This window comes from Megascapheus bottae, chromosome 18, assembly GCF_031878675.1.
Source record: "Megascapheus bottae isolate mThoBot1 chromosome 18, mThoBot2.hap1, whole genome shotgun sequence".
In the NCBI taxonomy this organism is placed as follows: Eukaryota; Metazoa; Chordata; class Mammalia; order Rodentia; family Geomyidae; genus Megascapheus; species Megascapheus bottae.
Window position 1 is genome coordinate 26,615,928 of NC_143526.1, and position 112,330 is coordinate 26,728,257.

General features: G+C 42.3%; 1 protein-coding gene and 1 pseudogene across 2 annotated transcripts; one reads left to right on the plus strand and one right to left on the minus strand.

Annotated features, from left to right (window-relative positions):
* The first annotated feature begins 8,049 nt into the window (after positions 1-8,049).
* Positions 8,050-110,286, plus strand: Dnaaf9 (dynein axonemal assembly factor 9). 2 transcript variants are annotated; one of them, XM_090352060.1, is made up of 37 exons: positions 8,050-8,507; positions 21,648-21,727; positions 24,084-24,203; positions 30,140-30,264; positions 31,113-31,209; positions 32,543-32,649; positions 36,495-36,572; positions 40,784-40,882; positions 43,822-43,877; positions 46,602-46,737; positions 49,019-49,100; positions 49,958-50,009; positions 53,623-53,710; positions 54,947-55,023; positions 55,953-55,997; positions 56,667-56,712; positions 61,862-61,973; positions 63,197-63,267; positions 64,732-64,782; positions 65,332-65,419; positions 70,194-70,297; positions 72,911-73,057; positions 75,152-75,240; positions 75,625-75,726; positions 75,975-76,092; positions 77,911-77,999; positions 80,579-80,737; positions 85,398-85,523; positions 88,066-88,103; positions 93,070-93,205; positions 97,297-97,383; positions 101,088-101,194; positions 101,738-101,812; positions 103,914-104,119; positions 104,836-104,901; positions 106,001-106,094; positions 107,067-110,286. In XM_090352060.1, the coding sequence occupies exons 1-37, from the start codon at positions 8,425-8,427 to the stop codon at positions 107,177-107,179; spliced, it is 3,549 nt and encodes a 1,182-aa protein (XP_090208186.1). In that variant the 5' UTR covers positions 8,050-8,424; the 3' UTR covers positions 107,180-110,286. The 2 variants fall into 2 exon arrangements, with proteins under 2 accessions (XP_090208186.1, XP_090208185.1); XM_090352059.1 differs by having other exon boundaries at positions 8,402-8,507; positions 53,626-53,710.
* LOC150050261 (U6atac minor spliceosomal RNA) lies at positions 19,777-19,889 on the minus strand (annotated as a pseudogene).
* Positions 110,287-112,330: the final 2,044 nt, after the last annotated feature.

Below are 112,330 nucleotides of genomic sequence, written 5' to 3' on the forward strand. Positions count from 1 at the left end.
TTGCCAATGCTAGAGCTTGAACTCAGAGTCTAGGCACGGTCCCTGAGCTTTTTTCGCTCAAGGCTACTGCTCTACCACTTGAGCCACAGCTCTATTTGCAGCTTTTTGGTGGTTACTTGGTGATAGAATGTCTCATGGACTTTTCAGCTCAGACTGGCTTGGAATTGCAATCCCCAGATTTCAGCCTCCTGATTAGGATTACAGGCCTGAGCCACCCATTCCTAGTGGAGTTGTACTATGTTATCTTGTTTTGTTTTCCAGCTTTGGACATTGGAAATTGAATTTTGAGTTTTTTCTGCAAATTAAAAAGGCTCCAAAACAAGGAGTGAGCAAATCAGAAACATTTTACTATTTTTTTTTTGGGGGGGGGGAGTCTATTCAAAGGTGAAGAGCTATCAGATTTGGAGCATTTTTTCTAGAGTGCCTTTAAAATCTAGGCCTGGATCTGAAGGTATTGTGGAAAGGAAAAGTGGGGAAGAAGGAGCAGAGAAAGGACATGAAACACTTTGCATCCAAGTTTCTCTGTTCTAGCCTGAATCCTGAAGGAGAGGGCAGTTTGAGAACTTGGTTGGCTTCAAGGTGGGGAAGTTTTTGTTCCACTCCATATTTGAGATTCTGGAAGGAAGCCACCATGTAGAATGGCCTCAACTGAACCCAGAAAAAACAATGTGCAGAGAGGCCCAAGCAAGGATTCAGCTGGATTCCTGCCATGACTCAAGATTCTTCTTAGTGCAAGTGCTGGCTGAGAGCCAGTAAGTCTGCATAGGCACCACAGGACTGCTATGTGGACTGAGCAGACAGGACAAGGATAGAGGTGTGTACCAGAAAAAAAAAAAGCTAATGAGAAGTGACTGATCAGACACAGCTTAAACCAAGGCAGACAGGAACACATCAGCTACAGATGTCAGCAGATAGGTGTCAGACCATAAGTCTAACCTGCCTCGTCATCCAGATGCTATGAGACTGGAACAGAAATCTAGAGATCTCACTGTTCCTAAAAGATCCTGTTAGTCATGCTTCTCCTGCAAAATAAATAACCCCCAAACCATGACATAACAAGTGTTAAATCAAACTTCTTTTTCAGTGCTTGGGAATCCAACCCAGGGCTTCACAGAGGCTAGACAATCAAGGTACCTCCCCTGCCCAAATCAAATTTTGGAGACTTAAGAGATCTCTAAAAAGAAAAAGGATTTTTGAGCTGTACAGATGTCAATCAATAAATGAAATGACTGGTCCTGGAACAAATCCCCAAGCCACAAAAGCAGCATAGCACATGACAAAAGGCAAATGTATTTTAAAATAAAAACTACATTTTAACATAGAAATCTATTTTAGAACAAAATTTAGGAAAGAAGAAACATAATTTACCCTGAACCTATATTGGCTATAAATAAAAAGACCTTTTCTTACAACTCATCTGTTAACATTCTCTTGGCTAAGCTAAGTCTCATAGTCAAGTTCAAAGTCAATGGAGTAGGAATAAATAACGTATACCTGGAGAAAATAATGAGTTGAGAATAGTAATTCAACCTACTTCAGAGATTAGGTATTACCTAATTACCAAATTGATGTATTAGATTAAAATTGGTATTACCTGTCAATTTATTATATTCAAGTAAGGTTGCTGAACAGAAAAAAGTTGTAGATAAGGATTGATTTTGGATCAAGTTCTCCAGGAGCAGGGCTCAGGATTCTTATATATGTAATCTCCTGAGTATGTGATCTCAGGAAGAGCATGTCAGGATGAGAGCCAAGGATGGAAAAGGAGAGCAATGAATAATGTATATCAGGGAACAAGGGAAGAATGTGATCTTAGCTGGAATCTATTCTATAGCCACAAGAAATGGGAGTAAGAATTATACAAGAGTCCACTTTCAAGAGAGGGTAATAATCAAACATTAAATACATATTTGAAAATGTCATCGTGAAACACATCAAAATTAAAACATACAAAGAAAAAGAATAATCCCATGGATTCTATGTTGCCATCAGAAAGAATGGAATTGCCTTTTTGTATGGAAATTAAAAGACTTGGAAAAAATCATATATTTTTTTAAGTTTGTACCCATTTTTTTTCTTTTTTTTCATATATTTTTATTGTAGCAAAAAATCGTATTAAGTGAAGTAAGCCAGACCCAAAGGAACTTAGGCTCCCATGGTTTCCCTTTTTGTAATAAATTATTAGCACAGGGGCCGGGAGTTTGGCCTAGTGGTAGAGTACTTGCCTAGCATTCACGAAGACCCGGGTTCAATTCCTCAGTACCCCACATACATAGCAAAAAGCCGGAAGTGGTGCTGAGGCTCAAGTGGTAGAGCTCTAGCCTTGAGAAAGCCCAAGGACAGTGCTCAAGCCCTGAGCCCAAGCCCAGGACTGGCAAAATAAATAAATAAATAAATAAATAAATAAATAAATAAATAAATTATTAGTACATATCTAGGATTCTCCTAGCAGAGGATCACAATAACTAAAAAGCTATGAACATATGGCCATATAGGATGAAACTAAATGAAATGAACCCTTGGATATGGAAACAATCTTTATGATTGTTGTTCTTAATGTACTATTTGAAGTTATTTTTTCGCCATATGGTTAATCTCATCTTGTTACTGTATCTGACTTTGTTACCTGGTATATCGTATATACTTTGTGTGTGTGTGTGTGTGTGTGTGTGTGTGTGTGTGTGTGTGTGTGTGTGTGAGATCAGGGTTGAACGTGGGCCTGGGCACTGTCCCTGAGCTCTTCAGCTCAGGGCCACTGCCCTCCCTATCCCTGGAGCTTCAGCTGTACTTCCCGTTTTCTAGTGGTTGAATGGAGATGAGACTCTCTCAGTCTTTAGTGCCTGGTCTGGCTTTGAACCTCAGTCCTCAGATCTCAGCCTCCTGAGTAGCTAGGATTACAGGTGTGAATCACCTCGACCGGCTCCTATATACATTTATTTATATGAAATGGGGAAGGGAAGGGGAAAAACAAGATGACTGGAAGAGGAAAGGGGGAAGGAAAGTAAAAGAAAAACATGAGAAGGGGTATCAATGTTCAAGAAGTAATGTACCCACTACCTGACGAATGTAACTGTAACCCCTCTATATGTTACCCTGACAATAAGATACAATTAAAAAAAAAGAAGAAGAATTCTACCAGGAGCCAGCAGCTCATAAGTGTAATCCAAGCTATTTAGGAGGCTGAGATCTGAGGATTGTGGTTCAAAGCTGGCCTAGCAGAGAAAAGTTCATGAGACTCTTATCTCTAATTAACCACCAGAAAATAGGAAGTGGTGTTGTAGTTCAAAGTGACAGAGCACTAGCCTTGAGTGTAAGAGCTCAGGAACAGTGCTTAGGCCCTGAGTTCAGTCATATAACTGACAGAAAAAGAATTGTCCCTCCTGAGGGAAAAGCAAGGCTTTTTACCCTTATCAGTGGATTTTGGACTATTTCCCTGTCTCTCAGAGCATTTATAGCCTCCCAGGCATTCTTCCTGCGGTGGTGTGAATTTGTGAAGGGCAATTGTCCGAAGAGAAAGTATCAGACCCAAATTCACAACAATTGGTGTATTGGTTGATCAAAGGAATATGAATGGCTTTCCAACAGTAGCTACTACATGACTCATAAAAGACAATAATTGAAATTCAGAACTCTAGTAGAGTTATTTTTATGTTTTTTTTTCACAAGCTGCTATGAGTTCCTATGGGTGCTATTATGATATTGGTATTTTCCTCCTCCTCCTCCTCCTCCTCCTCCTCCTCCTCCTCCTCCTCCTCCTCCTCCTCCTCCTCCTCCTCTTCCTTTTCCTTCTTCTTCTTCTTTTGTCATGGAACTTGAATTTGGGGCCTGAATGCTGTCCTTAAGCTCTTCAGCTTAAGGCTAGTAACCCACCACTTTGAGCCACAGCACCACTTCTGTTTTTCTGGTGGTTAATTGGAGATCAGAGTCTCCTGGACTTTGCTGCCCAGGCTAGTTTGGAGCCACAATCCTCAGATCTCAGCCTCCTGAGTAGCTAGGATTACAGGCATGAGCCACTGGAACCTGGCTTGAGTTTAATTTCTAATATAAAACATACAAATTCAAACATTTTTAAAAATTGATAGGAAAGGATGCTGTGGCTCAAGGTGTAGGGCAGTAACCTTGAGCTGAAGAGCTCAGAGACAATGCCAAGGCCCAGAGTTCAAACCGCATGACTGACCAAAAAAAAAAAAAAAAAAAAAAAGATAGGGGCTGGGAGTTTGGCCTAGTGGTTAAAGTGCTTGCCTAGCATGCATGAAGACCCGGGTTTGATTTCTTGGTACCACATACATAGAAAAAAGCCGGAAGTGGTGCTGAGGCTCAAGTGGTAGAGCTCTAGCCTTGAGAAAGTCCAAGGACAGTGCTCAGGCCCTGAGCTCAAGCCCAGGACTGGCAAAAAAAAAAAAAAAAAAAAAAAAAAAAAGATAGAGCCAGACGCTAGTGGTTTATGTCTGTAATGCCAGCTACTTCAAAGGCTGACATTGGATCTCAGGTTGAAGTCAGTTCCACATATATGCAAGACCACTTTTCAGCTGATAACTGGAGACAGTGGCCCAAACTTATCTTTATGAGAGATTGTGATTGTGTTGATTATGGTTCCAGCCTGGGTAGAAAAGATGCAAAGTATACCTCAATGGAAAGAAACTAGATATTAGTAGTATACATTTGTCATTCCAGAAGGGGCAGAAAGCCTAAATGACGGATTGTAGTCCAAACACACATCTAGACAAGAAGAAAGACCCTATCTCAAAACTAAGCAGTACAAAGAGAAGGAAGGGATGATATTGCCCCAAAAGAAATATGTACTCATTATTTATGCAATGGCAACTCCTCTGTAGAACACCTTAAATACGATTAAAGAAGATGTCTAGAGGAAAAAAAATCATATCAAGGTCTAAGTGAAATATAATGCTGGCAGTCTTTATAGTCTTCAAAATGAACATGATGTGGATGACACTAAATTCTCTTATGGACTCTACAAACTTCACAAGAAAATTAGAAAGGAATTCACACTTTCCTAAAAATAAACAAAATGAAAACAAAAGCAGTGCAGAAAAGGTCAAAAGGAGTAGTATTAGCAGCAGTGTTCCAGCCTAATAAGTGTGAGGCCTTGAGTTTAAACCCTAGTACCATAAAAAATAATAACTAAAAAAAAATAATAACTAATCAGTAATGCTGTCTAGCTATCCCAGGATATCCTGATTTCCACCTTTTTTTGTTTGGAGGTACTGGGGAGCACAGGCCCTTGCACATACACTATGTAGGCACTCTACCATTGAGCTATGTCACCATTATCACCATATATATTTCCCTTCTGCAAACATGGCTGAATGTGGAGGACAAAGCCTTGGGTTCTCCCCAGGGTCTAATGGTTAAAGGGATCCACATACCAGTTCCGAGGGGAATGGGTTACATGCAGAGGTCATTTTCCTTCCCCTCCAGAGCTGGCGGCAAGGAAGATATGGCTTGAATCTGGTCCTTCTCCTTGAGGTGCTTCCTCTGTGACTGAGATTCCCACTCTGTGATAAGAAGTCTACCCCCACTGACAAAAAGGAACATTAGCATGTTTTTATTATTTTCATGATTTTATTTCCGCCCATACTAGAAGAGCATTTCGTAAGATCCATGAAAAAGATAATTGTCCATGGGATAAAATTCAGTTTTAAAATTAATCATGACTACTCTTAGGAGAGGAACCTCAAAGGTGAAATGCCTCTGTGCCTCTGATCATATAAAATAGTTTTTATTGAAATGAGCTCCGGGAAATGAAATGCGGTTTTTTTTCTTTTCTTTTTTGTCTTATCTGTTTTTGGGGAGAGGAAAGGGAGGAACCCAGAAATGCAAGGATAAGGGGTAAACAAGTGCAGCAGTAGTATGCAGTAGAAATTATGCTGAAACGGAACTATATAACCTGTGGGTGGGGAGAGGAGGGCAAAAGTGGGGGAGAGGGAAGGAAAGGGTGACATTGTCCAAAAAGAAATGTACTCATTACCTGATTTATGAAACGGTAAGCCCTCTGTACATCACCTTTATAACAATAAAAAATAAAATAAAAGCTGGGCATGGTGGCTCACGCCTGTAATCCTAGCTACTCAGGAGGCTGAGCTCTGAGGATCATGGTTCAAAGCCAGCCAGGACACTAAGGACCATGAGACTCTTGTCTCCATTTAACCACTATAATACAGGAAGTGGTGCTGTGGCTCAAGGGATAGGGCAGTAGCCTTGAGCTGAAGAGCTCAGGGACAGCGCCCAGGCCCAGAGTCCAAGCCCCACGACCGATAAAATAAATAAATAAACAAATAAATAATAAAGTAAATCATGACAAATATAATTACTTCAAGACAACCTATATACCTAGCTACTTCTCCTCAGCTCTCAAGCCCTAGCTCAGGAGGCTGAGATCTGAGGATCACAGGTAGGAAACTGAATTTCTCATTTGTTTACAAGGGAAAGCTGTACTAGCAAGATATAGTATCTGACCAAAGTCAGAAGCTATACATAAGATTCTGGCTCTGGAGAACTTTTAAAAGAAGTTGGAGTGTACAACCATTGATAGATTTTGCTATGTGTGTGGTCACTAGAGCGATGTAGCTGAAGCCCCAGCTTTGGTATAAGGCAGTGCTGATTGGCCAATGGTTAGAAACCTAGAGCTGTTGATTGGTTGGCTTTCAGAAGCTATTGATGACTAGTTTTCAGAAGCAATAATTCCCTGAAATGAGATTATAGGTGACTGGCATGTGTTATGATATGAAAATCGTGTCTAAACGGTAACTACTTACTTGTTCATGACTTGGGACTCGAATAACAACATCTCCTGTCTTGAATATGAAAAACAATTGCTTTTATTTCCTACTTTTTTCCCTGTCATCCTCCACTCAAACTTGCAGGAAGATTGTCAAGATTGGAAAGTGTCAAGATTTTTTTTTTTTTTTGATGGGTCATGGCAGGTTTGGACTCTGGACCTGGACGCTGTCCCTGAGCTCATCAGCTCCAGGTTACTGCCCTACCCTTGGGTCGGGGGTTGTCCCTGAGATCAGGGCTACCACTCTACCCTTGAGCCACAGCGCCACTTCCCGTTTTCCAGAGGTTAATTGGAGATAGAGTCTCATGGTCTTTAGTGTTCGAGCTGGCTTTGAACCTTATCCTCAGATCTCAGTCTCCTGAGTAGCTAGAATTACAGGCATGAGCCACAGTGCTTGTCAAAATAGTCTTTTTTTTTTTTTTTTTGCTCAGTCCTTTGCTTGGATTCAGGGCCTAAGCACCATTCTTGGGCTCTCTCAAGGTTAGAGCTCTACCGCTCAAGCCATAGCACCACTTTTGGCGCTGTTGTTTTATGTATGTGGTACTGAGGAATTGAACCCAGGTCTTCATACATGCTAAGGCAAAGCACTCTACCACTGGGCCAAATTCAAAGCTGTCAAGATCTTTATTTAGATTTTCAGCTAGTATTTCCATTTAAGTGATTCAAGCACCAATTACTGTGTCAAAAAAACAGCTTTAGTTAATTGTAATTCATTGTGGAAAGATGAATACAAGGCATTGGAAACATCTGGACAGGATCAATCACTACACGATGCAAGACAAAAATCATTAAGTAGATCCAGGATGCCCGCGAACCCACTCAGTGAATTTTCCGTATTTTATACAGCTAATCACTGAAATGTTTTGTTTGTTTTTACTTTTTTTTTGTTTTTGTTCCATGTAACCACGGAAACGGGTCAGGGTCTGAGAAGCAAGAGAAAGGGGGAAAACCTCTGGGACCACATGAGTCTCTTAAGGCCTAAGTCCCGCGCATGGCTGGCCTGCGCATCGGTAAGCAGAGGTCCGCTGGGAAGAGAACGGGAAGGGAAGATGAACTGCGGATGAGGAGCAAGGGGAGAGACCCTGGGATGAAAGTCGGGCGACCGAGGATGTGCCCAGGGAAGGAAAGCTTCCACCGGAGCCCTGAGCGGGACGTGCAGAGGGGCGGGGTCGAGTGGGCGGGGCTTGATTGGAGCAAGCCCCGCCCCCAGGGCGCGTCCGTGTGCGTGGCTGGGGGACGCTGCTCCTAGTCTCACTCGACGATGCCGAGCCGGAGAATCGGGTCGAGCTGCTCTCTGGTATCCATCTTTCTGGGAACCCGTCCCCCCAACATCCGGCCCGACCGTCTCGCTACTTAACGAGGACGCGGCCCTGAGACCGCTCGCTGACATTCCCCTCCGTGTCCGTGGCGACGCCCCCGTCCACGCTCCTCGCGGCCCCTCCCCCCGCCCCGCCCTGCCTGACGTGCTCCCGCACGCTGCGCCCCCTCCTACCCGGCACGCCCCTCCGCCGCGCTTGGCCGTCGCTGGCCTGGAGCGCCCCGCCGGCTTGAGCGACCCTTGCTGCCGAGCCGTCCTCCTCCTCCGCCGCCCGCCGCCCGCCGCCCGCCGCCCGCCGCCCGCCGCCATGGACGTGTACACCTCGCACCGGCTGGGGCCGCCCCGCGCGCGGTTCCCCGGCAGCCCCGGTCGTGGGTCGCCTTCTGTCAGGTACGCGGGGTCGAGGCCTCCGAGGAACGGGCTGACCGGGGATGCGAGCCATCGGGGTCCCGGGGACACCGCAGGGCGTGGCCCGACATGGCTTCCTGGCGGACGATTCTCTGAACGGCTCCTGGAGGAACGGTTTCCCGGGAACGGCGCCCTCTGTGGAGGCCCCTTCCACCGCTCGGGTGTAGACAACCCCACCACGGTTCCTTGTGAGGACACCCCCTCCCCCATTGTGACAGCCAGCCCTCCCTCCGTGGGACCCCCCACCCCCACCCCGCCAGGGACCCACAGTGGCTGCCAGCTCATTTGCCTTCGCCTGCCGCCGTTATTCCCTCTAAAACAGACTGTCCCTCCCCTCACACAATGGGCTCCCCTGTGTAGGACCCCCAAAGGGGTCTCCCCCAGAAACGACTCACCTATGAAATCCCTTTATTGTGGTTGTCTGGAGCCTTTGCCCTTGATAGCGGCTCCCCTAAAATCCCTCCCGCTCAGGTTGGGGGAGGTGAAGGTCATTAGGGTCTCAAGAAGGAAAAACTAACTGGGGGGAAAAAGAAGAGAGGTCTAGAAGCTGTGAAAGACGTGGATGCAGACTAAGCTCCCCCCCCCACACCAGGTGCCTTGCCATGGGAAAAGATGTCTGGTATTGGTTTGGAGGAGGGGGTCCTCCTCGTCCCTTGTCAAGATGGAAAATCTGTTTCTAATTTCTGCTCTCTGTCTTTGGAATTGACCTTGGTAGTCTGGGCATTGTTTGTGACCGAGTTGGCATGGGGCATCTAGGGAAGTGTGGAGGCTGGAATGATGGAGGGGTTGCAGCAGAGACCTTTTAGAGAGAGGGAGAGTGGGCATTGAGCTTTGGTACTGCTAAACTGCTATTAAACCAGAAGAGCACTTTTTTTGCTGGTTGCTTTTTCTTTATTTTAGCCACTCAACAAAGGAAGGGGTGGTATTGCATTGTTCCCTTGAAAGGAGGCTGTCAATTTATATGTTAGAATGGCTTTCCCATATTCTTATGGTACTTAAGGCTTTTTGCCCTGCTGGGAATGGACCCCCAGGACCTTGTGCATGCTAGGCAAGCACTCCACCATTTGGCTATCTCTGCAGCCAAGTGTTTGTGTGTTATTTGTTTTTGTTTTTACTAGATGGAATTTATAGAGAACAAGAACTCATTCTTAGAATTCTGACCCTCTTTTTCTTCCATTCCTTTTCACACCCTGAAAACAAATACATGTTTGTAGAATAAATAATGAAAGAGATGAAGAGAATGGTATCATGACACACACCTGTAATTCCAACACTCGGGAGGGAGGCTAAGGCAGAAGAGGATTGAGCCAGTCTAGGCCACATTTCAAGACCCTCTGTCTCAAAGAGGGGACTAAAACAAAAACCAACTACACAAAATCAAGGTGGGAGAAAAAGGGATAGGCTCTAATAAAACAATGTATTTTCTGCTCCTAATTTTCTACTAATTTGACATTGTGTGAATTCCTGTACTTTGTAACATTCCTTCTGGGCTTTACAGTTTGTTATTGCTTTGGTAGCCTCCAATCATCCAGTGCTTCTGCCATATAGCTTCACTGTTTGAAAGTGTTTGAATGTTTTATAGAAATTGTCCAGGGGACTGGATATTTCTGTGTCTCAAGTGGTATAGCACAAGCAGTGATCAAGTAAGAGCTTGAAGCCTTGAGCACTGTCCTTGGGCTTTCTCAAGGCTAGAGCTCCTACCACTTGAGCCACAGCACCACTTCTGGCTTTTTTCTATGTATATGGTACTGAGGAATCAAACCCGGGTCTTTGTGCATGCTAGGCAAGCACTCAACCACTAGGCCAACCTCCCAGCCTCAAAAAAAATTTTTTTGGTCAGTTGTGGGACTTGAACTCTAGGCTTGGGCTTTGTCCCTGAGCTCTTCAGCTCAAGGCTACCACCCTACCCCTTGAGCCACAGCGCCACTTTTGATTTTCTGGTGGTTAACTGGAGGTAAGAGCCTCATAGACTTTTTAATTCTCAACTTTGAACCGTGATCCTCAGATGTCAGCCTCCTGAGTAGCTAGGATTACAGGTATGGGCCACTGAGCCTGGCCTTTTTTTCTATATATATATATATATATATATATATATGTATGTATTTTTTCCCTCTGTCTCTGTGCCTGCCCCCCCCCCCCAGATATATAAAAAAAATTTTTTTTTGCCAGTCCTGGGGTTTGAACTCGGCCTGAACACTATCCTTGGGCTTTCTCAAGGTTAGAGCCTTATCACTTGAGCCATAGTACCACTTCCAGCTTTTTCTATGTATGTGGTGCTGAGGAATTGAACCATGGTCTTTGTGCATATTAGGCAAGCACTCTATCAGTAGGCCAAACTCCCGACCCCTCAAATATATATATATATATATATATATATATATATATATATATATATACTTATATATTTTTTGTGGGTCATGGGGTTTGATATGTATATATATATATTTTGTGGGTCATGGGGTTTGAACTCTGGGCCTGGTTTCTGTCCCTGAGCTCTTCAGCTCAAGGCTACTGCCCTATCCCTAAGCCACAGCCCCATGTTCCATTTCCTTTTTTCTAGTGGTTAACTGGATATAAGTCTCTTATTCTTTAATGTCCAGACTGGCTTTGAACTGTCATCCTCACATCTCAGCCTCCTGAGTAGCTAGGATTACAGGTGTGAGCCAAGGCACCCGGCAGATATTTTGTTCTGGTTTTTGTTGTTGGATATGGGCCTTGAACTCAGCCTGGGCACTGTCCCTGAGGTTTTTTTTTGCTCAAGGCTATAGCTATATCACTTTGAGCCACAGCTCCATTTCTGGTTTTTAGGTAATTAATTGGTGATAAGAGTCTCACATCACAGCTTTCCTTCTTCAGGCTGGCTTCAAACCTCTATCCTCAGATCTCAGCCTCCTGTATAGCTACGATTATGGGTGTGAGCTACCAGAGCGTGGCAGGATAAATTTTAATTGCCAATTCCCACATAGCTTCACCTGGTACATAGATCAGTGTCTAGCACATGATCAGTATTCACTAAATATTAACTGATAGTGATAGTGGTTATGAAACAGTCCTTATACGAATTGTTTATTGAATGAATAAAGAAAAATTGCTAGATGAAGCTGTGGGATATGTTAAATTTCATGGGTGTTTATAGAGTGAAGCATCACAGCTGTGAAATGGGTGGTGAGAAAGTGGCTAATGATAATGATGCTGAACTGAAGGCACTTAAATTTATCTCTGAGTGTTGCTTACTGACCACTCACCAGAATAATCATGGCTCTCTTTGTGGTTTATACATCTACAGAAAAAAAATAGTTGTAGTGTCGATAATCCTTGCCTCAAGAAAACCCCAACATGCAAAGTACGATCGTGCCCTTGAATGCCTGAAAATTTCAGCCTTTTATATACTTGCTTGGATATTGGCCAGGGAGGTTTAGTGTGGTTCTCTCCAAACAGAAGCAAAAAGGCTATTTACAGTTGTGTTTTGTGTTTTTATTTCTAGGTATAGGTCTGGCTACTTATGTCTCTCCCCCCACATCTTGGTCAGTTGTGGTACTTGAACTCTGGGCCTGGGTATTGTCCTTGAGCTTTTCAGCTCAAGGCTGGCACTCTACCACTTGATTCGCAGCGCCACTTTCTACTTGTCTCTTTACTTGGATCTGGGATGAAAGTGTACTGTGGACTCACTCTTCAGTGACTCTTACTACACCATACATAATACCTTGACAATGTGTCCTAACTCTAGGGCTCTTCTCTAGTGTTCTAGTAGAACATTAATAAAAAGGAGGAGTGAATGTTGAGAAATGGCTTGCCTCGTATGTTACACAGCTTAAACTTGTTTTTATACGGACATAAAAAAAGAAAAAAACCAGGAGCATGGCCTGGTGGTAGAGTGCTTGCCTAGGATGCATGAAGCCAAGTGGTAGAGCACTATCCTTGAGAAAGTCCAATGAGAAAGCCCAAGAACAGTGCCCAGGCCCTGAGTTGCAAGCCCAGGACTGGCAAAACAACTTGGGTGCTTAAAACTGGTATTTGTGATTTTGAACCCTAGTTTGAAGAAAAGTCAACTTATAATGATTTTTATTTTGAAATAATCTAGATTGGTAAATGAGTTACAAATATGGTACCAGGTATTTCTATGTAACCCTTTATGTAGCTTTCTTTATGGTTAACATCTTATATACAAGCATAGTTTATCAAAACTAGTTAATATTGGTATAATGCTTTAGTTTACTTAGTCAACTTTTGGTTGCTTGGAGTTTAGCATTCCAGACTTTATTCGAATTGCTTAGTTTTTCCATATGTCCTTTATCTATTTTAGGATCCACCCCAAAATTCTGCACTGTGTTTAGATCAAGCATGCTTGCAATAGCCAAAGAAGTGAGGGAAAGTTAACTGTGGATGCTTTCTGAATGAAGACTTGAAAAACTGATTTTACAAAGAGCTGATTGTATGAGAGAAGAATCATAAGAAGTGGATAGAAGAAAATGGAAACTAAGTTATTATATTGGAATATAGTGGGCAGATTTCTAGGTATCATTTTCCATTTATGGTGATTAACATTTATGTTCTTGGATTTAGTTTGCAGTGTACCATATATGTACTGCAATTAATGAAATATGTATGTATAGATAAGAAAATCAATTGCAAATGGACATGAGTTTAAATCATTTTATTTATTTATTTATTTATTTATTTATGTTTTGTGGGTCATGGGGCTTGAACTTGGCCTGAGCACTGTCCTTGAGCTCTTCAGATCAAGGCTACTGCCCTATCCTTGAGCCAAGCCCAACTTCCCATTTTTTTTTTGCCAGCTCTGGCTTTTGAACTTGGGACTTCAACACTGTCCTTGGGCTTTGGGCTTTGTCAAGGCTAGTGCTCTACCACTTGAGCCACAGCACCACTTCTGGCTTTTTCTGTGAATGTGTACTGAGGAATTGAACCCAGGGCTTTATGCATGGTAGGCAAGCACTCTATCCCTAGGCCACACTCCCAGCCTTGTCCTTTCTCAAGATTAACACTCTACCACTTGAACCACAGCACAACTTCCAGCTTTTTCTGTGTATGTAGTACCAAGGGATCAAACCCAGAACTTTGTGTATGCTAGGCAAGCACTCTACCAGCAGGCTACACTCCTGGCTCCTAGAATTTATTCTCTCTTGCAAAAAGTATCTCCCTAGAGAAGGGCAGGCCAATGGATTTAAAATTATGAAAGAAGGAGGCCTCTTCTCTTCTTATAGTTTGCTATCTTTAGCAGGTGTTTTCTGTCTTTACCAAAGCTCCATGTGCACAAAATGGCTAAACATCTATCCAGTAAGGAGGGGAAAGGAAGCAGTCAGGGGCTGGTGGCTTATACCTGTAATTCTAGCTATTGAGACAGAGATGTAAGGATTGTAGTTTGAAGCCATCCCAGGCAGAAAGTACATGAGACACTCCAGTTAACCAGCAAAAATCCATAATGGAGGTGTGGTACAAGTGGTTAAGCACCGATCTTGAGAAAAATAGCCAACTGAAAGTGAGGCCCTAAGTTCAAACTCCAGCACCAACCCAAAATATGGGGAGGAAGAGAGGCAAGTGAGAGAAAGGTATATTCCTCTTAGTTCCTTTTAAAGAGCTTACCTGGCAGTCCTGGGGCTTGAACTCAGGACCTGGGCACTGTCCTTGGGCTTTCTCAAGGCTAGTGCCCCACCACTTGAGCCACAGCACTGTATCACTAGGCCATGCTCCCCTTGTCCTCCAAATGACTTTAAAAAAAATTTTTTTTTTGCCAGTCCTGGGCTTGAGCACTGTCCTTGGACTTTCTCAAGGCTAGTGCTCTACCACTTGAGCCTCAGTACTACTTCCAGCTTTTTTCTATGCATGTGGTACCAAGGAATTGAACCCAGGTCTTTGTGCATGCTGGGCAAGCACTCTACCACTAGGCCAAACTCCCAGCCCCCAAATGACTGTTTTTTAATATGATGAAATATATGAATACCAAGACACCCTCCCACCAAATAACTGAGAAGAAAATGGACAAACAACATGAATATGATAAGCAAACATTTGACAGCCTCCCCATATTTTATTACTGAATATCAAAGTGTTCACATTAGTCTTCTGTGATGTGGATCACAATAGCGTGAGGACTTAACCTTATAAAGCATTCAGAATAGGAGGCATACATTATATAAGGAGAATATATATGAATATTTGAATGGTTTAATTTTTGAATTGGAAAAAGTCATATAAATTATGGAAGGTTAGGTACTTTTTTCCTAAATTTTTTCTTGTATGTCCAGGGAACCAGAATGAATTATAAACAAGTAAGAAAATGTATCTGGCTGGTTAAGTAGCACTTGCTATAAAAGCATTCAGCAGTGAGTTTATCATTACATGTATTAATAAAGATAAAAATAATTATGGCTTAGATTGCAGTAGACTTTATTGCTGGAAGCCAGTGAGATACAGCAGAAAGGAAGCTCAGAGCCCACAAATGTGGGTCATTTGAGTTCTGATCCTATTAATGTTTACTCTGAATTGTGACCCTCAGCACATTGCTTCTGTTTAGATAGGTTTTGCCTTCTTGTTATATATCACATCTACATTTAGTCTAAACTCAAAGAAAATTAGAAATAAATTATAATATGAAAGCAGCGTGTTTGATATAAGCTATATTACTGGGACAGCTGAATATACTTGACTTCTAAAGGTGGAATTTTGTAGTCTTGGACAACCATACTGCTACCCAGGATGTACTAGCCTTGCTCAAGTAGACCTGTGAACTCCAGGGCAATGTTACTGCTGAAGTTAGGTGTCTGTTTGTTGGTTGGTTTCTATTAAAAAAAAAAAAAAAAAAAAAAGCAGCTGGCTGAACAAAACATACTCTTAGTGGTGACCTCTGGGGATAAAGTTTGATTAAAATCTGTATTCAGTTTTTTCTCCCATGAAAACTGACAATAAGTTAATACTTTATATATGTAATTCCAAAAAGTACAAATGCTCCAAAATAGCAGATATGTCAAAGATGTTAACAGTGAGTAATTCCCATTGGATACTAGGAATATGTGCAATTATGTTTTCTTTATACGTTCAAGATTTTTTTTTTTTGTTTTTTAGTTTAAAGGGAAATAATTGGGGCTGGGAGTATAGCTTAGTGGTAGAGTACTTGGCTAACATGAATCCCTGGGCTCGATTCCTTGGTACCACATACACAGAAAAAGCCAGAAGTAGTGCTGTAGCTTAAGTGGTAGAGTACTAGCCTTGAGGAAAAGCCCAAAGACAATGCCCAGGCCCTAGTCGAAAACTCAGGACTGGCAAAACAAACAAAAAAGAGTAAATAGTTAAGTAACCTGTTTCATGGTTCATTGACAAATATTGGCCCCTAGTCTGGTTAAAAATTAAATTTGGGCAATAGCTAAAGTATGAAGAACTGTGGGTAGGGTTTAAGTAGTAAACTGCCTGCCTACCAGTGTGTTATATGTTTAAACCTCCAATATTAGGGAGGAAAACACATAAATTTGGGAAACAAGCAAGTGTACAGGAAATATTAGAACTGAATTTTGAACAGAACTGAATCTTTGTGACAAGAAAATAAACACTAAGAAAATGCTTTATTGTGGAAAGGGGAAAGTTTTTTGTATTTTGTGTTCTACTTTATTTGCCAAGATATCAGTAGAAACTACTGTTTTCAGCAGTGTCTGGGACTTTCTACAGCATTACTGGCGAAGCTGTTTGTTTCTTGGTCACCTGACCTATTCCTGCTGTGTCACTGGTTAGTTTTAAGTTTGAAAAGCCCAGAGCTCTTGGTAACCCTGGCAGTCAGTCAGCATACAGTCTAGATGGATTAGGGAGCAGGCCAAGGACCAACTCGCTGAAATCTTTCTAGTGCTGTGAATGATTGTAAGATTATAAGATGAAAAAGTGGCATTACTTTCCAGGGGAAGTTTTCCTACTTTTATTTCCTTAATTGTCTTACTGTTTCTGTCACATGCTTTTAGTATCTTAATGATCATTTCCTTCCTCCTATTTATAAGTTTTTATGATGAGAACATTCAGATCAAGCAGGAAAGGTAAAATACTAGCCAATAAAGATCCATTAAGACCACTACATGGATTCTGTCTTTTTGGGGGTGGCGGTTTGTGGGCTTGAACTCAGGGCTTGGGCATTGTCTCTGAGCCTCTTTGTGTTCAAGGCTAGAGCTCTACCACTTGAGCCACAGCACCACTTCCCAGTTTTTAGTGCTTAATTGAAGATAAGTCTCATGGGGACTTTTCTGCCACAGCTGGCTTTGAATCATGATCCTCAGATCATGAGTAGCTAGGTTTATAGATGTAAACCACCAGCTCCTGGCTATCTTCAGTCTTTTGTTTTGTTTTGTTTTGCCAGTCCTGGGGCTTGAGCTCAGGACTTGAGCACTGTCCTTGGACACTTTTTGCTCAAAGCTACCACTCTGCCACTGGAGCCACAGCACAACTTCTGGCTTTTTCTGTGTATGTGGTACCAGGAATCGAACCCAGGGCTTTGTGCATGCTAGGCAAGCAGTCTACCATTAGGCCAAGCTCCTGGCCTGCTTCATCTTTTTTTTTTTTTTAACTGTCCCTTTCTTCTTTTCCTCCCTCCGTTTTTCTCTTCTTCCTTTCTTCTTTTCGTGCGTGCGTGCGTGCGTGCGTGCGTGTGTGTGTGTGTGTGTGTGTGTGTGTGGTGTGTTGGTCCTAGGGCTTAAACTTAAGGCCTGAATGCTGTCAACTTCCAGTTGGCCTGGACTGACTTGGAACCATTACCCTCAGAGCCTCCTTAGTAGATAGGTTTATAGAGATGAACTACCAATGCCTAGACTTTCTCTTTTATATGTCTTTCTGTAAAGCATGATTATGTAATTACTAAGAAAAAAGTCATTCTACTTCTATGAGCAAGATAACATTAAAAGACTAAGAAAATTAGCAGCAGATCCCTATCTATATTTAGATTTGCCCCATATGTCTCACAGATGTTTTCCTGTTTACATTTTTTTTTTTTTGGTCCATTGTGGGGCTTGAACTCTGGACCTGGGTGTTGTCCCTGAGCTCTTCAGCCCAAGGCTACTAACCCTACCCCATGAACCACAGCATCACTTCCTGTTTCCTAATCGTTAATTGAAGAGTCTGTGAGCAGACTTTAGTGCCTGGGCTGGCTTTGAACCATGATCCTCAGATGTCAGCTTCCTGAGTAGCTAAGATTACAGGCATGAGCCACCACGTGGGGGCTCTGTTTCCATTCTTTGAGTCAAATGAAGTTCCTTTTTTTTTTTTTTCCCCCTAGTCCTGGGCCTTGAACTCAGGGCTTGAGCACTGCCCTTGGGCTTTCTACCACTTGAGCCACAGTACCACTTTTGGTTTTTTTCTATGTATGTGGTATGGAGGAATGGAACCCGGGTCTTCATGCATGCTAGGCAACAACTCTGCCACTAGGCCAAACTCCCAGCCCTTTTAAATCTTTTTTTTTTGCCAGTACCAGGACTTGAACTCATGGCCTGAGCACTGTCCTTGGGCTTTCTCAAGGCTAGAGCTCCACCTTTTGAACCACAGCATCACTTCCGGCTTTTTCTATGTACGTGGTACCAAGGAATCAACCCGAGTCTTCATGTATGCTAGGCAAGCACTCTTATGACTAGGCCAAACTCCCAGCTAAATCAAATGAAGTTTCTCGTGGTGGTGGTAGTGATGGTGGTTTATTTTTTCCTGCTAGTCCAGAGGTTCCAACTTGGCCTCACATTTCCTGGACTTTATTGTTTTTTTTCATTACCATTTGAGCCATCCCTCTAGTCTGGCATTTTACTGAAAAAATTCTTTTCTGTCCCAGCTGGCTTTGAATCCACCTTCGAAGCAGTTAAGACTATGGGTGTGTGTATCTGCATCTGGGTTTCTGTTGTTTTTGTGTCACATAACATGGACTTTTTCAAATTCTAAAAAAAGGAAAAGATGTATTAATGTTCACATAGCATAAAATGTACCATTTCTTAGTCATTTAAACTGTAGACACTAACTCCCCACTCTCCCTGGCCCCTGTTAACTACTATTCTATTCCCTATCTTTGTGAAATGACTATTATAGGTTCCTTACACAATATTAGTATAGTCATACTGTAGTGGAGCTACAGTTCCATTTCCAGCTTTTTGCTAGTTACTTGGAGATAAGAATCTCCTGGACTTTCTTGCTCAGTTTGGCTTTGAACCACAATGCTGAGCTCTCAGACTATTGGGTAGCTAGGATTACAGGTGTGAACCACCACCAGTACTTTGGTCCATTTTGGATTGCCTTTTTTTTTTTGTCAGTCTTGATCCTTGAACTTAGGGCCTGAGCACTGTCCTTGGGCTTTCTGGAGGCTAGACCTCTATCACTTGAGCCATAGCACCATTTCTAACTTTTTTCTATGCAGGTGGTACGTACCAAGGAATCAAACCCGGATTTTCATGCATGCTAGGCGAGCACTCTACCACTAGGCCAAACTCCTGGCCCTGTATTGACTTTTATATGTACTATAAAATGAGTAACTTTTTTGCCAGTCCTGGGGCTTGAACTCCGAGCCTGGGCACTGTCCTTGGACTTTCTCAAGGCTAGAACTCTACTCTTTGAGCCACAGCACCACTTCTGGCTTTTTTCTATGTATGTGGTACCAAGGAATTGAACTGGGGTTACCTAGGCAAGCACTTTACCACTAGACCAAACTCCTGGCCCAAGTAACTTTTTTTTTTAAATGTGGATATGTATAGTTTTCCAGCCCTTTCCTCAGTGATCTTGGTGTCATTGTAAAAAATTGTTTCATCATGTAAGCATTTTATTTCACAAATCTATATTACATTTCACTGGTTTTACATGTGTCTTTTATATTTTTTTTAAATTTTATTTTGTCAGGGTGATGTATAGGTAGTACTTTTTTTTTAATATTGTCAGGATAATGTATACAGTTACATTCATCAGGTAGTAGGTGCATTACTTCTCACACATTGATACCCCTTCTCATGTTTTTGTCCCTATTTCCCTCCCCCCACCCTCTGTTACCCCTTCCTTTGTTTTTTTTCTACTTCCTTCCTCCTACTCTCTCCCAAGTTGTGTAGTTCATTTCCAACATATTGTCTTGTGACTATCACTGTTACATTGGCTCATCTTTTTTCTCATCATCTGTTTTCCCCTTCCCTTCCCTAATTCAAATATATGGGCACATACATACATATATATATATATATATGTATATATACACACACACACATACATACACACACACACATATTACACAAGGTACCAAAGTCAGAAGAAATGATGGTTGGAAGTAGGTGGCAGTGCCTTAACTGTATTCATGTTAGGCCCAAAGGCCTCTTCCATTCTTGTCAAGGAGAATGCTAACCTTCCCTCTTTATACAACACTATTCTGTTGATTATTGAAGCCACATAGAGTTTTAAAAGCAGTAAGTGTGAAATCTACAACCTCATTCTACTTTTTAAGATTGTGTTGGCTACTTGGAGATACCTTGAGATTCTGTGAAGGTTTGGATTGTTTTTTGTGTCTTCCCATTTTTTGGAAGGGGGGTGCCAGTTTTGGAGCTTGAATTCAGTACCTAGATGGTATACTTAGATAGGTAAGAGTCTCACAGATTTTCCTGCCCAGGTTGGCTTCAGACTGTGATTCTTAGATCTTAGACTCTTGACAACCACCCCATCATTAGGATTTTTTGAATATATTTTTATTGTAATTAATAGAAGGGTTACATGATATTTGCCAGATAAATGGTGCCTTAATTCCCGCACATTGATACCCTCTCACATGTCATGGTCCCCATTTCCACATCATTAGGATTTTTAAAAACCCTATTTTATTGAAAAGGTGTTGTACAGAGGGGTTACAGTTACAAAAATAAGATAACGAGTACATTTCATACCCCATATTGTTATCCCCTTTCTCATTTTTCTTCCACTTCCCTCTCTCTTGCCCCCATATCATTGGGATTTTCGTAAATACTTTACTGAATCTATAGATTGCTTTTGGTACTATCAAGTCTTACAATCCACAACCACAGGATGTTTTTCCATTTATTGGTTTTCTCTTAATTTCTTTAAAAAATTGGAGTGATCTAGTTTCCCTGAAATATAATAAATCATTTGATAATAACCCTAAGTCATAGAGTGAATTAAGTAGGGTATAGGAACATAAGAATCCAGCGGAAAAAAGGAATCCAGGGAATTGGGAAAAGAAAACTACTGCCTGAGTGTAAATATTGTTGTTTGAATATAGAGTGGTGTAAATAGGTTAGCAAAAGGTTGAGACAAAATCTGATAGTAGGGTAGGAAGTTAGTGTAGCTGGTTTGTAGTTAGGTCTAGGACTATATTGATTGTTGTAAAATGAGTCACTGTAAGGAATCCTGGGAAATGAATAGTGGTAGAGATGAATCTTGGCTGAACCTGAATATGGGGAGAAGGATCAATCTTAAACAGAGAATTGGGCATCCATTTTTAAAGCATCTGGGAAGGAGAGAGGGTATGAATATGAAGAGAATTAGGGTCCTTAGAAAATGATACTAAAGTCTGGGAGTATTGTACCTCACACTTAACTTGGTGTGAGTGTGGGGATATCCTTGAAGCTAGTAGAATCAGAAATAATAGAATTACACAGAAAATGGAAACAAATATTCTCTATCAAAATTGATGGTAGGGGTAGGCACATGGATAAATTTAGTTTTGTTTAAGCCCTTAGACCAACATTTGGGTTTTGTTTGTCTTTGATTTTGAGACAGACTGATGAGAACTTGTTTGGGCAAATCAGTGTGGAAAGTTGCTTTTTAAAATCATCAAAAGAAAAGTCTTTGGAAGTTCTTGAGAGTCATCTGCCAAGTCTCAGTACTGTCTGAGACTGAATGTGGAAGGGCCTTGGGCTTCCTCTCTTTTGAGTCAGAATCACAGGCTATCAAGTGCATAAGTAGTCGCTCAGACCTAGTCCTAAGACCACTTGTATATAATCTCGTATATAATCTCTTCCAAAAATTGAAGGAAAGGAATCTCTTCCTACCTTTCAAGTATGTATTTTTATCTCTAGCAAAGTTTTCCCTCTTTTCATACCTTTAAGGACTTGCTGCTCTTCTCACAGACTGTGCTGGCCCTCAAGGAACTGTTTTCTGTTCTTGTTGCAGTGGTAGTCGGCTCCGCCAGGTTCAAAACATCCTGACCCAGAGCAGCAAGTCTCGGCCTGATGGAATCCTCTGCATCCTAGGTCAGTACTTTAGTACATCTGACAAGGTGGTACTCATGGGTGTGGTAGCCTGGATTCTTATTTATAGGAATAACAGTTTCATTTGAAAGCAGGTATGTTTATCCACCAGGTACAAATATGCAATCGATGAGGAATGAGTATGGTACTCTATCATGACCAGGGTCCCAGTCGGAGGCTACCAAATCTCTGTAAGGAGTATGGGCACATTTCATCCTGATGAGTCTTTGACAAATCTAGGCATAAGAGAATGCCCATTTGCTATATGAGCTCCACCTGTTATTTACCAGACTTCTGCCAACAAATTATCACCCTGCTTTTTTTTATTTGTGCATGTGCCAGTCCTTGGGCTTGAACTTAGGGCCTGGACACTGTCCTTGAGATTTTTTTTTTTGTCAGTCATGGGGCTTGAACTCTGGACCTGGGTACTGTTCCTGAGCTCTTCAGCTCAAGGCAACCACCCTACCCCTTGAGCCACAGCCCCACTTCCTGTTTTCTAATGGTTAATTGGAGATAAGAGTCTCAACGTTCTTTACTGCCCAGGCTGGCTTTGAACCATGATCCTCAGATCTCAGCCTCCTGAGTAGCTAGGATTATAGGCGTGAGCCACCACCACCCAGCTTCACCTTCCTTTTTTTTTTTTTATTGTCTTGTCTTATTTTGAGTTGTAGAGGTTTTTTTCTTTAATTTTATTAACATAAAGGTAATGTACAGAGAGTTACAGTTGCATCAACCCCCCCCCTTTTTTCTTTCTTTTTTTTTTGGTTAGTCCTGAGGATTGACCTCTGGGCCTGCATATTGTCCTTGAGCTCCTTTTTCTCAAGCATAGAACTTTATATGTGAGCCACCCTCACCACTTATAGTTTTTTCTGTGATTGAGATAAGAGTCTCAGGGACTTTTCTGCCGGGGCTGGCTTCAAAACTGGATCCTCAGATCTCAGCTTCCTAAGTGTCTAGAATTACAGACATACAGGAACCACCTGTGCTTGACTCACCAACTTTCTTGATCTCCCTAATAAAGGTAGGAGAGAATGCTAACCCCCCTACTGTAACACTTAAACAAAGCTTGCCTGTATATTCTCTCACAGAACATACTTTTGCTTTCAAAATTATTTTTCTATCACTTTCATGAAAAAAATAATACTGTCATTGCAAGATAAACAGTGTCTTTGTCCTCATTCCCCTGAAATTGGTTGTTTTAATAAATATGGGTGAGAGAGAGATTAGTGGAATATGGAACTCTTACTATTCTTGAAGCTCCTTTTGCCCAACTTTTTCCTCTTAGCCTCACATATACAGCTTTCTCTTACCCTTGAAACTTCTCTCTTGCCCAGAGCTCTACTATTAGAACTCCACAGAAACCTAGAAACAGGTAGTATGTATTCGTTATGCATTAAAAGGCAGTTAATGAAGCGAGTATAATTTAATTTTCTCTTTGTCTCTGACCTAGACTTACTAAAGAAAAGGCTTTTAAAAGACCATTTATAGGGCCGGGAGTTTGGCCTAGTGGTAGAGTGCTTGCCTAGCATGCACGAAGACCCAGGTTCGATTCCTCGGTACCCCACATACATAGCAAAAAGCCAAAAGTGGTGCTGAGGCTCAAGTGATAGAGTGCTAGTCTTGAGAAAGTCCAAGGACAGTGCTCAAGCCCTTGAGCTCAAGCCCAGGACTGGCAAAAAAAAAAAAAAAAAAAAAAAAAAAAAGACCATTTATAGGCACATATGTCACTATACTCTTGTATCTAGTTCAGTGGTAGGCTTTGTTCCTGATATGTGTAGAGTTATGATTGTTTCTAGTTCCACTCAGTTATTCTCTTCTTCATATCTTTTTATTGCTGTTTTTGCTTTTTTGAGGCAGGGTCTTGATATATAGCCCAAATTTACCTCAAACTAGTGACTCTGTTTACCTCTCAAGTTCTATGATTATATGTGCATATTACCACTCTAAGCTGTGACTGTTTTGTATTGCCACTGTAGCAATGATCAAAATTTAGTAACTATTTAGTCTGATTAACTGAAAATATTGTAAGATCTTTACCAAACCATGGAAGACCATATTTTTGTTCCTTTTGCTCTCAAGAATTATAGAAATTAGTAACTATTTGATTGTCCCACCCAAATAGATCTTGAGGTCAAAGTAAAGGTATTAATATTGAGAGACCTGCTCCTTTCAAAGAGAGTTGCTCAGTCTAGTTTCTAGCATAAAACGAGACCGAGCCACTGATAAATAATAATAAATTATTTATCATAATAATTATGATAAATTATTATCATAATTTTACTGACCTAGGGCAAATTATTGGGACTCATTTTACCCCTTAGTATAGGACAGCTGATCAGAGTGTTTTTTTGCTTTGCAGGAATTGATAGCAGGTACAATGAAGGCTGCAGAGAACTGGCAAATTATCTTCTGTTTGGTTTATATAATCAGAATACCAGTGACTTTGAGAAAACAGGATTTTCTGAAGAAGTCCTAGATGGTAAGTCTAGTAAACTGAAAAAAGAGTGTGTAATTTCTTTCTTTCTTTCTTTCTTTCTTTCTTTCTTTCTTTCTTTCTTTCTTTCTTTCTTCTTCTCTCTCTCTCCCTCTCTCTCTCTCTCTTTCTCCCTCTCTCTCTCTCTCTCTCTCTTTCTTTCTCCCTTTCTCTCTCTCTCTCTCTCTCTCTCTCTCTCTCTCTCTCTCTCTCTCTCTCTCTCTCTTTTTTGGGGGGGGAATGTGTCCGTGTGCGTGCGTGCCTGTATGTGTGTGTGTGTGTATGCATGCATGTATGCATGTGTTCGCATATATGTGTATGTGTTTGTTCTCATGTGCTGATATTGGTCTTTGAACTCAGGGCCTGAGTACTGTTCCTAAGCTTTTGTGCTCAAGGTTAGTGCTCTACCAGTAAGCCATAGCTCTACTTCTGAATCTTTTGGGTGTTTAATTGGAGTTAAGAGTCCCACAGACTTTCCTGCCAAGGCTAGCTTGGAATCTCAATCCTCAGATCTCAGCCTCCTGAGTCACAAAGATTATAGGTTGTGAGCCATTACTGCTTGACATGGTTTATTTCTTTAGATACTATTTCATGTGTTTCTCTAGTTCCTGGTGTTGCAATTTGAACTCAAAGAGTTATACTTACTAGGTAGGTACCCTGCCACTTGGCACACATTTCATGATCTACTAGCCCTATTTCATGGTCTTTTAATTGAAAAATATGTTCAGATTTAAAGTAGTCCAAAGGCACAATAAACTTGCTTATTTTTTTAAAAATAAGGATAAAGAGTTCTCACTATTATGTTGAAAGTTGACCCTTCAACTGGTAGTAGAGCTAGAGCTCTATCACTTGAGCCACAGTACCACTTCAGGCTTTTTCTGTATATATGGTACTAAGGAATTGAACCCAGGTCTTTGTGCACACTAGGCAAGCACTCTACCACTAGGCCAAACTCCTGTCCAGAACTCTTATTTTTTAACTATTAAAAAGAAATAATTAAGGCCTTCTTTTCTGTTGATCCATATGCTGGATAAGAAGCTACTAAGAAGTAAGTTTCAAAATATATTTCCTGGAGCCAGGTGCTTCTGGCTCACATCTGTAATCTTATGAAGCTCAGATCTGAGAATTGGGGGAAAGAAGTAAACACACACACACACACACACACACACACACACACACACACACTTTTTAAACTAGGTAAATTGGCTTTGGGAAAGAAAGCCTTGGCAAGGGGCTAGTTTTTATGCAGGTTCATGTTATATACTGGTGTCCAGTGAAAGCACTGACGATTGTGAGGCAAGGATGAGATTGCTTGCTGTCTTGCAAGGAAGACTTCACGGGGATCTTCAGTTCAGGAACAAAGACTCTTTGTCTTGCTGACTTTAGGAATTGTTTTTTGTGTGACTTTAATTCATGACAACATCTGTGACAACAATGCAGCCTTTCTGTTCCATTCTTCTTTGCTTGGCTGTGAGACACTGCCTGCTGCTGTGGGCTGTTACCCAGGAGCTATCTCTGATATCACATACTTAGCATCATGAGTTATCTACCAGATGGGTCAGAAGACACAATAAAACGGGACAAGACACAGTCAGCTCTTGTGAGGGCAGCTGGGGGAGGTAAAAGCAAATATTTAATGTGAAATGAGCTTGCTAGAGTCTAATGATTTTCAGCTGAGGATAGATTTGTTCCCCAGGAGACACTTGGCAATGTCTAAAGACATTTTTTTTATGTCCACAGCTGGACACAGGTGCTATTGGTATCTAATGGGTAGCAGCTAGGGGTATAACTATACATCCCACAATTCACACCCCCAAAATGTCTGTGTGTGTGTGTGTGTGTGTGTGTGTGTCTGTCTGTGTCTGTGTGTATGTATGTGTTTTGTTGATTGTGGGGCTTGAACTCTGGGCCTGGGCACTGTCCCTGAGCTCTTCAGCTCAAGGCTAGCACTCTACTACCACTTTGAGCCATAGCACCACTTCCAGTTTTCTGTTAATTGGAGATGAGTTTCTTGGACTTCTGTACTCATCTGGCTTTGAACCATGATCCTGAGATCTCAGCTTCCTGAGTAGGATTACAGATGTGAGCCACCAGTGCCCAGCTGTTTTTTGTTTTTAGTTTGTTTGTTGTTGTTGTTTTGCAAGTTCTTACTACATATCCCAGTCTGGTTTTGAACTCTCAGTCTTCCTGCCTCAGTATCTCTAGTGCTGGGATTCCAAAGGGCACCACCATACCCAGTGGCAAAGAATCTGACCTAAACTGTCAATGGTAACTAGGTTTACAAACCCTGTTCTAATGTACATGAACATAGTGTTTATACTTATTGCCGGAGCCAGCGGGCAGCGAACTGAGGTTCCTGACTTAGGGGATAGGGACTTGGAAAAGAAGAAAACAAGAAAAAGATGGGGTCGGGAGGACTACAGCTCAGGTCAGCAGCCCAAGACTGCAGCCTAAGACTACAGCCTAGGGCTGTAAGCTTAAAACTGTAGCCTCCTTTATTTCAAGTTCCAACATTAAATACTTTTCTTAAAACCAGGAAACTGCCAGGGGTTACATTCGTATAAAACAGCAATCAAGTCTCAAATAGAAGCGATTGACATAGCCCAAAGTCATCATGATAACAGCTTACTTCCTTGGGTACTCAATTGTGCAGGTCCAAGGTCACTGACCCTACACTCGGCCTCCAACACCTTATAAAACTAATTGAATGGCCAGGAATCTGATCTAGTGGTAGAGTGCTTTCCTAGCATGTACAAAGATCCAGGTTCAATTCCTCAGTACCACATACATAGAAAAAGTCAGAAATGGTGTTCTGGCTCAAGTGGTAGAGCTCAAGCCTTGAGAAAGTCCAAGTACAAGACAGTGCTCAGACCCTGAGTTCAAGCCCCCAGGACTGACAAAAAAAATTAATTAATTGAAACTTTCTATTTTACCAGGAAGTTTAGAAAAAGTTGAGTGAAATTATTCCCATTAATTAAAAAAAATTCAAATTTGGTTTTAGATTTTGATTTAAAATTTTCTCCCTTTATATAGCATCTGCTGATTTAGAATCTTGTAATTTGTTCCAGCCACACATTTCCCTGAAACCAAGGTGACTAAGGGAATTAGTGCACTGCTATTAAGGAAACAGTTTAAATTTCCAAAGGTGCTTTTTTACTTATATTTATATTGTCACCTGGCTCAAAGGGTGCATTTTACTCCAAATTATAAACTTACTTTAAAATCCAAAAGTTAAAAACTTAAAATCACCAGATAAATGCTTCTACATTTCAATTCTAAAAGACAAAAAGTATTTTACATTTTCACTTCATTCTCATGTACTTCTTTCTTTTATCTGACTCTGTACTCTTAAACTTGTATTCATCATAGTGACATCAGTCTTTTGAGAATTTGAGAATACTTAGGTTTAGCCTAAGCTATTGTGTTCTACCTGCTTCTGGCTTCTAATTATTTTAGATTACACTTTAGAGTTTAGTTCTTAAAACCTAAGTCTTGGGGCCAGGAGTTTGGCCTAGTGGTAGAGTGCTTGCCTAGCATGTATGAAGACCCAAGTTCGATTCCTCAGTAGCACATACATAGAAAAATGCTGGAAGTGGTGCTATGGCTCAAAAAGTAGAGCTCTAGCCTTGAGAAAGCTCAAGGACAGTGCTCAGGCCCTGAGTTCAAGCCAGGTCTGACGAAAAAGAAAAGTAAAAAAAAAAAACAAACCCTAAGTCTTTCTCCGTGACACATACTCTTACTCTTCAGGAGTTAAGTCTACAGGTGATTTAGGACTGGATTATTGGAGGAAGGGAAGAGGAGGAAGCATAGTCCTGTGAGATTGGGGTGGAGGATGACCTTTTCTTCCCTTTGCTGCCATTTGACTCTAACACTTCCCCCAGAGTCCACAGTGAAAAGCTGTGTTTCTGAATACTCTGGACAAGCCAGGTATGGAGCAGAGTAGCTTAAAAGACCATCATCATGGAGCTTTGTTTTAGGCCACCCAGTCTTGTGGTTAGCTGGGGTTAATGTTTACTGAGATTTAGTGTGTTTTCATATAGTGTGGTCTGTCACACTGCACTGCTGTGTTGGCATTGATAGACCTGCAGTATTAGACACTATCTTCCTCACCCATGTACTTTGGCATCTCTAGCACCTAGCAACTTCTTGCTTCATCTTTTTTTTTTTTTTTTTTTGGTGGGTCTTGGGGCTTGAACTCGGCCTGGGCACTGTCCCTGAGCTCTTCAGCTCAAGGCTACCACCCTACCCTTGAGCCAAGCCCCACTTCCCGTTTTCTAGAGGTTAATTGGAGATAAGAGTCTCAGGTCCTTGGGGCCAGGAGTTTGGCTTAGTGGTAGAGTGCTTGCCTAGCATGCACAAAGACCCAAGTTCAATTCCTCAATACCACATACATAGAAAAAAGCCAGAAGTGAGGCTGAGGTTCAAGTGGTAGAGCTCTATCCTTGAGAAAGTCCAGGGACAGTGCTCAGGCCCTGAACTTAAGCTCAGGTCCTTTTGTGTCCAGGCTGGCTTTGAACCTTGATCCTCAGATCTTAGCCTCCTGAATAGCTAGGATTACAGGCATGGGCCACCATGCCTGGCTTCATCTTCTTAAAGGCAGGCCTGGGGGCTATGTTCTTAGGAGCTATGAAATGAATTCTTGATGTTTCTTCTGGAAGTCTGAATGCTTGCATTTTCAAATTCAGGATACTTTATTATTCCTGCCACATTCAAGGCTCCTTTTGTTTACCTGGGTTTATTTGTACCCTTGGGATTTATGTTATTTACATGACCAACCAAAATCAATAGTTGTTCCTTAAGTTTGTGAGGTCCTGATATATTTATAGATGCTCCTTTCACTTCTGCTTCCTTCCCCCCAGCCTTTCCTGTGAACAGAGTTCATTGCCATGTATAGGAATCCTTCCAAAAAGCTGACAGGCAATGTCCAGGCCCACAATTATCTGGAGCCAGATGAGCCATGGCCAAGAGTTTTCAACACTGATGTCTGTGGAGGAAAAGTCACTACCCTGCTTGGTGCTGTTTCCTGCTCTTATAGCCATGGATTCTTTTTTTTTTTTTTTTTTTTGGTCAGTCCTGGGCTTGAGCTCAGGGCCTGAGCACTGTCCTTGGGCTTTCTCAAGGCTAGAGCTTTACCACTTGAGCCATAGCACCACTTCGAGCTTTTTCTGTGTATGTGGTACCAAGGAATCGAACCTGGGTCTGCATGCATGCTAGGCAAACACTCTACCATGAGGCATACTATTGGCCCTGTAGCCATGGATCCTATATAATATTTGTTTCTGCACTGAAGTACACAACTGAGTTTAGTACTACAACTTGAACTATATTGGGCTTTGCAAGACACAAATATTTCAGGAAATGAAGCCTATTTGATGAAGCCTAATTGTGTACCTATCTCATCTAAAAGACCACAGTGGTGGGAGCATTGTACAGGGTATAATATTAAACCCATGCTGTCACTATCTGACTTTTGAATCCCATTAGCTGATTAAATAATTTTCAGGGCCGGGAGTTTGGTCTAGTGGTAAGAGAGCTTGCTTAGCATGCACGAAGACCTGAGTTTGATTCTCAATACCACATATACATAGAAAAAGCCAGAAATGGTTCTGTGGCTCAAGTGGTAGAGCTCTAGCCTTGAGAAAGCCCAAGTACAACGCTCAGGCCCTGAGTTCAAGCCCCAAGACTGATAAAAATAATAATTTTCAGTTTAAGGTTTTGTTACATTGTTTCTAAAGTAGTTTTAGTGTTTTGTTTTGTTTTCTGTTTTGCTTTTTGTGGTGGTGGAGATGGACCCAGGGTCTTACACATGCTAGACAAGTACTTTATCACTGAGTTGACACATACTCATCCTTTAATGGTTTTAGTAATTTGGGGGAAGGAAACATTTCAAGGAAAAAGACTTTGTATAATACTCTTGTATTTTGATTGTTTTTATCTTACAGATGTGATTATATTGATTAAATCAGATAGTGTCCATCTGTACTGTAACCCTGTCAACTATCGCTATCTGTTACCCTATGTGGCACATTGGAGAAATCTGCATTTCCACTGTATGACTGAAAATGAGGTGAGGTGAAAAAGAGAATTGACACATACTTAAGAAAAGTGTTTGGAATTGGAGGTACTCTTCTCTGTTCTCCTAAAAATCAAGTTGTAGAATATGGTTACACTAGCTCCTTGTTTAAAGTGGAAAGTTTTGAATTTCATATGGAACTTTTTTTTTTTTTTTGCCAGTCCTGGGCTTGAGCTCAAGGCCTGAGCACTGTCCTTGGATTTTTCTCAAGGCTAGTACTCTACCACTTGAGCCTCAGCACCACAAGTATGTGGTACTAAGGAATCGAACCTGGGTCTTCCTGCATGCTAGGCAAGCACTCTACCACTAAGCAAACTCCCAGCCGATTTTCTAGTTGTTAATTGGAGATAAGAAGAGTCTTTAGTGCCTGGGCTGACTTTGAACTGCGATCCTCAAATCTCAGCCTCCTGAGTAGATAGAATTACGGGCATGAGCCATCACACCAGGCTAATATTCTTTTTTTTTTTTTAACCAGGCTAATATTCTTATTTTGTATTCCTTGGTATTCTGTTTCTCTTTGCGTCCCTTTCAAGAGTGAATTAGAATTAGAGATTTGGAATTTTATAGAAATTGTTCACCACTATTGGTTAAGAACTCTTCTTTGCATGTGAATGAGGAATTTAGGGGTGTTGGCCAAGTTTTATTTCCTTCATTTAGGTATTTTGATCCATTTTGAATTTTTTATATGTGCATGATATGAATATGACAAGTATTTCTGACTACTAAATGTCTGCTTCTTGTATCCCTTCATAAAGGCTACTTAGGTCAACCCTGATAAGATATAGGGACAATAAGGAACATTGTATGACAATTCATTACTGTCTGTTTTAATTTGTCTGTAGTATGAAGATGAGGAAGCTGCAGAGGAATTTAAAATTTCCAGTTTTGTGGACATGGTTCGAGACTGTAGTAAAATTGGTATTCCTTATAGCTCCCAAGGTGAGTCTCTGACAGTGGGTTTTTATTAGATGGTATGTAAATTGAATGCCACTATTTCTTTGGAAGCATCCAGATGGAAAACCCCTTGATTCATTTTTACTAAGGTAAAGGATGAAGCAGAATGAAGTTTGGGGAATTTCCAATATAAGCTTGTATTCATACATGCAATTTCCACATCAACACAGCAAACTACTTGTGGCCAAGAAGATCTAATAAAGGATTTAGTGCAATTGACATTTAGTCTGTGTCACTTTTTCCCCCGAAACATAGTCCAGGTTGTCCAGGATGGGCTCAAAGTTGGGTTTTTATTTCTCTGCCTTCAGAGTGCTGGATTTGTGTCTGTCTGTCTCTCTCTCTCTCTCTCTCTCACCCCCCCCCCCGTCTCTCCCTCCCTCCCTCCCACCCCCTCACGCTCCTCTCACTCTCTCTCACCAGTCCTGTGGCTTGAGCTCAGAGCCTGAGCACTGTTCTTGAGCTTTCTTAAGGCTAGTGCTGTACCACTTGAGCCTCTGAACCATTTCTGGCCTTTTCTGAGTATGCGGTACAGTGGAATCAAACCCAGGGCTTCATGCATGCTAGGCGAGCACTCTACCACTAGGCCTTGCTCCTAGTCCCTATATCTTTTTATGTAGGACCTCTTGGTTTGAAAAAAAAAAAAAAAGCAGTAATTTGGATAGATATGTTAAAAAATATGCAGACAGGTTAAAAAATGATGTGTGGAATATAAGAAAAAATTTCAGAGCCAATCCCAGTACTTCTCTTTAGCTTTTTTGGCTCAAGGCTAGTGCTCTACCACTGAGCCTCATCTCTTGCAGCTTTTTGGTACCTTATTGGAGATAAAAGTCTCATGAACTTCACTGCATGGGGCTGGCTTTATACTGTGCAGTGCCTGGATTAGTATAATGGGGAAAAAACTGTATTTGATATTGCTACAAGAAAGAAAACTTTTTCATTTGGTAATTTTCCCTTGAGGAAGTTGGCTCTATTTCCTAAGGGAAAGGAGCTAACTTCAGATCTGTTAATAATTACACCCACTAAATGATGCAAGTCACTTGTAACAGCACAATTTACTTATTTTTTACTTAATTAGGAAATCAAAATGAAAATATAGAACTATCTGAATTTGTCACTTGCTTAGGTTAGAATTTTCCTTGGATTTTATTTAGTATTTCTAGTTTGAATGTATAACTTCTTTTTCTTTGAATGTATTTTGCCAGATGAGGCCTTAGCGAACTTGTGAGAAATGATGTTATCTGACCACATTAGATTGGGTCTAAAGACTGCTGGGTCCAGAGCAGCATTTGATATGTGTTGTTGTATTTGATTCCTCTAGGTCACTTACAGATATTTGATATGTTTGTGGTGGAGAAATGGCCAATTGTACAGGCCTTTGCACTTGAAGGCATTGGAGGGGATGGATTTTTTACCATGAAATATGAGGTGTGTATGAAAAGTAGTGTATATGTTTTGTTTTGTTTTGTTGGTGGGTCAGTCATGGGGCTTGAACTCTGAGCCTGAGCATTGTCTGTGAGTACTTCAGCTCAAGGCTAGTAGTGTTCTACCACTTGAGCCACAGTATCACCTCAGGCTTTCTGGCTAAGTGGAGGTAGGAGTCTCACAGACTTTCGTGTCCAGGCTGGCTTTGAATGGCAATTCTCAAATCTCGTCCTCCTGAGTACCTGCTTGTATGTGGTTTTGTCTGCCACCACTGTTAATTATGAAGTGATCATGCATTATATAGCTCTCTGAAAACCTGACTATTATTTCTCAAGGATGTGGAGTACAATAGAATATTTGAAATGCAAAACAGTTGTTTTTGTGCTGGTCCTGGAGCTTGAACTCAGGGCCCAAACACTGTCCATGAGCTTTCGTGCTCAAAGCTTGCTCTCTACTGCTTGAGCCACAACTCCCCTCCTGGCTTTTTGGTGATTATTTGGAGATAAGAGACTCATGGGATTTCCTACCTAAGCTGGCTTTGAATCCAGTTCAATCTTTTTTTGTTGTTGTGTGTGGGGGGGTGGGTCATAGGGCTTGAACTCAGCCTGGACTCTGTCCCTGAACTCTTCAGAAGGCTACTGCCCTACCCTTGAGCCAAGCCCCACTTCTCGTTTTCTACAGGTTAATTGGAGATAAGAGTCTCAGGTTCTTTAGTTCCCTGGCTGGTTTTGAACCTTGATCCTCAGATCTCAGCCTCCTGAGTAGTTATGATTACAGGCATGAGCCACCACGCCCGGTTCCCCAATTCAGTATTTTTTTTTGCCAGTCCTGGGCATGGACTTAGGGCCTGAGCACTGTCCTTGGGGTTTTTTTCTCACTCTACCACTTGAGCCTCAGTACCATTTCTGGCTTTTTTCTATGTATGTGGCACGGAGGAATTGAACCCATGTCTTCGTGCATGCTCAGCAAGCACTCTACCACTAGGCCAAACTCCTAGCCCCCTAATTCAGTATTTTCAAATTTAGCAGATGAACAGTGACTTAATGAATCTGAGGAAAATGACTCTCTGGAGTACAGATTAGAAAGAATGGCCTGGTAGGTTAGCAGCAGGACCACAGACTCCATGTGCCTCCATAGGATACATACTGACATGACCTGCCTTACCCAGCACAAGAAACCAAGGAAGCAAAGAATTATGTTAGAAATGGGCACATCCTGTTATACCTTAGAAACAAGCCTGAGTAGTATTAGAATCCCTAGGAAATGTGCTTGGCAGGATCATGCCATACTCTAAAGCAGAGCAACATGGGAAGATTGAAAGGGAAGCTACCACTTAGATATGACTTCTTCTGCTCTAAAACAACATAATTTCCCACTGATAACAAGTAGAAGAAGCTCAACAAGGCTTTGGGAAGTAGTTCTAATTCAGAAGTTTAAAAATTTTTTTAATTTTTTTTCTGAAAATGAAGTATGGATACTCTACTTTTTCCTTTTCTTTTTCCATTTGCTTTTTGTTTTTTGTTGTTTTTTTCTTTTTCTCTGGTTCCTGGGGCTTGGACTCAGCTTGGGCGCTGTCCCTGAGTTCTTCAGTTCAAGGCTACAGCCCTACCGCTGGGACTGGGCATTATCCCTAAGCTCTTCAGCTCAAGGCTACTAAGGACAGTGCTCAGGCGCTGAGCTCAAGCCCCAGGATTGGAAAAAAAAATCATGCTTGTAAAATTTTTTTTATTGTACTATTGAAATTTGAACTCCAGTCTCTTATTTGTTAAGCTAGTCCTACCACTTGAGCCCTGCCTCTAGTCCTGGTTTTTATTGGTTATTTTGGACTTTTTTGACCAGATTGGTTTTGAACTATAATCCTGATATCTCAGCCTCATGAATAGCTAGGAATATAGGCATTGAACCACTATCACTCTTCTTTTTCTGCTTTTTCTTTTTTCTTTTTATTGATTGATTGGTTGATTTTTTGTTGTTGTTGTTTTGTTTTGTTTTAGTCATGGGGCTTAAACTCTGGGCCTGGGTGCTGTCCCTGAGCTCTTCAGCTCAAGGCTACCACCCTACCCCTTGGTCCACAGAGTCATTTCCTCTTTTTTTTCATGTTTTTTATTGTAATTAATAGAAGGGTTACATTATATTCACCACACAGAAGGTGCATTACTTCACAAACATTGATACCCTTTCTCATGTCTTGGTCCCCATTTCCCTCCTCCCCACCCCCGCCTCTCATCTTGTTTTTCTCCCTTCCCTATCCCTATTTCAAGTAACCAAATAAGCATATATACAATATATCAGATAACAAGGTGAAATACTGTAACAATATGAGATAACCAAGGGACAGCAAAAGAGGTGAGAGATAACATAGTACATTAAGGACAACAATCACTCATTATATGGCTTTTGTTTCTATATCCTGCCACTTCCTCATTTCTAGTGTTAATTGGAGATCCAAGTCTTACAGTCTTTAGTGCCTGGGCTGGCTTTGAACTATGATCCTCAGAACTCAGCCTTCTGAGTAGCTAGGATTACAAGTGTGAGCCATTGCACCTGCCTTTCTATTTGATTTTTAATTTTTTTTTTTTGGACATGGATCTTGAACTCGGCTTGGGCACTGTCCCTGAGTTCTTCAGCTCAAGGCTACCATCCTACCCCTTGAGCCACAGGTACCACTTCTCGTTTTCTGGTGATTAATTAGAGATAAGAGTCTCATGAACTTTTGTGCAGGACCGGCTTTGAACTGTGATCATCAGATCTCAGCCTCCTGAGTAGCTAGGATTACAGATGTGAGCCACTGTGCCCAGCATGCTGATTTTTAAATTTATTTTTTCTTACTATAAAGGTGATATACAAAGGGATTATAGGTACATAAGTCAGGTAATGAATGACTACAATTCATTTTTGATGATGTCATCCCTTTCTTTCCCAGGTTTTCACTCCTTTCCCTACCCTGCCTCCCAGTCGTGGGGATTGAACTCAGGGCCTGGGTGCTGTCCCTGAGCTCTTCAGCTCAAGGCTAATGCTCTACTATATGGAGCCACAGTGCCACTTCCAGTTTTCTTGTGGTTAGTTGGAGATAAGAGTCTCATGGACTTTTGTGCGTGGGCTGGCTTTGAACTTTGATCCTCAGATCTCAGCCTCTCCTGAGTTGCTAGGATTACATGCATGAGCCTCAGCGCCTGACTTTTCACTACTGTCCTCACCCACAAGTTGTATAGTTCATTTTCAACACCAGTGGGCACCAGTGTTGTATGTGCCCCTATTTGATATTAACTATAGATAGATATTTTTTAAACCATAGATATGTATTATTAAAACATATGGACATGAAGGCATGGGTCAAGTGGCAGAATGCCAGCTGAGCAAACAAAAGGTCCCTGAGTACTTCAAACAAATAAAAAACCTATAATATATTTGGCACTGGTAGTTTATACTTGTAATCCTTGCTACTCAGGAGGCTTAGATCTGAGGATCTGAGTTCAAAACCAGCTATCTATGAGGCTCATCTCCAGGTAACCAGCAAAAAGCTAGAAATAGTGTGTCTCAAATGATAGAGTACTGGCCTTGAGCAAAAAAGTCAAGTGATCAAGACATGTGAAAGGGTATCAATGTATGTGAATTAATGCACCTTCTATCTGGCAAATATCATGTAACCCTTTTACTAATTACAATAAAAAAAAATAAAATAAAAAAAAAGTCAAGTGAAAACTGAGGGCCCCAACTTCAAGCTCCAGTAGTGGATCAAGAAAAGCTTTGATTTACTGTTCTTATAACACCAATTTCTAAACATCAGAAAATAATTCTAATGTTTTAGTGATACTGAATTATTTCAATGTTTTTGCTCTTTATTACAGTTGCAAGATGTGAGTTTAAATCTGTGGAATGTCTACAGCAAGATGGATCCTATGTCTCTGGAAAATTTGCTTTCAGAAGTAAGGAGACAAGCAATCTGATTTAGTGAAATAGAGCAGTTTCTTTCTAGACTGTTATCTTGCTCTGTTTGGGAATGGAGAGAACCTGAGAAAGTGTACTACCTCTTCCTATTCCATTATGAAATGAATGTACTTGAAGTAAAACAGAGGCCTTCTGTCTGGTCTAGGATCTGAAATTTCTTCTAAAGACAATCTTTCTGTGGGAGTAGGCCTTAGTGAAACAGTGTAGATTGTGTTTTTATTGTTGTTTGTTTGTAGTGTGAAAGAAAAAAAGAAAAGATCAGTTGTGGCTTGGAATCAAAGCTTAGAGAAGAGGCTGCAGACTTGTCTGTAGAGAGCTAGAGAGTAGTACTTTTGGCTTTGTGTGCTGTTTGGTCTCTACTCCAACTACTTAGCAATACCATTTTAGCATGTAAGTACCCTAGATAGTGCTTAAACAAGTGAATGGATCTGTGTTCCAAGAGTTACAAAAAAATATGGTCAACTCCCCATCAGTTGTAGTTTGCCAGTTTCTCAGACATTAATTGTTCATCTAAATTTTGAAAATAAATCAGGCTAGGAAAGAACAATTTGCATTAGGAAAACAACACATCAGGGGCCAGGAGTGTGGCCTAGTGATAGAGTGCTTGCCTAGCATGCATGAAGCCCTGGTTTGATTCCTTGGTACTACATACACAGCATAAGCTGGAAGTGGTGCTGTGGCTCATGTGTTAGAGCACTAGCCTTGAGCAAAACGTGTCCAAGGAAAGTTCACAGGCCCTGAGTTTAAACCCCAGAACTAACAATAACAACAACAAAACCCAACAACAAATAAAACTAAAGCCCTGAGCTGGGCATTGATGGTTCATATCTGTAATCCTAGTTACTCAGGAGGCTGAGATCTGAGAATCACTGTTCAAAACCAGCCTGGGCAAGAAAGTTCTATCTCCAGTTAACCACCAGAAAACTGAAAGTGGTTCTGTGACTCAAAGTGGTAGGGCATAAGCTTGAGCAAAAAGAGCTTAGGAACAGCACCGAGGCCCTGAGTTTAAGCCTCTTTACTCCCCCCCCCCAAAAAAAAAACCCCTAAAGCTGTGAAATTGATATTGTGGTAAGCAGCTCAGTAGTGTCTCTCAGTAGACATAGATGAATGTACATAATTATAAACCTGAATATGCATTTTGCTTTTTGAAAATTGGCCCAAATTAACCTCTGTGATGTGTCCCTTTAACTTTGTACTACTCATTTAGTACAGGTGGTATAGACTGTTTACTGTCATTTTTTATAGCCAATACTAATTAAAAGAATAGGAATATGTTAGCTTAGCACTGATGACTCATGCCTATAATCTTAGCTTCTCAGGAAGCTGAGATCTGATGATCCAAGCAGGAAGAATTATGAGACTCATATTTTCAATTAACCACTACATCCTTCCCTACCTCCCCTCACCAAAAAAAAAAAAAAAGACATAGAGCTGTGGCTCAAGTAATATAACACCATCCTTGAGCAAAATATCTAAGGTTCAGTGCCCAGGCCCTGAGTTCACCCAAGTACTAACACCAAAAAGAATACCTTAAGCCTGACACCGGTGACTCATGCTTACAATCCTAGCTTCTGAGGATCTCGGTTCAAAGCCAGGTTGGGCACAAAAAGTCCGTGAGATTTTTTTTGTTTTGTTTTGGTTTGGTTTGGTTTGGTTTTTTTTTTGCCAGTCCTGGGCTTTGGCTCAGGGCCTGAGCACTGTCCTTGGACTTTCTCAAGGCTAGAGCTCTACCACTTGAGCCTCAGCACCACTTCCGGCTTTTTTTTTTTTTTTTTGTATGTATGTGGTACCAAGGAATCAAACCCGGGTCTTTGTGCATGCTAGGCAATCACTTTAACCACTAGGCCAAACTCCCAGCCCGTCCATGAGATTCTTTTTTTTTTTTTTTTTTGCCAGTCCTGGGCTTGAGCTCAGGGCCTGAGCACTGTCCTTGGACTTTCTCAAGGCTAGAGCTCTACCACTTGAGCCTCAGCACCACTTCTGGCTTTTTTCTATGTATGTGGTGCCGAGGAATTGAACCCGGGTCTTCATGCATGCTAGGCAAGCACTTTAACCACTAGGCCAAACTCCCGGCCCGGTCCATGAGATTCTTATCTCCAATTAACCACCAGAAAACCAGAAGTGGTGGCTGTAGCTCAAAGTGGTAGAGCATCAGCCTTGAGCTGAAGACCTAGGGACAGTGTCCAGGTCCAGAATTGAAGCCCCATGACAAATTTTTAAAAAAGGAAAAGAGTAGATATAGTCTGAAAAAAATCGGATGCTGAATGTGTAGTTCATATAGTAGAGCAAATAGACCTTTGGCTTAATCTGCAGTACTGAAAAAAAAAATGTTTTTCCCCAGAACAGCAGGAAGTTTGAATCTGTATATTGAAAAAGGCAAGTGGTTATTGTGGCTCAAGAGATAGGGCAGTAGCCTTACACTAAAAAGCCCAGGGACAGTGTGCAGGCCCAGAGTTCAAGTCCCATGACAGACAAAAAAAAAAAAAAAAGTAGGCCATTCAAAATAATTTGGGGTCAGGACTTTAGCATAGTGGTAGAGTGCTTGCCTAACATGCAGGAAGACCCAGGTTCAATTCCTTGGTACCACATGCATAGAAAAAGCCAGAAGTGGTGCTGTGGCTCTTCATGTAGTAGGGTTCTAGCCTTGAGGAAAAAACAACAAGGGTAGTGTTCAGGGCCCTGAGCTCAAGCCCAGGACTAGGGAAGGAAGGAAGGAAGGAAGGAAGGAAGGAAGGAAGGAAAGACAGACAGGCAGGCAGGCAGGCAGGCAGGCAGGCAGGCAGGCATGCTGCAACCCAGAAAATTTTCTCTGTAATGATCAAAATCCCAACAACAAAAGGTTTTAGCAACAAGACCAAGATGAAAGGTAGAAATTCAGCTTCACATTTATTCATTATTTCTAGTCAGCAATAAGGCAAGAAGAAATAAAAAGGACTTAAATAGGGATGGAAGAAGTTGAGTAATCCCTATTTATAGATGACATGATTCTATACATAAAAGAGCCTAAAGATCTAATAGATCTGATATCATTTTTGGTAACTTAGCAGGATATAAAATAGACACCCAAAAAATCAATAGCCACCAAATGCTGGTGACTTAATACTTGAAATCCTAGCTACCCAAGAGGCTGAGATCTGAGGATTATAGTTCAAAGCCAGACTGGACAGGAAAGTCTGTGAGGCTCATATCTCCAATTAATCACCAAGAAAGCCAGAAGTGGCACTGTGGCTCAAGGGCTAGAATGTTAATCTTGAGCAAAAAAGTTCAGAGATAGTACCCAGGCCCCATGTTTAAGCCCTAGAGCTGGCACTCATTTAAGAATACAGTTCAAAGCCAGGCACTGGTGGCTTACACCTGTAATAACCTAGCTACGCAGGAGGCTTAGATCTGAAGATCACAGTTCGAAGCCAAGCCAAGCAGGAAAGTCTGTAAGACGATTTATCTCCTTCTCACCACCAGAAAACCAGAAGTGACTCTGTGGCTCAAAGTGGTAAAGCAAGCCTTGAGCAAAAGAGCTCAAGACAATGCTTAGGCTCTGAGTTGAAAGGCCCTTGACCAACCAAAAAAAACCAACCAACTATTCACTAATTTTTATTTTATTTATTTTTTATTATTTTGTTTTTGTGGGTCATAGGGCTTGAACTCAGCCTAGGTGCTGTCCCTGACCTCTTCAGTTCAAGGCTACCACCCTACCTATGAGCCAAGCCCCACTTCCCATTTTCTAGAGGTTAATTGGAGGTAAGAGTCTCAGGTCCTCAGATCTCAGCCTCCTGAATAGCTAAGATTACAGACATGAGTCACTACACCCTGCTCACTAATTTTTAGTAAATTTGAAGAGCTGTGTAACTATCACAAGAAAATTTTAGAATGCTTCATTAACACAAAAAGTTACTCTGTTCTCACTTGCAGCCAGTCTTTATTCCCACCCAAAGTCGTAGGTAACTGCCAATCACTGCTTGTCTTTCAGGATATTTCTTATAAATTGAACATATTCCACACTGTCTTTACGTCTAGCTTCATTCACTTGGCATGTTTTTTATAATTAGTCCATATTGTAGTGTCATTAGTATATGCTATTTCCTTTTATTCATTATTGAAATCAATCTGATATTTGAGATAAGTTAGTTTTAGGATAATGGTTTTCTGAAGAACTTTTATATGACATCCTTTAAAAAAAATTTCTTTGTAGGATTTGGTGGCTTTTGAACATCAGTGGACTAACTTCTTTGCTAATTTTGACACCGAAATTCCTTTTCTACTGGAACTTTCAGAATCTCAGGCGGGTGAGGTAGGTAAAAGAAGAACTAGTGAGAAAGAAGTTGGTTAATTTGTTTTCATTATTAATTTTTTTCAAAATACAATACTATTCTATTTTATTACTTTAAAGTTTTTTATATATACCTTTTACTTTTAGATGTACTTCTGCATATTAGAAACCTCATAATACATTGATTTTTTTTTTTTTGCTTGGTTGGTTTTTGTCAATATTGGGACTTGAACTCAGGGCCAGAACGCTGTCTCTGAGCTCTTTTGCTCAGGGTCAGAACTCTACCACTTTAAGCTGTAGCTCCATTTCTGGTTTTGTGGTGGTTAATTGGAGATGAGAGTCTCACGGACTTTCCTGTCTCAGTTGCTTGGAACCACAATCCTCAGATCTCAGTCTTTTGAATAGTAAGGATTATACATGTGAGCCACCAGCACCCAGCTGATCTTTTTTTTTTTAATCAGTTGGTTATCTCCTGTTAACGATTTACTTAAGGAAGGGTCTGACTATTTCTGTTTTTATTATATTGTTTGCAGTTGATATCCTGGCCTTTGATGGATATCCTTTAACATTTTTTTTGTGCTTCAAATTTTCTGATGATTAATTCTTTCAGCTTTTGTATGTCTGGGGGAAAATATTTTTGCCTTTTTTTTTCTTTTTGTGCCAATTCTGAGGCTTACAATCAGGGCCTGGGCACTGTCCCTGATCACTTGAGTCACAGATCCATCTCTGATTTTTTGATGGTAAATTGGAGAATAAGTGACTCATGGGCTGAGAGTTTGGCCTAGTGGTAGAGTGCTTGCCTAGCATGCACGAAGACCCGAGTTCAATTCCTCGGTACCACATACAGAGAAAAAAAGCTGGAAGTGGTGCTGTGGCTCAGGGTAGAGCTCTAGCCTTGAGGAAAGCCCAAGGACAGTGCTCAGGCCCTGAGCTCAAGCCCAGGACTGACAAAAAAAAAAAAAAAAGAATAAGTGACTCATGAACTTTCCTTCCCAGGATGGCTTGGAACTGAAATACTCAGATCTCAGCCTCCCATATAGCTAGGATTACAAGTATGATCCACTGGCAACCAGCTTGCTTGTGTGTGTGTGTGTGTGTGTGTGTGTGTGTGTGCATGCGTGCGTGCACACGTGTACATGCTAGTTTTGGGACTTGAACTCAGGGCCTGAGTGTTGTCCATGAGCTTTGTTACTCAAGGCTAGCACTTAACACTTGAGCTATAGCTCCACTTCGAGCTTTTGGGTGCTTAACTGGAGATAAGAGTCTCGGGCTGGGAATATGGGTTAGTGGTAGAGTGCTTGCTTAGCATGTATGAAGCCCTGGGTTCAATTCCTCAGTACCACATACACAGAAGAAGCCAGAAGTGGTGCTGAAACTCAAGTGGTAGAGTGCTAGCCATGAACAAAAGTGCTCAAGGACAGTGCCCAGGCCCTGAGTTTAGTCTGGCCAAAAAAATAAAAAGAGGGTCGGGAGTTTAGCCTAGTGGTAGAGTGCTTGCCTAGCATGTACAAAGAGCCAGTTCCAAGTCCTCGGTACCACATACATATAAAAAGCCAGGCGTGGTAGCTCACGCCTGTTGTAATCCTAGCTACTCTGGAGGCTGATATCTGAGAATCAAGGTTCAAAGCCAGCCCCAGCACAAAAGGACCTGAGACTCTAGATAACCAATTAACCTCTAGAAAACAGGAAGTAGGGCTTGGCTCAAGGGTAGGGCGGTAGCCTTCAGCTGAAGAGCTCAGGGACAGCACACAAGTTCAAGCCCCATGACCCACCAAAAGAAAAGAAAAGAAAAAGCCAAAAGTGGTGCTGTGGCTCAAGAGATAGAGCTCTACCCTTGAGAGAGCCCAAGGACAGTGCTCAGACCCTGAGTTCAAGCCCTGGGACTGGCCAAAAGGGAGGGAGGGAGGGGTAAGAGAGGGAAGAGAGTGAGTCTCAGGGACTTCCCCTGCGCAGGCTAGCTTCGAATCATGATCCTCAGATTTCAGCCTCCTGAGTATCTAAGGTTACAGGCCTGAGTCCTAGTCCTAGTGCCCATTCTTGTTACTGATTTTTAAATTAGTACATTATAGTACACATTCATTTACTGGAAATGTGCAAACAATATACAGTTAACAATTGGATCATAAATGGTGATTGGTACAGTTTCCTTTCTGTGGTTAAAAATTATAAATTTGGCCTGGGAGTTTGGCCTAGTGGTAGAGTGCTTGCCTAGCATGCATGTAAGACCTGGGTTCCATTCCTCGGTACCATATACATAGAAAAAAGCTGGAAGTGGTGCTGGGCTGTCGGGAGCAAGAGTGGAAACAAACTGTACTTTGATTTGCATCAGATAATTGCTTGATTGTCTTATTGTTTTTTGGCCTTCTCCTGTTCAATTGATCTGAGATTTACCATATGAATGTAACCCTCAACAGCTCCCTGATTAACGATCTGGATGTAACACCTGGGAGGGCCCTGGTCTCGGGAGGGGATAAAAACTTTGTGTTAAGAATAAACGAGGCAGCAGTTTTTCGCTTGGGCTGCAGACCTCCTGGACCCGATGTGTTTGTCTCTCTTCTAATTTTTCCAGTCCCTGCCCCTTATTTCAGGAACCCCAATTTGCTGCCGGGAGGCCCCGGCACTGGGCTCAAGTGGTAGAGCTCTAGCCCTGAAAAAGCCCAAGGACAGTGCTCAGACCCTGAGTTCAAGGCCCAAATATATATATATATATATATATATAAATTTTTCTTAATTATTTTTCTTTTGTATATTTTTTCTTTCTTTTGTTTGCAACTTGTCCACAAAATTCATGTTGCTATCCACTGTACGTACCCTTTCATGTTCTTATAGTAATCTTTATATTTTTATCTCTTACACATATTATATACCTCCTAATGTTTTATACATATGTATACACAGTGGGGGGGTTATGACTATTTACAAAACTGTGGTGTTATATACAACTTTGGTTTCTTTTGTAGCCATTCAGAAGTTATTTCAGTCATGGAATGATCTCCAGCCATATAACTGAAAACAGGTAATATTCCTGGGAAAGAACAGTGAATGGTGAAACAGAAAACATGGTTGATGAGGATGGTATGAGTGGGAGTGGCACAGATATGTGGAGCGTCCAGATTCAGAAGTTGTAGTTGGGAGCATACAGGCTGGCATTAGGCATCGCAGGGAATGAAATTTATATTCCGTAAACTTATTGTACTGCTTTTGTATTTTTGTACTTGATTGATTTTTTTTTCTGTAACTGTATAGTAAATTAGCACTAAAACATTATAACCTGCTGAAATCTAAAGAAAGAAATCTTTATTCCATACCTAGCCCAGGAGAGTAAGAAGAAATGGTGTCCAAGAGCCAGGCAGGTAAACAACTGGTGGGAAGTGAGAGGGATGAGGCTCAGGTTTCACACCATGAAGGAGATGGGCACAGTGAGGGTTGTAGAGTGCTTCCTTCTGTGGTGTTTTTTTGTTTTGTTTTGTTTTGTTTTCTTGAGCAGCAGAGAGACTTTCCTTGATGGATAGAGAAAATAGAACTTGCCTATTTTCTTAATTCCAATTCTCTGACCTTGACATGAACTACACTGATAGGACTCAGATTTATCATTTCTTTTTTTTTTTTCTTTCAGATTTATCATTTCTGTTCAAAGTAACATAAACTACACTGGTGGTACTCAGATTGATCTTTCTCTTTTTTTCCCTCCCATTTTTTTTTTTTATCCAAACTGTCACTTGGCTTGAATTAAGTTTCAGAAAAAAAAAAAATTATTCACATGTGTTTTTGAGAGCTCTAGTTTACCCAAAACCTCAGGTAGAAAAATGAAAAGAAATACAAATAATTTTAAGGAAAAAGTTATGGGGTAATGCAAACTGTGTTTTCAAGTATTCCTTTGATACTTTCTTTAAAACATTCCTGGGGTGGGGGGGGGGATGAAAGGTTGCTGGACTGCCAGTGGCTCACATCTGTAATCCTAGCTACTAAGGAGGCTGAGATATGAGGATCATGGTTCAAAGCCAGCCTGGGCAGAAAGTCCCACTGAGACTCTTACTTCAAATTAACCACTCAGAAACCAGCCTTGAGCTGAAGAGCTCAGGGACCATAATCAGGCCCAGAGTTCAAGCCCTGCAACTGACCAAAAAAAAAAAAGAAAAGGAAAGGTACATTGAGCTGAAAGCTGTACTAGACTGATTGGGCAATAAGCAGTTTGAAATTGTGGGAGATCTCTGGCTAAGTAAAATAAAGCTTATATTTTAGGGAGAACCAGTAGCTTCATCCTGTTATAAAAGTGAGTTGTATGCATCTGTGAAATAGCAAAGCTGTGTATGTGTGTGTGTGTGTGTGTGTTGTTTATATAAAAAGTAAAATATGGGCTAAGCCCAGTGGCTCAAGCCTGTAATCCTAGCTACTCAGGAGACTGAGATCTGAGGATCACTATTCAAAGCCAGCCTGGTCATGAAAGGCCATGAAACTCTTAGCTTCAATTAACCACCAGAAAACTAGAAGTGGTAAAGCACTGGCCTTGAGCTTAAGAGCCAGGGAGAGCGCCCAGACACTGAGTTTAAGCCCCACAACCAACAGCAACAACAAAAATAATAATAAAAAAATAAAATATTGGGGCCTGGAGCATGACCTAGCTGTAGAGTGCTTGCCTAGTATGTACATAGACCTGGGTTCGATTCCTTGGTACTACATACATAGAAAAAGCCAGAAGTGCTGCTGTGGCTCAAGTGGTAGAGTTCTAGCCTTGAAAAAAGCTCAAGGACAGTGCTCAGGCTCTGAGTTAAAGTCCCAGGACTGACCAAAAAAAAAAAAGGTAAACTAGTGTTTTGCTATCAAATACATGCTAGCAACATATGGCATATCAAAGAAGAAAGATGATTAAATAAAACAACCAAATATGGTTTCTGCCCTGTGGCATTTATAATGTAATAAAGAGTTAAGACATCAATCAAAAATGATACTAAGCACTGGGAGTTTGGCCTAGTGGTAGAGTGCTTGCCTACCATACTTGAAGACCGGCTTTGATTCCTTGGTACCACAGACATAGAAAAAGATGGAAGTGGTGCCGTGGCTCAAGTGGTAGAATGCTAGCCTTGAGAAAGCCCCAAGGACAGTGCCCAGGCCCTGAATTCAAACCCCAGCACTGGCAAAAAAAAAAAAAAATTAACTCCAGGAAGTAGAAATGAGAGTTCTTTGTTGTTTTTGTTGTCTTCTTGTTTTATTTATCTTTCTTTGAGAGGGTAAAGGTGGGGCACAGAAGCACAAGGACAAAGGGTGGACAAATGAAGCAGTAGCACTCACTAAGCAATTAACTGCACAACTTTTGTGTGAAGACTGGAGGGAAAAACTGGGAGAGTGAAGGATGGGTTATACTACCTAAAAAGAACTATACCAAAGTGGTGCTGTGGCTCAAGGGTAGGGCGGTAGCCTGGTAGCCTTGAGCTGAAGAGCTCAGGGACAGCACCCAGGCCCAGAGTTCAAGTCCCATGACCGACAAAAAAGAAAAAAAAGAAAAAAATATATACTTATTACCTAATTTTTGAAGCTGTCATCCTTCTGTATATCACTGTAAGGAAGAAAGAGGTATCCAGCGTCCCTTTCCTAGGAATCCCCTAGCCAGGAATGTTTGGTAGACTTTGATCATGCTGTAGGACATTGCTCAGAATAATCTGAGAACTCACTCAGGGCATAAGACGTTTGTTTCCCTGACCAGCCATCCATCTTCTAATCACGTTTTGACTTGCTGCTATAGCCCCAGTCGGCAGCCATTTGTTCTCTTTGGTAATCACTCCACACAAGAAAACCTGAATGCTGGCAACTTCAACTTCCCTTCTGAAGGACATCTCGTACGCAGCACTGGTCCTGGTGGGAGCTTTGCCAAACACATGGTGAGTAGCTGGACTACCTGATGTACATTATTAGATTTATCAAATAAGAGGGAAGGGCAGCCAGACAAAGGAAGCTTTACAAATTAGTATGTCAGTTTAGCTCCATATCTGAAATTATTTTGGAGATTAGAAAGCTATTGGAGACCAAGTATATATTCTTATAATTACTAGCTGTGATTTGGAAACATTTAAATTTGAAATATTTGAAGGAAAATAGCTAAAAGCATATACTCACAAGCTACTCTACAGATTGTCAAAGAAATATCAGTAGAATACAAAATGTCAAATTAAGGAAGTATAGCTGTGGTTCAAATGGTGGAGTACTAACCTTTAACAACAGCAAACCAACCCAAAACAACAGCTCAGGTACAATACCCAAGCCCTGAGTTCAAACCCCAGGACCAGCACACACAAAAAAGTCAAATTAAGCCAGGTGCCAGTGACTCATATCTCTTAGCCACCTACTCAGGAGGTTGCAATCTGAGTGTTGAGGTTCAAAGCCAGCCTGGGCAGAAAAGTCTCTGAGATTCCATCTACAAAATAACCAGTAAGAAGCAAGATATAATTGTGGCTCAAGTGGTAGAGTATCAGCTGAGCAAAGAAGCCAGGCAAGTTCAAAGTCCTCAAAGCTCAAACCCTCTTTTAACCATTAAAAGTTAAAAATCAACAACAACAACAAAACAGCCAGGTGTGGTGGCTCCTGCCTGTAATTCTAGCCACTCAGAAGGTAGAGATACGAGGATTGAGGTTCAAAGCCAGCCCAGGCACTAAAGTCTGTGAGACTCTTACCTCCAGTTAACCACCAGAAAACTGGAAGTGGCCCTGTGGCTCAAGTGGCAGAGCATTAGCCTTGAGCAAAAAGTGTCCAAGGTCAGTGGCCAGGCCTTGAGTTCAAGCCCCAGGACTGTTGGGAGGGAGGGGGAAGACAGGGAGATTGTATCTCAGAAACAAACAATATTGTGGCACATATCTGTGGGCCCAGGTACTCAGATGACACCTCATTTCAGTTTGGCAAAGAAGAATATATGAACATATTTTCTTTTCTGTAAGGGCTTTGTACAAAGTTGAAATCTGAACGAGGATATAGTCCTCGATTTTGTGAATTTATAGCTTTCCTATACCAGTCTATATGGACCAAGGTCTTTATTATGAAAGTTCTGGACTGGATATTATTGACAATCAGAATCTAAATAGTACCTCTTTTTTTTTTTCTTTTTGAGTTGTAAAGTCATTAGCATCCTGAGCTAAGTAAGTACCCAAGAGCAACCTCACAATATGCCAAGGTTAAAAAAATAAAAAGCTGGCATCGGTTGCTCACAACTAAAATCCTAGTTATTCAGGGTGGTGCGATCTGAGAACTATGATTCAAAACCAACCTAGGCAGGAACCTCTGTGAAACTCTTATCCCCAATTAACCATCAAAAAGCCAGAAGTAGCCCGGGAGTTTGGCCTAGTGGTTAAAGTGCTTGCCTAGCATGCATGAAGACCCGGGTTCGATTCCTCAGTACCACATACATAGAGAAAAAAGCCGGAAGTGGTGCTGAGGCTCAAGTGGTAGAGTTCTAGCCTTGAGAAAGTCCAAGGACAGTGCTCAGGCCCTGAGCTCAAGCCCAGGACTGGCAAAAAAAAAAAAGCCAGAAGTAGATCTGTGGAAGAGCACTAGCCCTGAGCAAAAAAGCTGAGGAACTTTACTCAGACCCTGAGTTCAAGCCCCAGAACTGTATACACACACACACACACACACACACACAACATTTTTTGAAATAATAACATTAAAGATGATCTTTTTCTCCTGTCTTTTAAACATAATAAATTGACTGGGAATGTGGCTTAGTGGTAAAGTGCATGAAACCCTGGGTTAAATTCCTCAATACCACATAAACAGTCCCCAGTACTGGCAATAAGCAAAATATAATAAGTCATCTTAGCTCAGGAAGCTGAGATCTGAGAATGACGATTCTGGATCAGCTAAGAGTCCATGAGACTCTTAAACACCACTACAGTGTGGCCTGCCCCTCCCCCTCACACACACATCAAGAAAAGGAAATGAATTTGTGACTCAACTGGCAGAGTGATTGTCTCGAGCACAAAAACTCAAGGACAGCACCCAAGTCCCAAGCTGAAGCCCTAGGACTGGCTGGCATACACACACACATACACAGAAAAATAATTATAAGTTAATTTGGATAAAATAAACTTTAACTTATGATTTTTTCTCCAGCAGTACATGTCTGCTTGCTCTTTTTTTAAACTTTATTTTTAATATTTCTCCAACATCCAGGTAGCACAGTGTGTTTCACCAAAGGGACCTCTGGCATGTTCAAGAACATACTTTTTTGGAGCTACTCACATTCCTTACTTGGGTAAATACCATCTTACCAACTTACCTAATGAATGGTTTCGCCCATGAATGAAAAGATATGATTTAATTAGCTTAGAAGCTCATGATACTGATTTGTGGGCCTCTATTCCCCCGTTTGTAGCTGGAGAGCTGATAATGCCCAACACCTTATTCACAGACTGTATTTCAGTAGAAAAGCCATTGTCAGCCTGTAGTGTTGAGGTGTAGCCATGCATAGGCCCCATGCTCAGTGTCAGAGGAAAGGCCACTGTGAGGACCTGTTTTCAGATAGTAGAAAGTATGGATTACAGCAGGAGTTTATATAACCACTAGGTTTCCACACATTGTTCTTGTGATGAAAGTGAAAATAGTCTATACTAAAAGGGCACCCAGGAGCTAAGAACTTGCTATGGCCACTCCAGAAAGACCAGGATGACTATGACCATCTTGAAGCTACAGCCATCCAGAGAAAAACTTGTGCATGTGGATTCCAACATTGCTACCCAGAGGGCAATATGTCAGAAACCACAGTTTCTCTCGACTGTTACTAAATAAGCAAGGAAACTTTGGAAAGAAGCATGACTGGGTCATTTAATTAAAGGGATAGAATAGCCAGTTTAGTGATACCTCAATGTTTAAGAAATTAAAAAAAAATACAGTTAAAACTGATAAGAGCCTAAGATTCTATACATCTTCTCTGGTATTCAGTGGTGATTCTGAGTTAGTTATAAAAGTGAGAAATGTCAGGAGTGAAGGTCCAGGAGACTATTGGGAGAAGCCACTGTTGATTGTGCTTGCTTTGTATTTAACTTCTAAAAATGTCCTTCTTGACCATGCTTCCAGTTAAATCACATTCATAATGCATGTGTTCTTTCATAGGTGACGATGAACTACCCAAGAATGACAAGCTGCTCAAGAAAACTGAGCAAATGTGAATCTTTATATTTTTATTTTTCCTTTTTCAAAGTTGGGTTTCTCACTGTGTCTGGTCTGTCTACTTCCTGTTGAGCTTGGCAATTAGGACATCTGGCTGTGAGTTAGATATGGCTATGTAGTTTCCCAGGAGCTCCCATCCAAGCCAGAGGCTCCTGCCAACTTCTCCATCTGCTCCTCTGGAACTCACAGACTTTTTATCTGCACCCCATGCATTTTATATGACATAATTTCCTCTATTTTTGCATGTGAGTGATGCATTATTTTGGAAGATTTTCCAAAAACAAACATCTGAAATCCATTGGGAGAATTGCTGGTAAATCCCATGCAAATTGAGGAGTGTTCTCTCTGAATTGCACTTACAGAACAGAGCTGTGATCTGAATCTTAGCATTGTACTCTTATAAAGTTCATACCTAGATGGGCACTAGTGGCTCATGCCTGTAATCCTAGCTACTCAGAAGGCTAAGATTTGAGGATCATGGTTCCAAGCCAGCCAGGGATTGAAAGGTCCTTGAGACTCTTATCTCTAATTAACCAGCAGAAAACCAGAAGTAGTGCTGTGGCTCAAGTGGTAGAGCACTAGCCTTGAACTATAGAGCTCAGGTACAGTGCCCAGGAAGGAAGGATAGTTCATACCTAGGGGCTGGGGATGTGACTTAGTGGTAGAGTGCTTGCCTAGCATGTATAAAGTCTTGGGTTTGATTCCTTAGTACCACCTAAACAGAAAAAACTATAAGTGGTGCTGCAGGTCAAGTGGTAGAGTGCTAGCTTTTATAAAAAGAAGCTCAGGGTTGTACCCAGGCCCAGAGTTCAAGCCCTCAGACTGGCAAAAAGTAAAAAGAAAGTTCATACCCAATGTTGACTCCCTCTTCCCCCAACATGGGGAAAGAGGAAACCACATACAAGATATAACTTAGTAATGCTGAAACTACAAAATTTCAAAAAGCATTTTATGAATATGGTCAAAATAGTTCATTTGCATGTATTGAAAACAGAACAATGAAACCAGTTGAAATTCTAAGAAAGATGGGGTAGGGTAAAGGAGAGTAATGAGAGGGGATGAGATTGATTTGGAGGCATGTGTGGAATTGTTAGAATGAAGCTGCCCTGTACAGTTAATATATGCAAATTGAGAAAAAGTGTCTTCCTTCATAAATACACGATAAGAGCTCTATTATCACCTGGTTATATAGCAGAGTAAACTGGTAGGGTCTAAACCAGAGCTTCCTAAAGGCCATCTGGGATATACCATAAAGGATTATTTAAGCATCTCAGTGGCTAGAAGCATGACTTAATAGTTGACCACCAGCCCGGCAAGACCCTGAGTTCAGGCACTAGTACTGACATGAGGGAGGGAAAAAATAAGGGAGAGATGATTTGAACGTTTAACACAGGTTCCTAAAGATGAGGTTGATATAGCTGTAGCATCCATTATTCTATTAATTGCCAGGGTTGATCTGCCTGACTAGACAAGTGTCCCCCTTTTTTTCCCTATCCCATATCCATTCTTTCCATCCCTTCTGCAGCTGTTTTCTATTGAATGGATGGATGGCCTTTCCTGAAGTAGAAGAGAGCTATTCTTTAGTCAAGAATATACATGTGGTTATGCTTCCCTCATAGTTGGGCCCACATCAGGAGATTCCCAATTCATAGACCTAGTGGAACTTGGACCTTATAGGGCCCTAGTGAAGATCACACCACTACCACTCAGGTCATGTGTGTGTGTGTGTATGTGTGTGTGTGTATGTGTATGTGTATGTATGTATGTATGTGTGTCAATACTGGGACTTGATCTCAGGGTCTTGCATTCTCAGTATTTTTGTTCCTAACTGGTGTTCTACCGCTTAAGCCATAACTTCAGTTCCTGCTTTTTGCTGATTATCTGAAGATAAGAGTCTCTTCCATTTATCTTCCCTAGCTGACTTCAAACCTCCATCCTTAGAAGTCAGTCTCCTAAATAGCTAGAATTTTAGGTGGCGTATTTTGGGGTGGGAAGCTAGGCATTAGCTTGTATATTGAGCTCTTACATGATAATCTATATGGACATTTAAGCAAAGGGAAGGCTGACCATTGTGGCTTGGGTGACGTTTGAATCAAACTGGGGAGCAGATACAATTTGGGGAGATTGTCCTTCATTGTCCCCACTATCATGGTATGAAGATTGTTCTGTTATCACTTGGAAGTGGCCTGAAAACTCATTGGCAGTTTCCTCAGCAGGCTCCTGCCTATCATGTACACTTTGTGTCCCTGGTCTGGCCATCAGAATTCAGGATATTATGATCCATGAAGCTACTAATCTGAAATTAATTGATGCTAGCTTTTTAGCCTCTCCTTCCTAGAAAGGTCTCCAGCCCTGAAATCACAGTAGCAGCTAGCATTTAGTAGGTCTGGTTAGGAGAGAACATGGGAGTGATGCTTCTAGAAAAATTGCAAGTCATTATCAGTACACTGAAGGAATGTTTAGTCTGTGGGTAGTTTGTTCCAGGCCTGGGCACTCTTGCTCTTTGGCTCTTTTCTCAAGACTAGAGTTCTACCAATTGAGCCCCAGCTCTGCTTCCAGCTTTTTGTGGATAACTGGAGATAAGAATCTCATGTACTTTCCCTGCCAGGGCTGATTTTGAACTGCAGTCCTCAGATTTCAGCCTCCTGAGTAGCTAGGATTACAAGCACAAGCCAGCAGCTCCCAGCAGGCCTACCAGTTTGATTCTTTATTTACAGGGTTGGCCTATTGAGCCAATCTCAGAAGAGATGACTTTTTTTAAAAAGTCATTAACAAGTATATTTAACAAAATATTTACAAGTGCATTTAACGTGTCATTTCACAAGTGTATTTAACATTTATATTTGTTAAATAACTTTTTTTTTTTTGCCAGTCCTGGGCTTGGGCACAGGGCCTGAACACTGTCCTTGGACTTTCTCAAGGCTAACGCACTACCACATGAGCCTCAGCACCACTTCCGGCTTTTTGCTATGTATGTGGTACCAAAGAATCGAACCCGGGTATTCGTGCATGCTAGGCAAGCACTCTACTACTAGGCCAAACTCCCGGGCCCTTGTTAAATAACTTTTTAAAAGTCATTTAACAAATATAAATCAGACAGGTGCAGTATTTTTAAAAGTATTACAGTTTAGGGTTGCTTTTTTCATTAAATTCCTTTTTTGAATTTTTTTTTTTTTTTGTCTTGGGGCCAAACTGGGGATGAGAGTCTCAGGGACTTTAGTGCCCAGGCTGGCTTTGAACCATGATCCTCAGATCTCAGCCTCCTGAGTAGCTAGAATTACAGATGTGAGCCACTGGCTTTTTTTGGGGGGGTCCAGTCCTGGAGCTTGAACTCAGGGCCTGGGTACTATCCATGAGCTTCAATTTTTCTCAAGGCTAGCACTCTACCACTTGAGTCACAGCGCTACTTGCAGCTTTTTCTGTTTGTGGTACTGAGGAATCAAAACCCAGGGCTTCATGCATTCTAGGCAAGCATTGTATCACCAAACCACATTCCCAGCCCTCAATAAATTCTTTTTTGCATTTTTTCAATCTTTAAATCGAGGGACTATCAGCTTTTGAGGAGACTTTGTAATACTGCAGTTAATCATTATTTTTTGTTTTTAAAGTAGGCTCTTGTCCCAGATATATGCTGCTGTTATTGAGGCTGTTTTGGCTGGCATTGCATGTTACACTAAATCTTCCAGTCTAGCAAAGGTAATTTAAATTCCCTTTCTCTGTTTGTAATCGCTATTTTCTTTCTTTCTTTTTTCTTTTTTTTTTCTTTAGACATCTTGCAGTGTTTTGTTGACTCTGAGACAACAGCAGAGCTTGTAGAGCACTAAACTTCTGCCTTTGGCCAGCTGCTGTTGTTTGACAAGTGACAGCTAATTAGCATGTCTTTGTTTTGTTAAAGAAAAGTCATTGTCTTGTTAATATTTAAACAAAAGTTAAAGAACTCTGAATCTTAACAAAGTTAGGTAAGTTTGAATTTGGTTTTCTATAAATCCAGTGTTAAAAAAAAAGAATCTAGGGCCAGGAGTTTGGCCTAGTGGTAAAGTGCTTGCCTAGCATGCAGGAAGAGCAAGGTTTGATTCCTTGGTACCACATACTTAGAAAAAGCCAGAAAAGGTGCTGTTGCTAAGCGGTAGAGCTCTAGCCTTGAGGAAAGCCAAGGACAGTGCTCAGGCCTTGAGATCAAGCCCAGGACTGGCCAAAGAAAAAAAAAAATCAAGTACAAATTTGAAAATCTGACTTGCCTTTCCTAGACAGTTGCACACATTTTCACTTTTCTGACCATTTTCTTCCTTGCTGTTTTGCCGTTAACCTGCCCTGCTGAGTTGGATTCCTAAATCTGACCCAGTAAGGAGATGAGAAGAGTCGGCTTGATGCCTCCCAAAGCTCATAGGATCTTTCCTGAAAGAAGCCAGTTGACATTGGAAAGGTTGTGTATAATGTAGATGTCAGAGAGACTGTAGCTGTAGACACCAGCTCCTTGCCATCTCCCCTCCTTACTGAATTGAATTTTGGTACTGATGGGTAGACCTGTGCAAAGTGATGGGACTTCAACATCACTTCTCACACCTCTGTTTTCTAATGTACCTTCTGAAACTCTAGCACTTTGATCTTCTTAGCTTCTAGCAGAGACTGAGGGAAATGATCCCTCCCCCAAAACTAATGGAAAGGGTAGGAAAGTATACTTTCCTAGACTTCACATGTCAATTATATCCTTCTAGCTGCTTGCTTCTCTCCAGGAGCTTTTCCCATGATCCCAGCCTGAGGAAAGCACCTGTTTTCTTTAACCTGATGCTCTTTCACTTTAATCTCCTGATATGTGCAAAGTAGTCATGTAGAAAGAGAAGGGCATTGGCCAACTGTTAAAAGTGTTCTTACTGTCAGTAGTTTGTGTGCTTTTTGCTGCTTGAAAACTGACTGTTTTGTTATTTTTTACAGGCCAGGGAGGAAGCAGAGCAGACCCTAGGATCTGGATTAGATTCCTTTGAGTTGGTTCAGTTTAAGGCAGCCCTACGGTAAGCCAGGGCTGATTCTTTTATAAAGAATATATATATTTATATATATATGGAATATGTATATATATGGAATACATATGGATATATATATATTCACTCACATACATTTAAAGAATCTTTATATTTCATCTTCTATCTTCTATTTCAGAAATGTTCTAGTAAAATAATGAGATACGTGAAAAAGAATCATTCCTGATCAAAACTTTATTTGAGGAGCTAAGATGCTAAAGAGAAAGAAACTATATGAGGAAGAGTTAGAGGCTAGAATTTGAGGCAGTCCTGAGAACTTGCAAAGAAGCAGACCTGGCTCCTCCTCACCTGATGATAGAAAAAGTACCTAAAGTAACTAAATCAAGGATAACACTCACTTCCCTCACTGGGTAGCTTGAAAATATAGGGCAAGGTAGAGTATAGAAGTAAGTATCTGGGGCCAGGAGTGGGGCCTAGCTGTAGAGTGCTTGCCTACCGTGCATGAAACCCTAGGTTTGATTCCTTGGTACCACTTACACAGAAAAAGACTGAAGTAATGCTGTGGTAGAGTGCTAGCCTTGGGAAATCCCAAGGATAGGACCCAGGCCCTGAGTTCAAGCTCCAGGACTGGCAAAAAAAAAAAAAAAAGAAGTTGGGTGCTGGTGGCTCATGCCTGTAATCCTACCTACTCAGGAGGCTGAGATCTGAGGATCATGGTTTGAAGTCAGCCCAGTCACAAAAGACTATGAGACTCTTAATCTCCAATTAACCACCAGAAAACGGGAAAGTGGCCCTGGCTCAGTGGTTAGAGCAGTAGTCTTGAGCAGAAAAGCTCAGGAAAAGCACCCATGTCCAGAGTTCAAGCTCCACAACTGACAATATATATATCTGGGAGGATTCTAACCAAGTAGTCAGCAAGAGAAGTCTGACTTCTGTTTTGTTTTCTTTTCGGTCTATAGCGCCAAGACAGCTTTTCATATACATGCTGTGAATAACCAAGGAAGGTAAGTGTGTGATGTAGTGCTTTCTTTCATGGGGCAAGTTGAGCATAAAGGGATAAGAGGCTAGTTGGACTTAATGGTCCATACTTAATGGTCCAACACTGAGGCTGAAGTCAGAGATCATGAATTTGAGGTTAGCCTGGGCTACAGAGGAAGAGCTGTCACAGAAAAATAAAAAATAACAAATCAAGGAGCAAGGACCCCCCACAGAGGTCACTTCAGGCTTGGGCTCAGGCTGGCTATACTCATTCAAGCTCCCATATCCTGACTACTTCCCACAGAAATATGAGGGACAGGAGCTAGGAATGTGGCTCAGTGGTAGAGTGCTTGCCTAACATGCATGAAACCCTGGTTCAATTCCTTAGTACCACATAAACAGAAAAGGCCAGAACTGGTGCTGTGGCTCAAATGGTAGGGTGCTAGTCTTGAGCAAAAAGAAGCTCAAGAACAGTACCTAGGCCTTGAGTTCATCAGATTGGCAAAAAACAAACAAACAAACAAACAAAAAAACACTGAAGGGCAGAGGTCAGGCAAATGACCATGTTCTAATTCTGCACACATGTAAAATCTCTTGAGAAAAAGCTGAGTTGTTGCCATTTAAAAAAATAATTGTGAATTTCAGTCCATTTAAAAATCCTTTAATGTCTTTTTCTCATTTCTTTATTCTTCTAGAATTGTGCCTCTGGACAGTGAAGATAGCTTATCCTTTGTGAAAACGGTAAGCAGAGGTTTTGTGAGTCAGTTGGTTCGGAAGGGCCTATAGGACGACATCCATAAGGGGTAAAGTAGAAGTATGTGGGAAGTTTCTAAGGAGTCAAGATTGTGTTGACATTGTGTGAAAATACAAGCTGAGGACAAGTGTGCCTTGACCAAAATACCAAGTTTTCAATTGTTTCTTCGCATTCTAAGTCCTGCAGATACCTTTTTTTTTTTTTTTTTTTTTAATTCTTTTGGCCAGTCCTGGGGCTTGAACTCAGAGTCTGAGCAGTGCCCTTGGGCTTGGGGCTAGTGCTCTACCACTGGAGTCACAGCACCACTTCCCACTTTTTCTATGTATGTGGTGCCAAGGAATCGAACCCAGGTCTTTGTGCATGCTAGGCAACCACTAGGCCAAACTCCTGGCACCTGCATTGGTATCTTTAACAGAGACTTAGGAACATTCATTAACTGAACACTCCTCAGAGGCCTATGTGGTCTCCAGTGATATAAAAGAGGCAAAACAGATCTTTCTACCCTGTATACTAGGTTACACTGATGGGCATAGTGAAAGTTTAGAGGTATACCGAGATTATTGCTCCTTTTTTCCTCCTTTTTTGATATGTTGGTCATGGGGTTTAAACTCAAGGCACTCCAGCACTTTGAGCCAGAGAGCCACAGTGTCACTTTTGGTTTTCCGGTGGTTAATTTGAGATAAGAATCTCAAGGACTTTTCTGCCCAGCCTAGCATAGAACACCAACACACAGCTGAGACAATGATCCCTGGAGTAGATCCTTGAGGATAGCATGGCCTTAGGGGAGCCAGTTGCTGCTGAGTTCTCCTTTTAACCTAGTGTATACTGATATGAAGAAAGTTGATACACAAAGTATGAGAAGATAGTGGATATCCTATGTTCTGATTGTTATGAGTATACATACAGATTTCACCTTGAGTGAGATTTCAAGGTGTGTATACACACCTTGAGTGTGTCTCTTGTGACCCCTGCCTAAACCCTATTTCTGAAAGTTTTTGTCATGAGAAAGAAAGTGTGCAGCTATGGATCACTTGCATTCTTCTCAGTGATGGAAAGCATCTCAAGTTCCTGTCAATAATGTTAACTCATTTACAGAGAATAATATAAATGTCATCTTTTTTTTTTTTTTTTTGCCAGTCACAGGCTTGAGCTCAGGGCCTTAGCACTGTCCAGCTTTTTCTATGTATGTGGTACTGAGGAATCAAACCCCAGTCTTCGTGCATACTAGCAAAGCATTCTACCACTAGGCCAAACTCCCGATCTCCCCCCCCGCCCCGTTGTGTTTTTTTTTTTTGGCCAGTCCTGGGGCTTGAACTCAGGGCCTGGACATTGTCCTTGAGTTTTTCTCAAGGCTAGCACTCTACCACTTGAACCACAGTGCCACCTCTAACTTTTTCTATGTGTGTGATACTGAGGAATCAAACCCAGGGCTTCCTGCAAGCTAGACAAGCACTCTACCACTAGGCCATGCTCCTGGCCCATTAATGTCATTTTTTTTAAGTCAATAAGTAATGAATGCTTTGTAATCCACCCACTTGTCAGACTTTTTTTTTTTAATTTTTTTATTGTAATTAGTAAAAGGGTTACATGATATTTGCCAGATAGAAGGTGCATTAATTCACATACATTGATACCCTTTCACATGTCTTGGTACCCATTTCCCTCCCCCCCCACACCCCCCACCCGTCTTGGTTTGTCAGACTTTTTTTAGTGACATAATTAAGATATTGGAAAATGCTCTTTGATATTTAGGTGATAATAATAATTTACCTGCTAGGGACCGGGAGTTTGGCCTAGTGGTTAAAGTCCTAGCCTAGCATGCATGAAGACCCAGGTTCGATTCCTCGGTACCACATACATAGAAAAAAGCCGGAAGTGGTGCTGAGGCTCAAGTGGTAGAGCTGTAGCCTTGAGAAAAGTCCAAGGACAGTGCTCAGGCTCTGAGCTCAAGCCCAGGACTGGCAAAAAATAATAATAATAATAATAATTTACCTGCTAAACTCTACACCTGAAACTTCTCTTTAGACTCTTGTATATTATTTTGAAAGTATTTTGCTTAATAATAGGTGATTACAAATCTGGAACCTCTACTGCATGCTTAAAACTGCAGATAGTATCAAATCCTGTACTACTATATTTTTTCTATACATACTTACGGTAGAGTTTAATTTATAAATTAGGTACAGTAAAAGATTAGTAACAATATTAACTATTTGCCTATTTATTTGTTGCCAGTCTTGGGGCTTGAACTCAGGGCCTGGGCACTGTCCCTGAGCTGCTTTTGCTCAAGGCTAGCACTCTGATTACTAAGCCACATTCCCAGCCTGTAACAACATTTTTTTATAATACATTATAATAAAATTGCCAGTATCATTGATTTTGTGCTTGAGGCCATTATTAAGTAAAAAAATAATTACTAAGGAAAACTATGGATAGTTATAGTTTAATTACTGGAAGACAAAATTGTAAGTTACAAAATCAAAGTATATTATGAACTCTTTGTAAAGAAAGAAAAAAAAAGAGTTACTTTAGTTAACCAGCTGGTAGAGGCAGGAGGATTATAGTTTGAGACAAGCCTAGGCAAAGTTACCTTGAGACCTAATCTCAAAACAAAACAAAACAAAACAAAAGTGCTGGGGAAAAAAGTGGTAGAGTACTAACCTAGCAAGCACAAGGCCATGAATCAATCATCACTGTGGGGGGAACAAAAAACAAAACTTTACTTGAGTGAATACTATGGTACCAATTCAGTTGGTAACCAAGATGGCTACTAAATGACTCACAATGTAGATATGTTGGACAAAACAATGATTCATGTTCCCAGCAGGATGAAGTATAGTAGATAAAATTTCAGTACACTTCTCAGAATGGTGCACAATTTAAAACACATGCTTTGTTTATTTCTGAAATTCAATTTTTGTGCATATACTGGTCCTTGAACTTGAACTCAGGGTCTGGACACTGTCCCTCAAGGCACTGCTCAAGGTTAGTGCACTTGAGCCACATCTTTTTTGGTAGTTTTAGTGAAGATAAGAGTCTTGTGGGCTGGGGATGTGGCTTAGTGATAGAGTGCCTGCCTAGCATGTATGAAGCCTTGGGTTCAATTCCTCAGTACCACATAAACAGAAAAGGCTGGAAATGGCACTCTGGCTCAAGTGGTAGAGTGCTAGCCTTGAGCAAAAGAAGCTCCGGGAAAATACCCAGGCTTTGAGTTTTCAAGTCCTAGGATGTGTGTGTGTGTGTGTGTGTGTGTGTGTGTGTGTGTGTGTGTGTGTGTGTGTGTGTGTGTGTGTGTGTGTGTGTGTAGGTATGTATGTGTATGAGACAGACAGACAGAATATCTTGCATGGGCCCACAAATGTGGCCTAGTGGTAGTGAAGCCCCGAGTTTGATTCCTTGGTACCATATGCACAGAAAAAGCCAGAAGTGGTGCTGTGGCTCAAGTGGTAGAGCGCTAGCCATGAAAAAGCTCAAGGACAGTGACTAGGCCCTGAGTTCAAGCCTCAGGACTAGCAAAAACAAAGACTTGTAGATTTTCCTGCTTGGGCTGGCTTTGAACTTATCCTCAGATCTCAGCCTCCTGAGTAGCTTGATTACAGGTGTGAACCACTGGTGCCCAAATAGAATTTAATATTTTGGAGCTAACTGTAGTCAGTGATACCATAGGTAAGGATGACTAGAAGGAAGATTAGTAGATATTGACATAAATATCCACAAAGATGTGTCACCAAATAAATACCTTTCCAGGTTTGTTCAGAACCTAGCATAAACCCAACAAAGATTTATTAAGAGTGTGAAGTATATGTGTTTACAGAAGCCTAGAGGAAACACCTCCAACTCTGATAGTTAAGAACCAAGGCTGTGTTGTCTCTTAGAGGGAGGACAATTTGAGGGAATTTGTAGGAACATAAAGATGCTGTCTTTTTTTTTTTTTTTTTTTTTCTTAGTGGGTCATGGAGCTTGAACTTGGCTTGGGCATTGTCCCTGAGCTCTTTAGCTCAAGACTAAAGACCTACCCTTGATCCAAGCCCCACTTCTCATTTTCTAGAGGTTAATTGGAGATAAGTCTCAGGTCTTTTTGTGGCTGGGCTGGCTTTGAACCTTGATCCTCAGATCTCAGCCTCCTGAGTAACTAGGATTACAGGCATGAGCCACTGCGCCCAGCATAAAATGCTGTCTTTCTAGCCTAAATATATTTCTGATGTACCAGACATTAGTGGCTGACGCCTGTAATCCTAACTACTCAGGAAGTTGAGATTTTTGAGGATTCCCCCTAGGGAGGAAAGTCCATGAGATTCTTACCCCAGTTAACCACCAATAAGCCAAAAGGAGGGCGGTGACTCTAGTGGTAGAACATTAGTCTTAAGCAAAAAACACCTCAGGGACAGTGTCTAGGCCCTGAATTCAAGCTCTAGAGTAGGCACCAAAAACACGTCTCTGATGAAGGATCTACTGTAGAGAAGCCTGGGTAATTTTGAAATATCTCTCAGTTTAGAGGGTTTTTTTTGTTTTGTTTTGTTTTGTTTTTTTGCTTGGTCGTGGAACTTGAACTGTGGGCTTGGGCGTTGTCCCTGAGCTCTTCAGCTCAAGGGACCCCTTCAGCTCAAGGGACCCCTTGAGCGACAGTGCCACTTCCAGTTTTCTGGTGGTTAATTGGAGTTAAGAGTCTCATAGACTTTAGTGCCCTCACTGACTTTGAACGTCTACCGCAGTCCTCAGATCTCAGCCTCCTGAGTAGCTAAGATGATAGGTGTGAGCCACCCTGCCTGGCTCAGAGGTGTTTAATATAGCTCAGTTTTCCTTACAAACTACCTAGTCAGCAGCCTTGTGCTGCTTTAAGGTAATTTTGTGTTATGTTTCTTTTTCTTTTCTTTTTTTGGCCAGTCCTAGGGCTTGAAGTCAGAGTCTGGGCAGTATCTGAGCTTCTTTTGCTCAAGGCTAGCACTCAGTCACTTGAGCCACAGTGCCATTTACAGCTTTTTCTGTTTGTATGGTACCAAAGAATTGAACCCAAGGCTTCATGCATGCTAGGCAAGCACTCTACCACTAAGCCACAATCCCACCCCATTTCATATGTCTATTAAGCATCTGTTCTAAGAGGTACTTGGCCTTACTCTAGTTTCTCACTTAATACAGGCTTGTATGACTGTCTATGACATTCCTGACTTGCTGAGAGGAAGAGGGTGCTTAGGATCTGTGGTCTTTTCAGAATCATTTTTGACATCTCAGATCTTGGTTAAAGAAAGGGGTAAGTACAATCAGTCTTTGGAGAGCAAACCTTAAAACTTTTGGGGGGTAAAATAAATCATAAACTAAGATAAAATACCAGCACAAATTGGTGAAAATATTAGAATACTTATGATAATTTAGTAGCATACTAATTAATAAAAATCTCTTATAAATTAATAAGAAAAATGTATCCTACTCCATAGTAATATGGGCAAAGATATAAACATGTTGATTTCCAAAAGTAGAAATATAGAGAGGAACAGACATATACATGAAGATATATTTTGTAACAACAGTTATATTTGTTACCCATTACATCTGCAAAAAGATTTTAAAAAATGATATTATACAGAGCCAGGACTATGGCTAGTGGTAGAGCGTTTGCCTAACATGCACGAAGCCCCAAGTTTGATTCTTCAGTACCACATACACAGAAAAAGCCAGAAGTGGTACTGTGGCCCAAATGATAGAGACCTAGCCTTGAGAAAGCTCAAGGAAAGTGCCCAGGCCATGAGTTCAAGCCTCAGGACTGGGAAAAAAAAAGAATTATAATATCCAGTGTTGGGAGGATGAGTCTGATAATTTCAAGTTGGTTTTAATAGGTATATTTTGTAGTACCTATATTACCTGGATAAAAATGAAAAGCTAGCCAAACCTAGGTTGATCGCACATGCCTATAATCCTCTGCCCCAGATTCAGAAAGATTCCAAATTCAATGCCTTCCTTGAATGGGACCCTCAAAAAAGGAAGGAAAGAAAAAGTAAAATTTAAAGAATAATCTTTGCAACTCTTAAGTGTAAGTTTCTATTTGTTCTGAAAAATACTTGTTAATTACATGAGGAAACTATTCTATCTTCCTATTAGTCTCCATGCTCCCAGATGAAGTTCCCATTTTTTATTTATGTATTTATTTATTTATTTATTGCCAGTCCTGGGCTTGAGCTCAGGGACTGAGCACCGTCCTTGGACTTTCTCAAGGCTAGAGCTCTACAACTTGAGCCTCAGCACCACTTCCGGTTTTTTTCTATGTATATGGTACCAAGGAATCGAACCCGGGTATTTGTGAATGCTAGGCAGGCACTCTACCACTAGGCCAAACTCCCAGTCCCCAAGTTCCCATTTTCTAAGGGCATCAGATGGTGCCAGCAAGAGGAGCCTTTGATCCTGAGAATGGCAAGGGCACTCACTGTCTGTAGGCTGAAGGGGTTGGGAATAACTGGCATGTCTGTTGTCTTCCTACAGATGGCACTGTTGTCACAGAAACCAGCTACATAGTCTTGACAGCTGCCATACCCCGATTCTGCTCCTGGCTGGTCAGTATCATCTACAGGTGAAAATAGACCTTTATGTGAATGTAGGGCAGACATTTGGGCAAAAACTTTGTGGATTCCCTGTTCAGCTACCACATCCTGAACTAACTAGTTACTGTTCAATAATAAAAGTTTTAGCTCAATCCTTTTTCTTCATGTCAATAAATCTCAATGCTTTAATTTTCTCATAATCTTAGAAAATCCCTACCCCCCCCAAAAAAAAGCTCTATTATTTGTTAAGTGGTCAAGAAAGCAATTAGCCCTTTATAGTATAGATGAGGACACTGAGGCTTAGAAGCTGATAATATTTCGGGAATATATTCGAAGACCCTAGGTAGAAATCTACCAGTCTAAAGCCACACAGATCTTAAGAAGTGGCACCAAGGTCCCCTTCTTAAGTCAGAATGGTTGCTGCTGAGATGTCTCTCTCCTTGTAGAAGTGTCCCATTTCCTCAGTGGGACTTGGGATATAGAAACCATGGTGGCAATCATAATATTTAAAAGTCTAAGTACCTATTTTAGAATCTGTTTATATACGGTTTATCCCTATCCACGCTTGTAGAAGAAGCAAAAACTTATTCTTACCCGCGGACATAAATGGATTTAAATAAGAACACACTTTAAAAGAAAAAAAAGGTAGTTTATCTGGGCGTAGTGGCTCATGCCTGTAATCCTAGCCACTCATGAAGCTGAGATCTGAGGATCATGGTTCAAAACCAGCCCGGGCACTAAAGAGCACTAAAGTTCGTGAGACTCTTATCTCCAATTAACCACTAGAAAACTGGAAGTGGTGCTGTGGCTCAAGGGGTAGAGCAGTAGCCTTGAGCTGAAGAGATTAGTGCCCAGGCCCAGAGTTCAACACCCATGACCCACCAAAAAGAAAAAAATAGTTTACACCAGGTACCAGTGGCTCATGCCTGTATTCCTAGCAACTTGGGAGGCTAAGATCTGAGGACTGAGATTCAAAGCCTTCCCAGGCAAGACAGTCAGTCTGTGAATACTTACCTTCAATAAAACTACCAAAAAGTCATAAGTGGAACTATGACTCAAATGGTAGGGCACTAGCCTTGAGCAGAAACAAAAGGCTCAGGACAACACCCAGGCTATGAGTTCAAGCCCCAGGATGGCACCAAAAGAAAAAAAAAGTTTAGTATGCTTTCATTTCTTCATCCTTAAACAGAATTGTTGTTTTCCTTCTGAAATGACATATTAAGTATAGATTAACACATTCCCTCCATAGCCCATAACTGGATCTGAGGTGCCAAGAAAGAGTCTGTGGTGGTCCAGGTCTCTGAGCGGCACTAACTAGCAGCCATCTCTGTCAGCATGTCAGAGCCTGAGAGGATTGGACATGGTGGAGCAACTTTTAAATCAGTCTCTTGGAGATATTTGAACACAGTGAGGAGAACTAGCAAGATCTATCTTTAAGAGTAGGAAACTGAAAATCTACATTTCTATTGAACACAGGTAGAAGATAATGAAGTAAAATTGTCTGAGAAAACCCAACAAGCAATAAGGGTAAGCAGTCTTTTCATTCCTAGTATAAACATCATTATCAGCATAAAACATAGGTAATTAATAAAGATAATATTTTCCATTAACTGCTGAGCTAAGGGATCTGTACTTCTTTATCTTTGATTCCAATTTGCACTTCCCTCTTCCTAGCAGGCTTTCGGACAGAACTGGAGGGATTTCTTCTGCCGTTTAGACCTTTCAGTGTTTTCACATCCAAGACTGGGATTGGCCTAGACATGTAGAGCTAAGATGTGAAGGCTTTAGGCCAAGGAAAAATGGACTTCCATTTTTCACAGAAAAAAATAAATCCACTCATTCATGAATAATTATCACGGACTCTGATGACAGGTCTCATTCCTTTTCTCAGCATGAATCAGGGATGTCAATTACATGACCAAAAGCCAGGCCAGTGCCAAAGGCCATAGAGTGAGTAAGGCATATGAGTCTGACTCAACCTTTTCTATAGGCAAAACTAGGCAGAACTTTTGATTCTATGAGTATTTATACTATAAATCATCTCTTCTTTTGTTGTTATTGTTAATGTTTTAAAAGGGTGATGAGTGTTTCCTGGGAAGTTTTCTAACAGGAGGAGAGGGAGCATACCTTTATTCTAGTAGTCTGCAGTCCTGGCCTGATGAAGGTAAGCAGCTATAACTTCTGTTCTTGGCTCTGTCCAAATCCTTGCTTTGCAGATACTCGCATAGGTGTTGATTAATAATACATCTGCTGTTTGAAAAGACTTGTTGTTAAAGAACTGTTTTCTTATAGCATTTCTCCTTTGATCCACCCACTTTGTGGATGAGGAAACTTAGGCTGGTTTCACAAGAAAAAGGGCTAGTCCCAGAATTACATCTGGCTTTCTTATTGCTGCCAGACAGTTGTTCTCAGAATGTATTACTGCAGTAGCATTTTTAGAAATAGTCTGTAGACCTAAGCAAATTCTAGTTTCTTTTTCTACTGTTTTATAACAAATTACTGCTAATTCAGTAGCTTAAAACACGTGCTACCTCATAATTCTGCAAGTCAGAAGTCCAGACATGCTTGTCTGGATCTATAGTCTCAGAAGGCAGAAGTCAAGGATCAGCCAGACTAGCTATAGAGGCTTTACTCCCAAGCTTTTCTAGGTTGGTCTGCTGATTCCTTCTGCTTGTAGGACTGAAACCAACATTTGGTTGCAGGTTGCCAACTAGGAACTGTTCTCAGCTCCTCCTTTCAGAGGTCCTTCCCTAAAACCCTCTCTATCTCAGCAATCAAGAACCTTCCTTGTGTTGAATTTCTTTCACACCAGTCTGTTTACTGTCTGGCCCCATGATTCACATCCTTTTTCCTTATTCAAAATACAGTCAAAAATGCTCAAGGGTCTCATATCACATTTGTATAGCAGCTTAAATTCCTAAATCTCATGAGTTCCAAATATGCCAAATGCCACATGAAGATCATCTCAACCCCTTGTAGATGAGGTTCTAGTAGGTAGTACACTGTTGAATATAGTTATTTTTTTTTTTTGCCAGTCCTGGGCTTGAGCTCAGGGCCTGAGCACTGTCCTTGGATTTTCTCAAGGCTAGAGCTCTACCACTTGAGCCTCAGCACCACTTCCGGCTTTTTTTATGTATGTGGTACCAAGGAATCGAACCCGGGTCTTCATGCATGCTAGGCAAGCACTTTAACCACTAGGCCAAACTCCCAGCCCCTGATTATAGTTCTTTTTTTTTTTTTTGCCAGTCCTGGGCTTGAGCTCAGGGCCTGAGCACTGTCCTTGGACTTTCTCAAGGCTAGAGCTCTACCACTTGAGCCTCACCACCACTTCCGGCTTTTTTCTATGTATGTGGTACGGAGGAATCGAACCCAGGTCTTCATGCATGCTAGGCAAGCACTTTAACTACTAGGCCAAACTCCCGGCCCATGAATATAGTTCTTAAACACCATTTTCTTCCCTGTTGTATGCCAGGGAAAGCTATGAAGTAAGTTAATTGCCCCCAGCTTTCCAAACATAGGACAATATGAGACCAAAATAGGATGATAGTTCTTATCATTACATTCGAAAGCAAGAAAAACTGAAAGTGAAAAATGAGACTAAGGAGGTTTGAATCCAGCTTGGCATACTAATTCCTTGGTGAAGTCAAGAACTGGAAATGATCTGTGGCTCTTAAGTTCTGACCTCTGGGCTCTTGGTTCTGTCAGCTCTGACTACGTGAATTTTCCTTCCAGCTTCCTAGTTCAGCCCTTGGAATCACCTCCCCTTTCCTTGAAAGGCAGTAGTTGCTTGATTAAGAAAGGCCTGAAAATGTCCTTCCCCCTTGGCTCTTTCACCTTCTGAACTCTGGATTTCAACTCCAGGCTTATGACTCTCTCCCCTGGGCTTCTGGCCAAACCTCTTTCATTTTTTTCAACAAAAAGGAATACCTTGTTTATGGCTTGCTTATTTATTTATTTATTTATTTATTTATCAGCCTGGCCTTGTTTGTGGCTGGCTTGCTTGCTTGCTTGCTTATTTATTTATTTATTTAGTTATTTATTTGGGTCATGGGGCTTGAACTCAGCCTGGCCACTGTCCCTGAGTACTTTAGCTCAAGGCTACTGCCCTACCCTTGAGCCAAGCCCCACTTCCCACTTTCTAGAGGTTAATTGGAGATAAGTGTCTCAGGTCCTTTTGTGCCCAGACTGGCTTTGAAGGGATCCTTAGTTCTTAGCCTCCAAGTAGCTAGGATTACAGGGGTGATTACAGGCCTGTTGTGGCTTATTTGTTTATTTAATTTTTGCCAGTCCTGAGGCTTGAATTCAGAACCTGGGCATTGTCCCTAAGCTTTTGCTCAAGGCTAGTACTATATCATTTGACCCACAGTGCCACTTCTGGCTTTTTCTATTTATGTGGTACTGAGGAATCAACCCAAGGCTTCATGCATGCTAGGTAAGCACTCTACCATTAAGCCACATCCCCAACCCTACTTTAAAAGTCAAATTCTGGAAAATCGGCAGACTCCCTTCATTTTGTACATTTTCTATCACAGTTAAATTGGCAATGTTTCTGCTGATAGAACATTCTGAAGAACCTTTAGATCTTATTACTTGGATATCATGGGGGTTTACTCCAAGTTACTTTTAGGTCTCTTCAAAATAACTAGAGAAGGGGAAAAGGGGAGAGGAGATGGGGGACAGAGGAGGAGGGAGAGAGGGGAGGGAGGGAGATGGTGGGGGGGCAGAGAGAGAGAGAGAGAGAGAGAGAGAGAGAGAGAGAGAGAAGAGAGAGAGAGAGATGAGAGAGAGGGAGAGGGAGAGAGAATGTTCTAGCTGGTGGCAAATTCCTCTCCTTGTTGTCAGACCATTGGTTCAGCTTCTCCATTCACATAGAAGACATGAACAAGGAGGTCTGCCTTTCAACCCACAGAAAGCTGGGTTGGTAACAGCATCTGTTAGCATGCCTTTGTCCTTCATTTCTGCTTCTCCAGATCTCAGAGCTAGAAATTGGGAACATTTGTGGAAATCATGCAGTGCATGACAATGCTACCAGCATGATTGTATTTTATTTATATAATATATATATTAGAGTAGATTGATCATACAAAGGGGTTTCATTGCAATATTTCCATACATATGTATAGTGTACTTTGACCAAATTCATCTCTTCTGTTACTCTTTGACCCCCCCCCATCCCTCCTCCCCTCCGAGCATACCTTGCATAGTGTTTATTTATTTTTCCCAATTCTGAGGCTTGAATTTAGGGCTTAAAGCTTTTACTTGCTTTTCCCCTCAAAGCTGGTACTTTGTCACTTGCACCATACCTCCACTTGCATAGTTTTGATAGCAGGCACCACAGCAAGGATACTTGCCAAAATTAGTTTGCTTGATAGAAGGCATAAAGATAGTTGCCAAAGTTAGTTGGTACCTTCTTAGCAAAGGATGTGTTAGAAAATTAATCTTGCATGATATTGGGTTAGCAAGATTCAATGATTCTGTGTCTCTGTAAAATAATAATAATAATAATAATTAATTTAGTCACTGATGGTTGCTAGCCCAGGCAGGAAAGTCTGTGAGACTCTTATATCCAACTAACCACCCAAATAATAATAATTTTTAAGAGGTACAGTTATTTATAAGGTTTCATTAGTCTGTGTGTGTATGTATGTATTTTGCTAGGTATTGAGCTGAGCTATACTCCAACCCTAAAATTAAACTTTTCATGTGAATTCTTAGCATATATTATACATGCTTGCCTATACATGTTAGGCAAGCATTCTGCCGCTTAGCCACATTGCTAGCCTAGTTACATTATTTTAAGAGCTTAGATATCAAACATTCTTAGTTCTTGAGTTAAATTTAGTTTGTTTTTTTTTTGTCAGTCATGGGACTTTGAACTCTGGCTCTGAGCAGCTCTTCAGTTCAAGGCTATGGCTCTACCACTTGAACCACAGTGCCACTTCAGCATTTTTTGGTGGTTAATTAGAGATAAGAGTCTTGCAGATTTTAGTGCCTGAGCTGGCTTTGAACTGCAATCCTCAGATCTCAGCCTCCTATGTAGCTAGGACTACAGGCAGGAGACACTGGTGCCGAGCTTAAATTTAGTTTTTTTAAAGTAGGAGAATTCAATAGAAATTTAATTGGGAAGCCAGGATCACACCTGTCATCCTATCTGTTCTGGAAGCTGAGATCTGAGGATCTCAGCAGCCCAGGCAGAGAAGTCCCTATGAGACTCATATCTAGTTAACCACTCAAAACTGGAAGTGGCAGTGTAATAGAACTCTATCCTTGAACAAAAGAGCTCAGTGATAGCATCTAGGTCTTGAATTCAAGCCCCACTACTGACCAAAAAAATAAATTAATAAAGATTTAAACAGAAATCTGTATGAAGTATTTTACTTCTTCAGGACTATGTCAGGACTAACCACAGTTTTATGAGTTTTGAAGTATATATCATTTAAGGACTCACTTAGAAGAAGTAATTTAAAAAAAAAAAAAAAGGTTAAAGGTTTTCTTGGAGCTGGGCGCCACTGGCTCGTGCCTGTAATCCTAGCTATTCAGGATCTGAGGATCCTGATTCAAAGCCAGCCCAAGCATGAAAGTCTGTGAGACTCTTATCTCCAGCTAAGCACCAGATAACTGGAAGTGGTACTGTGGCTAGCCTTGAACTGAAGAGTTCAGGGATAGTGCCCAGGCCCAGAGTTCAAGCCCCATGACTGACCAAAATAAATAAACAAATACAATTTTCTTGGGCTTTGGAAGTTGGCTTAGAGAGGTGAAGGGTTTTGAAATTTAGGTGTCATTACTGTCTTGTTAAATCTGCCTCAAATCATATAATGGAAGCTCAACTGATAAAGTATCTAGTTACTACTTAGTATTCCCCTGGTACCTACAAGGACATTGAAATCCGCTCCCAAGACCCCGCCCTCCAGTTCTGATTGCCTTTCTTTCTGTTCCAGGGAATATGGATTTTTTCTCTAATGGTCTTCTGTTTTCTCACCGTCATCATGGAAATATTATCATTTCCAAGGATCACATGAATTCCATTTCCTTCTATGATGGGGTAGGTGCTTTATCTGTCCATGCCTTTGGTGGTCTGAATGATACTTACACTTCTGAGGAAAAAACCCTTTTTGTGTTTCCTCCACTGCCTTGGAACTCGATGGCAAGAACCAGCAGGGTATTGAGGGAGACAGGCAAGGAGGTTGACAAAAAGCTGTATATTATTTTATTCATGTATTTATTTGTTTATTTTGGTGCCCGTCTTGGGGCTTGAACTCAGTGCCTAGGCATTGTCCTTATTCTCTTGGCTCAAGGCTAGCAATCTACCCCCTGAGTCATAGATCTATTTCTGGCTTTTTTGGTGCTTAACTGGAGGTAAGAGCTCATGGACTTTCTTGCCTCTTTGACTTTAAACCCTAATCTTCAGATCTCAGTCTTTTGGGTAGTTAGGATTACAGGCACGAGCCACTGGTGCCCAGCAAGGCTTTTATATTCTTCAGACTTTTATATTATCAGACTCACTGTTCTGTTCATAGAACAGGATTTAGAGGAAAGAGCTGCTGGGTCAGAAAAACCAGCAACTCTCTCCCCAACTCATTATTCTCAAAGAGGACTAGAAATTAACCTGAAAAGGCCTCCTAGTGGGCTGGGAGTTTGGCCTAGTGGTAGAGTGCCTGCCTAGCATGCACGAAGACCTGGGTTCAGTTCCTCAGTACCACATAGAAAAAGCTGGAAGTAGTGCTATGGCTCAAGTGGTAGAGCTCTATCCTTAAGAACGGTGCTCAGGCCCAGAGTTCAAGCCCCAGGACTGGCAAAAGAAAGTTGTTATAAAGGAGATATACAGAGGGATATACAGTTATATAAGTCAGGAAATTACTTTGAACAATGTCATCTCTTCTCTCCCACTATTAGTTTTTTCCTCCCATCCTTACCTACAAGTTCTATACTATAGTTCATTTTCAACATAATGTCTACTAAGTACCACTGTTGCATTTGTTTACTCTGTCTCTCCATTTTTTTTTTTTGGTGGGTCATGGGACTTAAACTCTGGGCCTGGGTGTTGTCCCTTAGCTCTTCATCACAAGGCTACCACTGTACCACTTGAGCCACAGCCCCACTTCCCATTTTCTAGCTGTTAATTGGAGATAAGAGTCTTAGTGCATTAGTGCTTTCTTAGTGCCTGAGCTTGCTTTGAACCAGGATCCTCACATCTTAGCCTCTTGAGTAGCTAGGATTACAGGCATGAGCCACTGCGCCCAGCTTTGTCCCTCCATTTCTGTACCTTCCTTTACCCTTCCGAAGTGCTTTGGTTTGTTTTTCATATAGGAACTCACACTTTCATCTGCACTGGCCTGATCACAAACAATCTTTGTCTCCAAAGTAGCTGACATAACAGGTGTGAACTTCCACACCCAGTTTATTTTTTGAAGTGGAGTCTCCCAGGCTATTTGCCCATCGCTGGCCTAGAACTGGAATCCTCCTAGTCTCCATCCTCCATGTAGCTGGGATTTCAGATGTGAGCTGTTGTACTTAGCTATGCTGTTTGCTCTCCTTTCAATATTGACTTCAGACAACCTTATTTTACCACTTGAGCCACACCTTCATCTGGCATTTTGCCAGTAAGCTGTAGATGGAATCTGGGCTGGTTTCAAACCTCCCTTGTCAGATCTTAGCATACTGAGTAGATAGGATTATAGGTGCAAGCTACCAGCACCCAGCTTAGTTTATTTGTCCTACAGTGTCATCACATCTTCCTCCCTTCCCCTTCCCTTTCTCCTCCCCCTCCTTCATTTTCCCCTTCCCCCCTCCTCCTCCTTTTCCTCAAGCCCCACAACAACAGCAACAAAATGCTCTGAATTTACTGCCTATGTTTATTTGTTGTCAGTCTTTATCCTACCTTTCCATCCTTTTGTCCTTTCCTCCCCTTCCCTTCCTATTCTTTCCCTTTCTACCTTCCCTTTTTAGCAGTGATTTCTGAGATATATCAAAAACAGTCCTGGACCTTGAACTCAGGCCCTGGGCATTGTCCTTGAGCTTCTTTTGCTGGAGGCTAGCACTCTACCACTTGAGCCACAGTGCCACTTTGCTCTTTCTATTTTAGTGGTACTAAGGAATTGAACCCAGGATTTTCATGCATTCTAGGCAAGCATTCTACCAGTAAACCACATTCCCAGCGCAAGAAAAAATATTTATAAATTAAGTTTACGAAAAGTAAATTTCTGAGGCTGAGGGGCATGGCTCAAGTCATAGAGCATCTGCTTAGCAAGCTGAGGTACTGAGTTCAAGCCTCATCACGATAAAAGAGGGAGCAAGGTACAGGAGACAGGGTAGGGAGGCGAGAAGTGGGAGGGGGAAAGGAAATAAATAGTACACTCCCATGAGTATATAAACAACACAGAATGGGAAAAATATTGGCAAATTATATAAAATAAGGGATTAATACCTTAGAAGGAATTTTGAGATGACATTTTCAACTTGGTAAAAAAAGATGATTACTCTGCCTATATTTCCTGTAACAGAGGAACATATGTTAGAACATATGCGTATGATTGAACTCCAATAATCTCAGTGTGACTAGTTATGACAATTGAATTGTCATAACTAGTGTGTATTTTGACACTAGTTGTGAATCAGAAAATGGCTTCTTTTACTAATGCTCCTTTTTTCTGTTTAGGATTCCACCAGTATAGTGGCTGCCCTTTTCATAGACTTCAGGAGCTCATCACTGCTTCATCTCCCAGTTCAGTTCCATGGACCAAGCAGTTTTCTGATGATTGCCCTTTTCCCAAAATCAAAAATATATCAAACATTTTACTCAGAGGTAATATCAATGATTCAGTAAAATCTCTACTACCTTTGTTTTCCTCATAGCAATTTAGACAGTAAACTGTTCTAGAGCTAACAGTGAGGTGATTAGAGCAAGAGCTGAGAAGGCTAGTTGTGGGAGGCTTTGATAAACCCCTTAGGTTCTGGAATACTATTCTTCATAAATGGATAAGAGCCCAAAGAAACTGGGAAGAGAGGCTTTAGCCTTTTAAGAAAGATCTATGGAGGCCAGGCAGAGTGGCTCATGCCTGTAATCCTAGCTACTCAGGAGGCTGAAATCTGCAGGTTCAAAGCCATTCAGCACTGAAGTCTGTGAGACTTATCTCCAATTAATCACTGGAAAATGGGAAGTGGGGATGTGGCTCAAGGGGTAGGGCAGTAGCCTCGAGCTGAACAGCTCAGGAACAATGCCCAGGCCCAGAGTTCAAACCCCGTGACCCACAACAAAAGAAAGAAAGATCGAGGGGCCAGAAGTGTGGCCTAGCCGTAGAGTGCTTGCCTAGCATACATGAAGCCCTCGGTTTAATTTCTTGATACCACATACACAGATAAAGCTAGAAGTGGCCCTGTGGCTCAAGTGGTAGAGGGATAACAGTGCCCAGGCTCCAAGTTCAAGCCCCAGGACTGGGGAGGAAAAATAACAAAATTGATCTTTTGCCGGATGCCAGTGGCTCATGCCTGTAATCCTAGCAACTCAGGAGGCTGAAATCTGAGGATTCCGATTCAAAGCCAGCCCGGGAAGGGAAGGGAAGGGAAGGGAAGGGAAGGGAAGGGAAGGAAAGAAGGAAGGAAGGAAGGAAGGAAGGAAGGGAGGGAGGGAGGGAGGGAGGGAGGGAGGGAGGGAGGGAGGGAGGGAAGGAAGGTAGGAAGGAAGGAAGGAAGGAAGGAAGGAAGGAAGGAAGGAAGGAAGGAAGGAAGGATCTACCTGGGTGCCATGCCTATCATCCTAGCTACTTTGGAGCCTAAGATCTGAGGATCACACTTTGAAGCCAGCCCCAGCAGAAAAGCCACCACTGAGACTCATATCTCCAAGTAACTACCAGAATATAGAAAGTGACACTGTAGCTCAAAGTGGCAGAGCACTAGCTTTGAACAAAAGAGCTCAAGGACAGTGCCTAGGCCTGAGTTTAAGCCCTACAACAGGAAAAAAGAAAGAGGGGGAGAAGGAGGAAGGAAGGAAGGGAGAGAGAGAGAAGAGAGAAGGGGAGAGGGAGGGAAGAAAAGAAGAAAGGAGAAGGAGAGAAATACTTTGTTCCCTTTTAAGTCCTAATTTGATTTTATTTCTCTATCTATTTTCTTGTATTGTGTTCCCTGTCTACTGAATTAGAGCTTTTTGTCTAGCCTCATAGTCCCTGCCCTTGCAAATAGTTCCATCTGGCAGGCTGCCAATTATAGGTGCTTAACAGATTGAATGAGGAGCAAGGTGAACTAAGAATTATGTGACCCCCTCTTAGAGACCAAGCAGTAATGACAGATAGCCACACAACTGATGTAATTTTTTTGGGGGGGAAGTTTCAGTTAAAAGCAGTTTGTGAGAGGACAGTGTCTATTCGACTCTCCTATTCTTCCCAACAGATCTGCACTATGTGAAGGAACTACAATAGCTGATTTTGGCTAGAGAGTGGCTTCTCAGGCTAATCTGTGTCTTTCCGTTACTACCTGCTGGGCCTTCCAGCTTGAGTTTGTTCTTTCAGTCTGGGAACCTAGATACCCTTTTATATTCTTGTCAGCCATCCTTGTACCTTTAGGTAGAAATTAGTTGTACTACTGCTATCTGGTTCTGACACCAAGGGAAGAGCATGCCCTTGCTGCCAGAACTATGTTAACCTTATACCTTCCTCCAGGTTTCCTGGCCTCTTCATGAGCAGTCCCTGAGGAGAGGAACCCAGAAAGACATTTTTGGCTCTAAAAAAAACACACACAAAATCAAAATTGCTCTGGGCCTTATTTTTAAAGCAGACTTGTTTGTTATAATGGTTTTTCTCTGCACCAGCAGTCTAGATTTTCAACAATGATCAAATCCCCATGTGGGTTCCATATCCTGTTGTTGGGTTTAAAGTGTACTTTGCTCAAATTCTGTTTTGTTTAGGTCTTCTCCCCCTGGCAACAGCAGGATAACTCAGGGCTTTCTTTAAAAGTGATCCAGGAAGATGGATTATCTGTGGAACAAAAGAGATTGTAAGTGGCCGCCTTGAGTGTTTGTGCTTTATTCCCTAAGCTTTGCGGGTGTGCTCTCTCTGCAGGGAGACTTATGTAACACAGGGGTCTTGACTTCTGGAAGCCCCAGCAGTCATTTCAGTGCTACCAACTTGCAGGTAGCCAATGCTCTTGAAATGTAGATGGCAAGAAGATGAAATCCACTCAGAATCTGAAACTGATACTATTGTCAAGCACTTTTTGAGCAACCTTCCTAGGTAGACATGCCAGTCAGTGAGTGAGATGCTTGTTTCAGAAGTATTGATTCTGTCATGAAACCTTGGCATAACAGACTCAGCACTAGTTGTATAAAATTCTTGTGGAGTGGGGAGGCAGAGTTCTAATCTGGAGTTTTTGATATTGCAGGCATTCCAGTGCACAGAAGCTCTTCATAGCCATGAACCATCCTGCTGGGGAGAAGTGGAGTTCTCAAAAGCTGCTCTCAGCAAAACTCCCAGAGCTGGACTGGTGAGCTCTGGGTGTCTAGTTTTAGATATTTATTGTTCTAACTTTGGAAACATTAACAACCGCAGTGTTGGGCCTTTCTAAGCTTCTTTTCCTTGATAGCTTCTTTGAAATTTCGGTAGAAAGTAGTAGTGATGTAAAATTGATGTACAGTTTTACTTTCTAGCAAGAACTCTACACCGTATTCATCAGTAATTAAGAAGTTACATACACAAGGCTGTGATCGTTTTCTCATGTCTTGGTTTTCCCAGTTTTCTCCAGCATTTTGCTGTCAGCAGCATTAGTCGGGAGCCTGTGATGCGGACCCATCTTAAAGTCCTGCTGCAGCAAGCTGAAGTCAGCCCTATTCACAGAGTAGAAAATGACAAGGTAAAAGAGCTCAACAAATGTGCTGGGAATTCACAGGAGGATAATTCTACAAACAAGCCCTTGAATCTTTTATGTCAGTTAACAAAAGATGCTCATATAGAGTCCATTTTATGACTCCACCTCCTTATATACTGAAGTAATGATACATGTGAAACCTTCTCTACACAATGACTATGTCAAGCTAGGCTCCATGATAGTGGTAACTCTGGCATTGTGCCATGCCCTCCCCTTGTTTTTTAAAGTCTGTATACTCTTACTCTGTGTTTTCATGCTGTTGGTGCTTCCCAGTTGTAACAAAGACTTGCCTTGCAGTGGAAAACACATTGTGTTTAATACGGGGAAGGGTGCTCATTTACCATGTCCTGGCTGCAATCCCTAGAGTAAGGTGATATTCTATAAACATTGTTCTCCCTAGAATGGATTTTAATCTACTCCCTCCCCATATTTCCCTCTCCTTAGCCCTCCTCCCATCATTCCTTTGGGAGCCATATGTTATAATAGACTCAGAGTAGGCATTATTTTTGTGCAAATTTAGAAGATACAGAAAAAAAAAAGGAAATAGTGCCAAGCAATTAAAAGTATGATTTTCTCCTTAGGCATGAGTGTAGAAAGCTTAAAAATGCCTACTTATTATGTTTCATTTTTTAAAAAAGGTGCTATAAGATTCGCCTTAAAGTAAGAAATTAGTTAGCTGAACACACACGCTCTGTAATTTAAGGAGCTAAAAGGCCTGGGTACTGAGGAATGGGAAGCAGATAGAACAAGGTGAACTGAGGAACCCCAACAATACGTCAGTTAAATGGAGCACTGTCCAGGGAACAGAAAAGGGATGCAGTACAGAGTTCCTGGTCAGAAGGGAAGGAAGAGGGGCACCGAGCTCTCACAAAACAAGAGGGATCCTCAGTTATCTCTGCTGGTGTGATCAGTCCGAGTGATGAGGACCTCCACACTCAGCTACAGTGTGACTCGCCTGTCTTGATTAGTATTCTAATTAAGTAAGCACATACTCAGGGAAGTCTTTGCCATGCTTTGTTACTTAACATCCTCCAACAGTTATGTGGTTTTCATCTTTGCATGCTTAGTCTTAGTGTATTTTCTTTCCTCTTTTTAATGATGCTGGGCATAACCCAGGGCCTTATATATTGTGCTAGGCAAACACTGTCTCATCGAACTAAATCTCCATCCCTTGGTGAATTTTTTAAATGGCTTTGAAACCTTCTGAAGAAGAATCTGGTTTTCTATGGTCATATAATTAGAGTAGGACAGTCCACAGTGTTTGCCATACACAGTGAGTTTCTATTCAGGCCATGTGGCTCAAAGGGCAATGGCAGCCAGAGAGAAACATCTGCAGTGGAGTTCTCCTCCTCTGCCAAGTTCTCCACATCAATATAACCAGAGGCATTTTGGTCCCAAATCTCCTTTCTGCCCATTGCTTTCCTAATAATAAGTTATAATATCCTTGAATCTCTCTACAAAAGAAATATCTGTGATCCCAAACCTATAGGTCGTTTAATCCATTGGACTTTAACTGATAAATGTGCAACATGCTCCACAGAAATTAGAGCTACAGTTTACATTTTATATGATAGTTTTGTACAGGCACTGTGGTAAACGTTTTACATAAGTTAACTCTGCTAATCATCATACATACTCTATGAGATCAGTTTTGTCACTGACCTAAAACCAGAGAGTCTGTTGAGTGTTGGTGCTGTGTTTTCAACCCATAGATCCTGGCTCCAGAAGTCATTTCTCTTAACTTTTTACATATTGCTGCATCTCCGTTGAATTGCAAACTCACCTAACTTTTCTTTCATGTAGGTAATTATCAGCATTGTAACAGGCCTCCCAGGCTGTCATGCTAATGAGCTCTGTGCTTTTCTGGTCACTCTGCATAAGGAATATGGCAGGTTAGTATGAATAATATCTTTGCTTTGAAGAAAGGGACTATATGCCTTGGTTGCCTAGCTAAAGGGAGACTTTAGACATGTACTGGCTGTAGTGTGACTGTTAACAGCATAGTAATCATGAATCTATTTAACACACTGTGCTGAGGGCTTCCTATATTCCAGGCACTGCTCTGAGTATGAGGGAATGCATCAGTGAACAAAATAGAGAAGAAAATCTCTGCTCTTTGGATATTACATTGTAGTTTGAGAAAACTGTTAACCAGATAAAGAAGGCATAGTAGCTAGTAAAAAAAGAAAAGTGCTATGGAAGCTGGGTTCAGTGGCTCACACCTGTTCAGGAGGCTGAGCTCTGAGGATCTTGGTTTGAAACCAGTCAGGGTAGGAAAGTACATGAGACCCTTAACTTTCAATTAAAAAAGCCAGATGTGGAGCAGTGGCTCAAGTGGTAGAACATTGCTCAGACACTGAATTTAAGCCCCAGGTCCAATACACACCACATACCACACCACACCACACCACACACACACACACACACACACACACAAAATACTATAGAGAAAATAAAACAGTGGGTTCATGGAAGTACATGTTGTGTTTTGGAGGGAGGGGTTTGGAACTGGAGCTTGAACTCAGGGCCTTGGTGCTCTTTTTTGCTTGGCTTTTTCTTTGAAGGTTATCATTCTACCACTTGATTCACAATTCTACTTCCAGATTTTTGCTGGCTAATTGGAAATAAGAGTCACAATAGACCTTTATACCCTACTTTGGTTCCTCAGATCTCAGCCTCCTGAGTAACTAGGATTTCAGGCATGAGCCACCAGGGCCCAGCTGGAACTCAGTTTAAACTTGAGTAGTTAGAGAAGACCTCACTGAGAAAATATTAAAGCAAAGACCTGGAAAGGGAATGAATAAAATAAGGGAATGAACCATTTGATCTCTGGGAGAGCAGCAGGATGAGTGTATACAAAGGCTTGGAAGTGTGCCTGGTCAGCAGGAAAGAACTTGGGAGGTAGTGATCTTTCCATGACCACAGAAGGAACCATGTGAGTCCATGCACAGTTGGGACATGCTAGCGCAAATGGAATTGGGAAAATAAATTACCCATCATTTCACCTGCCTGGCAGATTACTAATCAGCCCTTGCTGACTGAGGCAGGCATTTAATATCTAATCAGTTTACTATGATGGCATCCTGCAGGATTGTGTAAAAGAACTGAAAAAACTGAAATTACCTAGACAGTTGGGAGTTAGAAGCTATAGAGATGGGAAGGCATATTTTGGGTAAATCTTAGGGAAACATTGGGCATTTAATAGCTCACCAGGTGTCTAATACTTTTTTCCCCAGTCCTGGGGCTTGAACCCAGGGCCTAGGCACTGTCTCTGAGCTTCTTTTGCTCAAGGGGAGCACTCTACCACTTGAGTCACAGCGCTACTTCCAGCTTTTACTGTTGCTATGGTACGGAGGAATGAAACCAGGGCTTCATGCATGCTCTGCAAGTACTCTACCACTAAGGCATATTCCCAGCCCTAATACGTTTTTGTTTTTGTTTTTAATATATAAATATTATGATTGAGGCTTGAACTCAAGGCCTCATGTTTCTGCTCAGCTCTTTCACTCAAGACTGGAGCTCTACCACTTGAGACACTTCTAATTTTCAAGTTTTTGCTAATTAAAGATAAGATTCTAAAGAATTCTCCTATCTCAGCCTTCTGAGTAGCTACAGTTTTACAGATGCTAACCACTGGCACTCTACTAACGTTACAAGTTTTCTTATTTTCATTTTTTGGTTAGTCATCAGGCTTGAACTTGGGCTGGGCACTGTCCCTGAGCCCTTTAGCTCAAGGCTAGCATCCTACCACTTGGAGCCACAGTGCCATTTCCAGTTTTCTGATGGTTAATTGAAGATATGAGTCTCACAGACTTACATGCCCAAACTAGCTTTGAACCACTATCCTCAGATCTCAGCCTCCTGAGTAACTAGGATCACAGGCATGAGCCACCAGCATCACGCACATTACAAGTTTTCTTACTTTGCTCATTTCATATTCTTTTTTTTTTTTTTGCCAGTCCTGGGCTTGAGCTCAGAGCCTGAGCACTGTCCTTGGACTTTCTCATGGCTAGAACTCTACCACTTGAGCCTCAGCACCACTTCTGGCTTTTTCTATATATGTGGTACCAAGGAATCGAACCCGGGTCTTCGTGCATGCTAGGCAAGCACTTTAACCACTAGGCCAAACTCCCAGCCCTCATTTCATATTCTTAGCAGGAGTTTTATTGACTACCAGACTGAAGCCATTTCATGGTCATAGTCCTTCAGGAAACCACTGCCTGGTCAAGAATCTTAAAGCCTATTGGTTATATGTGTACCTGTCTTCCTTATGTCAGGAGATTTCTTGTCAAAATCCCCAATAATAGTGGTTCCATGATACTGGGCTCCCTAGTGCTAGAATTGCTTTTTGCTCTACAAGGTTTATAGTAGAATATCTTTGAGAATATTTGGTACATTTGGATCCATGGTTAAGCCCATAGGGCCAGGCCATCAAATATCTCTGTACTGAGATCACCTTTGCCATTTCTAGGTGGATGGTATACCGCCAAATTATGGACAGTTCAGAATGTTTCCATGCTGCACACTTCCAGAAGTACCTTTCTAGTGCCCTGGAGGCTCAGCAAAACCGCTCTGCCCGCCAGTCAGCCTACATCCACAAGAAGACTAGATTGCTGGTGGTCTTACAGGGGTGAGTATTGGAAATCTAGGGAAAGGTGAGTGAACGTGTTGATAGTACCATTACTGTGAACGCAAAATAAATTCCCCATATACCTGAGTAGTGTCTGTGCTACACAGAGAAGTCTTAACCCAGTAAGAATCCTGTTACCGTAGTGTGACCAAGAGGTGGTAATACCATGCTAGTGAGGGTACCCCATACACAAATTTCAAGTCATAACATCCACAAGAGTTTAGAAATTGGGGAATTTGGTCAAGATTCTCTGACACTTCTTAGAATAAGTATCTCTAGACTTCATCCTTCACCATCTAGACATGGGAATTTCATCTTCCATTTTTCCTCCTGTAAAACTAGGGGTAGATCCCCTTCTCTGCAGTCTTGGGATGGAGGTACCACTTCTTAACCAGTGTAGAACTGTGATCACAGACTCTAGCTCCTGATGTCTCTGTGAAAGCAGAATGATGGTAGGTGTACAACATGGGAGAGAAAATCTGAAAGACCCTTTGTCACTACTCCAGTAGACCCTGGATGAAAGGACATTTCCTTGATCAGTTCTCAGGCCCTCTAGGGAAGACTCTCTTACCAGTTCAGTTTCATCGTCACCTGAGCCCAGATGGGAACATGCTGGGTCCGGAAATCACAGGCTGTACTTTTTCCCTATTGTTATTATGGTTGGTAATAAAGAAGCTTTTGGTGTGTCTCACAAAGTGCTTTTTTCTGTTCATAATAATTAATGATTGCAATAGGCTAGTTGTTTCCAGTAAAGAATGGGCCCAGATCCAAAGCACTGTTTGGGCTCGGGCTGTGATAGTGACAGTTAGAGGGAGCTAGGATTGTGGTCCTGAGGAAAGGGCTGGATGGGACTGCACCCTTAAGACCTCCATGCATGGGCAGAAGTTATGCTTATACCCTATCTCCAGCCACCCATCAGCCATCTTAGCCTATTGTGGGGTCTGGACACAGAAGCTACAAAGGAAGAATGTGGACTTGAAACCACTCATTTTCTTCAGGTTTTCTATTGCTGGTCAAAGGAATGGGTCAGCCCAATTTTATCACTTCCTGCCAAAATTTACAGGAGAAGTTTGGACCAGTGGGGAGGATCTAGCAATTTTGCCATTTGCACTTGAGCTATTTCCATTATTTCAGAGCATTGTTTATTCTTTGTCCTGGTTTTACAAATCTCTGAAAGTGTCAGCTGTCATAGCTGCTTCAGTGACTGTATGGCTGACCACTGTTGGTAATGAGTACAGGTCCCACCTTTGCTCAATCAGGATATGAGGGATCCTAAGAGGTTTCCTGAAGGATTCAAGTGAAAATATCACTTGAATGAATATCACTAAAGGCTATAGCTCTTCACTAGAGTACTCTCTGTGTAGGCAGGGCCCATATTTTTGTTAGTTTCAAAAATTAATGTTGTTTGGGTTTTTTTTGGTCAGGGTAATGTACAGAGGAGTTAGTAATATTTACCAGATAGTAGGTGCATTACTTCTCACACATTGATATTCCAACTCATGTTTTTGTCCCCATTTCCCTCCCCCCAAATTGTGTTTTGGTTTGGTTTTGTGTTACTAGGGTTTGAAATCAAGTGCTCTCCACTTAAAGCCATGCTTCTAGCTTTTTTGGCTTTAGTTATCTTTTTAATATGATATATTTGTGTGCATATATGTATGTGTATATATACATATGTATGTGCGCGTGCATGCACCCGTGCTGCCAGTTCTTCTATACGTGAATTCAGGCCTTGGGCACTATCTCTTAACTTTTTTGCTCAAGGCTAGTACTCTGCCACATGAGCCACAGTCCCATTTCCAGATTTCTGATGGTGAATTGGAAATAAGAGTCTCTCTTACCCATGGACTTTGCTGCCTGGGCTGGCTTTGAACCACAATCCTCAAATCTCAGTCTCTAATTCCCAGATCTGGAAATCAGTCATCTTATGCATTCCTTCCACATAGGATGGGAAGATAAATATGCACCCATCATGGTTGAGGTGAGATCTTGTGAACATTAACCAGGGGTAATAAGTAGACTGTTGTCCTGATCGCCATAGCCTGAGTACCTGCGATTAAAGATATACACTAACAAGCCCAGCTAATTAATGCATAATCTTAGAAACAAAAGTCAAATTAGTAGTTGCCACTAATTTCCCTGTTTGATTCCTCAGTAGCACATAAACAGAAAAAGCTGGAAGTGGTGCTGTGGCTGTAGTGGTGGAGTGCTAGCCTCAAGCAGAAGAAGCTCTGTGACAGAACCCAGGCCCTGAGTTCAAGCCCCAGGACTGCCCCCCCCCCCAAAAAAAAGTAGTAATAGTAGTAGTAGTTAAGGTTTTTCTAAGCTATTGCTGTGTTTTATTTTTTTTGTTTTGGTAGAGTATTTGTGTGTGTATATCAGTACTGGGATTTGACCTCAGGGTCTAAACACTGTCCCTTAGCCTTTTTACTCAAGGCTAGTACTCTATCATATGATCCATAGCTCTGCTTCCTGCCTTTTAAAGATGGTTAATTGAAAGACTGACAGTCGTTCAAACTAAGATCCTCAAATTTCAGCCTCCTGAGTAGATAGGGTTACAGACATGAGCCACTAATTCTCAGCTGTGTTATTTTTAGTGAAGAGACTGTTGAAGGAAAGAAGCCAACAGAAAGAGTACTGTTGGGTTTGCATTAGCTAAAGTAGTCTGGTACACTCTGGCAGCTTGAGCACCAAATTGCCTTCTGCTTCCTTCTGTGGTGAGTGCTCCTCTTTAGTTAGGAGGTCACACTCAGGTGTGTGGTGGCTAGAAGAAAAAAGGCAATTCTGGGAAGAACTACTGGTTATCTTAAGGAATAGAGTGAACAGTTAAGTGCCTTTTGTTTTGGAACAAAAATCAAGGAACCTGGAAAGTTTTTCATTCTTTACCTTTCCACTAAAGTCAATGAAAGGTAAAGGAATCTTCTTTAAAAAGTGAGAATTCCCTTGTCGTGCATGGTGTAATCCTAGCTACTCAGCAGGCTGAGATCTGAGGATTGCAGTTCAGAGCCAGCCCATGCACTAAAGTCCTTGAGACTCTTGTCTCCACCTAACCACTAAAAATCAGAGGTGGTGCTGTGGCTCAAGGAATAGGGTGGTAGCCTTGAGCTCTTATTGTAGAGACAGTAAACAAGTAAATGAGAAAGGACAACAGATAAAAACAAAAATGTACTAGAACCAAATAAAAATACAATATATGTAGCTTATAATTGATGCTTTGGAGAAAACTTGAGGAAAGGAAGCAGGGAGTCCAAGAAAGTGCCTTCAGCATTGCATAGCAAGTATGAAGTCAGATGACGCCTTCTCATAAGATGCTTCCAAATGTATCTCAGTGGTAGAAATCAAGCATGTGCAAGGCCCTAAGTTTGATCCCTAGCTCTGCAAAAACAACAACAGTAAAATGTGCCACTTGGGCAGACAAATGAAAAGAGAAAGGGAGCAAGACTTACAGATAGGAAAAGAGCATTCCAGGCAGAGAGGACAGAGAGTACAAAGGTACAAATATGTCTGGCATGTTCAGGGAAGAGCCAGGAAGCCATAGTGGTTGGATTAGGGGAAAGGGACAGGAATGAAATTCTTGTCTGTATTGGGGGAAGGGGAGGACGATAGGGGATCAAATCATAGAAGGCTATCTATAGGCTCTTAGTGCCTTGGCTTTCACATTGAGATGAAAAGCCACTAGAAGTTTGGTGCAGAGCAATGACATCATTTGACTATGACTTTAGCATATCCCTCTGACTTCTGCATTTAGACTAAATTGGAGGGAAGCAAGGAGAAAAAGTATGAAGGATCAGATGGGATGTTGTCAGGATGATTTAAGCAGTTTGGACTCAGTGGGAATATGGAAATGTGACCTCTTTTAGTTATATGATGAAAGCTAAGACAAATCTTCTGGCCTCGCATCTGAAGTAGAGTCCCCGCTGTGAAGAAGGACAGGAAAAGGCGGCTTATGAAAATTGGATCATGAACATATTAACTTCTAAGTGAGGATATCATATTGGCTCTAAGGCTGGAGTTAGGGAGGATTTCCAGGCAAAAGATGGAAATTTGAATGGATTCAGCATGTGTCTGCTGACTTGGGCTGGTCTGATGATACTTTGAAGTGGGAAGGAGAGGAAAGAGTTACAAAGAAAATAGATACTGCTGCTATTAGCTCCTAACTTAATTATTAGGAAACACACCCAAGGGGCTGGGAACGTGGCTTAGTAGTGCTTGCCTAGTATGCATGAAGCCCTTGGTTCAATTCCTCAGTACCACATAAACAGAAAAGGCCAGAAGTAGTACTATGGCTCAAGTGGTAGACCAGTAGCCTTGAGCAAAAAAGAAGCTCAGGGACAGTGCCCAGGCCCTGAGTTGAAGGCCCAGAATTGGCAAAAAAGAAAACAAAACAAAACATGCCCAAGAACACTTGAGTTCTGTGCTTAGTGTGTGCTTCCTTTTATCCACAGAGCTGGGTGCCTGTTGTACCCATTCTCTTGAACAGTTATGAGGACTAGCAGAATTAGGAGTACAGGAGCACTTTGTAGATTCCACGGGCTCTAAATTGTGAAGTTGTGATGACTCCAGGAAACCCCATCACAAGCTGTTCCTTTTTGTGTTCCTTCTACCTATTCCCTATTCTGCAGGCCCAGCTGGTAAGCTAATCATTCCCTTTTATTCTACTCAGCTACACAGATGTTATTGATATTGTCCAGGCTGTGCAGACTCATCCAGACTCGAATGTCAAGTCTTTCTTCACTATTGGTGCCATCACAGTGTGTGTGGATCCCCTGAGCTGCTACATGGAACACAGGTAGTTATTTATGGCCACCTCTAGCTCACAAGTGTACTGTATCTAAATGTGCTAAAAGTGACTGTTTCCCCAATCACTACAGTAAGAATATCACTGTACATGTTTAACTTTTAAGAGTTTATCAGTCAGGCCGGGAAGTTTAGCCGAGTGGTAGAGTGCTTGCCTAGCATGCACGAAGACCTGGGTTCATTTCCTCTGCACCACATATATAGAAAAAAGCTGGAAGTGGTGCTGAGGCTCAAGTGGAAGAGCTTTAGCCTTGAAAGTTCAAGGACAGTGTTCAGGCCCTGAGCTCAAGTCCAGGACTGGCCAAAAAAAAAAAAAGTTTTATCAGTCTATATTGTATATAGTAAGTGCTACATTTTGTGTGTGTGTGTGTGTGTGTGTTGGACCTAAGGCTTGAATTTAGGGCTTAGACATTGTCCCTGAGCTTTCTTTGTTCAAGGCTAGTGTTCTGTCACTTCAACCACAGCTCTCTGCTTCCAGCTTTTTGGTAGTTAATTGGAGATAAAAAGACTCATAGACTTTCCTGCCTAGTCTGACTTCAAACCATGATCCTCAGAACTCAGCCTCTTGAGTAGCTAGGACTACCACTGCCTGGATCAAGTACTAGATCCTTAAATGACCAAAAGCCAAGGAGAAATGAGAGGAATTATAGAAAATATACAGATGTGTGAAGACAGGAATTATGTCCTTTTACTGCTTAAGAAACAAGGGCTGGGAAGCAAGGCGCGTGGCTCACGCCTGTAATCCTAGTTACTGAGGAGGCTAAGATCTGAGTATTAAGGTTCAAAGCCAGTCCAGGCACAAAAGGACCTGAGACTCTTATCTCCAATTAACCTACCGAAAAATGGGAAGTGGGGCTTAGCTTAAGGGAAGGGCAGTAGCCTTGAGCTGAAGAACTCAGAGACAAGGCCCAGGCCAGAGTTCAAGCCCCATGACCCACAAAAAAAAGAAAGAAAGAAAAAGAGGGAGGGAGAGCTGGGAGTGTGGCCTAGTGGCAGAGTGCTTGCCTAGCATGCATGAAGCCCTGGGTTCAATTCCTTAGTACCATATAAACAGCAAAGGCTGTGGCTCAAGTGGTAGAGCACTAGAATTAAGAAAGCTCAAGGAGAGTACCCAGGCCCTCAGTTTAAGCCCCAGGACTGTCCAAAAAGAAGAAGAAGAAAGAAGAAAGCCAGGCTCTCGCCTATAATCGTACCTACTCAGGAGGCTCAAATCTGAGGATTCTGGTTTGAAGCCAGGCAGGGCAGGAATGTCTGCACTTACCAGGAAAAAGCTGGTAGTGGTGTTGTGACTTAGGTTGTAGAGGACTAAACTTGAGCAAAAAGAACTCCAGGGTCAGAACCCAGGCCTAGAGTTTGAGCCCAGGACTGGCAAAAAGAAATGAAAAGAAACCTCAGCCAGGGGTTTTGTGAAGTCATACAGACCTGGCTCCCTTCTCAAACCCACCCCTTCCCAGCTGCATGACAGCCCTGGTACAAGGTGCTTAGCTACTCTGCTGATCTCCAAGGCACAGGGTAGACAGAATGACAGAAAAAGAACTCTGAACTCTTTGCATGTTTTTGATAAAAAGATAAATGCTGGGCCTGGAGTGTGGCCTATTGGTAAAGTGCTTGTCTAGTATGCATGAAGCCCTGGGTTTTATTTCTTGATACCACATACACAGAAAAATCCAAATGTGGTGCTATGGCTCAAGTGGTAGAGTGCTACTCTTGAGAAAGCTCAAGGACAGTTTCCAGGCCTGGAGTTCAAGCCCCCGGGCTGGCAAAACAAAAACAAACAACCACAACAACAACAAAAAACACCTACTCACATCTGTAATCTGTAATCCTGGCTACTTAGGACATTCAGAGCTAAGGATTATGGTTCAAAGCTGGATGGGAATGTTCATGAGACTCTTCTTTTCAATTAAAAAAAGCTGGAAGTGGAGCTGTGGCTAAAATGGTAGAGTTATAACCATGAACAAAAAGAGCTCAGAAAATAGCCCCATTCCCTGAGTTCAATCCCTAGGACTGAAAAGGAATTTGGGAGTTTCAAAGCCCTGTGAGTTTTTCTCTGGAGTTCAAAGTAGTGCTATAGCTGTTAGCTAACTCAAAATTTGAATCATCATCCTCTACCCTATTTTAGTTGTAATATAGTCAGTTTCTTCTTTTCATTTACTATTGGATTTGTGACTAGGATTGAGCTATGGGTGTAGCTCATTGGTACATATGAGGTCTTGGGTTCAATCCCTAGCATAGTAAAAAATGAAAAATAGCCATCTTACTCTGTCTCCTATTGTCTGACAAACTGGCAACCACTTCTAATATCTTCTCTACCACATTTCACCAAGGGTGGGCCATGTGGAGATTTTTGCAGGGTGAGAACTTCAGTGCAAAACTGTGAAACTCTTAAATAACCATGTCTGTCCTAGTACACAGTACTACCTGCCACTTGCCTTATCAAATATGTCAACTTGCCTATCAGCTATGTTTCTGTTTTGTGAGAAATAAGACAACTCATGAATTTTTAAAAAAAAATATTTCTCTTTGTTCCCTAGATTTCTCTTCCCTAAATGTCTTGATCAGTGCTCACAAGGTAAGCAAATATGCTTTACTTCCTGCTTACATGCTTTTTACTTTCTTTTCAGATACAAGAGATTTCTTTTTTGTTGTTTTTGTTTTTGTTTTTGGTCTGTCATGGTGCTTGAACTTGGCTTGGGCATTGTCCCTGAGCTCTACAGCTGTAGGCTAGAGCTCTACCACTTTGAGCCACAATGCCACTTCCTGTTTTCTGGTGGTTAATTGGAAAGAAGAATCTCATGGACTTTCCTGCCTGGGCTGGCTTTGAACCATAATCCTTTAGCCTTCTGAGTAGCTTGGTTATAGGTATGAGCCACTGGCTTCTACAAGAGATTTCCCCCCATGCTACCACTCTGATATCTGAAACAGTGAACTTTGACAACCATCACCACCACCACCACCACCACCTCCTCCTCCTCTTCCTCCTCCTCCTCCTCCTCCTCCTCTTTCTTCTCCTCCTTCTTCTCCTCCTTCTTCTCTTTCTTCTCCTTTTTTTCCAGTCCTGGGGCTTGAACTCACTCAAAGCTGCCACTCTACCACTTGAGCCTCAGCACCACTTCTGTCTTTTTTCTGTGTATGTGGTACCAAGGAATCAAACCCAGGTCTTCATGCATGCTAGGCAAGCACTTTACCACTAGGCTAAACTCCCAGCCTCTGACAACTTTTCTTTATCATACTTGATAAACCCATTTCTTCCAAGAGCTTATAGTGTAATTATTTTTATTATTAAGTAGTTATACAGAGAGGTTACAGTTCCATATGTCAAATTACGAGTACAATGAATCTTGATTAATGCCGCCCTTCCATTGTTCTCTCCCATTTTACTCCTGTCCCATCCCTTCCCTCAAGTTTCTTTTAATGGCAGTAAACAAATCACAGCAGCATCACTCCTTGGCTCAAGTCTGTTGTGGCCATGTAGCTAAAGACTAGGCCAAGTAATCTCTGGATAAACAAAATCTTAATGAGTTTCTCTATCCTCAGGGCACAGTTTTTGGCAGAACCTATTTTCCTTAATATCACCCCTTCTTTCAAACTGTAATTTTCCATACCTCCTTGTATATATTTAGAAAAATGTACTCACCCTGCAGGTTATATTCAACATTGCATTGTCCTACTACTATCAACTATGGAAGCTGTATTTTCTAGTCTTATTATCTGTGACTCCTGGAGATTGTGAATAAATTATAAATTCTCCACAGTAGTGATAAAATGCCCATTGTTGTCATGAGGTATGCCTGGGGGTGAACTTGCTGAGCCAGCCTAGGAAGCAGGAATCTAATAGAAGAAAACAACTCAATGTCCCCAGCACATCTGTTTCTTGCTGATCCCGTTGCCAGTCTGCAGGGAGCAGAATAACAGCATACCAGAGTTGTTGTCTTGGGAAACATCTGATCTGGGTGCTGCCCAAGGCAGGACACTGGGCCCTAAGAGGGGAAGGGGAATGTGTTTGTTGGACTGCTATACCAGGTAATCTTTTTTTGAAGCCCTTTGTAGTTCCCAAGGACTGCATTGAAGCATCAGGGTAGAATAAAAGTAGTCAGCTCACAGCTGGGTGCCGGTGGTTCATGCCTGTAATCCTAGCTACTCAGGAGGCTGAGATCTGAGGATCTCAGTTCCTGGCCAGCCTGGGCAAGAAAGTCCACAAGATTCTTATCTCCAATTAACCACCAGAAAACTGGTGGTGCTGTGGCTCAAGTGGTAGAGTGCTAGCCTTGAACTGAAGAGCTCGGGGACAGAGCCCAGGCCCAGAAGGCTAAATCTGAGAATCACGGTTGGAAGCCAGCCCAGGTAGAAAATACCGTGAGACTCTAAAGTCACAAGGAAAGCTGGAAATAGAGCTATTGTTCAAAAGGTAGAGTACCAGTTTTGTGTGAACTTTTTTTTTTTTGGTCCTGGGGCTTGAACTCTGGGCCTGGGCACTGTCTCTGAACTCTTCAGCTCAAGGCTAGTGCTCTAAAAGATGATCAGAGTAACTTGAGGGATTTTTGTTTTTTGTTTTTCCTACACTTAGTAACAGACCAGGCCAGGCTGCCTTCACATCCCAGACAAGTGAGGCCTTGACCAAATCTGGTGTTCACTCCTTGATATACAACATAAGGAAGCTCCTGACCCAAACAAGGTGAAACTGCTTCTTACAGCCTGTTTACCCTGTGCACCAGATAACTGGGTACCTGCCTCACAGATGGCATTTCCTCTTGGCAGGTGGCAGTTTACATAGCTGTCTCAGGAATGCTGCAGATAATCCTTTTGCTTGTTTCCCATTAAAGCAAAGGCTCTTTTCTGTGCCCAGTTCCTGACCTAGAATCTCAGCCCCACAAGGTTTGTCCAGATGGTATGTTTGGCAGGTAGAACTTTGGACAAGGTACCTCTCCTAGCCCTTAATCAGCGGCTAGGCCTATACCTAATGATGCTGGTATATACTCCACAGGTAGACACATTTCCACTGATATTACTCTCCCATTTCTTTTGCCTGAAAGGATACCAGATTCCCTTGGGTCTTTATAGATCTCCACTCAGTCTTCCTGTCTTCTCTTTTTTTATATTTTTATTATTTTTTTTTTTGCCAGTCGTGGGTGTGAACTTAGGACCTGTGCACTGTCCTTGAGCTTTGTCAAGGCTGGCACTCTTTTATTTGAGCCACAGCACTACTTTTGGCTTTTTCTATGTATGTGATACCAAGGAATTAAACCCAGGGCTTCGTGCACACTGGGCAAGCACTCTACCACTAGGCTACACTCACAGCTCCTCCTGTCTCCTCTTTTTAAGAGCCCCCACACCATTCTTGTCTTGAGGATCTCATAGTACACTTGTAGATCCTTTTTCTTGTTTCCCTATGAATCCTGAGTTTTCCAGGATTCTACCTGCTTGCCCACAGTGCTACATTTTGGGCATAAACTTGTGAACTTTCTCCTGTGACCCTGTGGTTTCACCAGGCATGGAGTTCTCACAGACTATCCAGAATGGCCTTGCAGTCTCAAGAGTAACCTTCTGAATTGAGAGCTAAGCCACAGGCCGCCAGCTATCACCTTGATTAGGAAGTGTCTCAGATACTGGCTGAGGAAGGTCAATCTCAATGTAAAAGCTTGAGGATCACAGGGTACCGGTGGCTCATGCCTGTAATCCTAGCCACTCCAGGGACCCAGAACAAGCCAGCTGGGTGGGAAAGTCTGTGAGATTTTTCTCCAATAAACTATTCAGGAAAAAAAAAAAAAACTGGAAGTGGTGAAACACTAATCTTGAGCACAAAGAGGCTCAGGAACAGTGCCCACGCCCAGAGTTCAAGCCCCAAGACCAGAAAAAAAAAATGTTGCAGGGAAAAATGCCATGGAAGGAACATTTCAGAAGATAAGAAACAGGGTCTGGGAGTATGGCCTAGTGGTAGAGTGCTTGCCTGGCACAAAGTTCTGAGTTCGATTACTGAACCCACATACACAGGAAAAAGTGCTGTGGCTCAAGTGGGAGAGTGCTGTGCTATCCTTGTGCAAAAGTGCTTAAGGACAGTGCCCAGGCCCTGAGTTCAAGCTCCAGGACTGTCAAAAAAAAAAAAAAAAAAAAAGAAAAGAAAAGAAGACAAGAAACAAGCCTGGCTCAGAATGCAGTTTTTAAATCAGTAAATTGCAAGGGAATGAAAAAAGCACAAACTAAAAGAGAATTATGACATGCATCTATGCGATACAGTATGTGGACTTTGGTTCCTGGCTCAAAATATTCTGAGGGTTTGGAGGTGTGGTTCAGGTGGTAGAGCAATAGCCAGTGAGTCAAAGCATCAGATAATGGAGTTTGAGTCCTGGTCATGGACAAAAAGGAAGGAAGGATGGATCTGGAAGTAGGAAGTATGGCTCAAATCCTAAGCACAAGCTTTGATCAGAAAAAAGCCAAGGAAGAATACCTGAGTTCAAACCCCAGTACTAAATTTACACACACACACACACACACACACACACACACACACACACACACACACGAGTTCATCTCTCAAAAACAGTACAGTGCCTCATGCCTGTAATCCCAGCCACTTGTTAGGTAAATATAGGAAGAATAGACCTTACCTCAAAGAATAAGCTGGATATGGTCTCTAAGATTACTGGGGAGAGATCTCCCTATGTTGCCCATAATGGTCTCAAACTCCTAGTTCAGTGGTTTAGCCTTCCAAAGTGGCTGAAATTACAAGTACATCCTTGCCTTTGTAACTAATACTTTCCCAAGAAGTAAATAAAAATGATTGACTACCAAAAGTACAAATATCATATATCAGAAATGGTATATATAATCTGATCATAACTATGTAAAAATAGGAGTGGCATTGTAGGCTGTGGTAATTTTCCTGACTTTGATATTCTCCAAACTCCCAGCTCTAATTCTCCATGATTGCATCAATTTTTTTGTTTTGTTTTTGGCCAGTCCTGGGTTTGAACTCGGGGCCTGAGCCCTGTCCTTGGACTTTCTCAAGGCTAGAACTCTACCACTTGAGCCTCAGCACCATTTCTGGCTTTTTTCTGTGTATGTGGTACCGAGGAATCGAACCTGGGTTTTTGTGCATGCTAGGCAAGCACTCTACCAGCCCCTGTCTCGTCAGTTTTATGACTAGATTTTCACAGAAATTGGGGGTGGTGTGATGGTGGCCCTCCCACAGCTTTACTCTGGGGGTTCCTTTTTTTTTTTCCTCCATTCTCTGTGTGAATATAGCAGCTAGTGCCTGATGTGAAGTTATAATATCTGTGGTCTCAACTGGCAGAGGTAAATGGGACAAGGAATATGGAGAGAATCTGTGATAAGAAATGAAGAGAAGAACAGAAAGTTGTGTTTCGGTTAAAGAGGGTAGGAAGTGAAGCAGTTACAGGGCTGAACCTAAGATGTAGTTCCAAGAAGAAAGACTTAATAGTTATGTCTGCATCAGAGACTGCTAAAAGGAATGGTCAGAGGAAAGAGTCCACAACCCATCAGAGCTCTGAAGGCTGATTATTCTTGGTTCTATTCCCCAGGTCTGGTTAACAATGTGGTATTCACCAGTCTCACTACGGAGCAAAGGCACCCTCTCCTTGTGCAGCTTCAGAGCCTTATCAGGGCTGCCAATCCCAGCGCAGCCTTCATTCTTGCAGAAAAAGGGATTGTCACCAGGTAAACTTGTACAGATTTTACAAAAATCAGCCACTTTCTCAGACACAGCTGTGGCCTGCAGGGTCTTCACTGTATTTAAGACCTTATTGAAGTAGTTTGATACTATAAAAGCCACCAGAAAGACCCTATTTGTCACTCTCCTATATTAATATAAGGGTTTTTGTTGTTGTTTTGTTTTCATTGGTCTTGGGACTTGAACTCTGGGCCTGGGCTTTGTCCCTGAGCTCTTCAGCTCAAGGCTACTGCCGTACCCCCTGAGCCACAGCATCACTTCCAGTTTTCTGTTGATTCATTGGAGATAAGAGTTGCATGGACTTTTTAGTGCCCAGGCTGGCTTTGAACTGTGATCCTCAGACCTCAGCCTCCTGAGTAGCTAGGTTTACAAGTATGCACCACCAGGCCTGGTAGGATTTTGTTTTGATACATTCACATTTTCATACATTGAAGAATGGAAGGCCAAGCTAAAGTCTCTGATGGTGATTTGAGAGAAGTTATATAGAGAACATAGAGCAATGAGCTCTACTTCATGGTGTTAGATTCAACTTACACACCAAAAACAGGGAAAACTACTGTTATATTGCAGTTTTGTTTGCTCAACTAGGTTGTTAAAAGATATATGGATTTTTATATACTTTTGACTTTTTAAACATTAAAGTACTGGGGATGCAGCTTGATGATACAACATTGTGTGTGTGTGTGTGTGTGTGTGTGTGTGTGTGTGTGTGTGTGTGTGTGTGTGTGTGTGTAGTAGGGCTTGAACCCAGGGCCTGAGTGCTGTCTCTGAGCTCTTTTGGCTCAAGACTAGTACTCTACAACTTTGAGTCATACTTCTACTTTTGGCTTTCTGGTAGTTAATTGGCGTCTCACAGACTTTCCTGCGCAGGTTAGCTTTGAACCAGGATCCTCAGATTTCAGCTTCCTGAGGATTATAGATGTGATCCACCAGTGCCTGGAAGATTCAACACTTCTGAGCACATGTGTGAAGCCTGGGTTTGATCTCCAACAACACACAAACACATAGACAGGCACACACAATAAATAAACATGGAGAAAAAAATAAACACCAGCCAAAACAATAATTCAGGGGCTGGAAATGTAGCTTAGTGGTAAAGTGCTTGCCTGGCATGAATGAAGCCCTGAGTTCCATTCCTCAGTACCACATAAACAAACAAACAAACAAACAAAAAAGCCAGAAGTAGCTCTGTGTCAAAAGTAGTAGAGCTCTAGCCCTGAGCAAAAGAAGCTCAGGGACAGTGCCCAGGCCCTGAATTCAAGCTCCAGGACTGGCAAAAAGAAAAGAAGAAAAATCAGGTAGAGGCCAGGAGTTTGGCCTAGTGGTAGAGTGCTTGCCTAGCATGCATGAAGAGTCAGGTTTGATTCCTCAGTACCACGGTTCCACATACTAGAAAAAAGCCGGAAGTGGTGCTGAGGCTCAAGTGGTAGAGCTCTAGCCTTGAGGAAGTCCAAGGACAGTGCTCAGGCCCTGAGCTCAAGCCCAGGACTGGCAAAAAAAGAAAAAGAAAAAAAAAATCAGGTAAATTTTGAACATAATTCTGTTGAAACTCTGGCTCCCCTGGAGGAAGGAGATTATAAATATGGGAGGGAAAAGATGAGAAGGAACTTTTCAGGTGTTTTCTTTTGAAGATATTAATGAATTTATGTTACTGTTTTTTTGTTTGTTTGGTGGTGGGGCTTGAACTCTGGGCCTGGGCACTGTCCCTGAGCTCTTTAGCTCAAGGCCATCACCTAACCCCTTGAGCCACAAAGCCACTTCCGGTTTTCTAGTGGTTAGTTGGAGATAAGAGTCTCAGGGTCTTCAGTGCCAGGGCTGGCTTTGAGCCTTGATCCTCAGATCTCAGCCTGCCAAATAGCTAAATAGCTAGGATTACAGGCATGAGCCACAGAATCTGGCTTTATGTTACTTTTTGTAACGTATGTCCCCTAGTTTTTTTCCCCGCCAGTGGAAAAAATAATAATAATGCTACAGTAAGGATGAATATCCCTACCTCTAGATTTTGGTTTTTTAATACCAATCCTTACTGCAATATATCAGGACTCCTTGCAGGGCATATTGTGCGTCTAGGGCAAGAAAAATACAAGGTAAGCCTGATCCATTTTATTTCAGTAAAGGAAGGAAGTGGATTAATAGAGATGTGTGGGAAGATGAGGGACCTAAATGACAAGTTCCCACAAGAGCTGGGCACTGGTGACTTAGGTCTATAATCTTACCTATTCAATAGGATGAGATCCAGAAGATTGAGGTTTGAAGCCAACCCAAGCAAAAAAGTCAACTAGACTCCATCTTCAATATAACTAGCAAAAAGCAAGGCTGAAGATGTGGCTTAAGTGTTGAGTATCAGCAAGCATGAGGCCCTGAGTTCAAACAGTACTGCCTGTCAAAAAAAAAAAAAAAAACCCACAAGCCAGGTACGGTGGCTCACGCCTGTAATCCTACCTACTCAGGAGGCTGAGATCTAAGAGAGGATCGAGGTTCAAAGCCAGCCCCGGCACTAAGGTCCATGAGACTCTTATCTCCAGTTAACCACTAGAAAACTGGAAGTGGCACTGTGAGTCTAGGAATAGAGCTGTAGCCTTGAGCTGAAGAGCTCAGGAACAGCATCCAGGCCTAGAGTTCAAGGCCCAAAAAAAGAAAACTCCCACAGTCAAGTTTGTCATAATTTGAGTACAGTATAAAACAATAATAATGCACTGCCTTGTGTCTTCAAGAACCTGGGCCAACCCAGCACCACAAAAGGAGAAGGAAGTAAGTGTGTGTGTGTGTGTGTGTGTGTGTGTGTGTGTGTGTGTGTGTGTGTGTGTGTGTGCGTGTGTGTGCGTGTGTGCGCACGCGCGCGCGCGCGCGCCAATCCTGGGGCTTAAACTCAGAGACTGAGCACCATCCCTGAGCTTCTTTTTGCTCAAGGCCTAGCATTCTACCACTTGAGCCATAGCACTACTTCTGGCCTTTTCTGTTTATGTGGTGCCAAAGAATCAAACCCAGGGCTTTGTGCATGCTAGGCAAGTACTCTACCTCTAAGCCACATTCCCAGCCCCCAGAAATCATTTTGTGGGTAAAAAATTTTAGAGGAAAAAGATAGCTACTAATTCTCCATAACAGAATGAGTCCCCCTAGACTAATTACTCACAAGGAAGAAAACTACCCTTATATCATCAAGTCTGCCTGGCACTATGTTGATTAAATGATTAAACTTAGCAAAACAAGTAATGGGACATTCTGTTATCATGTGCCTCTTGGCTGACAGTCATATGAGTACCACCAGGGGATTAAATTAAGCACAACTGTTTAACCTGAATATAGTCTTGAGGAAACAATCAGATAAATCCAAGTTGTTGATATGACTGCCTAGAGCCTATGGCTCAGGCTTGTAATCCTAGGTACTCAGAAGAAGAGCCTTGAGATCTGAGGATTGTGGTTTCAAGCCAGCCCAGTCCAGAGACTTTTATCTCCAATTTATTACCCAAAAAAGTTTGATTCAGGGTGGGGCCCAATATTCTACATTTTTTTTTCCAGTCTTGGGGCTTGAACTCAGGGAGTTCAAGAGGAATCAAACCCAGGCCAAGATTCTACATTTCTAACCAGCCCCAGGTAGAAGCACTCTGGACTGTCCTGTGCAGTTGAAATTCCTTGACTGTGATAATAGTATTGTGGTTCTATTAAAAAAAAAAAATTGTGGGCTGGGAGTTTGGCCTAGTGGTAGAGTATTTGCCTAGCTTGCACCAACAGTGCTTGCCTAGCATGCATGACAACCTGGTTTCAATTCCTCGCTACCACATACATAGAAAAAACCAGAAGTGGTGCTGTGGCTCAAGTGGCAGAGCGCTAACCTTGAGATAGCCCAAGGACAGTGCTCAGGCCCTGAGTGCAAGCCTCAGGACTGACAAAAAGGCAAAAAGAATTTCCTCAGTTTAGGGAATGCGTAACCAAGTATTTTGGGTGAAGTGTCCTTATCCATACAACAGCATGTATGCTGTCTGTGTGTGTATGTATATGGGTTATGGAAGGAAGAAAAATCTGCAGATTAAGGTTGACAGTCTTCACTAACATGTATCTTTTCTGTATGTTTTTGAAGGAATGAAGACATTGAACTGATTCTCTCAGAAAATAGTTTTTCAAGTCCTCAGATGCTACGATCTCGATACTTAATATACCCTGGCTGGCAAGTATCATCATTGAAAAGTAGCTAATTAGCTTTTTTTGCTAACTTTTTTTTTATAAATTCAATGATTTATTTATTGTTAGAAAAACAAAAAAAGTGAAAGCACTACTATGCTCTACCAAGAAATTATCTGTTAGCTGGAATGCCCTTCCAAAATCCCTGTACTCATACCTTACGCTCCAAATTGGGAACTACCCTAGATGTGGAGATTTAGGGAGGGAGTCATCTGTGGACACAATGGTACCCAGTATTTTCTCTAGTGAGGGCAAAGTGACTGGCATGTCACAGGAGTTCTGTCCTTCCCAATTGAGAGTGTAATGGGTTCCCTACGTTCCTAACAGGTAGACTCACTGCTGAAGAAGCCTCTGCAGAGGAGATTATATAGTCCATTATACTATGCCAACATTACCTAAATCACTGTATGCTAGCTATTGTTCTAAGACTACACTCTCCAATGTGGCCACCTCTACCTACATACCTGTTGAATGTAATATAAATTAATAAAAATGAAATAAGCGTAGAGCCCATGCTAGCTACTCAGGAGGCTGAAATCTGAGGATCATGACTCAAAGCCTTCCCTGGAAGAAAAGTACATAAGACTCTTAACTACAAGAAAACTGGAAGTAGAATTGTGGCTCAAAATGGTAGAATGAGCAAAAACAGCTCAGGGATAGTGCCCAGGCCCTGAATTCAAGCTCTACAACCAACAACAACCCAGAGAGAGAGACAGAGACAGAGAGAGAGACAGAATTTAGTCTCTTTGACTCAGCCATATGCCATGGCTGCCTATAGTTTATGCTATATTGGATTCTGCTGCTACACTACCACTATAGAAGGTCCTGTTGGACATTGCTACTGTAAGAGCTCTACCTGTGTTCTCATTTATCCTTTATAGCAAGCCTATGAAGTGGATAACAAAGGCAAGAAGGGTATAGCTAAACTAGTAAACAAAAGAGCTGGATTTCAAGTCCCATTGTCTGATTCCTGAACTTGTTTTCCTGTACAAATGGACTATTCTGTCTATAGGTTTAGAAGGATTTTTTTTTGGGGGGGGGGATCAATTGTGGGGCTTGAACTCTGGGCCTGAGCCCTGTCCTAAGCTCTTCAGTTCAAGGGCAACGCTCTACTACTTTTAGCCACAGCGCCACTTTTGGTTTTCTGATGGTTAATTGGAGATAAGTCTCACACCTGTAATCCTAGCTACTCAAGAGGCTAAGATCTGAGGATCTCAGTTCAAAGCCAGCCCAGCACTAAGTCCTGAGACTGTTATCTCCACTTAACTACTAGAAAACTGAAAGTGGCTCTGTGGCTCAAAGGGTAGGGCAGTAACCTTGAGCTGAAGAGCTCAGGGACAAACGACCAGGCCCAGGGTAGGGCGGTAGCCTCGAGTTGAAGAGCTCAGGAAAGTACCCAGACCCAGAATTCAAGCCCCACAACTGACCAATAAATAAAAAAATAAATAAATAAAGTTTAAAAATATGGAAACATTCCTATCTACCAGCCTAACTATTGTAGTTTTCACCAGCCCTCCATATACATGAAGAAGGAAACTCTTGAGAACAAAAATGGTTAATCCTTGGCCAGCATTAATCTCTTCTATATATCTAGATTATCTTTGTTATTCTTAGTTCTTGAAGGTGCTCTCTACATCCTGTATATCACCCCTAAACCACAATTGGGTGTAGTAATCAAAATCTGCTCTACCCAGCATTTAGGTAGAGGCAGCAAGGTTGGTAAAGTTAGATGCCAGTTTGAGCTATATAGTGAATTTCTAGGCTAGCCTAAGTTTGTAGTGAGAACCCTATCTCAAATCATAACAATGGTAGTTACTCTTTTAAAGCAGATCAGAAAATTTAAAATTGGAGATTTGTAGCAGTATCTTTACAAGTGACTCAAATCAGGGGCTTCATCATACTTTCCTAAATCATAGTGTGCTTTCCTTATTCCTTAATTAGACAGATATATCTCAGCCTACCAAACACCACAGATGGAACTCAAGGGAGAAACCTACCTTTTAGGTGTGGATGTGTGTGTGCTTGCATGCAGGTACCAGGGTCTGAACTCAGGGTATTGTGCTCTTTTTTTGGCTTTTTCACTCAAGGCCAGCACTCTTCCACTTGAGCCACCCACTTTTCTGTGTCTACAGCTGCTGATGCTCTTGCTGCCTCTTCCACTGGGTCTGATGTTGAAGTTTTCTGTTACCTAAAGAAGCTCCATTCTCTAGGCCATACTGACCTACACTGAACTTGGTGCTAGAAGAGTGGAGCTCAGGATTCAGGCTTACTTGGAGAAAGACTGATCCAGAAAAGAGTAGATATGAGGAGGTCATTAAAAGACTATATAAATTTTGAGGCTTTTCCTGATTAAAGAAGACCAATTAATGTTGCAGGGCACTGGGCACTGGTAGCTTACATGTAGAATCCTAGCTACTTAGATGGAAGGCTAAGATCTGAGGATTGTAGTTTAAAGCAAGCCTGGTCAAGAAACTCCATAAGACTCTTCCAGTTAGCTACCAAAGAGGTAGAAGTAGAGCTGTGGCTCAAGTGGTGGAGTGCTAGCCTTGAAAGGGTGGGGATGATGGCGGTGGTTCAGGGACAGCTCCCTGAGTTCAACACACACATACACAAATTCAACACTGCTGGGCTTAGTGGGCTCTAATTCCAGTACTTGGGAGATGAAGGCAAGAAGAATGCCATTTCAAGGCCATTTATGATGCATCAAAAGTGCCTTTTTTTTTTTAAGTGGAGCTTCCAGTGTGGCCTAGCATACTTGTCTTGCATGCATGAAGCACTGAGTTCAATTCCTTGGTACCACATACACAGAAAAAGTGGTAGATTGCGTGGTAGATTGCTAGCCTTGAGAAAGCTCAGTTAGACAGTTCAAGCCCCAGGACTGGCAAAGAAGAAAAAGAAGAAGAAGAAGAAGAGAAGTTGTTTTATTTGGTATACATGCTTGTGAGGAGAGAACATACGAAAGCCTTTCTTTTTGAGTTCATGCCAAGAAGTCGGGTATTTTATCATACACTTTATTTACATTACAAACTAATTTCTTGGTGCTTACTAAGAGGATGCTCTACTAATTCTTTTTTTTTTTTTTCTGGTCCTGGGGCTTGAACTCTGGGCCTAGGTACTATCAGCTCTTCAGTTCAAGGCTAGTGCTTTAAGACTCTAAGCCACAGTGCCACTTCTGGTTTTCTGGTTGTTAATTGGAGATGAGTGTCATAGACTTTTCTGTCTGAGCTGGCTATGTATACGATCATCAACCATTTCCCTCCCATGCCCTGTTGTTGTCAACCCTACTCTGGACTTCCCTAGTAAAACAGTTTCTTGCTAATACTGCTGATCTAAGGAGACTTCCTAGTCTTACAGTGAATAGACACTTTCACATTTAAACAAATGTCAGTATGAAAAATGATAGGCAGTGGGCCAGGAGTTTGGCCCAGTGGTAGAGTGCTTGTCTTGCATGCATGAAGACCTGGATTTGATTCCTCAGTACCACATACGTAGAAAAAGCCAGAAGTGGTGCTATGGCTCAAGTGGTAGAGCTCTAGCAAAAAAGCCCAAGGGCAGTTCTCAGGCCCTGAGTTCAAGCCCCAGGACTGGCAAAAAATAAATAAATAAAAGGTAGGTAGGGGGAATCATATAGGATACTAACACACTTAAGCCCCGAAGATATGTACTTAAACATTTTTTAACTGTTTTAAGGTATGAAGGAAAATTTGATTCTGGATCCGTCTTTCCACTAATGGTTCAGATCTGTGTATGGTTTGGTCGTCCCCTCGAGAAGACTCGCTTCATGGCTAAGTGTAAAGGTAAGTGTTGGCTGGAAAAGGTCCTTGTGGCTTAGTGGTAGAGTGCTTACCTAGCATGCATGAAACCCTAGGTTCCATTCCTCAGTACTACATAAACAGAAAAAGCTGTAAAGGTGGTGATGTGACCCAAGTGGTAGAATGTCAACCTTGAGCAAAAAAAAAGCTCAGGGACAATGCCTGAGTTCAAGCCCCCAGGACTGCCAAAAAGAAGTTCCTGGTACCCAAGAATTGGTCTCCTGCCTCCTGATACCATTTCAGTATTATGTGTATGCTATTTCTTCTCTCTGCTGTTTGTAACCAAAAGCAGGAGAGGGATTTACTTTTTCATGTGTGTAGCTAATTTGATCTCTACTCCACTGAGAGATTTTCCCAACTGGTAATAGTGGGAAAGGCTCCAGGAAAGATGGGGGTGGAGATAGGGGCTGTGAACCTCCAATCTTGGAGTGGTTTCTTTCTCTAGTCCCTAGCCCTCCCAGCTGCACTGCCCTAAACTTGGCGTCTGCCCTCCGATGAATAACACCTCTTGTGTTTTTTTCTCCCCAGCTATTCAGTCCTCTATCAAGCCAAGTCCTTTCTCCGGAAACATCTACCACATCCTTGGCAAAGTAAAGTTTTCAGGTAACTTGTTAGTTGGAAATGGAGCTCTACACTATGGAACATAGCTCATGGTGGGAGGTTTTTGTTTTATTTCTGTTTTCCTTCAGGTCTTGGGGCTTGAACTCTGGGCCTGGATTCTATCCTTGAGCTTCTTTGTGCTCAAGGCTAGTATTCTACCACTTGAGCCCCCACACTTACTTCTGGCTTTTTCTGAGTTTATCGGAGATAAGAGTCTCAGAGACCTTCCTGCCCAGGCTGGCTTCAAACCATGATCCCCAGACCTCAGCCTTCTTCGTAGCTAGGATTACAAGTACAAGCCACCAGTGCCCAGCTTCATGCGGGGAGTTCATAGCATCTGCTGATTGCTTATGCCACTCTTGAACTTCAACACTCTCCTCTGACCATGCTACTCTTCCCACCACTCTGCTCTAAGGCTCACTTGCCCCAGGTTTTCATACTCCACAGTGGAGGCTCAGTCTCTGAATGACTTTCTCGGGCCTCTCCTCACAGCTCCTTGAATTCCTTGTTCCAGAGACTCACAGCCATCCATGGACCTGTCCCATTGCTGAGTGCATCAGATCCCAGTCTATGTCTGCCAAAGCTCGAGCCTCAGCTTGTCTCTTTCTCTCTTCTGTGTAGCAGACTTGTTTATTAGCCTTAGGCCTTTGAAGCCCTTGCAACTTCATGGTCTCTCCTGAGCCTGGAAGTCAAAAAAGGCCTAGAATGCTTGCCTAGCATGCATGAAGCCCTGGGTTCCATTCCTCAGTACCCACATAAACAGAAAAATCCAAAAGTGGCTTTTGAGCACTGTGGCAAGTGGTAGAGCAATAGCCTTGAGCAAAAAAGAAGCTTAGGGACAGTGCCCAAGCTCTGAGTTCAAGCCCCAGGACTGGCAAAATAAAAGAAAAGAGAGAAAAAGAGAAAGAAAGAAGCCAGTATGAGTTGATAAAGTCAACATTGAGGAAGCAGAGTCTATCCCTGTCCTGAGAATCAGCACTTACTATAGTTCAGAGTCAGGATGGGAAAGGTTTATTATTCCTTGGAAGGAGGAACGTGTCACTAGGGTGCCTTCAGCCAACACAGCAGAAGCCCACTGTTAGCTGTTTAGCAGGCATTAAGAGATTGGACAGGCTAGATGCCAGTGGCTCATACCTGTAATCCTGGCTATTCGGGAGGCTAAGATCTGAGGATCACAGTTTAAAGCTAGCTAGGGCAGGAAAGTCTGTGTGACTCTTACCTTCAGTTAACCACCGGAAAACTGGAAGTGGCTTGTAACTCAAAGTGATAGAAGACTGGTCTTGAGCGAAAAAAAGCTCAGGGACAGTGCCCAGGCCCTGTTCAAGTCCCACAGCCAACAAAAAAAAAAAAAAAAAAGGAAAAAGTTAGACAGCAAAGGCAAGGCCACCAATAATGTTCTTCCATTCTTTGTAAGTTAGCTTATCCTCAGACTCCTAGGTGCTACAGCCAGATTCTACATCTAGCTAGTAGAGAGAAGCTGGGCCTGCAAACGAGTAGGACCTAGCTCACTTCCAAAATCACTGTGCTCTCCTGCCTTCAGGGCTCTTCCCAAGTCTAGTGCAGACACTGCTCCTCTTACAAATTCAATGAGTAAAGTGTCAAGTTCCTCCGCTCCTAAATCTTTTTCCTCTCCTATATTTTCCTGCCCTGTTAATATTTATCTGACAACCCTGTCCCAAGCCAGAAACTATTCCTACTCTTTCTGCTCTCACCCCAGCTTTTCAGACTTGCCACTAGTCTCATCAGTTCTCCTGCAGTTTCTTAGGAATATACCTCAACCATTGACTTTTTTCTGGTCCTGGGCTTGAACTCTGGGCTTAGGCATTGTCCTTGAGCTCTGTTTTGCCCAAGGCTTCCACTCTACCATTTGAGCCACAGCCGTGCCACTTCTGTTTTTTTCTGTGATTAATCGGAGAAAAGAATCTCATGGACTTTTCCTGCCCAGGCTGGCCTTGAACTGCTATCCTCGTATGGAAGCCTCCTGAGTAGCTAGAATTACAGGTGTGAGCCACCAGCGCCTGACTTAACCATTGACATTTTTTATAGTGCAGCCGTAATCATTTCTGGATGGAGTCTTAGGAATCAACGTTTGTTCTCCTTGCAGACTCAGAAAGGACCATGGAGGTCTGCTACAACACTCTGGCTAACTCCCTAAGTATTGTGCCAGTTTTGGAGGGACCCACACCACCTCCTGACTCGAAAAGCACGCCTCAGGACAACAGTGGGCAGCAGGAGTGCTACCTTGTGTTCATCGGCTGCTCCCTGAAGGAGGACAGCCTCAAAGACTGGCTTCGGCAGTCAGCTAAGCAGGTGATAGAATAGCATAGATATGAATGAGCAGCACACCCCAGGGCTGCTACTGCCCCCTGACAACCTCACCCCTCCTTCTAGTGTGTACCTCACAGTCTTAGGCCCCATTCTTTGGGGACATTTTGGAGTGGGTAGAATCTGCATTCTAGCAAACTCAAAGAAGATGTGGTATATGTACTCAGTGAACCAAGAGCACAAGCTGTGCACACTCAGGGTACAATGCCTCTTAAGACAGGCTCAACATTTACCTTACCTTGAATCCTGGGAATAGAGGTGGCTGAGCACCTGCAGGTGCTCAGTTCTGAGGCATAGACTACCTCACCTAGATAAGCTCCTTTTGGAGCTAACATGGGGTTCTCAACCTTGCATCCTCATACCTCATCCTCCAAGTGTTAGGATTACAGGTGTGCCCACCATTCCAGTCTTTGGATAAGTTCTTAAATGGTACTTGTTCATTAAGATTCTTGGGGTTGGAAACCCGCAGGTTGGCAGGATACTACCCTACTACCCATCTATAGAACTACTTGGGCATTCTCCCATTTGTGCCCTCCTCAGGTGGCAGATAGGCAGGATATCATATTTAAGTCAGGCTAGTTCCTATGCTTTTCCTCTGCTGGGGTGTTATTGTATAACTGACCCGCAGATCCCTGGGCCTTCAAAGCCCATGTACTACAACAACTCCTTTGCAACTTGTTCTTGCCCTCCATCTTGATTAGAAACCTCAGAGGAAAGCTCTGAAGACTCGAGGGATGCTGACCCAGCAGGAGATCAGGAACATCCACGTGAGTGTTCTCCCCTGGCATCTCCCCTTAGGGGCCCAGGGCTGTACTGAGCTACACAGCTCTTGTCTTTTGGGTTTCCTGAGGGAGGAGCTGTTTTTAAGGCAGCTGAAAGTCTTGCTGAAAGTCTTGCTTCTCCCAGACCACAGAGGGAAGCTGGTTAAGACCAGCCTTGCAGTTTTAGTTAGAGGGTAAGTAGCCTCTGGACATGAAATGGAGGAGAGCCACTACCTGTGAGAGGTACAGGTAATGGGAGGCCTGGCCTTGTCACTCTGTGCAGGTAACAGCAGAAGACATGTCCCAAGATGAATAATAACTAGGAATCAGGGAGTGGGGGGGAGCATTCTAGGCCCAGGAAAAAACATTCTACATCGAGTGCTCATGAGAAAGCTTTGTAATTCTGAGGCCAAGATGAGGTACTCTTGATGAGCTCTAAAAAGTCCAAGCTGATTCTGAGCCTTTGCCCCAGGGATGACTAGATGGGGCAGAAGATGATTCTGGGACTCCTGGAAAGCCTTTAGTATAAAACACCTACCAGCCTGGACAGCCTGGATGCTCCTTGGTAGGATACAGAAGGCAGTCCTTATAATGCAGCTTCTTCAGAAGCTAGGAATGTGGTTGAGTGATAGAGTATTTGCCTAGCATGCATGAAGCCCTGGGTTCGATTCCTCAGAACCACCTACACAGAAAACACCCAGAAGTGGCATTATGGCTCAAGTGGTAGAGTGCTAGCCTTGAGCAAAAAGTTACTGGGACAGTGCCCAGGCCCTGAGTTCAAACCCTTGAACTGGATAACAATAATAATAATAATGTAGAAAGTGAGCTAAGAGAAGCAGACATGGTAAGTAAAGGACATGCTGTCAAGTGAGTGCCACTGTGAGCAGTGGAATCATAATTCCATTAGGAACTCCCAGAAACCTTCCCCTGAGAGACAGAGGATCATATCATTCATTGGAGGTTACTATAGGTATTTCTGTAATTTTGTGCTTATCTGTCTGTAGCAGCACAGGCGAAGACTATCTTGCTAGTGTAACAGGCCAGTTTGTTTTCAATGAGTGAATGATAGGAAGTAGTTATAATTCTAACTGGATTCTTCCAATAGGTGAAACGCCATCTGGACCCACTACCTGCAGGCTACTTCTACAATGGCACCCAGTTTGTTAACTTCTTTGGTGACAAGACTGACTTTCATCCACGTATCCTTCCTTAGAAGCATCTTAGTTCCAGTATAGAACCTGGTTGTTTGCAAGCCTCTCTAAAGAAGTTTGCAGTCCGAGTACTGGGTATACCAGAACAAACTATAGGGCTGTGAGTCTTATGTAGGCCTTTTAAATTTGTTGAAATTATATTAGTTGTTGTTGTTTTTTGTTTGTTTCTTTTGGGGGGGTTAGTCATGGAGCTTGAACTCTGGGCCTGGGTGTTGTCCCTGAGCTTCTCACCTCAAGGTAGGACAATAGGCTATCATCCTACCCTTGAGCCATAGCCCCACTTCCCATTTTCTAGTGATTAATTGGAGATAAGATTCTTTTGGGCTTTGTAGTGCTGGGGCTGGCTTTGACCCTGGATTCTCAGATCTCAGCCTCCTGAGTAGCTAGGATTACAGGCGTGAGCCACCCCACCCAGCCAGATTTGTCCTTTAGTTTGCCTATGGTAATGTTACTCTGTGGGGGATAGTTTGAATGCAGTTATGGTAACACCCTGGTTTCTACAAGGTCATGATTTGCAAGTGAGGAGAATGGCCTGGATATAGAAGTTCCCTGAGAAAAGATGGATGAGGGCTGGGAATGTAGAGTGCTTGGCTAGTAGGCATGAAGCCCTGGGTTGGAGTTCTCAGAACCACATATACAGAAAATAGCCAGAAGTGGTGCTATGGCTCAAGTGGTAGAATGCTAGCCTGGAGCAAAAGAAGCTCAGGGACAGTACCCAGGCCCCAAGTTCAAGCCCCAAGACTAGGAGGGGGTGGAATATATATATAAACTTGAGGCTGGAAGCTGCTATATGCAGGCTTTCATTCTAGGATCTCATAAAGGCCTTCTGTCAACACCTTAGTCTTTATGTGTATGATACTATTTGTGTATGATACTTCAGTGTCCCTTGCCTCCCCTGCCTCTGGACCAGGTGGTCCTCTTGTCTTCCAGGTTCAAGGCTCTCTTCCTTAACCACACCAGTCATGGACCAGTTCATGAATGACTACGTGGAAGAAGCCAACCGGGAAATTGAGAGGTATAACCGTGAGCTAGAGCAGCAGGAATACCATGATCTCTTCGAACAGAAGCCCTAGAAGTCGGGCCTGATGTCCACCCAAGATGGGTGAATGAATGGGGTGTCAAGCCCCAGCTCTCCCAGAGGCCTCTGGAGGTGTTGTCTCTGTCCTCCTTGGCCTGCGTATGCTGGCTTGAGTACATGTTGTCTTTGTTCTCTCTGCAGCGCTGAATGCCATCACCTGCACCACTGCTGGGGGGTGGGGGTGGGATCTTCAAAGATGAGCAGACAGGGCTTCCAGTGTGTTTGCAGGTAGCCCAGGCCCTCTGATCTCTGGTAACAGTATTTCTCTTGGTCTGCTGAGTCACTGTGGGAGAGTGTGGGCTAAGCATCTAGACTGCACAGAGAAGGAACTACTGGGTCCTAGCTACCCTGGGACCTAGGTACCCAGATATCCTAGCCACCCAAATGCCTAAATAGCCAGACACCATCCCAAGACAGTCTTCCTCCCTGATGGTGCATGCTGTCCCTGCCTCCTTCCATTGAAGGAGCTGGTCTGCTGGCCCTGCGTCCCATCCAGCAGGAGTTGCACATCCCAACCTATGGAGCCAGGAGCTTAGGTTGAGAATCACAGTACATTCTGAGTGAGGTGGTTTCCCTGATGAGCTAGGCTGAGGGAAAGGCATGATGCTTTCCAGAAGTGGCAGCTCTTGAGGTAATGTTAGTAACCCTCCAAGATTGGTGCTTGAGCTCTCCTATCGCATGGTTTGGTGTCCCTTATTTGGAAACAAAAGCAAGCCTTCTGCCCAGGCTCCAAGCAGCTGTCAAAAGGAGTGCCCTGCCCAGCTGGGGTCTGATCACTTGTGAGGTGTCCCTCTCCAACACCCAGTCTTCCTCCCCTCCATACTAAGGAAGGAATGCTTTCAGCCATTCACTTCAGGACACCCATGCCCCTAAACCTTGCTCCTGGCCCAGGATTTTGTTTTGTTTTGTTTGGCTCCTCAGTATTGGGAGTTTCAGAGTTTCCATACCCAAGTTAAAATTCCTTCCAGTGGCTTTGTTTCTGACTTGACCATAGAACAGAGGGGAAATAAAAGTTGTGTCCAGCCCAGCCTTTGAAGTTAATAGTGCAGGGGCAGGGGTCACAGGCTTTGATATTAGGTGATGTCTACTAGGACTTCAGCGCCTCAGCTGCTTGGGTTGTGTTTCCTGAACTTCACATACTTCTTGCATGCCTTAGGAAGAAGCACATAGTTGAAACCAGCATAGTTTTTGGTAATGTAGAGGGGTTTTGAAAAAGACCCTTGGTGCAGAGGAGAGCCAGGATGGAGCACACATGTTCATATGCCTGGTCACAGAGCTCTGCATACAAGTAGCAGAGCAAGGCTTTGTCAAAGGCTTATAGATAAATATGCTTGTATTAGCAAAGAAAACAAGTTATATTGAGGCCAAATGAGCAAAGCTGCGAATACCATTATATGAGAAATCCTGCATTGAGAAAGGTTCCTCAAGTTCAGGCCCGTGTGCTCTATCTAGTCTTAGCTCCAAAAATCTAGGAGCCTCTGACTTCCGGCTGGCCAGACGCCAGAGTCCACAAAGGCCTTGCCTCTGCTTCAGAATCAATAACATAGATCTTAAGTGCAATTGATTAATAAGCAATGAGTTACTGTAGCTTCCTTTAGCTCTACTGAGCTCTTTTTAAAAACTTGAACATGAGCAGCCTTAGAAAAAGGAAAAAGGGAGGGGGGAGGGAGGGGACAAGGGAACCACAGGCCGTTGAATTTTTCGACTGTGAAGTTGTTGATAAAGCTCTGTATGTCAGAGCTCAAGCCATTTCCTTGCTGCCCTGGCCTAGCAGTGTGGCTGCTGCACGAGAGTTTTTAAAGAGGGTTCAGAGCCCGTGGGACAGCGGGCCTTCCCGCCATGTGGGGCTGTACAGCATGGCACACTTTTTTTCTGATGATTGTCCCTAGAAATGCTCTCTCACCAACCTACCCCTCAGTCCCCATTCCTCTCCAGGTGGAGGGAAAATAATTACCTCAACTTGAACATGAAACTGTGATTGAAAAAAGGCAAAATGTTGACAAGTATCAAAGCCAAAAAGGCAAAATGGACTGAGGCCTCTACAAACACTCCCCAGCCTCTGGGGAGTGTGGAGGGGCACCCTGGTGAAAGGGCATTCCTGGGCACCCTGCTGTGCTTCTGGTGAAGGGCACAGCACAGCGCACTGTGAGCTCTTGGCGGACATCGGAGCACTGCTCCCAGGATCCTGTGCTGACCCTGGAGTTTGAAGTCCACTCTATCCCTGTGGGTCAGGGAGTGAGGTCTCAGGCTGTCTCCATAGGAAAAGCCGTGACACTGTGTTTTAGCTTCTGACTTTGGCGGTGGATTCCAGGGACAGGCAGAGTCCTCCAGGGGCTGACATGCTGCTGCCAGCTTTCATGTTAGCAGCTTCAGTTTCATGTCACCAGAGTGAATGAGATAATGGTGAACTCGCTGAAGTTATGTGTTTTTTGTTTTAATATGGGATTTAATTTTTTCTTGATTGGAAGGAGGCCATAGGAATTGGAGAAAATGGGATCACTCCAGGAAGGGGCCACTAGTGAGGAGTTGAGTTGGCCCCATAAGCCTGGAACAGAGGCCTGGACGTTGGCCTTATAGCTGAGATAAATTGGTCCTCCTAAATTGTTGGGATTTTGGAGAATTTGCACAGTAATAAGCTCTGGATTGTTCTTTGGGCTTCTCAAAAGGGAAAAGTTCAATTCAAAGATTGTAAGCTACTAAGTATTCCAGCCAGGTGCTGACTGACACAAGTGGATAGTGTACCTCAGAAAGTAGGTGAGAAATGCTTCCTTGTTGCCCCAAGGAGTCAAATACTAATGACGTAAGAGCTCACTTACCTGCCAAAATTCACTTTTATACTAGTTTTTCAGTGCTTTAATATTTGTAACTTAAATTTTAAAACTCATATTTACAAACACTACTGTAACTTCAGTGAAACTGAATTGTGTGAATGAAGCTTTTTGCTTATAGTATTTATTACACTACTTAATTCAGTAAATATATAAAAGTAGCCTTCGATTTATTTTTATATTATTTTCCATGTTTTTACCTGCAGTTGTGTATGTGAATTTACCTTGGTAATTAAGATATAATGCTAAGGACCAATAAACTATCATCCCACAAGCAAGGCCTCCATTGTTGCCTGTTCTGGACAGTTCTACCCCAGTGTCCTTGACAGGGGGCGTGGCAAGGGCATTCCTAGGGACCCAAGGATCTTCCCACCTAGCTGTGGGATCCACCTTTGCTGGAGCTGCTGAGAGGAACCCTTGGGGGGCTTGGAATGTGGCTTAGTGATAGAGTGCTAGCCTTTGGCAAAAGAATCTCTAGAGCACTGATCAGGACTGGAAGGGGACAGGGGACCCTTGGGGCTCACATTTCCTTCCCTGGTTTCCAGAGTTCACAGGAATAAATCACCTGCTCAAGGTCAGAGAGACAGCCCTTGAGAAACTAGAGAGGGGCTTACAAAAAGCCCTTGAAAAAAATTCTCCCACCTTTACCTGCCAGGTTCCCCATACACCCACCCTGTCTTTATTGATTTCATTGCTAAAGTTTGACTCCATGGTCTGAATGTTAAGCAAGCACTCCACCATGGAAAGCATGGAACTGTATCTCCAGCCTCTGTCCCAGTCTTTATCAGCGTTGGCTGGTGGTAGAAACAATGCCTTTACCAGTTGAATGGTTCTTCTAGCCTGTAATGCTCCTCCAGGTGACCCTTTAAACCCACCTTATAAATAGGAATTACTGAGGCGTAGTAGTTGATACAGGTGGCAGAACCACTGACCTTGACTTCATTAAAGCTGAAAGCCCTCACATGCTCAGATCTAGAGTGGGGCCTTAAAACTGCCAACTCAAAAGAAATTGGCCAAAGCCCTGGAGCTCTGAGGAACAAACAAATTCAGGAACTTCCCCTGCAGGTCCAGGTTCCGCTTGCCCTGCATCCACAGCAGGTGGCTTGGGTGCCTGGCAAGCTCATATCCTCTGCCATAGTCCCACAGTTCTTGGGAGTGGGGAAAGGGCTGATCAGGGAGGGGCACTTCCCCAGGCAGTCCCTTCCCTGCCAGTCCTACCAAGCCTCAGGCTTGCCTGAAGGGGAGGCAGTGTTCCTGTGAACCTTTAGCTAGGTAATCTAAGGTTCACAAGTTCTATGAGTCCTGTACAAAGCCTCTTGGGAAGCTTTGATAGATGGGAGGGGATGGCTGCTGTGTCACCTCCTAGCCACATCACTAAGCTTCCTTCCACTCAACCTGCTCTTCATAGGTCCAGGCTCCTTTACCAACCCACAGACTTTAGGGATTGTTCCCCAAGGAACTGCAAGCAGAAGCTAGTGGGGGGAACTAGAAGTGTAGAAGGGCTTTTAGCTAGGTGAATTTTGTGTGGATATGAGAAGCTTAGAAGTCAGGAAGCGGGGATTAAGGAGCACCTGGGGGGGATCAGGGAGAACTGCTTGAGTGCAGAGGAGGAGCCACAGAACCAGAGAAGCATGTGATTGAGAGCCAAGGATTTCATGTGGAGTTGCGTTGAGGAGTACCAGAAACAGTGATGTACCAATTTGTCACACAATGTAGGGAACAGTCATGTCCAAAGAACCACAGCACATGACGAAGGAAACAGCTTGGTTTAGATACACAGGGCCTGCAGTGGTACCAGCCTCAAGTCCACCAAAATCCAGGTAGTTAGATGGCATTGAGACACCCTCTACCCTGGGTAGCCTCACTCTCCACTGGCCAAAGGTCACTTCCACAGGACCCTTTGGGAGCTGGACTCCCAAAGAAAGGCTTGTTTCCCAGACTGCCATTGTGGCTCCTCTCCTGCAGGCCAGTCAGATACCATGCTATTTATTTATTTTGGTCGGTCATGGGGCTTGAACTCTGGGTCTGGGCGCTATCCCCAAGCTCTTCAGTTCAAAGCTAGTGTTCTACCACATTGAGCCATAGTATCACTTCTGGTTTGGGGGTGGTTAATTGGAGATAAGAGTCTCAAGGACTTTGGTGTCCCCGGCTGGCTTTGAAGATGGTCCTGAGATCTCAGCCTCCCCAGTAGCTAAGATTACAGGTGTGAGCCACCTGTGCACCACTGCTGTTTAAATTTCACACAGGTTGATTTTGCTTGTCTTTTCTCGTACAAGTAACAGGAGACAGGTTTTGGTGTGATGACAGTAGGATAGGGT

Coding starts and splice junctions, on each gene's coding strand:
- Dnaaf9 (XM_090352060.1), top strand. CDS start 8,425: ATGGACGTGTACACCTCGCACCGGCTGGGGCCGCCCCGCGCGCGGTTC. Junction 21,728..24,083: donor TGGAATCCTCTGCATCCTAG/GTCAGTACTTTA, acceptor TTTGCTTTGCAG/GAATTGATAGCAGGTACAAT. Junction 32,650..36,494: donor TTTTTACCATGAAATATGAG/GTGTGTATGAAA, acceptor TCTTTATTACAG/TTGCAAGATGTGAGTTTAAA.